Source organism: Indicator indicator, chromosome 14 (genome assembly GCF_027791375.1).
Source record: "Indicator indicator isolate 239-I01 chromosome 14, UM_Iind_1.1, whole genome shotgun sequence".
NCBI lineage: Eukaryota > Metazoa > Chordata > Aves > Piciformes > Indicatoridae > Indicator > Indicator indicator.
The window spans coordinates 5,387,714-5,518,705 of NC_072023.1; the positions used below are offsets into that span (position 1 = coordinate 5,387,714).

Genomic DNA, 130,992 nt, shown 5'->3' on the forward strand with positions numbered 1-130,992 from the left:
CACTATGAAGAGATTGGTTGCTTGATGTCAATGAACTTTTCCATTTATTTTACAAAATAAAGCAGAAAGTGAATAGCTTGAATTCTTTTGCAAATAATGTGATTTCCTACTCCCTGTGTCTTTCATTTAAGGACAAAGCCTCTGCATTTCTGAGTGAGTAAGCTCAAAAATCTCCTTTCTCTGAATCTAACCAGGCTTGCAATGCCTGACCACTCACATTGGTTGCTAAGAATCCTTCCCCACAAAACTGGACCCATCATCAACAGATATTTCCACCAGGATGAGAGCTTTTTCTCAAGATTTGGAATCAGAAGAGCACTGGATTCAGCAGGTCTGAATTAGTGCAGCAAAAATAAGTGAGCCTAAGGTGCTGATTGAGGCTAAGAGATGTGAGAACTGTGACAGAGGAGCAGAAGAAAGTTGCATTGCAAGACAGGGGCTATCTCCACAGTGCATTAGAGGGAAAGGTTTCTGTCTGTGTATTGATATCAGACATCCCTCAGAGGTCTCAGTGCTGGTGTCCAGGGGATGGAGTCTTTGCAGGCGGGGTGTGAGCCATTCCTGTTCTGCTGTACTAGACGCGTGCAGCAGCGTTGCCTCATACTTGGCTCAGCATCCTTTGACATGAAGTGTGCAGGCCTCTGTCAAACAGTGACTGCATTGTCTCTCAGGGCCTGGGAGACTTGGCTTGGGACAGGGAGCCTAAGAGGCTTAGAGCCGAGAAACCTCAACCCTTTCTCAGACATTAGCCCAAGGCGAAGAGCTGAGAATAGAAGTTGTTCTTGTGGGTGAGGTAAACACAGCTCCCCACCACAGATGGAGAAGCTGAGAGCTGGAGGGGATGCAAAACAACTGCCAGCCACCATGATGAAAGCCACAGCAAGGAGACTATCAGCACAAGAGAGACAGGTGCCACCACTTGTTTAGCTCTTGCCTTTTCCACGTGGATCAAATGGATATCTTTTGTTCCCTTGAGGCTCTGTCTCCTATACAGCTGGACTTACTTCTTTAGTGTTCTACTCTCTCTTCTCCTCTGCTTACCAAAAGCAATCCCAATGCTGCAATAGTTGGTATGGGGAATCCAATTGCAGGACATTTCAAAGGAAGAGCGATACGACCAAACCAGCAGGCACATCAGGATTGTGCCTTGTGTTGGCAAGGACAGGAAACTGTCTGCCTGCAGAAGGCAGCTTTGAGTATCACCTCACACTGGCCAGGAGCCCAGGTAAAGCAAACTCACACCTACTTTCCAACATCCCCATGTAGGTGGCATGTGCTGGTTTTGAACTCCTGGTTTTATACCAGTCCTAGGGCTGGTGTAAAATGTGGGGCTGTATCTCCTAGCAAGAGCCTTTCTTGCTCTCCCTCAATGGGCAGATTGTTCCTTTTCATAGCTCTAGCCTGTTCCTCCCTAGGAAGGGTTGTACAGCTTTCTCTTCGAGAAAGTAATGTGGGAAGGTCTTCTGTGGAGACATCTGTGAGGAGCCTTGCTGTTGTTCATGTTTCCAGTGTCATGCATCTCTGTGGTCCAGACCAAACAGTGTGAGGGGAGCTGGCCTGCTGCATGGGTGTCTGAGGTTCATGTCTTGGCCCTGTGTGGACACAGCAGGAATTGGGCACAGCGACGTGACCCTTCCTCAGTGCTGAAAGGAAACAAAACAGGACATGAATGAAGCTCTGGTCCTGCAAACAAGCCTATGTGCAAAATCAATGTCCCTGGTGACTCTCTTTGCTGTGTACACAGCTAATTATAGGGACAGCTTTTCAGGAGCTTCTTTATGTACACCAAGGAGTTTAATTCTCTCTGTACCTTCCAGGGATCTGCACCTACCCAACAACTTTGGGTGCCACAAGGCAGCCACAGGAAAAGACTCCTCCTCCTCCTCCAGTTGCCCTGCAGTACTCTCTGGAACTTGCACAGCACGGACATCCTTGGAGTGCTGCACTCAGGATGCCCTGGGCACTGACAGCAGTGGCCAGGAGGCCCTCCATAATTCCTGTACTCAAAGGCTTCTGCAGTGGTGACTTAGCCACTGTGATGGAACATTCAAGGTGGAAACCAGAGGCAGAATCTTGTGGAAAGTCAATCTCTTACTTGTTTTATTTTGCATTTTTTCCTGCTGTGATATCTCTGACTTGAATTTTTTATGTAGTTGCCCTAGATGTTTTGAGCTGGCTGGGGGAGGCTGGGCTTATTTTCAAAGGGAGAAAATGCTGGATATAAACTGATAGAGGGACAGATGAGAGGGTTCCTTTTCCCTTCAGTGTTGTGAAGATACCACGGTGTGAGAGCCCGTGCTCTGCACCAGAGCATGAGCCCAAGGGACATTCAAAATATCTAAGACAGCAGCTGAGCCTGCCTGGCAGCAACATGAGGCTGTGGAGGCATGAGAGCTGCTGTCTTTACCTCAGGGAACAGGGAACTGGGTTGTGCTGTGGAAGATGCAGCTTTGCATTCATCCTTGGCAAGAAAGGATTTGAATGCCTCCAGAAGCAGAATATTACAAAGACCTGGAGGTTCAGCAAGGGGAATAACATTTTTGTGTTTTATACCCTTGGAAGTGTTGTGAGTGGCATAAAAGAAGTACACGTTCCTTAGAGGTGAGGGTTGGGTCCCAGGGGTGCTCTCCACACACCCTGCCTGGGCAGAAACCAGCTGCCAGTTCCTAGTGGCACCGTTCAGCTCTCTTGGGCACTCTTGGGTACGTGCAGGTGCCCTGGAAATGCAGAGGTTTATGTTACAGCCCTCTGCTCAGCATTTCCTACTGGTTGGTGGGTTGTTTCCCCATGCTGCATTCAGTTTTCATCAGCACATCTCCTGGGGACACACATCCCCCAGTGACTCTGGGTCAGGGATGTCACTGGGTGGGAAGAGACCCAAGGGAAGAGTTGGTGCTGAGAGGTGCTGCTTTTCTCTTCTGAGGTTCTCATGGCAAAGCTCAGCCCGTTGTTGCTTTTATTCTTCTCTTTTCCAGCAGCTGATACAATGCCATCTCCCTGTAAATTATAAGGACTATGACTTTGGGCAAGGCTGTTTGGGGAAGGAAGAATTCAACATGATACAAGGGGTGTATCAACTGTTTGGGCAACCACCTCTGCTTACTTCTGTTCTTGAGCACAGAATTTGGTCCCTCTCTTTTGTGTAGTGTGGGCCCAAAGCAAAGTCTGAATGCAAGGATGGAATGGATGCAAGGGCATTAGAGGCCTGAACTAGCCTCTATCTGCTCTACTGCACACAGAAGTCCAGCTCTGAGCTGAGCCTGAGTTTCCAAGCGGGGGACCTATCTGAGACTAGTTGAAGATTTGGGAATTGGTGGGAATTGTTGTCACCCTATAATAAAAGCAAGACAGACAAGGCTGTCTGACACCTCTGTTCGTCTGGAAGGAAGCTGAATCATTAAACCCAGACGGCAAGAGTAAGAGCAAAACTTCTCTTCCAGGTAGACAGACCACAGGACTGAGTCACTCTGCACAGGATGGCTTCCCTTCAGTGCCACTAATGGCAGCCCACGGGCTGGCAAAGAGGTGGGAACAGTTGATATAGGAGGAGGAAATATTGTCTGAAGGATGCAACTGGGGAAGTGGTTTGCAGGAGTGTGAAATAGATGGGCAGCAAAGAGGCAGAGGCTGGCTTGGGAGAGAGAAAGGATTTCCCCAGGGGTGATGTGGCCAGGACAGGCAAGGATCAGTGAGGAAAGGTGCTGGATGGGTACCCCAGGGAGCTGACAATGATGGAGGGGAAAACATAGCAGTGTTTTTTTTTTTTTTTCAGGGAGTGTGAATCAAGTACCTCTTTGACCCATTTTGGCTCAGTTACTGGGAAAACTTCAGAGGAATATTCTCAGTGGAAAAACCTGCAAAGCCACAAAATGAACTTTGAAGAAGAAAATACTTGTTCTTCCTTTTGAATTTCTCCCTTCTTTGCTAATATACCTACAAATCCAGGCAGGCAGGCTAGTCCCATGAGCTGCAAAGCAGCACATTTCTTCAGGTTAGAGGAAAGGTCCATATTGAACTGCTCCCCTGTCTGCACAGAGTCACTCTGCTGTACAGAGTTACCTTCTGCATCATGACTGCAACCACCACTGTGTCCTCCTCCCACACACACTCAGCAGAGAGGCTGAGGGAGATGTGGTTGTTTATCCTGAGGAAAAGGAGGCTGAGAGGAGACATTATTGCTCTCTACAGTTACCTGAAAGGAGGTTGTATTGAGTCTGGTGTTTGCCTCTTCTCCCAAGTAACTAACAATGCAGCAAGAGGTAATGGCTTCAGGCTGCACTAAGGAATATTCAGATTGGTATTAAGGAGGATTTCTTTACCAAAAGGGTGGTCAGGCATTGGAACAGGCTTCCCAGGGAGGTAGTGGAGTCACCATCCCTGGAGCTGTTAAAAATGAGTAGATGTGGCCCTTCAGGACATGGTCTAGTGGTCATGGAGGTGTTGGGTAGAAGGTTGGACTTGATGATCTTAGAGGTCTTTTCCAACCTTAGCAGTTCTATGATTCTTTGAATCCCCAGTGCACCTCAGCAGCCCCTGTAGCCTCCCAAGTCCTGTCCAGGTACAGACTGCAAAGCCAGACCATTCATGTTCCAGCCTAAACTCAGGGTCTGCCTGTGCACTGCATGTTTCTCCCTATCCCTGTGTCAGGAATATTAGATACACTCATGGCTTCCACCTCCCTCTCTTCCTAGGACAGAGTCTACGTTTCATCATCTGTTAGTGACTTGGTTCACCTGCATGCCAACCATGCCATGTGGTTTGTATAAAGCCTACATCACCAGTATTATTTCTTGCCCTTTATGAGGCAGATGAAGCATTGGCAGTATTGCTGTCTGCAACTTCCTCAGATAGGACTGAAATAGCATGTCCATAGCTACCAGAAGACATAGATAGCACTGCTGCAGTCCACTTACTTCTGTTTCCTTCCTCTTCCTTCGCTGGAGGTGAGGAGAAAGTTCTTCACAGAGAGAGTGGTTGGCCATTGGAATGGACTGCCCAGGGAGGTGGTGGAGTCACCATCCCTGGAGGTGTTCAAGAGGGGATTGGACGTGGCACTTGGTGCCATGGTTTAGATAGTCATGAGGTTTAGGGTGACAGGTTGGACTCGATGATCTTTGAGGTCTCTTCCAACCTTCTTGATTCTATGATTCTAGGATTCTCTGTGGGCAGCTATGAAGAAATCTCAAGTCCTTGGGTCTGCTAATCACCTTTCAGGGGAGTAGGGTAGGATCTTGCAGTTTTCCTAGTTTATGTTTTGTGCTTGTTCATTACTGGGATCAGTGGAAAATTCACCCCAAGAAAAACTCTTCATCTGTTTTCTTACCCACTGAATGATACAGGGCTGTATGCCAGAAAGATTGTGTTATAAAATAAAAATGTGATATTTCAAGTATAAATCTATTGTGCCCTGAATATTCTTTGGCATTTTGGAATTCCATGTGGGTGTTGACCCTAGGTTATTTCATGACTTCCCATTGTACTCAACCTTATTTTCCTTGGCCAATTATTTCTGTTCTTTGGCTGAGAAAGAGAAGAGACAGACAGCAACTTACCCCAGACTGCTGAGGAAGCCTGTAGGCAGAGCTGGAGGAAGAACTCAGATCTCCAGCATCCAGACCTCCTGAGCCTTAGCCACATGGCCACACTTTCTCTTTGCCCTCCATCTATCTCCCTGTGACTCCAAATGGTTATTTTTTATATTGAAATGGCAGGGGTTTGGACTAAAACAAAGGCTGCCTTGTTTGATTGCTCTAGTTTGGCATAGCTGAACAGTTCTGGATCATTGCTTTCTCTCTCTCCATCTCTCCCTCCTTGCCAGTGAGAACTTTTCTCCTTGAGGAACTGCTTTATCTTTGTGGAGGCCAGCGGGGAATGTTCTCCCTTGCCATGTGGCTTTTGCAATGCAGCTGCAGTGCTCTGTTGGATCCCTGAATCTCCTGGATTTCGGTCCCCATCTTCATGATTCATGAAATGGTTTGGGCTGGAAGGGGGCTTTAAAGGTCATCTAGTCCAACCCCCCTGCAGTAAGCAGGGACATCTGAAACTAGAGCAGGTTGGCCTTGTAGCAATGTTTAGAGGCTTGCTCCCCAGCTGAGATTCTGGCAGTAAAGAAAATATTTTATGAAGAATATATTAGGAAGAAATGTCTGCATATTAAATATTTTAATATTAGCTGCATTATTAATAATAATTATTTTATTTAACATGTTTTATTAAGAATACAAAAATATATATGGCAGAATAGAGCACCCCCTGCTTGGTACATTTTAGTTTTGACCAGACAGTGGCACTGCAGAAAGGAAGGGATTGTTGAAGTGAAATGTAAATAGATTATGGCTATTTCTGGTATGGATGAGGTAGGGATGCTTGTATCAAAGAATCAACCATCTTTAAATGGTCATCAGTCTTCTTTTCATGTTATCTGTTCTGTCATTTAGGAGTCTGGATGCTGAAGCAATTAATAGGTCTTCCAACTGCTTCCATCTTGCAGTACCCTGGCATGGAAATGGCAGCCTCTGGTGTCTCCTCTGTGACCTGATAACTCACTACCATTGCACAAAGATGCAAAGCACTCCAGAAAGATGCAATCCTCCTACTGAGAAGCAGGCAGGAATAGGTGACCCAAGAATCATTCCCTTAGGATTATCCTCAGTGTCCTAAACCAGGGTCTTTTCTTTCCACCTTGCTGTCTATTCATCAGTATGGAGACTTTCAAGGATACAAACCACTCCACAGTGGCCTTCTCAGACTCCAGGATAGGGCTGGCTCTACGTGCACTCTCTTACTCCCTGCTGGCTCTCTGCCTCTGTGCCAGTCACAGGCTCTCTGACCCTTGCTATGATTTTATTTCTCTTTTTGCCCCTCTGTCCCATGCATAACTCTGCTTCTCCCAAGGGAAGGTCCCAGCCACACTGCATCCATCCCAGGCACTCCCTTTTAAAAAGAACAAATATCCTCCACTAATGGAGAGCAAAGAGGAGCAAGACTTCAGCAACACAGGGGAATGGATCAGCTGCCTTGCCCTGGGGCCCTGTTCACTCTAAGGTTTCTGTTTGTTCTCTGACTCCTGTAACTGGTATTTCAGTGGAGTCCTTGGCAGGTCTGGCTCTGTGATCTAGTACAATAAATTCCTCCTTTTCATAATAAATTTAGGGTGTTTAGGACTTGAGAAATCACTTTACCAGCATTTCACATGGTAGGGCTGGATTGTTTCTGTGGTTGTTCCTATATAAATTAGATGGTTTGTGTGTTGGCTTGTCTTGTCCCCCCTTCCACCTGCTCACACACCTGGCAGCAGAGTAGTGGTCTCTAAGGTATTGTGGTGCTACTGGTTTTGTGAGACCAGGTGTTGGGCAGAAGGGGAAAGTCCCCAAAGCTACCTTGTTAGCTTTGTTGTGCTTGGGGTACTGTGGTCCTGCTCATAACATGCCCTCACATCCTTGCTGGGACCTTCAACCCTTCCAAGATAAGCTGCTTGGGAGCTGCTTCTTGCCCCATGCCCACTGCCTTGAATGGCATCAATACTCTGCCACTCACCTCTGTGCCCCCTTCTTGGGTGTTCATGTGGGATTGTTTGATTTGGGCTGAGGTTAGCTGAACATCTGTCCTTGTGCTGGGAATCCATCAGCTTTGGAAACTCAAAGCCCCTGAAGTGATTGGTTTCTAGTGATTGGTTTGGTGCTGGTGTTTAATACACTAAATCTGCCTGTGAATTTCTCTGTGACAGACATGGCATGGATGGGTGGCATGTGTGGGGAGGGCCTCTCTTTCCAAACAAGTACCTTTGTCTGCTTCAGCCCCAACACCCACTTGAACTCCCAAGGATCCCTGTTCCTCAGGTCACTGACAAAAGCAACTAAAGCTCCCACTAAAAGCAGATAAAGCTCCCACTAATAGCAGGGAGCTGGGGGCTGGGAGGAATGGCAAAGTGTTCTCTGCCCTAAAATGCTCCCAAATGAAGAGATGAGACACCAGGGTCCTGAGATGGGCCTCAGGGTATCCAGATTTCAGTGTGCTTCCTGGGTTATGCAGCTGCCATTGGCAACTGCTTTGCTCTGTGGTTTGAGCTTAGTTGCACAGGGGGGGAGGTTTGTTTTACAGAGGTGTGCAGATGTTTGGTAGATAAAACATGCACAGCAGAGATTCTAATACAGTGCTTACTTCAATGTCCTCATCAATCTGATGTTCAGCCAGCCAGCAGGGCTGTAAATTCTTGTGTACCCAACATGTGACTCACACAGCGTTTTGCTGATAAACATACAGTAACATTTTCCAGTGCAGACACGGTGGTAGGTGGGAGACAAAGAGAAGAGAAATCTCAAATAATAACAGCCCAGTTGGTGCCAGGAAGTTTTGTAAACAGATCCCATTACTAGAACAGAGTGGGGGAAAAAAAAACCACACCAGTTAAAGCCCAGGAAGAACAAAAGTGTCTTTGTTGGCAAGAATCTTTAAAGAACTGTCCTGCTATAGAAAAAGCTCTATGCAGCTTCTAGGACTGATATATAACTCATACATGTGGTTTTATGTGATTTTTGGTACCTGTGTTGAGTTTTAAAATGCCATCCTTTATGATGTATGGAGGGAAAAAAGGGAAAGATAGCTTCAGCACAGCAGACCCCCAAAAATGTTGACCAAGCCAAGAGAGCGAGGATGTTGAATCCAAGAATGTCACCTCATGCTTGCAGCAGTGGTGCTGTGCTCTTAGAATCATAGAATCATAGAATCAAGAAGGTTGGAAGAGACCTCAGAGATCATCGTATCCAACCTGTTCTTCTTCTTGTGCATATGTCCTGGGTTTCCTCCCAGCATCCGGCTAGAAGGACCACAAACGAAAGTAGAAAGAGCTCTGAAAGAAGCTTCTCCCCACACAAACCACTGCCAAAGCTGCAGAACGATGTGAGATGGTTTTGGATAAAGAATTTTCCATGATGTAGACATCATAAAAAAATTTCATGCTGCCTTTTGATGCTTGGTTTTGTAGTAAGTACTGTTCAGTAACAGTTCAGTGGGAGACACTATAGAAAAAGGGGAGGTTATTTTATGTCAAGCCACACTAATGTCACTGACTCAGACTAACACTCTCATAACCACATACTCACAAGCACCAAGATGCATTTGTTCATACTCTTTGGTTTCCTTGCAATCACATAGGAGATTCAAGGCATGGGGTCTGGGGTCCTCATCATGTCTTCTGGGTTTCTCTAAGTTTGACCACCACGTGCTCATTTTAGATGCATCTTTTGCATCCTTCAGGAGCTGGCAGTGACTGTGGTCTTTTGTGTCTCCATCTTCTCCCACCTCTGGGTATCATTAGGTCTCAACGTCTTTTGTCTCCTTATCCAAGCATCTTATGGCTTAGTCTTGTTCTTTATTTTATCATCATCACCTCTAGTGGTTTGAATTTCTCCTTTTATAAAGTCTTAGGTTTACTCTGTTCCTTATTTTAGAATACATCTTAAACTGTGCTTTGTTTTTCCCCACCTGGATATCCAGATGATGTGTCAGTATACTGGCATCTTAATGAGCTGCTAACCTAAGTGCCATCAATACATGTTGGTCTTGTAGCCCTTCTTATGCCTTTTTTTCCAGGGTTTCCACATCCAGACCTCTTCTTTGCTCCCCATTTGTACTACTTTTATTGTCTCTTCTATAATTTAAAGGAAATGATGACCACTAATGGCAAAACCATTCCTGCTCAAGTGGTGTCTTCTGGATTCTAGTGCCACTTTAGCAAAAAGGAACAACTAATTGAAAAGCAATGAAAGCTGATCAGATTTATCTTTTTCTTCCTTTTCCTGATTTATAGGAAGACAAAATTTCTCGATGAAAAGAATCAATTGTCAAATTTTATACAAATAAACAAAGACAGACCCAAAGAATGTAGAATCAGTATGTGAGACTCCTTACTTAAGGAAGGTCATCAGGTCGAATGACTTGGCTGGCATGTGATGTTAGGAGCATTAATATAATTTGTAGTTGTGCACAGGAAGATAAGAGTAATCTGATTTCATGCTTCAGGGAATAAGAATGTCTTTCTTCTCACCACAAATAGCATTTTACAATTAACTGGGTAGCATACATTCCCCCCCACCCCTTAGCCTTCCTTTGAACTCTGTCAGATATTGACAGCAGAGGCCAAGACCAGGGGCTTGATGTGCCACAGAAAAATTTATTTACTTACTAGAGACAAAATTTATGATCCTGCAGATACTGAACCTGAGACAGAACAAAGAAACACACATAACATTACAGGGATGCTTGTAAATATTTCAGTGTCCTCCTGTATTCAAGACAGAGCAGAAATGTTTCAGTCCAATCTTGGTTGCACAAGGATCAGTAGATTTTTGGATCTAAGATGCTATCTAAGTTTGTTATTGAAAAACAAAGAGGCATTACTGTTATTTTTTATTTACTGAATGGAGGAGAAGAGTGGAACCACAGCTGCTTTCTTATCTTCCTGCATGTCTGGGCAGGAAACAAGGCAGATAAATCTCATCTGACCCCGAGGAATGAATCAGGTTGAGACATTTTTGTGCTCATGTGTTGAAGTGAGGGGGATGGGAGTGGAAAAGGAGGACACATTTCTACTCCCCTTTCCTGTAAGAGCGCAACCAAGAAGCATGCCCTGTTTTTATAGTCAGAGTTCAGACTTTTTGCTTGCTCAGGATATTTGAAGTACAAGCAACTCTAGTTTCTTATATGGATTATTTAACCCCAGCACAGGAGTCCCTGCCATTTTTTTTCAACATCCAAATAGTATTAACATTATCCTCTCTTCCTCCCTTCCCAGACAGCAAGAGAAACAGGCTGATCAGTGCATGTGAACATGTGTGGGTGGAGAGAGGTGAAGCCAAAGGAAAGGACAGAGTCAGCTCTTAGATCTGAATGCTTTGGTTGCTCTATTCAGTGAATTAAATGACCTTGGTCTGGCTTCTGTGAACTTTTAGTCTTCTGTGCTCATGAACTTCCTGTTACCAGTAATATATATATTTTTTCATTGTTTCAGCCAAACACAGCTGTTCTGGGAAGTCTTGGCCAGAAAGACTCAGTCTTTAAGGTAACTTAATGACATCCCATGGAGAGTGCTGAATATTGGAGTTTAAGGCTTGAGCCAGGCTCACTTTTTACAGCAAGCTGAAATGGAGAGCAGTAAGTTCCCACTGAACTGTACTGCTGACCCCAAATGCTCCTCTATTTATACCCAGACTGCAAATTTTTCCCAGGATATTAGGCTTAATTTTGAAGTCTGATGGATTGCAAGGAGTAACTTTGAGGATCACAACTCCACAGACTTGCTGGGAAGTTGTGTCTGACCACTAATTTCTGAATTGAAATAAAGATTTTAAACCAAAGATTTTGAACTATTTAAACTAAAGGTTTTACATTATTTAAACCGGGCTCACAAAAAGATGTGTTCCAGAAGGTCGAGGGAGGTGGTTCTGCCCCCCTACTCTGCTCTTGTGAAACCCCACCTGGAGTACTGTGTCCAGTTCTGGAGCCCCAGCACAAGAAGGACTTGGATCTGTTGGAGAAGGTCCAGAGGAGGGCACAAAGAGGATCAGAGGGCTGAAGCACCAGGACAGGCTGAGGGTGTTGGGTCTATTCAGCTTGGAGAAGAGAAGAGAGGAGACCTTATAGCAGCCTTCCAGTACCTGAAGGAGCTCTACAAGAAAGCTGGGGAGGAGCTATTTATAAGGGCACATGGATAGGATAAGGAGCAATAGTTTTAAACTCGACTAGGGTAGATTTAGATTAGACATTAGGAAGAAGTTCTTTACTATGAGGGTGGTGAAACATTGGAATGGGTTGTCCAGAGAAGTGGATCCCTCATCCCTGGAAGTGTTTAAGACCAGGCTGGATGAGGCTTTGAGCAACCTGATCTAGTGGAAGGTGTCCCCGCCTATGGCAGGGGAGTTGGAACTAGATGATCTCTAAGGTCCCTTCCAACTCAAGCCATTCTATGATTTTCCACCAGCAATGGAAATCTACCAACCAACAAATCAGCCAAACACCACAGCTCACCAGTTAGAAACCTCTCCTTATAGTAGTGGCTAATGTGGGAAATAGACCTATATTCTGTAGGATGCTAGAGATGGAAGAGGAATTATCCTTTCACCCTCTGGGTTTGGTCTGAGAGGCAGGATCTGGGCCTTTTCTTGCTGTTTACTTTCAATCCTACTCCTTGATACTGGGATATTGAGCAACCAGTTGTTCACAGTAACACCCTTCAGGTTGAACATGCAGGGGTACTCCACATCCAAGGGCAGAAGAAATCCATTTGGATTCATTGAATTGGATGGAAAGGGCAATGTCTAAAATGCATATTGGCCCAAAGCATTGGAGAAAGCATGAAAGGAAATAGCTGCGAGCTGGCATGGAAACCTTCTTGCACTACAGGAGACTGACACTCTCTGTAAGCTTCAGATACTCTCTGCAATACTCCTAAGACTTACACATGGATGTACTCTGTTGGAAGAAGTTTCAAACAGAACCAATGTGCATCTTCACACCACAAACTTTTATTTTTGCACAAAGCTGTAATGCTGGGGACAAAACTCTGCTTGGGGACAAAACTCTGCTTGGAGACAAAATTCTGCTTGGGGAAAAATTCTGCTTGGGGACAAAATTCTGCTTGGCGACAAAATTCTGCTCAGGGACAAGGTGGAAACAAATGTCAAAAATCTGTGTTTAAATATTCTTTTAAGACAACCCCTCTTCCCCAACCCCCCATTTATTTGCTGTGAAATCACTTTTTTCTCTCCACCCCACCACTGAGATGGAAATGAATAATTTCAGTTATTTTTTTAAAAATAATAATAATAGAAAAGGGAATGATTGCTGTGAAATGAGATTTCTCCTGTTTATGTGCTCCTCCTTTCTTTTAATCTCTCAATCTTTTTATATCTGCTTTTGAAATAATTAAATCTGTGTTTCCCCCCAGACTGAACAAGGTGTTGAACTTGTTTTAGGGTTAATTTTGGGTACTAAGTTACCCAAACTAAGACTTTGCTGCCAGAGCTAACACACGTTCAGATATGTGGATCGAGTTCTCTAAATGTCTGAAATGTGTTCTGTTTATTTTTATTTCTTAGTCTTTTGACTAGCTCCTGTGTTTTTAAAAAAAAACATCTTCCTCTCTAAAGCTTAGTGTCAGTCTGCTAGTTTTCAGCAGGATTTATTCCATGAGCTTGTTGACTTTAATTATATTGTGGATACCCAGACACTGTTACTTAGTGGCTCAATTATACTTGCTTCTTGGACCAGTTCCTAGGTGCTACTTAGGACCAAAAGAAAAAGTAAAAATAAAGTCTTGTTTTCTCATGTGCTCTAGAACTAGTTGTTCCAAAAAAGCACTTGTTTATCATGTTGAGAAATCACATCCTAAACCATAGACCATGTGGTGGTTGACTAACTTACATCCTAAAACACAGGAGCAAAGTTGGAGAGGGCTATCCAGATCACTGAGGGTGAGCCCAGTTACTTGGTGCTCTGGGCAGCCTGGGATTGGGTCTCTGCTGTGTCACAGAGCTAATAGTCTTTACCTGTGATCACTTCTATGATTGTCAGTTCATAACTGTTCCTTTTGTTCCTCTTTTACTTTCCTTTTATGAGCTCTTAATTTACAGTAGAATTTTTACTGCTAGTCCTCATGGAAGACCTTGCCTCAGCACTGTTGTCCATTACCCTGTTCCAGTTACTCCAGCTTTCAAGGTCATCCTTTTCCTCCACTCAGGCCTCCTTTCCACTCATGTTGCTTTCTTGCTTTGTGTTATCAACAAACTTCCTTGACAAATATTTCCTTTCTCAGCTGGTCATTGATGGAAGCAATCAGTAAAACTAATCCCAAGAGAAATTGAAGCAGTAAATTTCTCGACCTTTCTCCCTTCCACTGCTCAAGCTTCTGCCTCATTTGTCTGGTTTCTTACCATCTCACAATTTTGGCTTTAATGCCCATTTTCTCCGACTTAACTTGCCAGATGGCACTGGGGCCAAAGCTTTTCCACTGTCTAGGTAAATGAGGACAGTAAGATCTTCTTGCTCCTGATTTCTTTCAGTCTTCAGCATGTCACAGGTCTGGTATTCAGCTGTCCCTGAAAGGTGGTAGAAGAGGGCAAGAAATGTCCTCCTGTTTGAACTTGTTTTCAAAGGTGGCTCATAACTATGTGCCCCATACCTTGAGAACAGCTCAGGATTGATGTTCCCAGGTTTTGAGGGCCAAGACCTGCTTGTAGGAAGACACAGATGACCTGGCACATTGTTGCCATAGGTAGGGCTGAACTTTTCCCAGACTCATTGAGCGCTGCAGGAGCTAAAGATCCCCCCCTTGGACAGGAGCTAGTCAAAAGTACATAGATCAAAAATGCATGTGTTAGCTGTGAGGTGACAAGGTGTCCTGTGGAATTCCAGCAAATCCCACCAGCTCTATCCCAGTCATTTGGTGGTTCTTTAACTCTACTGTTATGCTTTTTCATTTTGCAACCAACACTGTAAGGCAGGCCGCAGGATCACAGGATGTTAAGGGTTGGAAGGGACCTCTGGAGATCAAGTCCAACCCTCCTGCCAGAGCAGGACCATAGAACCTAGACACAGGAACACATCCAGATGGGTCTGCAAAGTCTCCAGAGAAGGAAACTCCATAACCTCTCTGGGGAGCCTGTTTCAGTGCTCTGTGACCCCCACAGTGAAGAAGTTCCTCCTCATGTTGAGGTGGAACCTCCTGTGCTGGAGTTTATATCCACTGCCCCTTGTCCTATCACAGGGTGCAACTGAGCAGAGCCTGTCCCCTCCCTCTTGACCCCCAGCCCTCAGATATTTATAGACATTTATTAAATCCCCTCTCAGTCTTCCCTTCTCCAGACTACAAAGCCCCAGGGCTCTCAGCCTCTCCTCACAGGGCAGTGCTTCAGACCCTCAATCATCCTGGTAGCTCTGGTAGCCACGTTTGATCTTTTGCTGGACCGGACAAGCCACACTCACCAGCTGTTTGGTTAGTGAACAGATATGACGGATTTTCTTTCTTAACCTCTGCAGCTGGCCATCTCCTCCATCTCACCTCTGCTGAGGTCAGTCCTTCAGGTTGTTCCTACCCTTACTTAAGGACCAGACCTTCCAGTACCCATGCTGGGCATGCACCAGTGGTGGATCTCTGAGAGCAGTGCTGCAGATTGCTGCTCACACTGGTTCAGCATCCCAGCAGGATGTATGTGTATTCTTGGCTCAAGCATAGGCAAGGCCAGAAGCCCAATAGCCCAGTCCAGCAAGCACATGTCCTGGGTTGTCTGATTTATTGGCCAGCACTGTTGTGAGTCTGGTGTTAGTAGTGAGGGTGGATCTTATGGACTTGGGTTGGTGTGAGCCAGCTCTTTGCCTCACAGTTTGTCGCTTTTGGGGGTTTCAGAGCTGCCTCCAAAGGCAGACTCCTTTGTTAAGTGAGTTTGCAATCCAGATGTAGCCTGATTTTAGGATGAGGGATCAGACAGTTGCAAAAGGAGTATGAAAGAAGATGGGAGAAGACTCCTGGCTGCCTGGTCCCCATGGAAGAGCAGGTGCTCTGGCCAGCAGTGTGACTCTAATTAGAGTATGGCTAAAGAAGGAGAGGGCGGGAGAGAAGGAATGTCTTGCTGCAAAGAGGGAGACTGAAACTCATCCTCAGACCTCTGCTCACTCACTGCTCCCAGGCACAGAAAAGCAGCCTGGATGTGGCTGTGCCCCTACTAGTCCCTGGTGTCTCCTTCAGCCTCTCCCTCTTGGCTCAGTTCTTTGAGGTTGCTGGTTTCCTGGCTGTGAGCAGAAGGTGTTTTTGCTGGAGAAGGTTGTAGCCTGAGGGTGGATCAAGAGTAGGAGACAGAAGAGGGGAGGAGTCATAAATCAATGCTGATAAATAAAAGGCCTCACTTCTTCAGTCCAAGGTCCAGGACGCTGGGAGAGCTGCCCCTCAGACAAGAGCTGCAGGCTGGTGGGGAAGCAACAGCTTAGTGAGTATGCAGGGACTGCCTTGCTTTGCCTGGACAGCTGCTCATTATTAATGCCTTTCTGATGTTTCACAGCTGAAAAGTATTAGGAGTGGTTGCTATGGCATGTGTAACATTGTGATTCTCTGCTCCAGCAGGAGGCAGGTCAGAGGGCTGCTTTTCTGATCTCCTCTTTATTTGGGGGACTGCAAATATTTTCCCAGCATTGGCAGGCAATTCATCTTAGCTCCTCTGTTGCTTTTTCTAACCTGTCAATGCTGCTGGAAAGCAGGGGGATTGGGCTCACTGTGCTGTGTGGTGTGTTACCTCTGGGGCAGCTCCCTGATGCTAGGGAGGGGAGATGTCTGCTGGAGAAGTATGAAGTGGCAGGGGGAGTAGAAAGGAGATGTACTTTTGCAAGGGACAGTATTCCCCAAAGAAAATTTGTTGGCAGAAAGCTGTGAGGCTGGCATGTTCATTCAACTCTTGGAAAATGCATTACTTCTCTGGTGAAAAATGAAACATTTGGGTTAAAGTGGCGGGTTTGGCTCTTCTGCTGTGGTTAATGGCAGGGTGTGCTCTAGGTATTCTCGGACCAGAGTCCTCTGAAATGGCAGCAAAGTCTTCCAGGGAGCCAAAGACTGCCCTGAGTGAAGATAGATATATAAAGAAGGTTTGGCTGGAAAGTGTCTTGGAGTTTCCCACTATGTGGCCTCACCATCATTTCAAAGTTTTACTCTTTGTGCCCCACTGCTTTCCCACTGGGGTCTCTCCTCCAGCCTCTCCTTCAAGCCTCCCTTTCTTGGCAGCTCCCATGAGCTCCCAGAGTGTATAAGACATTCAGAAAACCTATCAGATTCACATTCAATATTTGACTCCAAAACTGTGGGCTCTAAGGAATGTAAACAATCCCAGTGCAGAGAATTTCCTTAAAGTGACCAGGAGTGGCAGGGGATGGAGGGACAGCAGAAAAGTCTCAATTCTCCTCTGAACTTTGTGTCTATAGCAAATTTCTGGCTTCTGCCCCAGTGTATCCTCATCTCAGTCTAAGCACTAAATGGGCAGGGCATAGATGGTGTGGAGGGTCATTGATGGTGCAGATTTGAGCAGCTTTCTGTGTGGGGTGGGATGATGGGGAAGAAATGCAATTGTTTCTCTTTGGTCTGAAGTTGAAGGCCCTGCTCTGTTTCTCTCTCAGAGAACAGAGGCTTCAGAGAAGGGCCATGAGTTTGGTATTGAAAGGGTAAGATGTAAAGGCCAGAGTAATGCAAAGTTCTGGGAGCTGCTATCAGCTCGATGGAAAAATAATTATCTCTCCAGCAGAAGGATCCTTCTAGGTTGCTGCTTGTCACTTCTGGAGCAGTAAAGTAGGAGAGGGAAAGGGGCAGGAGGGTTGGATTCTTCCTCTGATGACTGGCAGATTGGGACTGCAGTGGAGGCTATCTGGAGGGAGGGGGAGAGAGTGGGGAGGGAATGTTGGAAGCCTCATTCTCCATGACTCCATCGGCAAGGCTGACAGAACAGTCTGGGATGAGCGTATCCAAACAGAGGATGGTGAGGGCAAAGAGGGCAGATCAGAGGAGAAATTAGAAAGGCAAACATTTACATTTGGGATCAGCACACACCTCTCCCTCTGAGTTTCTGGCAGCCCCTGAAATTCCTTCCACTTGTGCAGGCCAGCTTTTCTGGTCATGGAGTGTTGGTGACATGCTTGCCTGCAAATTATGGCCACCAGCCATGAACTAGAAGAGAAATAGGGCATGCCCTCTCCTTCCTGAAAACCTGATTCAGTCTGCTAATAGAGGGTGTTTTGTAATGGCTCTGTGAAGAGTTTGGACCAGCCAGCCATTGCCTTTCCCAGGCTTTTTCATGGGTGTATTCCTAGCTCTGTTTTCATAATAAACATTTCACTGCTAATCTTGCAGGCATCCCAGGATCTCCAGCTGCCCTCAGTGGGAAGAGTGTGAGACAGAGAGAGAGAAAGAGCAAGAGTGAGAGATTCCTTCCTGCACTGGCACGATGCGTACTCTCATCATCCTTACACTGCTGGCTGTCTTGGTGGTAGCTGCTATGTGCTATGGTAGGTGACCTCTTTGATGGATAAAGTGATAAATCCAAGCCTGCAGACATGTTTGGGTCTGTGCAGACGTTTTTTATTCAACTTTGTTTCTTCTACCCCCTTACTTTGATCTCCTGCCTGCTTTTCTTCTCTTGTGTCAGATCCTCATAGCCCTACTCCAGAACTGTCAATTCCAGCCATTGCAGTTTGTGGTCCAGAGTGCTTCAGGCCCTTCCTCTCTGTTCCATCTCACCTCACAGATTGTTCTTCATCCTACCTGTCTGTTGTCTGGACTGCAACAAGAGTTCTTGTTTTTAACTCTTCCTTGTTAATGGGGAGACTTCCCTCTCTCCTTTTGTACTATCAGCTACTTTTCCCAAGACACAATTCCATACTGATGGAATCAAGGTTCTGTTTCATGCAAGAGTCAAGCACATCTCACTATGCACTGTGCTAATCCATTCTCTAAGAATGACAGGCTTTGAAGGTAAGCAGGGATCACATCCACCATGCTGTCAGGAACATGAAAGTGAGGAGCTGTACTTGAGAATCACACACTAGAAGAGCAAGCACAAGCCTTGAAGCCCTGGCAAAGACACCAGGTAGCTGCATTCACCCTTTGCCTAAACACCCTAAACTCCTCATATAAATGCTAGGCCACACCACTGATCCCTTTCTTTCCCTTTTAAACCTGGCTTCTCTGATTTGTGTGCTCATGTTCTATTGATCTGTGGTATGTAAAAGACTGTAAATGCCATCAATAGTGTCTTACCACATGTTTTGTTCTTTTTTTCCCCCAGAGTCCCATGAGAGCATGGAATCCCATGAGTATCTCAGTAAGAGACTGCTTTACTATTTTCTTGAATTTCAAGTGTGCTACAGACATCTTCAGGACCATTTCCTTACTGTAGGGTTAAAAAGGCAGAATCACTCAACCCAGGGAAATTTAATTTACTGGGTGACGGAGATTCAGGATGAAAAGGAAGAGAGTTGAAACAAAAAAGACTTCACATGTTTGGGCACAAGTACATACCATTGTTTTGCACAGGGTATAATGAGAAACGGAAAACAAAAACTCATGAGCTTAGTTCCCTGCTTTACGCACCTAAAACAGATTAAGTGACACTAGAAAAGGATGGTGCTCGAAAACCTCCAGGATGAGCATGAGAAAAGCTACTGCAGGAGCCAGTGACACGATTTATTCTCCCCCAAGGACAGGGAGAGCCTTAGCACCTTGGAAGAAGCAGGTGGGATGTGTGGGCAGGAGGGATCTGTTGCTTGTAGTGTCACAGGAAAAGCATGAAAGGGTGGAGACTCTCACTCTGGAACAAACAATATCCTGGAGAGGTTGGAGAACAGATGGATTGAAACTAAAAATAAATTAGATCATCTGAAAGAAGGACTTCACAAAGCAGTTAGTCAGGAGCACAAAGGCCAGGACCAGACATCCACAGATCCTGAACTCTGCAGTAGAACCATGATGTTTCTCAAAAGGGATGGAAAGGACCTTCAGGCACATCAGTCCAAAGCTACCACACAGACTACTCAGTGTCTCTCTTTGGAAGCAGATAGACTTTAACAAGGCCTTTCCTGTTTTCACCTGTAATTTCACAGTCCTGGTAATTTTGCCTAGACCTCCCATGGTCTGTGCAGCTTGGCACCTACCTCTTGGTCAAGCTCCACTCACTTAGAGGGATTGTGGCAGCAAAATCACAATAGTTTTCCCCTGGGTGACTTGAGCAACAGCAGACCAAGAGCAGTATGTGCCCTTCCCTGCAGGCTGCACAAGCCAGAGGAAGAGCCTGTGCACAAAGCAGCAGGGTGGACAGCAGGGAACATTAAAAGATCCTGGGAGCAGGGACAGGGAGGCTGTTATAAATGTGGAAGCTAGCTTTTGTTGAAATCTGGCCTTGAAAAAGTGCAGTAGCTAATCTGAACACATCTGTGCCTTCTCAGATCCCTTCATCAGCAGGCGAAGGGCCAACGACTTCATACAAGCTGATGGGAGACTGGAAGCCATCTCTCAGGAGAGGTAAGGCATGACCTCAGAACACTGAGGATGGGAGTGAGGAGAGGTCTTTCACTGTGAAGGACAGCCTGGTATCAGGAGTGGCAGTCATGAGCACTTCTGAGAAGCCTTAGCCCCTCTCTCAATGTGAGATGCCTGCCAAGTTAAAGAAAGAAAGTCAGAGTCACAAAGGAAGCTCAGTTTGAGATCTTGTTCTAGTCCTCACATCTCAGGCAGAATTTGCATGACCTTTTCTAAATCAAAAGGCCATCTGGGGACCTCTTTCTCTCATCTATAAAATGCAGCTATAGGCAGTTTCATGCCTTATGGAGGGCTTATGAAGATAAAGCCTGAAGCACAGAAATCATCTTAGTGAGGTGTCAAGGCAAACCTTCTTTGCAGTAGCAGGTGGCTGTTTGGAAGTTGTTTAAGACCTTTGTTCCATACGTGAATCTAGGGAAAAATAGAAGAGCTGAGACAGCATGCTAGAGGGACTGCTGAGGGTAGTCTCCTCCTCAGGTAGACTCTTCCTCAGGTTGAGACAGGACCCACCTCTCTCTACCCACCACCCTACTTAGTCCTCAAGTGGCAGATTACCTGAGGAGGCAAAATGTTCCTGCTGTAATCCCTGGGTGCAATGAACACAGAAGGTAGTGTGCTAAGTAAGAGCTTGGTTGCTGAATGAAGGAATCTGGGGATGGACCCTTAATCCTGGTGGTGGGTGGTAAGGCAGGAAAGGGCTGTGGGCAGCTATTTAAGATGGCAGCATTAAGCCCTAATCTTCCTTACTTGTGCAGGATCAGGGAACGTGTTAAGGCACCCCGGGAACGTCAGAGGGAGATCTGTGAAGACTACATCCCCTGCAAACAGTACTCTTTGTACCGTGGCTATGCTGCTGCTTACAGGCACTATTTTGACAGGAGGAGAACTAAATAAAGGATGACCTGTCTCCACTCTGGGGCCTGGAGCCTGGGGTATAAAAAAAAAAAAAAAGCCTGCTCTGAAACGTGCTCAGTTGCTTGTGTCCCTGTATGTTACCCTGCCTGCTGCTTCTCTCCCATGTAGCCATGGTTTCCTACACTGTGTTAATTAGTGCTGAGCTGATGTAGCAGAGATCAGATAGAGTTCAGGATGTGGGTGTTTACTGCACAATAAATTGCTGGTTTGATACTATCTTCTCATGAATCACAGTATTGGGGGGTAGGGGGGGCAGCTGCCTCTGTGATTTTCCATCAAGAAGCTGAGTTTATCACAGAAGGTGGTGTGGATTATGGGGAAAAAAAGTCAGTACGCTGCAATCACATGTTTGAAAGGATCTACAATGTTTGTGTGCCTGAGTCTACAAGTGGCTGCTTTTGGAGATCACTGGCAAATTTCAAATCCCAATCTTAAGACATCTCAAAATGGTGTGGTGTTCAGAAGGCAAGGTGAGATCCACCTTTTGAAAATGAAATCCATAGTGTCTTTTGTCATTGGGGAAACAACATTCAGAAGGTGCTTTTTTTAATCTTAAAAACAAAGTTAAGGTAAGAGTTAGTGACCAAAAAAAAAAAGAAGCTTGTAAACTCCATCTTGTTTAGCCAGCTACACTGAGGTCCTGATGTAGGTTGCTGCTGTAGAAAAGAATGTGTGGCCCAGACTTTGTTCAATTTTCCTTACTTCCACTTAGAATTGATTCTGGTAATGTTAGAAAGCTGCAGAAACCAAAGGTGAAGAGAAGCTCCAGGTAGTAAATAAACTCAGTGTTTGGGATCAAACTAATTTTTTTTTCACCTACAGCAATTCCCTGTTACTGTTCATAACTCATTTGAAACCAAGATGTGGCCTGACCCTGTGCACAGGTTGCTCAGCACCTCCTGGCCCATTGAAGACTGAGCATGACCACTGCTGGGGGGTGACCAGCAACAGGGCACCTCCCAGATCCTGTCCCCACACCAAGAGGCATCAGCACTGACATTCAGTGCTGCTCTGGGCTGGTCAGCAGCCACAGGAGCTTGGATACTCCTCGGTGTAGGGTGTGTGTAGGAGACATCTTCTATCTCAGCTCAGCACAGATGAATTAGATGTTCGGATCTCCAGGCTTCCACAAGCATCTGTAAATTATAGACAGGGAAAAGATTCATTACATGCTATCAAAGACCATGAGATATAAAGTATCAAATTGTTGATTAATCTGTGAAATTAAGTCTAAGGCAAATCCATCTGAAATTAAGTCTAAGGCAAATCTATCTGCTGCATGCATCTTCTTCCAAAATATGCTTTAAGGCTTTGCCAGCTTTGAAGATGAACTTCTGGAAAGATATGTGAGTTATTTATTGCAAACACTTCTGACAGGAAACTCCACCGTGACAGCTGCTAAAGTTTTGTGCAAAGGCAAAAGTGAGAGGTAAATGAGTCTAAGGGAAAAAAAAATCCATATGGATTAGATATATGTGCACCCACACTTGTTCTGCATTTTCCCAAGTAGGTGAATCATAGAATGGTACAGGTTGGAGAGGACCTCCAAAGCTCATCCAGTCCAACCTCCTCGCAGTCAGCAGGGACATCCCCAACTAGATGAGGTTGCCCAGGGCTTTGTTGAGCCTCGCCTTGAATATCTCCAGGGAAGGAGCCTCAACTGCCTCCCTGGGCAACCTGTTCCAGTGTTCCACCACCCTCATGGTAAAGAACTTGTTCCTAACATCCAATCTAAATCTGCCCTTCTCTAGTTTGAAGCCGTTGCCCTGTGTCTTGCCACTGCAGGCCCTTGTAAACAGTCTCTCCCCACCCTTCCTGTAGGTCCCCTTCAGGTACTGGAAGGTTGCTATTAGGTCTCCCCGGAGCCTTCAGCTCCCTCAGCCTGTCCTCGTAGCAGAGGTGCACCACCCCCTTGATCATCTTATGATCAGCTGGCACAAAACTTTCATACCCTAAAGTCAACAAGTGTGCAGTGTCTGGATTTGACCTGACACTGTGACACTACCCAGACAGAAGGCACAGTGTCAGTGCTGTCTAGGTCTGTGTCCAGAAATATCTCCCAATTCCAGCCTCTGATTTACCAGTATAAATAATGAATAATACCAGAGATTACTGTGGGATGTGAGTAGTGTAAGCAACAAACAAGCATTTCTAAAAGACTACATGCTGGTTAGAAATCTTGGGGAAAGCTGAGAGGACAAAGTAAAGCTGTTTGGATTACTATTGCAATGGTATATTGTTATTCTTTCAATGTCGTTTATTTTTAAAGTGTTACTCTTTAAGATACTTTTTGCTGGAAGTTGTCAGGATATATATTCAGACTTTCCTGGACTGTAGAAAAGTTGTTGTTATTATTATTTTTTCCCCCAAATCCTGAAATGCCTCTAAGTTAAAAGTGTTTCTAAGGATTGGCAAAATCCCTAATGGCCCTGCCTGCCCTTGGAAGCCTTTTAGGCTTGAATTCTGTAACTCTTGGATGTGTCTTTTGCATGTGGAGCTGAGGAGGACTGAATATGATGGAGAAGCAGATGTGATCCATATGCTGTTTGTGGGATATGGCTTTGTGAACTTGGAGGGTTTAGGGAGTATTGGAGATAGGCTGCAGAAGAGTCCTTGCAGGACTCTTCATGTACCAAGTAAACACAGCCACTTATGTCCTGAAGAATACAACACTTTTGGAATCTAATGGTTAATGAGGTTTTTAGACAAGAGAAGCCAAACTAAAGCCTCCAAACTAGGCAGATTTCCAGGAAGTAAAAGGAGAGGCTCTCCCTCAGGCTAACTACTGGAGTTCCCAACGGATAATCTCAGCTCTTTGAAGTGGTTTGATGAGAATCTCTGAAGCAAAAAATCTACTTTGTGCTTGTTCTGTGCAAACTGTTTCATGGGTTTCTTTACTCTTCAGGGGAATGGGTCAGGGTGGAGTGGGGAAAAGTGTCATCACTGGGTCCAATCTCATTTGTTTTTCCACATTAAAGAGCCCCATCACACAAAAAGAGCTTCTCTACCTCGGGGTGTGCTGGTCTCTTTCCTGGCTTTCTAGCAAGAAACTGATTTGCTTTCATGTTTATAATAAAACTGGCTTTTAAAAACCCAGTTGTTTTCCTTCAACAGTCCTGTTCAAAACCTCAGATGAAATCTTCCTGAAGCAGATGTCAAGGTGGCTGCCAGGACCTAGTATCCCCTGGCCCAAAGGACGGACTTTGTTTTGGAGCTCAAACACAGGAACACAAGCCAGAGAAATGAGCTCTCCAGGATATAAACTGCTGCCTGAAGGCAAGCTGCAGAGAACTTCAGTAACCTCCAGGAAAGCTCTGAGATTAAGGAGCCTAGTGCAGCCAAAGAAGACATGAGGAGTCTGCTGGCACTGCTGATGGTGACTCTGGCCCTGGCAGTGCTCTGCTGTTGTGAGAAAGGTAAGGGAGACATCTTCCTGGGAAGACTCAGGAGCTCTGCTCAACCCTGCAGCTTTGGGGGAGGAGGTGCACTGCTGGTCATTGCTCAACTTCAGATCTCTGTCTGAGAGACAGAGCATGGATGAGAGAGATCTTAGGGACTGAAAGCCTCATCTCTTGCTCAGCACTTTCTTCCACTGGTCAAACACCACCTCCTCCCAGTTTCACTAGTGTTGTTTAATAATAATAATAATAATAATAATAATAATAATAATAATAATAATAATAAATTATTATATTATTATAATAATAGCAGCAACAATAATGATGATTATGATAATAATAATAATTTTATATAATGTTGAGGCATTAAGCCAGTTTGGCATTTAGGTGAACCAACAAAGGTATGCTGGATGCTCACTTTTTTTTGACAGAGGGTTTTGTGGCAAGCAGATTTGTGTTGACCATGGGGAGAGGGGTTTTGTGCCTGCCAGCTCTTGAATGCAATAGGATCACAGCTATTGAGTCAAGGCTTCTCCTGCAGGGAAATGTGGGAAGTGGAGAACTTCTGGAGAAAAGAGAACCTGCTCTTGGTGGTTAAAAAGGAGGGATTTGTCATATTGAACTAAGAACACATCACATTTGAAGGTGATTTAGCGATGGTAAATTCATCATGAAGAAATTGTAATGTAGTGGCAGCTCTGCAGCTGATGACATGAGAGGGAAGGGAGGAAAGAGCAGGAAAAAAGAGTATTTTCTCTTTACAGCAGGAAAACAGAAAGTGAGCAGCAGAGAGCTCTGTCTTTTCCTGGTTTATCTCATTTAGAGTTAAATTTTGTTCACTCCTTGGCATTGCTATGTCCTGTTCTGGAGTGGCAAACATATCATGTTTGATCAGTCTTTTTCTCATTTTTTTTTTTCACTTCTGAGTACATATCTGCTTTTTGAAATCATTATTATGTCCCATGAATGCCTAACGACCTTGGAGGAACTTCTAATTTTATTTTACTGTTTTGATCCAAGGAATGCAAACATTGTTTAAAAATAGCACTACACCCAATCCTTGTCACACTTTTTTTTTTTTTATAAGCACAGTTTTAATTTTTTGTTGTTGTTTGGGGTTTTTTGTTGTTGTTTCAAGAGCCTCTTTTCTGCCTATAAGTGCACTTATGGCAAATACCTGGTGACTTCAATGGAACTGTTGAAAAAAAATATGATGAAATAGTGGAAGAAAAAAAAACAACCCTGTGAAATAGAGCAGTTTGGGAGAGCCAAGATTAGATGACCACCCATTTCTCTTAGAGAACACTTTCCTTGGATGTTTGCAAAGAAAATTAGGGATTAGGACCGAAAACAGAAATAGTGTCTAAATTCCTTTTGGAAGGCCTGGTGAGTCAGGTACCTCAAACCTGAACCAGAAATCTGTGATGACAGAGTTGTTCCTAATTTTTGATCTTATTTCTCTTCCCTATCAATATCTTGTAATTTCTTCCCAGAGTTAAGGAAATCTCTCTTTCCAGAAAGAGCTATCTTTAGGTACTGTCCAAATCTGAGGTTTTGCTCAAATGCTCACCCTAGCCCTATCCGTCCCTGCTCTTAGCAAGGATGGAGGAGAAAAATCTTCCTCTGGCTTCCACAGTGGTTAAGTGTTTGTTGTATCATTTAATCTGGCTCAGAGGAAGTTGAAATAGAGCAAATCTGGGCATAACAGGTGAATTTTTCTGTGGTAGAGAAGTTTTAAAATTATATTCTATTTCTAAATTGTAAGCGTTAATAAACCAATCCCTCCCGTTTTGGGAGGAACAGACCTTCTGGAAAAGTGGGGGTGAAATGGACCCAGCCAGCAGGCAGAGGGATTTAGTTACAGAGTGGAGCAGAGGAGGAAGACTCACAAGCAAATTTCTTTCTCTCTGTCTGTCTGTTTTCCAGATCCCAATGGCCCCCCAGGATCTCCCAGTGCTGACAGTGAGTATATTGTTGTGACTGATGCTCAGCTCCATTCTCCTGTGTCTGCCTCCCCTTTGATAGTTTCAAGGGGTGAATAAGAACTGTGCTGGGTCCCTCTAGCTGCTCCTTTTTTATCCCCTCATTGCTGTAGCCCCTGAGGTGCAGGAGCACCTGCAGCAGTGGGGCTGCCTTTCACAGCCATGGGGGCCTGAGACACCAGGGAGGTCAGGTTCTCTCCATCAGCAGCCCAGTATCACTCTGAGAGTGCTAGTGCCATAGCCTGCATCTCCACAACCTCTGAGCAGCCCCCAGGCATGACAGGAGTCCTTCAAGGTGTTAGCAACTGGATGTATCTGCACTCTGTGATCACAGGGTGGTCAGAGTAGACTGATATGGACAGTCTGTCTGCTTCAGAGACCTATTCAAGGTGACTGCTGCACTGTTAAGAATGCAGAACCTGCCTCTGGGCCTCCAGGCACTGGTGTTTTGGGTGTGCTGAGCAGTCAGTCCGGTGTGCAGAATCACAGAGCAGAAAGGTTGGTGCCACACAGCAACAGTGTGACATCCCTGCCAAATGCCACAACCTGGAGAGTGTGAAAGCAAGTGCTTTTGTTGGCTGCTGCTGAGGGGTGCAGTCCCTCCCGTCACGTCACCTAGGACATGGGGATTTGTGCACCTTGAGATGTTCACAGCTTTGGCAGCAAACTGATCCTGGCAGAAAGCTGTATGGAAAATACCTTTCGTTCTGCCCTGTCTCTGTCTCTCCTTTCTCATGCTTTAAAGGATAACATTGCTGCTGAGGAGCATGAAAGCTGGTGTTTCTCCAGTGAGCAAATACAAACATTGACTGGGCAAGGGGAAAAAAAAACCCAAACAAAAAAAGAATGCTCAGGGCAAGGTGTTTTCTGACACCTTATCAACTGGCAGTTTCTGTGTAATCATTATTTTGATCCAGACTAAACCCCAGCTTGCTAGAAAGGAGGCGCCTCTCACCTGCCAAACAGAAACACAGCCAAACATCCCATGATCATAAGTGAAGAGCATAAATCTCACCAGAGGGGAGGCCTTAGAAACTTCTTCCCTCTGTGACAGTGACAATGGCAAACACTCATTCCCCTGCTGCAACGTACTGGTGTGCAGCTGCCTGGATTGCTGGTGTGCTAGCACCTGTGCACACCTCTGCTGATGTGGCTTCATCCCATGGATTGAGATTGTGCTGTGCTGAGCCCTTGCTGAGGATGAAGAGTGAAGTGGCTCTACCTGCTGTTTGTGGGGTGCTCTACACCACAACCACAAGGCAGAAATCCCTAGGGGATTGAAATCCAAGGGAGAAAACAAGAAACTGCTCTGACATGGTATCTTAGCAGAAGCCAGGAGCCAATGTTGTCATGGCAGAAAGATCTTTCACGTTCTTCAAGTCCTGAACACCAGGATATTCACACCTTCTGGGTCTATGTCTCATTATTAGTTTATATCTTTTTATTTATATATCATATAAATAAATATCATTTATATATCATTATTTTATATCTTTTTTCTTTCATGGAACCCTGCACATGAGATCATTGATATTTCCATGTACTGCCTGTTGCTTATATCTTGTTAGAGGCATTTTTAAGACTCATTAGGCTGGTATCCCACATCACTCTCAGTCTAAGTGAAAATCATAGAACCAGAGAATCATAGAAGGGTAGGGGTTTGAAGACAACTCTGGAGATCATCGTGTCCAAACTTCCTGCCAAAGCAGGACCACCTAGAGCAGGCCACACAGGAATGGGTCCAGGCAGGTCTTGAAAGGCTCTAGAAAAGGAGCATCTACAATCTCTACAGAAAGGAAGAGAGAGGTTGCCATTCCCTTAATGTTCTCCTTAGTCATTAGTCCTTGTGATTTTGCCTTCTGCAGACGTACTGCGGACTCAGATCCTGCTGTGTGATAAGGGAATAGAGTTTATGACAGAAAAGGGCTCTTGCTCCATGTAGATGTGCAGCTTGGAGCGAGGAGGGAGCCCTGAGTGGACAGTGTGGTGGGGGTAAATGAATGGGCAGTTAGGACAGATGGTTCATGACAGCCACCTGCTTGTGAGAAGAGCAGACTGTCCAACTGCAGAGGTTAGGCTGGTCCCTGTTTCTCATAGGCCATGGCCCTGCATTTTCTAACCCACTGCATCCTCTCTTGCTAGGCATCAAGATTAAAAAAGAAGTTGCCAACACCTTTGTGAAGAGGCAGAAGAGATCCAGCCTGTATGAACGGTAACAACTCTCCAGTCAGGCTGAGAGCTGGATTCTGGACCTGTTCTGAAGAGGGGGTGGGAAGGCAACAAGACATGACAAGGCATTAATTTGTTGTACATCTATGTTATTACCTTCCCGTGTCAAAAGTAATAATGGCTGCAGGAGACACTCATTGATAGAGAAATAGCTCTTTTCCCCCCCCATAAATATTGGTTTGGGAGCTCATAGCTGAACTGTGATATGCCTCCCAGGGAAGAAGACAGTACCAGCTGTCTGGGCTAGCCATAAGAGGGACACCAGGATATAAATTAGAAGTGCTCTAATCTGCAGGGTCATCAGAGACAGCTTCCAGGATAATGAACATGACAGAGCCTTGGTCATTACTTCTGGCTCCCTACAAGAGTACACATCTCTGTTGCAAGGATGAGGCTGGATCACAATGGTTGTTCTTTCTGAAACTGTAAATGCTACAGCCTTTTTTTGCAAAAATCCTAAGCACAAAGTCTTGGAGAAATCCTAGCTATAAACATTTGCAGAAATTTGGGGTCATCCAAGAATGTTCTTCACTTTTTTTTTTTTTTCCTGAAAGAGCTTGTTAAGTCACTGCCTCATATAGGCCTGTGCAAAAAGAATTGTTATTCAATCCTTCTTTGGACTAGAGGGATAATCTTGTCTTTTAGACAATAGAAGACTGGGAGACCCAATCTCTGGCAGTACTCTGGATCAGAGTATTGCAGCAGAGGAAACAACTCATGTTGAAACCTGCAGTGAACTTAAAAGATGAAACTGTACTGACTATCCCCTCACAGGTAGGGCATCATAAAAGTAGCTTCTCCTATAAGCATTAATCAGGAAGGACTGAGCTCAGGGTATAACTTTGTCATGAAGTAAAGTTAGTCTGGAAATACAAGTGGAACAAATGGAATTAAAGGGTACTGCAGGTTATACCAAATACAGAAATAAAGTAACATTTAATGAGCTACAGGTGGGACTTCTCCTGTAGCACTGTGTGTAGTCATCAGGAAAGGTTAACCAAACCTGGAACAGGAGTTGAGAAGGAAATCTAGAGAGTATAGCTGAGACTAAAACATGTGGGCTTGCTTAGCCTGATTAAAGAAAAGCTGAGTGGAGATAGTGTCACTGTTAGCAACAGGAAAGATGATTAAAAGAAACTCCTTAAGCTAAAGGAAAAGTGGTCGTAAACTAGGAGAAAATAAAAGGAAGCAGGTAATAAATTAAAAAAAAAAAAAAAGAAAAGAAAAAGGAAAGATTCCTGGGTAGTTGGGGAATAAGGCTGGGGACAAAACCCCTAACACCAGCTGCTTCTGTTGTCTCCTTTGATCATAAAAATCTCAAAAGCAATTGCTTTAAGTTGGATTCAGTGCCAACTTTTCCCAACAGTTGGGAAATTTACAGTCTTGTAAATTAACCTACCTCGAGAAACCCCCTGTTGGGGCACCCTGGAGAATCACTCTTCTCATGTTAGTGTCATGGGTGTGAAACCTTTCCAGCCACATCAATTGAATCTGCTGAATGGCATCTCTCTCTCTCTCTCTTTCTCTCTCTGTCTGCTTCAGGTACTTTGAGTATTACAAAAGCCCAATGGAGCAGATGCATGAGCGCTGTGAAAACTACCCTCCCTGTGACTATCTCTCTGACCAAATAGGATTTTACATGGCCTACAATCGTTTCTTTGGGAGATACTAAGGATGAGATGATCACTTCTTTCACTCTGAACCCCTCAGGAGAAAGAAGGCTGTGGGCTGGAAGGAAGGAAGAAAAACACGTAAACTGGGGCTGCCTTCTGATTTCTCCCTACCCAGCTGGAACTTCAAGGCAATAATTATCCAAGTTGTTGAGCTGCTGTTAGCTGTCTTCCTTTCATCAAAACCCATTTATCTTCTGTCATATTTTGTGGTGTTTTGAGCTTCACCAGAAGTGATTGAGAAGACTGTCTTACGCCTTTCCACTTGAAATTCCTTGATGCAGCAGGTGAAAAGAAACTGTGATTCAGCTCAAGAAAATCAATGTATGCCTTGGAAACATAACAAGACCTTTTGTCCCCTTCTGCAAAATGCAGAGTGTTTGTAAAAGGAGAATGTCACAACATGTGTAAATAGAAATGCTGATGGATCTCATTGTGGGGTGCTCACTAGGAAGAAGGTAGAAGGGCTGCCTCCTGTTACTGAACTGGGCAAGTTCAGTACTTTCAGGTAGTATAATCACTCTAAATATGTGGCAGTGTAGGATCATTTTGCAAAGGTAGAGGTGTGGAAACACTCTCACATTGCCAGAAATCAGGTTCTAGTACACTTTTCTGATTATTCTGTCACAAAATTTGCCTGTATACCAACAAGAGAGAAATCCTCAGAGGTGTTTTTAAGGAGTCATTTGAGATGAGCCCTTCCATTTGTACTCTGCATTCAGGGACTACAAAATAACCCCTTGGAAATATCTTGGTTTTGTTACAGTTTTCTGGTGAAACTGAATATACCTAAACAAAATAAAAAATGATCTCTTCCTTTCTGATATTTTAGCCTTTATGCTTGAAACAAAATTGTCAAATATTCTCCAAAGAAAGCAAAGTAATAAAGAGCAATAGATGTTATGAAACAAAACCAGTATCAGTTCAAGGATGGATTGAAATTGGGTCAGCATTTAGTTTGTTCAAAGCACTTTGTATCTCTCTCATACATCTGTGTGTGTGTTTATAAACATATCCTCTTTCTTCTGCACTGCTTCGTTCTGTCCTGTGGTAGGAATATTATACCTTAGCAACTTTCTGCACAGCCTCCCTTGATGTGCTCTGTCAGCTCTCCTTCCCGGAGAGGGAGATGGCAGATCCCATCTCCAAGGACAGGGACTGCTGACCCTCAGGAGACTAAGTCCAAACCTCTCTGGTTACATCAAAGCTGGTGCAGCTACCGGCAGCTGCTGACTGCAACAAATACTGCTTATGCAAAGCAGGTTGGCATGCTGCTTCTCTCTGTTCCTCTGTACAGCTTTTTTTCTGGTTAGGGATATTTAGAAGATAAAGCCTGCTCCTATGGAACCTGAAGAGTAAGATCCAGAAGTATGAGGCTTCCTTCTCCCCTCCTGTGCCACAGTGTGTATCAGAAATGACTGCATTGAAATTTAAGTCAGAATGACAGCGAGGGAGAGGAAGGGTAGGCTTTTTCCAGTTCACTGTCTACTGAGTTCAGCATTTCTCTGAAAGAACACTGGGCAAGTCCACAGAGATGGCTGCCAATGTGAGTGTGAGCATCTTGTGTTTGGCAGGCTGCTATGACTTGCACCAGCTATGCTGACCTTGGCTAAGGAGAGAAGGTACAAGTTAATCAGTACCTCTGCTTGTCTTGGTCAAACACCTGGGACTGCTTCCTTTATTGGCATAAACTGATGGGAATTCAACTTCACTGCTTACAGCCAAACCCTGACACTGCCTGGTAAAAATGAACAAAGTGCTCACTGAAAGCAGTGAAAACTTTGCTGGAAAAATAGAGAGATCAGTGAAATTCTAGTGTCTTCTCTACTAGAAAGTCAGGGGGGGTATTGTACAGTTTTGTTCACACACAGAGACACAAAAGAAAATTAAGCTTGCCCAAATTTCCACTTTTTCTGTTAGTTTGGGATTTTTCCTCCCCCTTTCAGTATTTTGTTAATTTTTTTTTTTCAGGGAAGTTGCACACAAAGGCCTTGATCATGCCATCTGCTCTGTGTCTCCAGATCTCTTATGTGGGCTGAAGTCAGCACCACCTTTGGGGAACTGAGCACGCAAATTGCACTACAAAGTTAGTGCTGGAATGGAGGAACTCGGTTTTTGCCTGCTTAACGGCGAGTTAGGTACTACTACAAATCCTCTGGTGCCATCTTATGGCCACCGCATTTATTGTATTTATTGCTTTTGAAGCGTTTGAAAATGCAAAGCCAGCTTTCTTCGTCATTCGCCTCATGCTACAACACCCACTAGGAGGCCGGGAGAGAAAAATAGGGACAAAATCTGCGGCTGGATTGTATGCAGCTGAAATGACATTTTAGTGAAGCTATTTGTCCTGATTGTCAAGTTCCCACTGGGACCTATTCCAGTTTAGCTCCTTTTTATCTCTACACAACCAGGAGAGGAGATGCCTCTGAATAAATTCGGAAGACTTTCTATAGACTCACTTTTAGCAATTGAAAATACGCTTTCTGAAATACAATCCAAGAAGACAGAGTAATTACAAGAAGAAGTAGATAGCCTGCATTTATCCCTTTACATCACCCTCCATGATCATCATCTTTTATCACCAATGGATGCAGACACTGTCAGCAGCATTAGCTGGTGCAGTTACAGATCACTTTGGAAGCAACTCAGTACAAACCCTTTTGTCCTCTCTAACCTTACTTCAGCAACGATCAGCAAATGCTCTCTGTCCACAGAATCCAAGCAGCTGCACAAATGTCTCTTTTCCCAAGTAATCCCACTACAACTGCCAGTGTTCCCCTCACCTAGCCTATCACACCTACCTCACACACCATTGTCCAGCAGGCAGTGGGAAATGGATTTCACTTCTGTGTCGTCAGAACAAGGCCCTGAAACTTCCTCTTGGCTCTTATTTTGGCTGTCAGAGGCCATGGGGTTTTGCAGGTGAGTAACTCACTAACCTTTATTGAGAAGGCTGACTGGAAAGCAGTTACTAGTGAGTTCCACTATGGAGTCTGTATTTACACCTTCATTCTGAGTGCACCCAGTGTAAACAGTTCAAAAGTGTCACTCTTCAGTGCTGTAAGGGAACGATTGGCAGCAGATTATTGGAAACAGGAGGGAGCTAAGGAGGATCAGGACAGTTACCTTATCTCTGCTTCCAGATGGGATTCCGACCTACTCTGCATTTCTCTGTTGGCTTTATCAGAGCTCTGCACTTCTTTAAAAGGTTTTTTTTAAGCTCTTGATCAGGGACTGCTCTCCACCTCATCTTGATGCATCACTCCTCAGGAGAGAGCTGTCTCATACTTCTCCAAGCCAGGATTTTCTTCCCTCTTGCAAGAATATGAATAACACCTGGAATGAAGAAAACTATCAAGGTGAAAGACACCTACATCAGCTGGAACTGGTGCAACCAGACTTCTCCTTATGGATTGTGGCCATGCTTCTACCAGCAAATTGTTTGGATTGATTAATGACTTACAGGTTGATGGAAGAGTCTGGTGAATGATCTTTGGTTGAAGACTTGCCACCAAAATCTGAGTGCAGATTACAAACTGCAAAATTTTCCAATTCAAGAGAAAAGAGAAACAAACAGATGGAAATAACCTCTGCTGGAGCAACACCTTCTTTACAGTGTCTTGGGTGGACTCTAGGATGCCAGTGCTGGCCAGCCTTCTATTGCTGATCTCCTCACAAATGTTGCTAAAAGGGGTAAACATTGTTTTTCTGGTTTTTTTTTATTATTATTATTATTTTTAAATTTTATTTTTATTTTCTCTTTTTCATATTCTTTTTTCCTTTTCCTTTTCCTTTTTATTTTCCTTTTTCTTTCTTTTCTTCTTTGCCCTTCTTCTCCTTCTCCTTCTCCTTCTCCTTCTCCTTCTCCTTCTCCTTCTCCTTCTCCTTCTCCTTCTCCTTCTCCTTCTCCTTCTCCTTCTCCTTCTCCTTCTCCTTCTCCTTCTCCTTCTCCTTCTCCTTCTCCTTCTCCTTCTCCTTCTCCTCTTTCTTCTCCTTCTCCTTCTCCTCCTTCTCCTTCTCTTTCTTCTCTTTTTGTGTCTGACAGATGTGACAAGACAGGAGGAGGAAATTCATCTCTGTGAGTGATCAGGCTGCACTAGCACGTTCCTTTGCTTGTTTTTCCCCTCTTCCCTCACTTAGTAATCATGAGCACAATATTGACATAAATGGACCATGTGTTCATGACAGCACTCTTGGTGTATTTAATGAAACTGGTCCACATCATATATGAACTCAGGTATCTTGGCTGGCATTTGCCTGAGATGGAGCTTGGGCAATAACCTAAGGTTGCTCAGGAAGATCTTGTCAAAGATTCCTGCTTCCCGTGCTTGCTCTGCCAATAATGTCAGAGGCAAGAAGAGAGCAGGGAGAAACTTGGCGTGTATTCATAGTGATATACAAAAAAGTCACACACTGATGCTAATCTTAATTTGCTTTTATGTTGCAGGCTGCATCCCACTTCATGATGGATATGGCTCTGCATTCCTTTGATGACCAGTATCTGGGGTGCAGAGAGCAGATGATGGAAGAACTGGAGCGAGGAGACTATTTCCAAAAGGAAATAGCTGCTAACAAGGACTATTTGAGTCTCTGGAAAAAGGCCCAGGAGGCTTTGTTAAAGAGCCCTGTAGGTCTCCTAAGAGAGATGCATGAAAGCCATGCCATAGCCCTCATGGCTTACACCATGAACTCTTCCCTGCACTCTCAACTGAACTGGGCCACTGCTACAGGAGGAAGCTCTCCAGAGCACTACAGACACAACTTCAGTTTCAAATATTTTCACTTTTACCTAACAACTGCTATTCAGATAATGAAGAAGTGGCAAAGCAGCAAGGAAAGCACAGGGAAACCTAAGTGCTACCAGGTGCACAGAGGGGTAAAAGACTTATACATCGAGGCCAGGGTGGGCAACAGGGTGCGATTTGGCCGTTTCACTTCTACCTCTCTCCTCTGGAATGAAGCCCAGAAGTTTGGGAATGAAACTTTTTTCACAGTGACCACTTGCCTGGGAGCAGCTGTGCAAGGCTTTTCTTACCACACATCCGAGAAGGAAGTCCTCATTCCCCCTTATGAGATCTTCTTTGTCAAACAGTTCTTTCAGACGCAGCACGGTAACCGGATGCATCTGCATTCTGTGGGCAACTACAGCAAGTACCACTGCCAGCTCGTGGAAGGTAATGCTTTCAGCCTTTCATGCAGGGAGGACACAGGATAGTCTGATCTCAAGTACCCCAAGCAGTCCCCACCAGCTACACCTACATGAGGCCACACTCAAGGCCAAATCTGTAGCTTGCTCGTTGTGTTTACCTACAAGAAGCAATGTTTCATCTGCTTGTGGTGAAACAGCACCCCAGAGCTCATTGAAAGTGAACCCACCTGATACACAGCAGGTCTCAGGGTTCTTTGTAGGCTCCATTCATCCTATTTGCCATTGCAAGGATGTCATGAGACACAAGCATGTGGGTCCCCATCATTCCTACTGCAAGGGCAGATGAGGTCTGCATGTAGGTTCAATTCAGATATTTATTCTGTTGGCTTGCAAGGCTACTACACTTCAAGCTTCAGGACAAAACTACTGCTGCCTTAGTTGTGTTCCCTCCTGTGGCAGAAGAGAGAAAAGATATTCTTTGGCAAAGCACATACTGTGAGATTCCTGGCTATAGAAAAAACTCCGTGCTGGAAGACCTCACTGGACCTGGTCCACATCCCTGTCCTTCTGTGAGTCCACCACCACCAATACAGGACTCTTGCTTTTGTCTCTCCAAAGAGTAGTGTGTCAGTGCAACCTTTGAGCACAAAATAATTATTCAGGAATGAGTCTGTGTCTGGTCCTAAGCCAAGGTAGTAGGTAGACTTGAGGGAATGGCTTTCCTGGGAAAAGTCTGTGTTAGCAAGTGCAGGAAGCATTAGCCAGTGAATGACATCTCAATGACTGCTCTTTTGACTTTCTTTCAGATTCAAGAAGCAATAATGCTGCTTCCACTGCCCTCACCTCTGCTGCTCTTGTAGGTGGAGTTTTCATGTGCTTGGTCTGCAAGAACTGATTCTCTGGGTGCATCCAGGTATATAAGCTTGAAGAGAAGGAAGAAGAATTCACAGGAAATCAGTCTCTGGAGTTCCTATTGTGACAGAAGGTTCAACCCTTGCTTTGCTTTCAGCAGAACCTCTCCATATGAGTCTAGAACATTCAGCCTACTTTATCAAGACATTCTCTGGACACATTAAGGTAGGAGGGCAGTTATCTATGGCCTTTCTGGGGAGTAGGGAAGTGACAACCTTCACTGCAGGTAGCTTTGCCCTTTGGCATTCAGAAAGGACACACATGGACTTTGGACTATTTACAGACCTCTTAGTACCTTTAGTGAGAAAGTGTCTGTCTGTGGGATGCAAAAGGCACCATGGTGGGCAAAGTCAGGTGGGTAGCTATGTAGCCTTGCCTATCTCCTTTAAGTGCAAGGTCCCAGGAGACAATAAAGTCTGTGGGTGCTGCACAGTGATCTTTCCCTGCTGCATGACCCCATGGACCAAAACCATAGGGGTCTGTAATGGCAGAGGCCATCATCTAATAATCTAGTAACATGTTCTGTCAAACTAAACTCCTGTCCCTGAAATCTCAAGACATGTTTGCCCAGTTAGCTAGAACAAATTCAGTACACAACTATTTTACTATTAGCTTGTTTTCTACCCTTATTTCATGGTACTTTCTTGTTGCTCTTTGCTGGCCAGTGATTTCAAGCAAGTTGTCAGAACTTGATTTTGACCCCTACATGCTCAACAATACTAAGTTCAGATTTCAAAAGAAGAATGAAAAGTTTAGAAGCAACTGCTGCAGATACATCTTGTGTGTGTGTGTTTTCAAACATTCCTAAATTCTTTCATGTGCAAGAATTACAGGAATCAAGATGAATTTTTCAGGCACCAGCCCACTTATGTCTCTTTCTGCAGATCAATTATTGTTGAGATGCAGACTTCAGCCATTTTAACAAAGGATTGGAATCCTTCACAAGGTGGCTTCAGCACCATAAAAGTCTCCTCTAAGTAGTCAGCTGCTGCTTTCAGGATTTTCTTTATGGATCTTTGTCCTTTTAGAACATTGATAGACTGTATGAAAACAAGAAATGAAGATGAGTGAGGTTTGAGCTGTTGTGCTGTTTCACTCGAGGAGGAGCAGCCCTCTGTGGCACATGGAATATCGTTTTGTTGCAGTATCTTTACAGGATCAGCATAGTCCATGAGAAGTTCTGATACTTGGAGGGATAAGGCAGGTGAACTCGATAATTGATGAAGAGCAGCCTCTACTGTGTCAGGAAAATCACCTTGTTTCAGTATCACTGCCACGAGTACCCCCATGATGCTTTCTACAGTCCCTTTGTAATTCTCATAAAGCTCCTTTACTGCAGCGATCTGGTCCTGCAGGGAGGTGGTGAGGCCAGAATTCTTATCATACAAACTGTGGATGATGCTTTCCTGTACATCTTTGTCTTTTGCTTCCATGGTGGTTTGCATTTCTTTCCAAGCTCTGACCAGGAGCTGCAGATTCTCTTCAATGCTGAAGTGTTCTTTGACTGTCATGATGGGGAAGTTGGTGCCAAGATGCTGATTGAGGAGTCGGAATGTTTTGTTGATTGAAGAGACATAGAAGTACATTAAGTCATGTAGATTGTGGCAGGCCCTAATCAGCCTGCCTTTATCACTCTTTAAATGGAGGCAGGATGACATTTCTGGAGTGGGGGGTCTGACTCTGAAAAGCAAACAGAGAAAATCCAGGGGAATAAAACTGGATAGGGGAATGAAACTGGACACATTTTCAGCTAGAATGTTACATTCCTGAAACCAATATTAGAAATTATCAACCCACCTGCTCTGCCCTCCACCAAGACATTACAGTTAGAGCAGGTGTCTTGGCAGGTGTCTTAGCAAACAGGCAGAAAAACATGGTGTAAACAGCTGCAAGTATCATAATTCTTATGAGAAGCATGCAATTTGAAAAGCAATAGAAATGCTTTAAGTGAATTTTTTTTTAATGCCTTTTAGTGTTTATTGGTGATTTTATGGGAGTCCTAGCAAACAATCCGCTTTACATCTTCCTTAGAAGTATAATCCTTCAGGCTGTATATACTGGTGAATCTACACAGAATGAAACTCCTATTCTGTGGAAGGGGGGATGGACACAGCAAAGTCCAATATAAAAGAAATCTGTGTTCAAGAGGCAATGCAATTGAAGGCTTCACCTATTCTCTCAAGGAACAGAAGGCCTTTGGAGGATCTAACAATTGGAAGGAAGAGAAAAGGAGTGAAAAAATGAGATGAATTTGGATAAACATGCCACAATAGAATCAATGAAAAGCAGGCAGGCAACAGGACCCAGCTGAAGCTCAGCCCCTGAATCCCAAACTCATCACATGCTGCTGGAAACCACCAGAGGAACACAGGGGAAAGAGGATGAAGTCACTATCCCATACACATTTCAGCTGATTGCAGGAGCACTCAGAGAAAATCAGGTAGGCAGCCTAAATGTTTACTTAGAAAAGCCTCTGGAGAAAATCTCCTTGGAGCAGGAGAAATAGTCAGAGATATGGAAATATAGGTAGCCTGCCTAACTCTAGAAAGCAAATGCAAAAGCTAGCAAAAGTGTTAATTTGAAGAGACATAAAATCTAGGGCAGTTATAGGAAGCTGAAATAATCACTTATAAAGAATAGATGCTGAAAGTCTCCTCCACATCTGCCTGTTTGTTGAAGTGCTGTTTCTTTTAGAATATTTGGTCTTCTCAATTTCTACAAATAAGGAAAAAAGAAATGACCTTTCAATGAAACATTACAGGTGTGGAAAGGTACCAAGACCACACTGAATGAGAAAGCAAGCCAGCAACATCCCTGAGGCAGGACTGACACAAAATCATACTTAGCATTGACATGACTTTTTGTTTCCTGACAATCACAAATCTTTACTGTATGTGTACTTTGCTCCTTCCAGCTTGAAGAGAGATGTGTTAAAGAGTTTATTCTCTTGACAGAGCTATAAGGTAAGTGGCTGAAAGAAATATACATTTATTGTGCAAAATAGTGTGGACAAAATTGTCTTCAGACTAAAAGGGAACTGTTGAAATAATTGTTTTTCTGCAGTGCTCTTGTGGGGGAGGGTGTGTTTAGTAAATTACAGCTAGGTCAGTGTCAGATGATTTGCAGTTAGCAGAGATAATGCAAGAACTTCAAAGGACTAAAATGACACAAAGGTACCTTTTTTTTCCCCCTAATTTTATGAAAAAAACCCCAAACCTAGCTAGTCCCTTACTCATAACTGTTTGTTTTGATAACTGTGATATGTAGGCACCAAGAGCAAGAGGAGCTTTATCACAGAAAAATGAGAGGCACTGCATAAAAGTGGTCGAGAATTGCAAGAGAAGGGCTGAGAATGCAAAAATACTAACAAAGACCTGAGTCATTCTACTCATTCAGAGTTTGCCCCTGTTGTAAAGTTTCTTTGAGTCAAATTCCTGATAAAGAATGTTTACTTTGCAGTTGGTGATGGGTTAAAAGGAAGTGGCACAGAATTGATTACAGAGGCTTAGTGATGGAGCAACTCCATGATCACTGGTAACTCAGCCACTTTGGACTCTGCATATTGACATGCAGAAAAATGTATTGAATGTGCCATTTTGCTGGCAAACAAGCAACAGCCCAGAGAACAGTTACTCTAAGGATTAGACACAAGTGTCTGGGAAGAAGGAATCAAAGTAAGTTCAGTTTTGTGCTCTGGTCTGTCAGCAATAAGGGAGGGCCAGATTCTGATCAGTCATGTCCTAGGAGCTTGGTGAGCACCTGATGATATTAAGTCCACACAGAACACAATAGGTATGAAGGAAGTGTGGCTGCACAAGCTGGACTCTCCCTGCTCCAAGGTAGCCTGTCATCACAGACATCATGCTGCAGTAGGTGCACCTCACAGTGCTTACAGGGCATGCTGCTCATGGGGCTGTCTGCAGCTGTTTGACATTCATGAGGCAAAAACCATTGGGAAATCAATTACAGCATTAAGAAGGTGAACATGCAACAAGAGAGCAGGGGCTAAATATCAGAGAAGGAAACACAGTGAGAGATGTGTGTAAGGTGACACAGTTTAGAATGGGTTTATTATAGATAATTTGACTATTCTCTATGAATTCCCAAGTGTGAGTTTATTAGCATAAGCACCGAGTACTTACATGATAACATTTTTCTCTTGAATATGAGGAGAAATCAGCTACCTTGTCATGAAACATCCTTATGGTGATACAGACTATGCCTGCTCCACCAGTTCTCATAGTTGTTTAAAAATCACATGCCACTAACTGAAAAAAAACAACAAAACAAAAAACAAACCAACAAAACCCAGGCTATTACAAAAGTGTGTCTAGAACAGTTCTTTCATTTCCACAGCTTATTTTAGATGTTGCTAATTAGATGACACTGTTCCATTTGTCAGTGAACTAGTTCAGCTTCTACCATTTTCAGTTTCCAAGGTGAAGAATGACCCATATTCATCTTACCAATCTGCTAATTACATATTTGTTATCTATTTCTGTTGCTCTGACTATGTCCAGTGTCTTGTAAGGTCCTTTTTAAAATTGTGTGGCTAAAGATCCAAAACAAGAATTAAGATTTCTACGTTTACAAGCTATGCCTTAAGATTTGATTTGTTGAGTGCATAAAGAACCAGTGAGGCAGAAGCAAAGGACATTTCACTGGCCTTTAAGGGTTGGGGTTATGGGTGTTGAACAGAGTAAGAGGTTTTTTTTCTCTCTTGAAACAGCCTATTTCTGAAGAATGGCGCTGAGTGACCTTCTTTACCCAGATAACCCCAAGAGAAGGCAAGAATTGATCCAGCTGCACCAGGAATTGCTTGACTGTATGTCCACAAATTTCCGTGCCACAAATGAGCTGGCTGGAGTGCTGAATGAGCACCTGGGCTGTACCATTCCTCACATTCAGATGAGAGACAGCAGCACTGTCAAGGAAAACTGTGATATAATCATTCAAGCGATGAGTGAGATTCAGCACCAGGTACAGAAGATTGATAGTGACATGAAGGAAAAGCTAGAGCCTGTGCTGTACCAGAAGCTGTATGACATCAAAGAGCCTGAGCTGGAGAAAATTGCAATAGCCCAAAAAATTTTTTCCATTGTTCTTGGAGAAGCAACTTCAACAGCTGGGATGGTAGCTATGAAACTTCTTGGATCCAATCTTGTAACTTTCACTGTGAGCAAGCTCATCAGCCTCCTTGCACAGATCGGGGCATCTGTTCTTGGGGGAATCAGCATCACCATTCTTGGGCTTGGAATAGAAATGATCCTCCATGCCATCCTGGGAGCTGTGGAGAGGAATCAGCTTTCCACAGCTGTGAGAAGCTACGAGAAGCACCTGGCTGAGTTTAAAGCAGCCTCAGAAAAGTATCAGCGTGCCATACGTGAAGTGACTTCTTTGGTGAGACAGCAGGCTCAGTGAAGGACATCAGAGTTCTCTCTCCTGCTATGACAGTGGCTGCAGCAGCTACACCTGCAGAAACCTTTGTGATTCATTATGGTAAATGAACTACTGATGGCTTTTTTTGTCATCTTAGTGGCAGCAGATCAAGAGATGTGACATCAGAGAATTGGCACTGAAATATATTAATATGGAATTGACTTGTAGGTGCTTCTGGGAAGAAATGCTTTCAATTCTTTGCACCTTTCCTTCAGCTATTTTCTGGAATGCATCATAGATAACCTTGAACTATAATTCTTACTAGTGAGATTAATATTCATTGCTGGAGCAGTAGTGATAAGGTGTGATTTTTTTTCTCTGTGTTACTATGTCAAAGATCACAACATGATGAGAGAAAACCGTTTCAACAAGCCAGTCCATGTTGTCATCTGCAGGGCTCACTGGGACAGCTGTGCTTGCAAAACTCTTGGTGTGGATTAGTGCTAAATCTGGTAGGCTGAATTCCCTGTTCATTGAACTGCTTACAAGGGCTAGGTGAAGCATATTTAACTTTTATTTCCTGTCCTATCCCTGCCTAAGAAGGTGGGAAGAGGTCTTCTTTAAATAAACTCTAATCCCACAAGATTAGCAAGTAAGAGAAGCGTGGGCCTACAAACAAACACAAATAATCTTACCCCACAACTGAAAGTGGCCACAGTGTTCCAGGCATGCCTGGCTGTGAATAACCTCTTATGCTCAGTAATGCCCTGTTCCTGACAACCCACAGGGAAATATTTCTGTGCACACTTGCTGCTCTGTTGATGGAAATGGAATTATACACATGTACAAGTGTCTGTAGGATTACAGCCCTGCTTTACCTAAACCCATCAATATGAGACTGCGAGAGGATGCTCAGGTTTTGAATTTCCCAGTATGCTATCCAAGGGGCTAGCTTTTCAGGTTTTGAAAACAAAGCTGGAAGTGAGACATGATTTGCAGTCCCTTGCTCTGATTTGCTGTGGTTTGCTTTTACTTTTTTGCTCTCTGAAAAAAAACAAAGAAAAATAAAAAATAAAGGCAATTTAAGAATTAATAAAAATGTACCTGAATAGTTTAAGACTTCTCTGTCCTGTACACAGTTTAGATTTTTTTTTTTGTTTTGTCTGAAAAATGAATCTTAAACCAAATAATGAAAAAAAAATATGAAAATCTCAATTAGAGATGCAATTTAGAAATGTTTTTTTATATCCATGATAGGCTAATCTAGTAGGACTGTGTGTAGGTTCCTTTTTTTAGCACCAGCTTCCCTCAGACTAATAGCACACCCAAATTCATACATGCTTGTTAATACACAGTATTAGCAATATTAGATTATTATATCAATAACAAGATTGTACCTGTGGAAATAGAGGTGGGTGAGATTACAGCAGAGAAGGTATACATTGGCTTCATAGCCCTTCCATTCTGGCTTTTATTGTTTTGTTTGCTTATTTGGTTGGTTGGTGGGGTGGGTTGTTTGGTTGGTGTTTTTTTTTTTTTCCTTTTTTTTTTTTTTTTTTTTTTTTTTTTGTGTGTGTGTGCTTTGTTTTGTTTTGCTTTGTTTCCCCCACTGTTCCCACTTCAATCATCGGAGTCCTCTTTGAATTTGTGTTCCAAAGCCACTAGATGGCAATGCAGCTGGTGACTGACAAACTGGGACCTACACAAGGCACAGACTGGATTGAGAGGCAATTCCGAGGCAAAAGGGACTGCCTTGCCTCACATGATGTGTTATGGTGGGTGACATGGTGACCTGAGGCATCATTTCTCCAAGAGGTGACATCTCCTGGCACAAGTGACACTCAGTTTAGAAGTACTTGTTTAGAAACAAGAGACTGTCAATCAGCAGAACAGCAGTATGAGCGTTGGACAGGCAGGAGCTCCAGGCTCCTTCTGACTTTCTATGTGCAAATGCCCATTCTGAGTTAGAAAGAAAACTCACCAGCTGTGTATCCACAAGAATGCAAATCACCACTGTATAAGAACAGCAGAGTCAAATAAAACCAAACCTGTTACTTTTCAGGCAGTTTGTCCACACTTACTTGAAAGCAAATTCTAAGCAGTGCCAGGGAAATTAGGGTATGCAATGTACACAAAGACCTTAGGAAGAAGCTTTTCAGTACAAGGGTGGTGAGAGTCTGGAATAGGTTGCCCAGAGAGGTTGTGGAAGCACTCATGGTCAGGTTGGATGAGGCCTTGAGCAAACAAGTCTAATTGAGAAGCATCCCTGCCCATGGTGGGAGGTTGGAATAGATGAACGTGTCCAGAAAAGGGCCATAAGGATGATCAAAGGGCTGGAGCTCCTCTCCTATGAAGACATGCTGACAGAGTTGGGATTGTTCAGTCTGGAGAAGAGAAGGCTCCATGGCTTTCCAGTATCTGAAAGGGGCTACAAGAAAGCTGGTGAGGGACTATTTGGGGTGTTGGGTAGGGATAGGAGTAGGGAGAATGGTTCCAAGCTAGAGGAGGGTAGATTTAGATTAGATATTAGGAAGAAGTTCTTCACTATAAGGGTGGTGAGACTGGAATGGGTTACCCAAAGAGCTGGTAGAAACCCCATCCCTGGAAGATTTTAAGGCCAGGCTGGATGTGGCACTGGGCAACCTGAGCTAGTGTGAGGTGTCCCTGCCCATGGCAGGGGGGTTGGAACTAGATGATCTCTGAGGTCCTTTCTAGTATTCTATGATCTCTAAGGTACCTCCCAACCTAATCCATTCTATGATCTACAATTTGTTCATCTCTTGATAGATCCTTGTTCCTGGTGGGCTTAAAGGAAAGCAACCTGACCTACTTGTGTGGCAGGTGTCCTCATGCCCATGAGATGTTGAAAGATATCTGTTGACGATGTTGGAGGCTGGTGGGCAGTGGCCTGTTCCCTCTGTGTGTATGATCCAGGGGGCTGTGAGCTCACAGGGGCTGGGCCAGCAGCCCTACCAGGCTAAGAGAGTGGCTCATTGACCTCATAGAGGGGTATGGCAACATCCAGCACTAACAAGGTGCGTTTGAAGTGAAAAGCCTAACAATCAGCTTGGGACCTTCCCAAACTCTTTTCCCCAGCCGTAGTAATAATAAAATCAATAGAGTTTACTTGCATTATTGACAGTTATATACCTGCAGTGAGTGCAGGATGCATGTAACCAGTTAGATGCAAGGGAGAGCACCCAGGTGAGTAGAAGTATCTTAGCTCTGTGCTTGGTAACCAAAATTCTGGCCAACAAAATAAGAAATAATTCCCTCTGACCAGTCTTACACTTGGTCCTCCAAAGATGTCATAACCAGTCCTCTAGACTCCCTGGAGCATGCTTCTTGGTGTGACAGAGGTACGAAGAGAAACATGTGAGAGGACAAGCCAATTAAAAGTCGTAAACATTTTCCAGCAATACCAGCCTAGCATTCCCCGAGCTGCAATGGCGGCCTCTCCCTATAGCCCTCCCTAAAAGTGCCTTCACTCGCTTTCAGAGGCCGTTAGGGACCTTTACACTCCGGCCCCGGTGCCTGGGCGGCCGCACGGCCCCACGCCCGCCCCCGACCATAGAGAAACCTCCGGGCGGAGTAGAGCGGCACCGCGAGGCCACAGAGCTGAGGAGACGAGCGCACCAAAGCTCGCTCCCGGAGCGCTGTCCTGTGCGGCAGTCGCGCTTTACGGCGGCCCTATTCCGTCCCCGTTCAAGATGGCGGTGAGGCCGCGGCGAGGAGCGAGCGGGTTATAGAGGCCTCTGCAGCGGGAGGAAGCCGGGTTGCCCCGCCCGGCCGGGCGGAGGGGTGAGAAGAGCGAGACGGTGCTGGGCTGAGGGGAGAAGGCGACGATTTTGAGCTATCTCCTTCTCTTCCTTCATTGTGGGAGGAGGGGAAGCTTTCGTGTGCCTCGTGGGAGGCTTTATACTTCGTTCTCCAGTGGACAGAAACACACCATAAATTTAGTGGTTGGGGTTTTTTCCGTTTTGCTTTGGCTTTTTTTTTTTTTTAAATTCCGTGGAGTGTTAACTTGTTCTATTGAAGCTTTATGTCCTAAAAGGATTTGGGATGGAGAGTTCAGAAGTTTATTGTCTTTCCCATTACGTTTTATATGTTAGAAATGTGGGAAATACAGAGTGCAAATGTAACTCTTACCTCTGTTGGACTTCGTGTGTAAAGAAACTATAGTGGTGTGCAAAAAAAAAAGTTGGTGTGATCCTTTAAGTATGTTATTGGTGATCACAAATCAGGGAACACTTGCATACAGCAGGCCAACTGTGTCACTTGGGAGTATGAGCCCTGAGCAGAGCTCTGTAGATCTTTACCAGTCAGTGCATTGAATGGGGTCAGTTTCAGGAATTTGCTAGGAACCCTTTCTGCAAGGTCTTGAAGCACTAAATGAGGTACTGTGCTTAAATTTCTTTTTAGGGTATAGAGGGAAGTATGTAATTTAGTGGTTTGAGAATGGCATCTTCTGTAATTGGTAAGAGGAATGTACATGAAGACTGTAGTGAGGCTACAGAGAGCTTCAGAATGAACTTGTGAATGCTTTCACTTTGGTTGCAGTCTATTTAGAAGTTGTATGGTGACTAGAAAGCTGAATCCCTTCAGCTTCCAAATCTCAGAGGATGTTTTAGATCTTGATGTGGAATCTGTTGCATGTTATGTTGTTTTTTTTTTTTTCTGTTGGTTTTGGTTGGTTTGGTTTTGGATTTTGGATTTTGGGTTTGTGGTTTTTATTTTTTTTTTTCCACTGTTGTTCTGGCAGGGAAGTAGGGCTGGGATTGGGGTAGAACTGAGAGAGAGAACATCCCTTGCTGCAGTTTGGACACATTTGTAGTACAAGTTGAAGGGATCTCTGAAGACAAATAATTCTTTCTAGAATACTTTTTTCTTTTCTGGTCTTGATAACAGCTTGAAATAATGCTGATGGAGGCGGAGGCAGAGTGCGTAAGGGCAGTGGTATAGTACTGGTCTATGGGGAAGAAAAGAAGACATGGGGGTGTGTGCACAGCATTTGATGATGGATGCAGTAGCTGCTGGGGAGGGAAATCAAGGGCAGTTTGAAAGTCTGAGGAGAGGAGGAAAATTGTGGGAAACAGTTGAAAATGAGAGGAATTACTCTTAAGAGAGTAAATGAAAAGCTAGGATGACTCTGATATGCTCTTAAAAATAATTTGTATTTTATCCCTCTGTAGTGTAAGCAAGAAGCTTCTTTGAATCTTGGAGTGAATAGCAAATTCACTGATTAAAGTAGATAGCTAGTAAAGTAGTAGTGACTAGGCACTTAGTAGTACCTAGTTAAAGTAGGGTGATTTTGATGTGACTGTCTGACCTTGTAGTGGGGACCTCTCAAGTATTTGAGGTTTTTAAGGGAACAACTCTGCCTATACAGAGAGGAGAAATAAGCATACTCAATCTACTGGTGCACAGGCCTTGAAACCATGTCATCTTTTCCAGGTCTCCCTGTTTTTAAAGTTTTTTGAGGTGGAAGGCAAAAAAAAAAAGCCAAAATGGGGCGGAGATCTACATCATCCACCAAGAGTGGGAAGTTTATGAATCCCACGGATCAGGCCCGTAAGTATCTACAAAAGCTAAGCAGATGGGAATGGGGTAGAAGGCTCCTAGGGAAGCAAATAAAAAGCATTCTCTGAGGATAAGATTCTCACTGGAAGATATTATCTTAGTTTTGTCTGGTAGAAGAACTTCTGGAGAGGGATGTTTGCTAGCATGTTATTGCTTCTCTTGAGTATTTACCTCTTAGTTTTCACTGCGGTTAGCAGTGTTCAAAGATCTTTGTACTTAGCTGTTGGCTAAACTGCAAGCTGCTTCTTGGGGCATAGTTTATCTGTGTGAGGCTAGAATTTGAGGAAAGTGTCAAATTTTGCAGATGCTCTGGCTAGGTGAGAGTTGTCTTAACATCTGGTGTGTTGCCAGAAGGAGAAAACATAGCTATCAATGCTAAACAGATAAAGAAAATCCAGGATTCAGTGGTGAATATGCTTTATTTCAAATGCATACTCAAAGCCTACATGTTTTTAAAGTGGCTCTGTTTCAGCTTCTGGACAGCAATCCTTTCAGGACTGCACACATTGCTATGACTTTTGCTCTCTGTTGTTCTTCTTTCTGTAGAAATAATGCTTGCTCTGGAGACATGAAAAGTGCTATATCTGCTTTTCTTTCTGTATAAAACACACAAAATAGAAGCTGTTGATGTATTTCTCTCTCACTGGGAAGAGAGTTAAACAGTCTTTGTAAAAGGAGTGAACTATTGAGAACCAGAACTAGTCTCAATGAAGGAAAGGTTCTTCAGGGATTTGACTGTCTCTTTCAAGCTATTTTTTCTTTCTTTTCCCCTCCTCTCTAGGGAAGGAAGCTCGGAAAAGGGAACTAAAGAAGGTAAATAAAGAGATCAGGAATAATTACTTGCCTTTCCTTGTACTATATGCCCTGTTTGTGATTGTAATGCAAAATGCTATCCAAACAAGGAGCTTAAGAAAACAAATTTTGGTTTTGAGCAACCTTATCACATCATCTGCTGTTGTGAAATTTGTGGGTTAGAGCTTTTTGAAACATGATGATAAGTGCTTGGGAATTAAAAAAAAAAACCAAAAAACTAAGAAACAACCCACACTACAAATCCTTTCTACAACTGCCTGAAAGGAGGTTGTAGAGAGGTGGCATCAGTCTCTTCTCCCTAATATCAGGTGATAGAGTGAGAGGAAATGGCCTGAAATCGTGCTAGGAGAGGCTTACATTGGATATTGCGAAAAAGTTCTTTCCTGAAAGAGTGGTCAGGCATTGAAACAGGCTGCCCAGGGAGGTGGTGGAGTCACCATTCTTGATGGTGCTCAAGAACCTTGGGGACATGGTTTAATGGCCATTGTGGTCTGGGGTTGATGGTTGGACTTGATGATCTTAGAGGTCTTTTCCAACCAAAACAGTTCTGCCATTCTATGACATAAACCTCCCAAACCTCACATCTTTTTTAGCGTGTTTTACTGTGTATCTTTTGTCAGTCAGTTTATCTTGAGTGTCTTAACTTGGAGTGGAAGAGTTAGAGAAGCCTTTGTAAGTAGCAAGAGAGTGGAATTAAAGTTCCCAGAAGTTTTAATTGCCATTGCTGCTGATGTTTGTCATGGTTAATATTTGCAGGGAATTTTGAAGTGTGTTTTTTCTGCAAAGACTGGGAGTGGGTATTCAGTGCCAAGGTTCTATTATCTTTCTCCTGTGATGCTTTTCTGACTTCCTTGATCTCTGATCTTCCTAGAACAAAAAACAACGAATGATGGTACGAGCAGCTGTACTGAAAATGAAAGATCCAAAGCAGATTATCCGGGACATGGAGAAACTGGATGAGATGGGTGAGTGAGAGGTATCAGGTGTTGGACTTAGTTTGTCAGCACTCAAATGGTTTAACTTTAAGGGGTGACTTAAATGGTTTAACTTCAAGGGCTGACTGGGAGACTAGTGTGAGGTGTCCCTGCCCATGGCAGGGGGGTTGGAACTAGATGATCCTTGTGGTCCCTTCCAACCCTGACTGATTCTATGATTCTAAAACAGCAACCTTTTTATTTCCCTGTTAGAACAGGAGGTTCTAGGAGCCATCAGGGATTGATTATGATTTTATGTAGTGCTATCAAAAAGGAACTTTTTTTTTTCCCAAGAGGATGACTCTTAAAAAAAAAAAAAAGTGGTGTGCATGGCAGTGATTTAGATTTGGAGGAAGAAATTGCCCTAAGGCTGAAGACTTCCTGAAAATAGGGACTGAAAGCTGTATGCTTTGAAGTTATTTCATTCCTTGGAAGCTGTGGAGCAGAGTAACAAGAATATTTGGATTGTTTTTTTGCTGTCTTGGATTAGAGTTTAACCCAGTACAGCAGCCACAACTTAATGAAAAAGTTCTAAAGGATAAACGCAAAAAGCTGCGGGAGACTTTTGAGCGCATCTTGCGGCTCTACGAGAAAGAGAATCCTGACATCTATAAAGAGCTGCGCAAGCTGGAGGTGGAGTATGAGCAGAAGAGGTCTCAACTCAGCCAGTACTTTGATGCTGTCAAGGTAATGCTTATCATATTTCGGGCTTGCAAGTGTGGTAGTGTGTACTTTTTGTCTGCTTGTTAGGTGTGACAACTGTAATGGAAGGGAACTTCCTGTGAGACCAGCCTGATGTTATTTGGCCTATATTAAGCCCTTAGATTAGTTTGTGTGGTACTAATACTACAAAAATTGGTCTAGTAGCTCCAGTTACAGCACTTCAGTGAGGACAGGATGGGGGTTATCAAGTCTGTGTTTGTCTCTGATGAAATAATTTCGTTGAACGTGAAATTACAGAGGAAAGGGACATTTGTTGCAATTAACAACATCAGAGTTGTATTAAAGACAGAGTAAGCTTGTGAGTGTATTGTTGACATTTCTTTGGATTTCTGCTAAATCTGTTGCTTGAAATAATGGGAATCCTTTCTTTGACATCCTTCCATACCATATTTGACAACATAAGAATGTCTAAGTACAAGTATCTAAGATTTTTAGGTTTTATTTTGTCCTCTGGAATATGCAACATCCTATGATTTGTGCCTTCTGGGTGCTCTAAATACAAACATACTTGTCTTTGCTTTGGGGACTGAAGGTCTAAAGGGAGATGGAAGCCTGACTGGGTTTCAGCTGTAATACTAAAGCCTTTCATGGGTACTCTGCCTGTGCTTGGTTTTGAGTTGAAAGCTTTTACTGTTTCCCAATTGTCCTTCATGGACAGCTGCAAGATAATGTGCCTTCAGAACAGACATGTTTGGCAAGTGATGGTAGATCCCGTGTGTTTTGTACTCTGAAAGGTTGTGCAGTAGCTTCTGTGGGAGTAACCCATTCTCTCCTTCCTTTTTTATTCTCCCCAGAATGCTCAGCATGTTGAAGTGGAAAGTATCCCCTTACCAGATATGCCACATGCTCCCTCCAACATCCTCATACAGGACATTCCCCTTCCAGGGGCTCAGCCACCTTCTATCCTCAAGAAGACATCAGCCTATGGGTAAGACAAAAAAAAGACACCTTGGAAAGGAGGTAAAAAATAAAAAAAAGGGTAAAAGCAGAAGTAACAGAGTAGGAGAAATCAGGAGTTCTGTGCAAGTGATTTGTAGTTCATTTAACTAAAGCCCTTAAACTTTCTCTACTATTACAGATTTTTTTGTTTTAAATTAGTGGGAGTAACACTCTCTCACTCCTAGCATTTGTCTTTCTGCATCAGTAAAACTTAAAGCCCTGCAACTCTGAACCTAAATGCCTCATAAATTGCCATGTGTGTGTTCCTTTGTCTTGCTAATATATTCAGTTTAAGCTCCTAGTTTACTTGCTTTTTAGGTTTCTCATTCTACTACCAATTCTTTTTTTTTTTTTTTTTCTGAGTAGTCTTCTGTTTTCACCAACTTTGTGATTACTTCATTCTACTTCTGTGGTAGGATTCAACACTTCTTTTTTTTTTTTGTTAGTCATCTTCTGAGAACCTTGCTCTTGTGTGATCTTCAGCAATCGTGTCTTTGTATGAGGCTGTGAACTCCTTGGGACAAGTCTGTTCTTCATAAATGTTCCTGTTTGTTTTTAGAAGGCTTCTGTGTGAGCAATGATGAGAGAAGACTTAAGAATTCTGTGAAGCTCATATTTGGTTTTGTTTTTCTGTTCTTGTGTTTCTTATTTCTTTTATTTGCAGACCACCGGTTCGTTCCATTTCTGTACTTCCTCCTCCTGGGCTTGGTGTTCCACGTTTACCTCCAGGTAGGAAGCCTCCTGGACCTCCTCCAGGGCCACCCCCACCTCAAGTCCTACAGATGTATGGCCGTAAAGTGGGTTTCACCTTGGAGATGGCTCCTCGAAGGCGAGAAGAGGATGTTTCTTACAGTTCTGAAGCAGGTAAGGACTCCTCTATTACTGCCTGGGGTTTTCCTTGACCTCTCTGTTTTGCTATTGTTGTGAACATAGTGTGCTTTATTCAATGTTCTCTGGCAATATGCATAGAAATACTACTTGAAGGACTTTTAAAAATAATTTCACTTCTGAGACAATGCTGGCAGATCTCATAATGCCTGCAGTTTTGTTATCAACTACATTTTTAAATGCTGAAACTTCTAATTACAACTTTCAGATACCATCTGTGCAAACATAAAAAAGAAGCTTGTTTTCCCATATTGTCTTAACCAAGGCTGAATCATTGTGCATTATTCCTTAAAAAAAAGAACTCCAACCAAACAAAAAAACGAAGGGGAAAGAAACCCTAACATCTGAGAAGCCTTCCATTTCAAAAACAAACAAACAAAAAAACCTCGACACCAAAAATCCCAAACCCAATGCAACACAGAGCCAAAAAAAGCCTGAGCAAAATGAACCCAACCAAACCCCTGAAAATCCAGACCAAGCTGGGGTATGGCTTTGGGAGGAGAACCTAGGTCCTCCTTTTTAACATAGCTAGTCTGTCTTCCCTAGAAACTTCTTTGTGACTAGGTAGATGCTTTCTGGTAAGCAATAAAACTACTTCAGTGGTGGGTGATGAATCTGTGGAAGAGAACTAATGAGCTGTGGGTAGGAGCTGCCTTCACTTGTTTGCTGTGCAAATCAACCACCTGGTTAATAGGAAATCTTATAAATAGACTCTCTGGAATATTCTTTAAGGATGTGCTGAACAGTTTGGTAAAGAGTTGACAATATATCCATGTGGTTGCCAGGGGAGATTTTTCTAACTGTAGATGTACAAAATCCTCTTTCACACCCATGTATTTGGAGTCTGTGCATTTCATAGATTCATAGAATGGTTTGGGTTGGAAGGGATCTTAAAGATCATCTAGTTCCAACCCCCCTGCCATTAGCAGGGACACCCTCCACAACCCCCCTGGTTGCTCAATGCCTCATTCAACCCAGCCTTGAATGCCTCCAGAGAGAGGGTATTCACAGCCTCCCTGGGTAACCATTTCCAGTGTCTCATCACTCTAACTGTAAAGAATTTCTATCTAATACCCAGTCTAAATCTGCCCCCCTCAAGCTTCAGTCCATCGCCTTTCATCCTATCACCACAAGCCCTTGTAAAAAATCCTTTCCTGGCTTTCTTGCAGGGCCCATTCAGGTGTTGGAAGGCCACTATAAGGTCTCCCCGGAGCTTTCTTTTCTTCAAGGCTGAACAGCCCCAACTCTCACAGCCTATCCCTATAGGAAAGGTGGCTCCAGCCCTCTGATCATCTCTGTGACTCCCCTCTGGACCTGCTGCAGCAGTTCAGTGGACACCAGAAGGGGATGCAGTGCTATTAAGCGTGTTACAAAATCATGATGTTCTCAGCAGGAAGTGTTCCTAGTATTGCCTAATACTCTGATTCCTGCAGGCCAGCGAGGGCATGATGATGATATGTCCAGTACTAGTGAAGATGAAGGTTATCCTGAGGACATGGATCAAGACAAGCATGATGAGAGCAGTGATGACAGTGACAGTGACAGGTCGGATGCAGACAGTGAAGGAGAGGACTTCCTGCATCGTGATAATGACAAGGAGAGGGAAGGTGGTGAAGAAAAAAAATCAGGTATGGTGGGAAGTTAGAGATTTGGGTTCAGTTTTTTTTACTTCCCCCCACCCCCCCCGCCAAAAAAAAAAAAAAATTCCACGCTGTTAACAGAGGTTGTATCTTTTTTCCTGACTGGGAGGGAAAGTAATTTGTTTAGCCAGCTAACTGTTTTAACTCGCTTTATTTCCATCTGAGGAACTTTTATTAGTAAATGTATCAGAAGGAAACTAAGACCACTGCCTGTCACACTGCTAATGCTTTTGGACAATGTTGTTTTTCTTGATTGCTTGCAGGAGATTAATTGGTGAAGAACACTAGGTTAGCAAAACTACAGGTCATTACTTGTGTTAATTCTGTAACACAAACGTTTGCTCTTACGTAAGAAACAGAATTATATTAGAATGATATGTTATCCATATCAGGTAGAAGACTTAAATCTATCTGATTTTTATTCTTTTCTTCCCACTAACCTTGCCTGTGCTTTGCTTTCCCCAGGTCATAGTGTTAGGTTTGCAGACATGCCTGGGAAGTCAAGGAAGAAGAAAAAGAACATGAAAGAACTGACTCCACTCCAGGCCATGATGTTACGAATGGCAGGTGAGTGAGATAGATGTGTCAAATGGAGCTAGGCCGTTTGGCTTTCAGTTAAGGCTTCTCTGGGAAGCTTACTTTGTGTGCATAGCTTTTATTTTATTGGATAAATATTTCATTATCATAATACAAGATCTGCTAAGAGTGTAAGATGTGGTTAGGTATTTGTTGTTTGAGTTTTTTTGAAGTTATTTTTAGTCTAGTAGCATGTGTATGTGTTCTGCATAGCAGAGTTGAAGTTATAGCAACTTAGGGTGGTTTAATTTTTTTTTTTATAGGTGTACTGTGATTACTACTTTTTTTTCTTCTAAATTTTATTTTGCTTAACTCTTAAACAGTTGCCCAAATTAAATATGAACCCCATAATGAAAAAGGAAGGGTGAGATTGTCTTTGGGCTTAGCCTGTAACCTTCAAGGATTTGTACTCCCTGAAAGATTTGTATTCCCTAAAAACCAGCCTTTTGCAGGAATAAGTTAACCAATAGAGTGGGTTTTTTTGTTTTTGTTTAAGAAGGAAGACACCCTAATATCTTTCAAAGGCTTGCAGCTTCTTGGATATGAGGATTATATTTATTCTGAGATCCTATCCGTGTCTCCTTGTCCCCATTTCCCACCCTGTTCCCGCAGATTGTCACAAACCATAGATCAAGTAGCTGCAATTTGGGTTAGTAGTAGAAGTTTAGGCTCCCACAGGAACACGGAGCTCTTGGTGGCAGAGCTCTGTTTAGAACTGTGATAGTTTTTGTATTTTATTTTTTAAAATAATTCATTTTTTTGTTTAAGATTTGGTCAGTTTTCTTTCCTTTAAGATTTGTGGTTTTGTTTTTTTTTTTTATTCTGTGTGTTCAGGTTTCTCATGTTCATAAAGATACTACCTGTAGACTGATTTTTATGTCTCCATTTTTTCCAGGTCAGGAAATCCCAGAAGAAGGGAGAGAAGTGGAGGAATATTCAGAAGAAGAGGAGGAGGAGGAAGAGGACTCGGAATCTGAAGAAACATCACAACAGCAACAGCAGCAGCAACAACTCAGTGACGAAGCTCTTGCAGAAACTGTGTCATCTACTACAGCTTCCCAGGCACAACAGCAGCAACCACCTCCACAGGCTGTTCCTCCAACTCAGATACAGGCACCTCCTATGCCTGGGCCACCTCCACTAGGACCACCTCCAGCCCCTCCACTGAGGCCTCCAGGCCCACCCACTGGTCTTCCTCCTGGCCCTCCACCAGGCGAGTGCTTGGTATCCTCTGCTTTGAAGGATGCAGACTATCTACTAGAGGGAGTTTTGAAGTTGTAGGATGGGGTACAAGAGCCTGATGTTGTAATTTCTGAGACCACCTTCTGTGGACAGTCTGTTGTTGCTGTGCTGTGCTTTTGAGGCATCAGGCTCCTGTAGCTGTGGTCAGCCTGGAGGGCATTGGCTTGTTTTTATTAGTGCTGACACAGACAGCAGTGGAGCCAGAGCTTGGGGTGTGAAGAACAAGGCCTGGTGCCATGTGCTTCCCCAGGGTGTTTTGTGGTTGGTTTGTTATGTTTGGGTTTGGTTTTTGTTTTTTTTTTTTTTTTTTTTGGTGTGGGGGTTTCTGTTTGTTTGTCACTGGGGATTTTTTGGGGGGGCTGTTTTTGTGTGTGTGTGGTTGGGCTTTTTTTCTTTGTGTGTTACTTTTATTTTTCCCTTGTGTTGTTTCCTTTACAACAAGAGGTTTGGGAGCCAACACCTACTTACAGGCTTTCATTTTTTGATTGATTTTTTTTTTTTTTTTAACAAACTGTCATGTGAAGGCTTCTACTATTCTACCACCCTAATATATTGCAATCTTGTTAGGGAAGAAAATTATCCTTAGATGAAATAAATACTAAATTTTAATTTACATCAATATTAGACTGCCTGGAGACTATTAGCAATGGAGTGAATCTGTAACTTTTCTGATAATATATTATGGGATTTTTTTTGGAGGGGCAAACAAAGTTTGTTGTCTTTAAAATTTATCTAGAGGAAGGCAGAAGTTTAGTTCCTATAAGCCAGTAGGGTTACTATATAGCTGATTTGGATATAAGAGTAGCAAACTATTTTGTAACTTAGAGTGTATAAATCTGTCTCTTAATTTCTTATACTTAAATTGCAAAGATCCATAGTTGGATTATAGTGAGGAGCAGGATATGCTATGACATTCATGTGTTACTCTGCATGGTTACAGTAACAACACGATTTTTTCCCAAGGGGAGTGTAAGGAGAGCACAGTTTCTTCCAGTCTCTTCCCACAATCACATTTTCTTTTAATTTGAGAAGATTTGTTTAATCTGGCAGATGGCCAACATTAGAACAGCTTTCAAGTTCGTGTTGAGGATTTAGTATTCACTGATTGGATTGTTCTGGGCTTTCTTAACCATGAGCTAAAATTCTCTTTGTTTGTCTGCATGCTTTCAGGAGCTCCTCCATTCCTGAGACCTCCTGGCTTACCAGGACTGCGTGGGCCTTTACCTCGACTTCTGCCACCAGGTCCTCCACCTGGGAGACCACCTGGCCCTCCCCCAGGTCCCCCACCAGGTCTGCCCCCAGGTCCTCCTCCACGTGGACCTCCTCCTCGCCTGCCCCCTCCTGCCCCACCAGGTAAAGTATTTTGTTTCCTTCAGGGCTAAGCCTCTCCCTGCTTAATTTTCCCAGTTTTTGCTGTGGTGACCAAGCCAAGAATTACAAGTGGTTACTGGTTTTTTGTTGTTCCTGTCTGCAGCTGCAATGTGCTGTATCTTGCTGTGTGTAGTTTGGTAGCAAGAAATCCATGCACAAAAAGGGAATTTCAGCATCTAAACTTCTGATGGTTTCTGAATAACCCCGGGTTATATATAATGGTGCTGCACTTAATGAGCTGGAGAATAGGGTGGTGTTCTTCCATGTGGTCATACATTTCTGATGACTCTGAAATTCCAGTGGGACAGATCATCAAGAAAGTTTCTTTTCAGTTTGTAACTTTAAAATTTAGAAGAGCAACCCACAGGCTCCTTTGGCTTCCAGAGTCTTGAGGATCAGCAGCGTTTTCAGCCCAGCATTTGGTGCAGGGTTGAAAACATGCCTTTTATTTTTTTAAGACAGTTCTACTGCACCTTGTTCATTTTTTGTTTTGCTTTTTCCCTTCTTCACTTTCTGAGCCAGTGCACTTAAGACTTCCAGGTGTGGAGTCAGCTTTTTTTTTTTTTTTCCCCTTTCTTACAGGCATCCCTCCTCCTCGCCCAGGCATGTTACGGCCACCTCTGGTGCCTCCATTAGGACCTGCCCCACCTGGGCTCTTCCCACCAGCTCCTATTCCAAATCCTGGGGTGCTGAGTGCACCACCCAGCTTGATTCAGCGCCCCAAGGCGGATGACACCAGTGCAGCCACCATTGAGAAGAAAGCCACGGCCACTATCAGTGCCAAGCCACAGATCACTAACCCCAAGGCAGAGATCACTCGCTTCGTGCCCACTGCCTTGCGAGTGCGCCGGGAGAATAAAGGGGCTTCAGCTGCCTCCCAGAGGAAACAGGATGATGAACCTGCTCTCCCGTTAACCAAAGCTGCCCCTAAGGCTGGATCATCTGCCCCTATCTCTGTACAGACAAAGGATGATGTGTATGAAGCCTTCATGAAGGAAATGGAAGGTCTCCTGTGACCTGTCCTAGTCCTAGTCAGCTTTGCTGCCCCTCTGAACAAAGATGAGACCACCTCAGAGGGAAGAGAAGGAAGGGTTCTCCTGCAAGCAACGAAAGGGCTCACGTGACAGGGAATAGTTCCCTACCCACAGGTTAACTTTCTGCTATGCTCTGAATAGAAATGGCTGCAGATGAAATGTGGCTGGGGACCTCCTTTCAGAGCTGGCATGTCCACTTGGTGGAAGGAAATTAAAAGAACGTCATGCTGCTTCCCTTGAATCCTCCCCCCTTCCCTGGAGGGAGGTAATAGTACTCTGGGGAAGGAGGTGTGGGAGAAAGGGGGGGTGACTATGCTCTGCCTGAATCCTTCCATATCTCTGGTGAAGGTAGTGGAACAGGTTTTTAAGGAGCCAGCAAAGCGTTAGCAGCATTTCATACACATATGGTTGTCCAGGTTTTATTTTCTGTACCCTTCTTTTCTGTAAATATTTTATAATCCTGATAGGGTTTTTTTTAGTTGCAGTGAGATTGGTCAATCATCTTTGATCCAGGGTAGTCAGGGAGGTAATTGGTTGCATATACTGTACACTGGAATTTTTCACCCTGTCCCCTTTATGGTCATCTTGACAGCTTTTCATCATCTGGGGAAACTTCATTTTGTCTTGTGGAAGACAATAAATGTTCAGTGTATCAGAGTACTGCTTGCCTTGTGATTTGTTTAAAATTAGCATGTAGATGAAAAAGGTGGGGGAATGTTCTTGGGCCTTGGGGGAAGATTGAGGCATTCTGAACCTCAGTAAAGCAATCTCTGCTTCTAAATAATACTTATTTTTGACCTAAGTTCTGCTATTTTCTTGGTTTTAATTTCATAAACAACCTTTGGTAGCTAGTAGAAATTTGAAATGGGAATGGCAATGTATTATTTTTATCACTTTTTTTTTTTTTTTTTTGGTGGGGACTTGGGTGGGGAGGGGATCATTTTGGTACTTCTGACCTTTGGGTTTTAATAATAGTTCTGACTGTGTCTCACAGGAGTCAGCCTAAGGAGAAGAGGAAGTGTGTTTTGGGGTATCAGGACCAACCACCATTCAGGGCAGAGAAAATCTCCCTGGCAGTGCTGTCATTACATTAGTAACCTGCAGGAGTCGTTTGATTTATTCTGCTCCTCCAGTCGTCTTTTATTTATTTATTTACCATGTTCTCATGTAGGTGAACCACCTTTTCTTTTACTGGGATAGACTGCACACTTGCCTGTTCCTGTACTTACCCTTTTCAGGCAGAGGCATGAGTATTTGAATTTACTATATGTTTAGATGGACTCAGAAAAGGAGAATTGATGCACAAAGACTGTTCATAATAGCAGAAGGGTCACCTCCTCACACTGTGTGGGGTAAAGGGGAGGGCGGTAAAGAACTCGTGTGGTTTCCTACAACTGATAGACCTCTAAGATAGAATCATAGAATTGTTTCAGTTGGAAAAGGCTCCTAAGATCATCAAGTCCAACCATCAACTTAAGACCACCATGGTGGGTATCTGCCCTTGCTCAAAATATATGAAAGAAAGAGAAAAAGAGGTCAGGGAGTAAAGAGGATCCAAGGGATTAAACCAAAGGAGGAAAAATGATCAGGAATCTATTTTATCTGTAGAACAGACCCAGGCAGTGCCCGCTAAATACCCTGAATCTTGAAGAAATCACTTCAGCTTATTGATGTGGTATTTTCCAGTTAAGAGTAAAAATGTGACAGCCTGACTGTTAATGCTCTGCAGAATAGCCTTGCAAATAATACCATATTTGTTTGATTACAGTAGTATTTGAATAATTTGTCTCGAGAATCACAGGAACTTCTCATGGTGCATGTTCCTGCCTTGTTCCTACACGAGTAGTACTGTGTTGTTTTTATTATTCTTACTTTTTTTTTTTTTTTAATTACCCTGTTACATTTCTGAGGTTCTAAATAAAAGACTATTTCTAAAAGGTCAGAGATGGCATTAGCAGATATTTCCTCTGGTCCTGGCAGGCCCCTGTACCCTCTGACTGTTCTCGAGCTGGTGGGCACACGATTCGGTATAAGATGGCCTTCCGAGGCTCGTCCTGGGAGTCACAGGCTTGGATTGCTAGATCGAAGCGAGCCAGCACCGGTGCCGAGACGGTGTTTCGAGATCACCCCAGGAGATTGACGCGCCCGGAGCGGCCAGCCCAGCCCTGTCCTCCTCCTGCCCACTCCGCCAGCGCGCTGGCAGAGCCAGGCCAGGAGGGGAGAGCCACCTGTCTGCTCTCCCATTGGGTGGATTTGGATCCGCAACGCCATTGGTCGGAGCGATTGAGAACGTGTCACAGCCAATCCGAAAGCGACCCGGGGAGCGCGGGGAAGCTATAAAAAAGGGTCTGGAAGGGGGGTGTAATGCTACGTGTTTCACGTGACTTTAAGCGTTGGTGGTGGGAGAGCTGCGGGGGCAATGTCTGGTCGTGGGAAGCAAGGCGGGAAGGCTCGGGCCAAGGCTAAGTCTCGCTCGTCACGGGCTGGGCTGCAGTTCCCAGTGGGCCGCGTCCACCGCCTGCTGCGCAAGGGCAACTACGCGGAGCGAGTGGGGGCCGGCGCCCCGGTGTACCTGGCGGCTGTGTTGGAGTATCTGACAGCTGAGATCCTGGAGCTGGCAGGTAATGCTGCCCGTGACAACAAGAAGACACGTATCATCCCCCGCCACCTGCAGCTGGCCATCCGCAACGATGAAGAACTCAACAAGCTGTTGGGCAAGGTGACGATCGCGCAGGGCGGAGTGCTGCCCAATATCCAGGCTGTGTTGCTGCCCAAGAAGACGGACAGCCATAAGGCAAAGAGCAAGTAAAATCTGAGAAGCAAGCGTTTCCACTTCAAAATTAACTTCAAAGGCTCTTTTTAGAGCCACCCATTTTCTCATGAAAGGAGCTGTAGGTCCTAGCAAACCAACAAAGCCCTTGCAAAATAAATTAGCAAATAACAAAAACCCCCCAAAGCAAAAGGGAAAACAAAATCAAGAACAAAATAGGTGTTGCTCCCTTCAAAAATAAAACTACTAAACTCTTCAGAAAAATTAAAATGAAAAAACTCTTCCACATACTCTGTGCTAAAAACAATGTTGATTATGTGAAAAATGATTTTTCTTTGGTAAGGATGAGAAAACCAAAAAGTTGGTGGCTGTTGCAAAATGGAACCCACAGCTCTGAGATGCCTCTTGTATCAGTTCAGCCCTGTGTGAACTTCAGGGAACTCACCAATGTCTTTAAAACCAACTCTGCTTCATTCTGAACCACCTTTTGGTCTAAAGACTGTCTTCAAACCAATAGGCAATCCTGAATCAGTTTTAAATATTTTTTCTTGTGGGTTTGAATTGCTGTCCCTACTTTCTGCGTGAAATTCTGGGTGGGTTGGAGAACAATCAGTAATCATAGGACAGGCAGTCTGATGTAAAAAGGGATATTGCTGGGTTTGACTCATACATAGTGCTGAATGTTATTGTAAAGGATGTTGAAACAGAAAAATTGGTCTTTAGGGGGTCAATAAACATTTTAATAATTCTCCATCTGAAAACACAATGTGGTAGAAAATTTTAGTAGCATTTGCAGTTGCCACAGCAAGAAGTTACAATCAGTTCACAGGCCTCTGGCAAAACAAAGGGTTGTAGACAATAATGAAAATACAGGTGAATTACTTGCTTTAATTCTTTGTGCTCTGGAAAACAAGATGCATTTAATGTCTAATTTGTTTAAATGTGGTCGTGGTGAAGCGTAGATGAAGCCTTTCCTTCTCTTTCTAGCAGCCAATTGTTTCAGTGTAGCAGATACATCAGGTGGATGTGCTATTTTTAATATCCTAATGCAAGAATCAAGTCACCAGGCAGTAAAAAAATGGAATATTTCACAATCTGATATGAACAGGGAGCCCTGACCAGTACCTTAAGCAAGTTTTATTGTGCAAAAGTATGGAAAAAATCAGCTGCAGCAGTGTCTGCCTAAATAATGATGACTCAGATTTTCACCAATCAAACACAATCAAAATAACCCATTGCTAAATTGTGAAATGATAGGGCACTGATTATAAATGCTAACAAAACCTGGCTGTGTTAAGCCCTTATGTCACCAAATTCATTAAGGAAATAAATATTTCTGTAGCAGAGCACGAGGGAACCATGTCTGCATTGTGCACACTGAGCAACCCAGTACAAGCTGCTATGCTGAGAAAAGTCATTTCCTTCTGGGGCACAAACAGCCCTTCACAGGAGTTCAGTCTGCTTCTTGCCTTGTTACATAATGCAGTCGTTTAATTTATTTTAATTATTTTTAAAGGGGTAAAGGATTTTGGACAAAGAAGCTAATTTCTAATCCATATTCAGTGCTCAAGATGAGCCTGTGTTACTTCCTCCTCTTTGAAATCAATTTGCGATTAAAATATCTATTCAAATTGCTAGTTTTCAGTTCAGATTAACAGAAGACCCTTTAAAGAACAATAATTAATTACTTTGTAAATTTAGTTGTCCACGTTGCGGATTTTATTTAAAAGGAAAAACAAAAGTTTCTGTCTCCTGAGGTCTGCTCAGGTCCAGGACTCAGGGTTTATTGCTTCTTTTTTAACTCACCGTTTGCCTCTTCGAAGGGAAACTTTGCCTCGGGGAAAAAAAGTCTTTCTTTTCCACGCCACTGCGAACTAAGGGGGATTAGGTGGCAGAAATTCTGATAAAAATGGGCTTTTTTGACTCCTAAGAAACACAAAATGAGCGGGGAGAAAGAACCTTTCTGCCGTGCAGCGGGGCGGGCTCTGCAAAGCACCAATCACCGCGCGGCTCCTCTCTATAAATATGAGGCCGCTGACTTGCTTCAGGCCCAGTGGTGTTTCGTGATTCGTGGACGGAGCTTGCTATTATGTCGGAGACCGCGCCTGTTGCCGCTCCTGCTGTGTCTGCGGCCGGCGCAAAGGCCGCTAAGAAGCCGAAGAAGGCGGCGAGCGCTGCCAAAACCCGCAAGCCCGCGGGTCCCAGCGTCACCGAGCTGATCATCAAGGCTGTGTCTGCTTCTAAGGAGCGCAAGGGGCTCTCCCTCGCTGCTCTCAAGAAAGCGCTGGCCGCTGGTGGCTATGATGTGGAAAAGAACAACAGCCGCATCAAGCTAGGACTTAAAAGTCTTGTCAATAAGGGTACTCTGGTACAGACCAAGGGTACTGGTGCTTCCGGGTCTTTCAAGTTGAACAAGAAACCGGGTGAGACAAAAGAGAAGGCAACTAAGAAAAAGCCGGCAGCCAAGCCCAAGAAACCAGCAGCAAAGAAGCCTGCTAGCACTGCCAAGAAACCCAAGAAAGCTGCAGCAGTGAAGAAAAGCCCAAAGAAAGCCAAGAAGCCAGCAGCTGCTGCAACCAAGAAAGCAACCAAGAGCCCGAAGAAAGCAGCCAAGGCAGGCCGCCCTAAGAAGGCAGCAAAGAGCCCTGCCAAGGCAAAAGCAGTGAAGGCCAAAGCAGCCAAGCCTAAAGCAGCCAAGGCAAAGAAGGCGGCACCCAAAAAGAAGTAAAGCCGAGAACGTTTTTAGAGTCTACTTTAAAAAAACCCAAAGGCTCTTTTAAGAGCCACCCACTTACTCTCAAAAAAAGCTGAAACGCAGCTGCAAACGCAGTGGCAGCAGCAAAACCAAGTCTTTAAGGTCTTTGGTGGAAACTTACTTAAAAGGCGTGTGTTTTGGCATGCTTTTGATGCAGCCTGCATGGGACCCCTGGGGCTTCCTTCCAGAGGAAGTGTTTCCCTATATGCAGTTCGGGAGCCCTGCGATATAGCGGCGGCGCTTGCTCCGCCTCCAATTGCCCAGCGCTGCTGAGAGCAGCAGGGGGCAGCAGTCACAGCGGCTCCGGCCTAGCAAGCGCCCCAGTCCTGCGGTCTACGCGGGAGTTTAAAAGTCCCGCGCTGAGCCAGGATTGGCCCCTTTCGCCCACCTCGGCACGGCCCTTGCTCTCCGGGCCCCGCCCCGTAGGGCGGTGATTTTCCCCCTCCCCTCCCCGGCGGTTCCTGGTGCTGTCTGCCCTACGTCAGTCACTTGGGCCATCCCTACGCTACTGCAATGCCCCCCCGCTTCCCGCTTCGCAGGGATTCCGGCGCCGGCCGTGGTTGAGAATGGATCAGGAATACGGAAAATACTTGCCGTGACCTGGCTCTCTGTCTTTCCCTGCAGGGAAACGCTGTCCGGCGGCAGAGCTGCAGAAGCAACTCTGCTGACACCGGAGGGCAGCTGCAGCCCCACACCCCCAAGCTATATCTGGACATCACTGACCAGCCCCCAGCTTTACCTCCATAATTTAAGAATATCGCTTTGGATCGGAAAATCCTTCCCTTTTGCCTAATCGAATACGAGCAGCTACCCCACTGGGAGAAAGAGAAGGAAAAAAAAAAAAAGAAAAAAAAAAAGGCAGTGGAGTGGGGGGTCGGTGGGGGAGCAGACTGGAACACAAGGAAAAAACCAAACCATAAACCAAGCTACAAACACACCAGGAAAGACAGTTTCAAAAATTGGCAGAATGACAAAAAGCAATTTCTTAATAATAGCTAGGATTTTTCCCCTAGATCTATGAAGTATGAGAAATTAAAATCTTTAAAGGCCACCTACCTTCTACAGGATTTCCAAACTATAAAAACAGAACTAGCAAAAAACTCAGGATGAAGTCACAGCTGATTTTTAGCCCAATTAAAGACCAGGGAGGTCTTATGAGCATGCATTCCCGAGTTTTAAACCAAGTGCAGTGAACAATAAGCACAAGCTACTGCCTAGAAGTCCTCCACAAACTTAGCTGAATTTCAACTACTAAAAGCCATGAGACCTGAACGTGTGACACAAATGATCAGACTCTTCAGCCCCTTCCCAATAAAAATAGCACTTCAGCCCTCTTGTTTTGAAAACATAGGTGGCTCTTAAAAGAGCCTTTGGGTTGAAATTGACGGTCTGAAATGCTCTACTTAGAGCTGGTGTACTTGGTGACAGCCTTGGTGCCCTCGGACACAGCGTGCTTGGCCAATTCGCCGGGCAGCAGCAGCCGCACGGCCGTCTGGATCTCCCGCGAGGTGATAGTGGAACGCTTGTTGTAGTGCGCCAGGCGAGAGGCCTCACCAGCAATGCGCTCAAAGATGTCGTTGACGAAGGAGTTCATAATGCCCATGGCCTTAGATGAGATGCCCGTATCGGGGTGCACCTGCTTCAGCACCTTATACACGTAGATGGAGTAGCTCTCCTTACGGCTCTTCTTGCGCTTTTTGTCTCCTTTCTTCTGAGTCTTGGTCACTGCTTTCTTGGAGCCCTTCTTGGGCGCTGGGGCAGACTTGGCAGGCTCAGGCATAACGACAAGTCTCCTAAGATTGCAACACCAAAGTGCCAGCTAATGCGGCGACTCCAGTATTTATAGGGGCCTTATGCAAATCGCTGGATTCAGCGATCAGCGCTTCTATTGGATAATGATGCAAGTGACGTCACCCCTCGGACGAGTAGCTTTGTCATTGGTTCTTTTTAAATTCCACGCTACTATTGGTTAAAATATCGAAGCTCCATCATCCAATCGCAATGTGCTCCTACAGTCACACGGTTCCGTTGCGAAGTTCGGCCTGGCCCCGCCTGAGCTCAGCCCCCTCCTACAGCTGCCTGCTCCGAAAGGTTTGTGTGTACAAAATGCCTTCATCGTCTATTTCTCCAGAGAAAACACCACACAAAACTATAGAAAATGGCAAGATTTAGCTCTTCTTTTTTTTTTTTTTTTTTTTTTTTTTTTTTTGTGGTGTGCAATAAGTGTATCTGCATACCTCCTGTTTTAGGCTGTGTTTGTAACAGTCACCACTTAAACATAAAAAGGAAGAAATACAACCAGAAAACTATATAGAAACACTGGAATATTAAACATTGCTAATAGTGTTTGAAATGAATTCTTTTGGCTCACAGAGCATAGCTTGTTTTTCAGGACTTTAAATGAGATAAAAGTTATGATTTAATTTGTAACCTGAAAGATCATTTAACTCCTTTTGAAGTAAATACATTCATCCAATATTTAAGTCAAACCAAGGATAATTCTAGAGATTAAACGGGGATTTTCAACTGCATGTTGATTTTATCAGGAATTAGAAATTCAAGCTCTTTTTTTGGTAATTTGACTTAATTGTGCAAGAAGAATATAATTAAAATTATTTAATTACATTTATAATTCTGATGTGCTAGTTGCTGGGGTTTTTTTTAATCAAAATGCTGTCTAGCAACTTTATAAACTACAATATTAAATTCACTCATCAACACATGAGTGCACTATAATCCACTTTTAGAGAGATGAATTTGTCATTGGATGAAACTAGGACTGGGCAACTTGGCATCAAATACCCAGTCTGCAAGTGCTTCTGCTGTGCTTAACGCCTAAACCGGGGAGATAAAAGTAGCTACCCATGTTGAGAAGAGCATCTTCTTATTGCTTTTGTGATGCTGTAGCTCTCTGGTTTCATGTCCATCTCCTCCCAACCCTGCTTCCACTCATCAGGAAGAGAGAGAGGGTGGGTGCTCCATTTGTTCTCCCTCCCCCTCAGATGCCAATAGCCAGTCAATGTGCTTGGAGAAAATCTCTTAAGGCAGGAGATAGATGCCTTAAGGAGAAGAAAAGTAGTTATCTCATTTTCAGCAGAGGAAGAACAGAAGTCAGAGAGGCCTGTCTCAAAAGATTTAACTCCCCACATATACTGTGAATCTGGTAACATTCCTTTGTCATCACTATTACCTAGAAAAGCAGTTCACTGAGAACACCTCTGGCTGGTAACATGAGTTCTCTTGTGAACATCTGTGAAAATCCAAGACTTTCACTTCTGGACAACATAGTGTAGGAATCACCACTTTTGTGTCCAAAAGTGCAGCCAAGGTTGCTGCTTTTTGTTACACTGCTCTGAAAGAGACAATCTCAGCAATGTAATTCCATAGAACCAGAAAACAAGGACACTGAAAACAAAACAAAACCCCCCCAACACCCCCAAACACAAAACCAGCTTCTGCAAACACCTTCTTATCCCCTGTTAATGCTTTCAAGTCTGTTGATAAGTTCCAGATAAAACTGAGAGGTGACTCAAGTCTTAGAGATTCAAGTTTTACAACAACCACCTATGGAGGAGAAAAACATCCTCCATCCAGGAAAGCTAGCTACTGTGAACTGAAGAGCTGCTGCTTGTTTTTAGCCTTACAGCTAAGGTGTTAAAAACAAACAACCAAATCCCCAAACATAAAACCAGAGCGCAATCCAAAGAAATAAACAAAACCCCCAGTAGTTGAAGGCCAGTGAGTCCTGGTGTATTGTGGTTGTGCATGCTGGCCCTTCACAAAGAGGTACAAACCAAAGAATGGTAAAAGCAAAGTATGTGGGGAGAGGAGTAGAGAGAGGGGTAGGAGAAAATTTTAAAGATAACTCAAGTTCTCAGAAGGAATTGATTGTGGAAACATCAATAATGGCAGAAAACCTGAGTTCATTGCATTGTTTAGGCAGTCAATATATATATGGAAAAGGAATCCAGACATTCAGTTCTCTTGGGTGTCTAAAATAATTGTATTCACTAAAGAAAATGGATCAGAATTTGTTAACATCTAGTCACCCATCATACTTCCCATTTCAATAACAATGAAATTTCCAGTGATTGGCTGAGGTTTTGGAGCATCCAAAAGAAATAATCCTCGGGAATCGAGAGAACAATTCCAGAACAATTCAAGGATATCAGAGCTTGAAGGAGTCAATTTCCTATTTCATGTTACCAAACAGTATGCAGTGAAACTGTCATTTTCCCTGGATGGTGTATCTCCTTCAGGTAAACACATAGTGCTGCAGGCTAACAGCTTTTTCCTGTTCAGATACCTATTCCACCTGCTGGGACACCACAACTTAGTGCCAGCACAGCTCTTGGGTGAGCTCTGCACAGATTTTTCTGAAATCTCCCATGAGAAGCACATTCGTTTGTTTGTTTTCCATCTGTACTGATTGCAAAAAAAGGGCTTCAAGAAAAAAAATATTGAATTTATGGGTAGTATCTTGGCTCTAACTAACCCACATTAAATAGCCTCTTCAGCTGGAAATGCTGGGAAACAACTTACATGAGGGAAAGTCAGACACCTGTAACCTGTATTTTGGGCTTATAGAGTACAACTTGCCAAGGTCAAAAGCTCCTAAAAAAAACAAATGATCAAAAATTGTTAAACCAAAGGCAACAAGTAGAGAAAAATAGACAGACTTTAAAAAAATAATATGATCAGCATTGGCGATTCTGATTGATTTCTGAAACCATTTTATTTTATTCTGCTATATTCTTCTCTGTGAGAAAAGAATCAAGAAGTTGTAGGAAAAGTTATAGGAAAACTAGACCACCAACATAAGACAACCAGCATATAGCCTTCTGGGTTATTAGAAATATATCAACAATAAGGCAGAGTAGCCTGCAAGTTTTGGTTAGTTTGGAAAACTTCTAAAGAGCATAATGCACTTTGGAACCATGTTTGAGAAGTCTGTGTTTAAGGTTAGAGGTAGTTACTGCATATCTTTTATGAGCAGAGACTGAAATATTAAACATTATTGGAAATACGCTGCATAATTTGCCATCTATTACTATAAATTTTATAGCTTTGTCAATCGCCGAGTATCACAATCATCTGAACACTATATAACTACAGAAACAGGAAATATACGGTCCACATTTCCACAGTATAAAATTACTGTACTGAAAAAGACACAAGAGGAAAGGATTAAGCAGGGAGGGGAGCTTGCCATGCATTTTGTGAAATAAATGATGTTTACAAATTTGTGATTTCTAAACATGGTTATAGATGATGCAAGTCATTATGCTCATCCTTGAGTGTAGATATAAACTACAGTTTGCAGCAGGATTATATTTTGTAGGCAAAGGTGTATGAAGGAAAAAAGGCAGCAACTGTAGCATTTTGAGGTATTAGATAAAAATAGAGCGTGAAACTGAACAGGGGACACATTTTTCAAAGCATCTGAAGCAACCTACGTTTTTCTTACGGGTAAATTAACAAGACAGCCAAGTCAGTTCCTTCAATGGCACCGCAGTCACGTAAACACGAAAAAGTCGCGTGATTGTGCCGTTAAAGAGACCTGAGGGATACCGATGTTGCCCCCGACAACAAAGAGGAATCTGTCAACACCTGAGAAGAATTAAAAAAAAATAAAAATAAAAAACACCACCAATCAAACACAAACAAATAGAAGGGGAAAGGATTAACACGCTTGCTTGTCACTCGTTAGAGAACAGAGGATTTGCTTGAGCACAGAGAGCATCCCGCCTGACCGCGTCGTTTCCCCCCTCCCCGCCTCACCCGGCTCAGCACCGGCCGAGCCCTTTGTTGGAGCGCAGCGAAATGGCGGCGGCGGTGGAACGCGGGCGGGAAGCAGCGCCGCCGGCCCCGCCGCCCCCATTGGCTGGATTTTGCTGCAGACCCGCGACCGGCGGGGCCCGGCTCCTCCGCTGTCACCGAGCACCGCAAAGACGGGGTCGAAGAGCCGGAACGTGTGCCGGAAAAGAGAGTGTCCCCCTGACGGGTATTTGCTTTCGCGGTGCCAGGGCCGAACCGGCGGCGGAACCCGCTTCTGCCGGGACGGGGTCCGGGATCAGCGCCCGAGCCTGCACTGTGTCGGCTGCCCCCGCCCCCTGCCGGAGGCGACAGGGCGAACGTCGCAGCTCGCGGAGGGAAGGGCGCGGAGAAGAGCCCGCCCTTGTCGTGCCCCGCCGCAGTCCTCAACCAGGTCGGACTCCGAGCGATATAGAGAGGCGCTGGCGGCTGTTCCCGCCACACGCTGCTTGGTGAGTCGAGTGGGGTGAGACCATGTCTGGCAGAGGCAAAGGCGGGAAGGGGCTCGGCAAAGGAGGCGCCAAGCGCCACCGCAAAGTGCTGCGCGATAACATTCAGGGCATTACCAAGCCGGCTATCCGCCGCCTGGCTCGGCGCGGCGGCGTCAAGCGTATTTCTGGTCTCATCTATGAGGAAACACGGGGTGTGCTGAAGGTCTTCTTGGAGAACGTGATTCGCGATGCCGTCACTTACACCGAACACGCGAAGAGAAAGACCGTGACTGCTATGGACGTGGTCTACGCTCTCAAGCGCCAGGGACGCACTCTCTACGGTTTCGGTGGCTAAACTCGGATTGCTACGATACACCACGCTTTTCTAAAACAAAGGCTCTTTTAAGAGCCACCCACACTTTCAAAGAAAGAGCCCTAATCGCTATTTATATACGTTTCCTTTACATAGTTGTGCTAAGACTGGGTAGGGAAAGGGTTTAACATGATGGCTGAGAGGTGGGGTTTCTTTCTGGGGGGTGTGCGTGTGTCGTGCTTCGTAGCCTCTCCTGTCTACGGTCCTTTTCCCAGTCGTCCTAGCCTCAAGCAGTGTAGCAGAGAAAAGGTCAGCACTACACGCTAGGAACAATAGCGGGGCAATGGTAGTGCTTCACTCCGGGGGCTCTGCCTTGGAAAGAAGAGGTAGGCTCTGAAGCGTAGTGTGACCGCCATCTGCACCCGTCCTGGTTTTCCCGCGCCCCTTCCCTGCTCCCTCTTCTCCCCAACCGCTCCTCTCGAAACGGAAGCGAAGGAAGAGGCAGGCAAAGTAAATAGGCTTTCGCAACACCACTTTTCCCCAGCGCTCACTCTCCTGCTACCGCCTGCACGGCAACAGCCTGAGAGGGGGGCTCACGCAATGGCGGTGGCTCTTCTCTCTGCTCTTTAAGGGGCGGGCAGAAGAAAGGGAGGTTACGAGCCTTATTGGAGCCCCGACAGCTACAGAGCTAACAGGCTGCGATATTCACAGAGAAACGCCTTCACCAGACTCCTGAACAGCTGTCTTGTATCCAGGTGCTACTCGATGCTCTCCTCCCACCCCACAGCTATACTTTCAAACGGGGAAACTGCAGAACTTGATAGAAGATGGTGGGGAGAGAGAAGGAGGGAAGTACGGTACCAGACGCCCAAGCCCCTCACATGCATCGCAGATTAGTACTGGCCTGAATACAGCAAAGTGCATGACACAGACTGCCTGTCCCTGGCTCCACAAAACAAACAAAAAAAACCAACCAAACAAACAAACCGATACAGCTCTTTCTCGTGGACACGTGGTGGCTCTTAAAAGAGCCTTTGGGTTTGGTCGTGGCAGGGCAGGAGCCTCAGGCACGCTCGCCACGGATGCGGCGGGCAAGCTGGATGTCCTTGGGCATGATAGTAACACGCTTGGCATGGATAGCACACAGGTTGGTATCCTCGAACAGCCCCACCAGGTAGGCCTCGCTCGCCTCCTGCAGAGCCATCACGGCCGAGCTCTGGAAGCGCAGGTCGGTCTTGAAGTCCTGTGCGATCTCACGCACCAGGCGCTGGAAGGGCAGCTTGCGGATCAGCAGCTCTGTCGACTTCTGGTAGCGCCGGATCTCACGGAGAGCCACGGTGCCGGGCCGGTAGCGATGCGGCTTCTTCACACCACCCGTGGCTGGGGCGCTCTTGCGGGCCGCCTTGGTAGCCAGCTGCTTGCGGGGCGCTTTCCCGCCGGTGGACTTTCGCGCTGTCTGCTTCGTGCGCGCCATTCTTGTTTTCTATTTCGAGTAGCAAAATGTGAACTGTTACATACTGTGAGCCTTACTTATATCAGGTACGGATCACGCCTTCTTTCCTCTGATTGGTCAAAAATAGGAGACTATAATTGGTTAATTAGAAACATGAGCAAGCACGGCCGTGGCTAGAGATGTCCCGAGCTCCGGCCCATTTTTTTTACCTTTTGTTTGTTTGTTTGTTTTTTTAATAAAGCTTTGAATTCTTTCAACATATATATATTTTTTTTTTGCTTCACTTGGTTTTATTTTTTCCCGTTCCTCTTAATCTTTTGTGCCTGAATTGTTCTTACTGCATGATAGTTTAAATACATGTTTTATTCTGTACATCTTTAGCAGCTAAAATGGGGCTAGTATGGGAATTTTTATCAGGAATTGCAGATTCGCTCGATTAGTCAGAAAACAGTGCCCTAAGAATTTAAAACGACAAAATATAAGTGATTGGCTGTTAATCTACTTAGCTTTTACTAAGGAAACATGGGGGCAAACCCTGATGAATGCAAAATACACTCTTCATGCATTTCTGTTAGCATAGCCCTATTCCAGATTCATGAGAATTAATTTGATGAAGGGCACACTGCGTAGAGATATAAATCACTAAACCAAAACAATAAGTTTCTGAAGGAACAGAAGTTGAAAAGATGAAGGCTCTATTTGAATCACTAAATAGAACCACGCATGATAAAAGCTTAACGATGGGTTTTCAATTTTGTCCAATTAGATTCGCCCTTTACAGCAGCCAATGAGAAAGCAGAGTTTGTGTATAAAAGCGAGTCAGCCCAGGTTTCTCCAGAGTCTTGTGTGTTGTGCTTTTTTTCGTGGTGCGGGACAGATAGATGGCGCGCACAAAGCAGACAGCGCGAAAGTCCACCGGCGGGAAAGCGCCCCGCAAGCAGCTGGCTACCAAGGCGGCCCGCAAGAGCGCCCCAGCCACGGGTGGTGTGAAGAAGCCGCATCGCTACCGGCCCGGCACCGTGGCTCTCCGTGAGATCCGGCGCTACCAGAAGTCGACAGAGCTGCTGATCCGCAAGCTGCCCTTCCAGCGCCTGGTGCGTGAGATCGCACAGGACTTCAAGACCGACCTGCGCTTCCAGAGCTCGGCCGTGATGGCTCTGCAGGAGGCGAGCGAGGCCTACCTGGTGGGGCTGTTCGAGGATACCAACCTGTGTGCTATCCATGCCAAGCGTGTTACTATCATGCCCAAGGACATCCAGCTTGCCCGCCGCATCCGTGGCGAGCGTGCCTGAGGCTCCTGCCCTGCCACGACCAAACCCAAAGGCTCTTTTAAGAGCCACCACGTGTCCACGAGAAAGAGCTGTATCGGTTTGTTTGTTTGGTTGGTTTTTTTTGTTTGTTTTGTGGAGCCAGGGACAGGCAGTCTGTGTCATGCACTTTGCTGTATTCAGGCCAGTACTAATCTGCGATGCATGTGAGGGGCTTGGGCGTCTGGTACCGTACTTCCCTCCTTCTCTCTCCCCACCATCTTCTATCAAGTTCTGCAGTTTCCCCGTTTGAAAGTATAGCTGTGGGGTGGGAGGAGAGCATCGAGTAGCACCTGGATACAAGACAGCTGTTCAGGAGTCTGGTGAAGGCGTTTCTCTGTGAATATCGCAGCCTGTTAGCTCTGTAGCTGTCGGGGCTCCAATAAGGCTCGTAACCTCCCTTTCTTCTGCCCGCCCCTTAAAGAGCAGAGAGAAGAGCCACCGCCATTGCGTGAGCCCCCCTCTCAGGCTGTTGCCGTGCAGGCGGTAGCAGGAGAGTGAGCGCTGGGGAAAAGTGGTGTTGCGAAAGCCTATTTACTTTGCCTGCCTCTTCCTTCGCTTCCGTTTCGAAAGGAGCGGTTGGGGAGAAGAGGGAGCAGGGAAGGGGCGCGGGAAAACCAGGACGGGTGCAGATGGCGGTCACACTACGCTTCAGAGCCTACCTCTTCTTTCCAAGGCAGAGCCCCCGGAGTGAAGCACTACCATTGCCCCGCTATTGTTCCTAGCGTGTAGTGCTGACCTTTTCTCTGCTACACTGCTTGAGGCTAGGACGACTGGGAAAAGGACCGTAGACAGGAGAGGCTACGAAGCACGACACACGCACACCCCCCAGAAAGAAACCCCACCTCTCAGCCATCATGTTAAACCCTTTCCCTACCCAGTCTTAGCACAACTATGTAAAGGAAACGTATATAAATAGCGATTAGGGCTCTTTCTTTGAAAGTGTGGGTGGCTCTTAAAAGAGCCTTTGTTTTAGAAAAGCGTGGTGTATCGTAGCAATCCGAGTTTAGCCACCGAAACCGTAGAGAGTGCGTCCCTGGCGCTTGAGAGCGTAGACCACGTCCATAGCAGTCACGGTCTTTCTCTTCGCGTGTTCGGTGTAAGTGACGGCATCGCGAATCACGTTCTCCAAGAAGACCTTCAGCACACCCCGTGTTTCCTCATAGATGAGACCAGAAATACGCTTGACGCCGCCGCGCCGAGCCAGGCGGCGGATAGCCGGCTTGGTAATGCCCTGAATGTTATCGCGCAGCACTTTGCGGTGGCGCTTGGCGCCTCCTTTGCCGAGCCCCTTCCCGCCTTTGCCTCTGCCAGACATGGTCTCACCCCACTCGACTCACCAAGCAGCGTGTGGCGGGAACAGCCGCCAGCGCCTCTCTATATCGCTCGGAGTCCGACCTGGTTGAGGACTGCGGCGGGGCACGACAAGGGCGGGCTCTTCTCCGCGCCCTTCCCTCCGCGAGCTGCGACGTTCGCCCTGTCGCCTCCGGCAGGGGGCGGGGGCAGCCGACACAGTGCAGGCTCGGGCGCTGATCCCGGACCCCGTCCCGGCAGAAGCGGGTTCCGCCGCCGGTTCGGCCCTGGCACCGCGAAAGCAAATACCCGTCAGGGGGACACTCTCTTTTCCGGCACACGTTCCGGCTCTTCGACCCCGTCTTTGCGGTGCTCGGTGACAGCGGAGGAGCCGGGCCCCGCCGGTCGCGGGTCTGCAGCAAAATCCAGCCAATGGGGGCGGCGGGGCCGGCGGCGCTGCTTCCCGCCCGCGTTCCACCGCCGCCGCCATTTCGCTGCGCTCCAACAAAGGGCTCGGCCGGTGCTGAGCCAGGTGAGGGGGGGAGGGGAAAGGGGGGGGGGGGAACGACGCGGTCAGGCGGGATGCTCTCTGTGCTCAAGCAAATCCTCTGTTCTCTAACGAGTGATGAGCAACGTATGTTGCTTCAGGTGCTTTGAAAAATGTGTTTTCTGTTTAGCTTCACACTTTGTATTACAAAGATATACCTCCAAATACTTTTGCCTTTCTGGTTTTGTTTCTTCAAACTGCTTTGGATACAAAACGTAGCATGAACTGTAGTTTACATCTACACTCAGAGGGAAGAACATAATGACTAGCTGCATCTCTAGTCATGTTTAGAAATCTCAGGTTTGTAAAAATCATTTATTTCACAAAACACATTGCAAGTTCCCCTCCCTTCTTAATCCTTTCTTCCCATGGCTTTCTCAGTACAGGTATTTTATGCTATAGAAACATCAGCAAGAGGCTGCTCATGTGTTCTGGGTAGTCAGTATTTTTGATACAGGGAAGGACACGGGTTAACCTTCCCTGTGGCACAACTTGTTTGTTTGGTTTGTGTGTGTGTTTTTAAGTATAACTTTGGAGCTTTGAACAGTTCCAGTATACTGGGGTAGAATTTTTACCATTTTGGGAGAATGTCTTGATTTTTAGATAAGCGTCTGTATCACCATGAGTCCACTCTACGAGACCTGCTATGGTGTGTTCTGGAGACACAACCAACCTGGAAAGGTCTCCAACACTCTGTGTGAACACACTATTCTGTTTTTCCCTCTTGTTATTTAAATTTACCATGAAAGAAAAATCACATAAAAGCTGTTCCAAACTTTTCACCATCTCTTTTCCCTGGTTAATTATATCTCCATGGCAATTTTGTTTTTTAATTTCTCCCCCATTTTTGGTTGGGTAAGGTATTTTGTCATTTCATTTGATCCCTCCTGAGTCTTTTCCATGTTTCTTAATGTGTTCCTGCTACTATAGCAATTACTGTGTTAAAAAAGCACAGTCTAAATCTTAGGATTCCTGAAGCAGAGTTACAGGCATGGAATTGTGTAGATCATTTAAGAGAATAACATATCATCGGGGTTAGCTTGAGTAAGGTGCCTCTGCAGAAGGATCTGAATAAATATCTGGGTATTCATATCCTTAAAGACTCTGCATCTTTGCTTCATTAGATCTTCTCTTCTCCAGGCTAAAAAGCCCCAACACCCTCAACCTTCCTTCATAAGATAGATGCTCTAGTCTCCCAATCATCTTTGTAGCCCTTTGCTGTACCCTCTTTCAAGCAGCCCCTCTCCTTCTTGAACTGGGGAGTCCAGAACTGAACACAATATTCCAGATGAGGCCTCAGCAGGGCAGAATAGAGGGTCAGGAGAACCTCCTTCAACCCGCTTGCCATGCTCTTCTTAACGTGTCCCAGGATGCCATTGGTCTTCCTGGACAATTGCATGCAGAGACCTGAAATAATCAAGTATTTAAAGAAGTGATATATAGAGATGCTATGTGGAAGGAAAAAAAAGTTGTGGGTTTTTGGTTTTTTTTTTGTGCATCAGCCTGGTTAATATAACAGGGTTGTTTCTGTGCCATGCAGTCATGCATCAAGCTTTCTGGGATAGAATGAACAAGTTGGGGAAATGATCTAATGATGATGGATACCTTGCCTCCTTATAGGAGTAGTTTATCAAATAGGATGATCAGCTGTGAAGTCTGAAGAATCAAAACAATATTTTCAGGCAGAACAAGCTGTAAACCCAGCTGCATCTAGGGGTTTTGTAATGACTTCCCCCTCTCCCCCTCACCCCCTTAGGCAGCAGCCAAAGTATAAAAATAAGAGCAGATAAAATAAAACCAACAGGTGATGCAAGAAAACACTGGAGGCTGATTATAATAGCATCCAGGGCTAGGTTTTTCACCATCTCATCATGGTGTCAACCAGCAGATTCACTTTCCTTGCCTGCGGAGTAATGAAATGGAAACGACTCAGGGAGGAGGAAAGGAGATGCAGGAGAAGAATGGGCAAGGAGGAGTGGGAGGCAAGGGGAAGGAAGGAAAGAAGCCACTTCCCTGACAGGATTGGTCAGAAATTGCTGCAGCAGAGGTGGGCGGTGCTCAGGGTTGCTCCAGGATCAGACCTTGGCTGCTTTATGATGTTTAGGGGGAATCCCCAAAACCGATTGCTCCCCCTGTTACTCAGCTGAGCCACAGTACTATTAGGGAGAATCTGTGAAGACACAAAGAAAATGCTTTTCCAAGGCATTACTTGGGTGTTATGGCAATCTGCTAGTTTGTTAATACCATGTATTCGTCAGACTCAATCTAAAGGTCTTTTCCAACCAGGTGATTCCATGATTTTTTTTATACACTCAGAGCATTTACAGGTACCAGCAGAGGCAGGTTTCTCTCTGTGTTTCTACAGCTATAACACAGCTGGCTTTCAGACCTCAGTCCTTTTATTCAAATTTCCTGAATGACAGCATCAATGCCTCTGAAATGTTATGAATGGAGAAGTGTGAGTTTCTTTCATGTTTAGCAGTGTTTGAATTGAACCTGTACTGTGCATCAGAGAAAAAATAAACAAAAACCCAACCCTCCCAAAAAAACCCAAATAATAATGTAGAATGCTAGAATGCCTTTTTCCCCCTCTCCTCTCTTAAAAACGTCATTTGTTGTCTAAGCAAGTCTGTTTTCAAAGGGAAAAAGAAAACTAAATTGCTGATGATACTTTTCAGAAAGTTTATATACGTTAAACTATTTGAAATATATGCCTGCTTGGATCATATTGTGATTTGCTATGGAGGATTGCAGAAAGCTGCACTAGGAACTAAATATTTGAAGGAAAGGGATTTGAGACTAACTTATGCATAGATCTGTATATGCAACCTTTGAGTAATGTCACATAAACATTCAAATAAGTTTTACAAAGAACAGCACACAGTTAGCCATAGCCTCAGTAGCAGGCAAATAATTCCATTGCGGGCTGTAGGCAAATGTTCTGATGTGGTTACATATTATTATTATTTTTATTCTTAAATACAGTAGCCTAAAGCAGATTCTCCTCATGAAAGGTGAAGGGATTAAAAAAAAAAAATTAAAAAAATTTATGCCTTCCTCAAAGACTGTTGAAGACTGCTTAGTACCAAGGAAGTTTGGACAAGGACTATATACTGTCCACAATCAGGTCATTACAGAGCAATGAAGTGAAGTCTTTTTCAAGAAGACTGAAAGGGTTTTTTAAGGAATTTTCCCATACACTGTTTTCACTATGATAAGAAAAAGTAAATGTTCTTATATGACCTCTCTCTGTCCTACTTGTTTGCATAATGGGGAAAGCTTCTGCAACTGAGCATGTGTTGTGGGGTTTGTTGTTGCTATTTGGCTTTTATGTTTTTTTGTTTAATTGGTTTCTTTCTTCATTTCTTACCTTGCATTTTATCTCCCAGTGTTTTATAAAAACCCAGAAAGCTATAAGGTACAGGTTGAGCAACATTATCTGAAAGAAAGATGAGAGATTGTACTACCTGTGCTATAGCTACCTTAAAGCATAGGGCTATATTTTGTGTGGACATAGAAGTCAAAAGAAATATAGGTCATCTGTAATATTAAATTTTTTCCTCCACAACCACCAGCATCTGTGATGCACTGCTTTTACATATAAAGCTTTTCCCCTTTATATAGAAATCTATTTGAGAATTTAGGATCCAGACTAAGAAGAAACTCAGCATCTGTGCTGAAATAAAATACTTGTCATTAAAGAAAGTGTTTTTTTAAGTCCTACCTGTGAGGTAAGTAAATAGGTGCTATGATGCATTTCTCTCGTTCTATTTGAATATACATAGTACTTTTATTTAACTGTGGAGTGCACACAAGATCTATTCATTTATAACAAGCATAGTGACATGAGGCAAAAGAATATATAGCCTTTCTACATCAAATGTGGAAAACTACTCAGGACAAGCATGGAAGAGGAACTGTATGCTCAAACTACACAAAAAATATTCCAGTTGTATTTTAGCTGAAGAAGAGAAGGATTTGGTTTACAGAACTCATCACTTTGCCAATAATAATTAAAAAATGCTAAACCAACCAACCAAACAGAAAAACACCTCATGAAAATACCATGGATGACATGGAAAAGAGAATATTAGTCATAAACTACTATGAGAAAAAACTGAGTTCTTTATGTGCATCAAGAAAGGCAGAGAGCAAACTGGTAAATTATGTGATTTACTATTGCTGAGTATAACTAATTTCCATTGAAGACGACAACAGAAAAACATACTTTAAATTTCAAGCTGTCTGAATCTAATTTGTAAAAAAAAAAAAAAATGTTGGAATGCTTGTGCTTTTAAGTATCTTTCCAAACATCACGAGGGAAAAAAAAAAACACCAACTCCATCCTTCCTAATTTCCTAGGGAAGAAAACCAGACATGTTTCCATCTCAGGCACTTGAGTGTGAATATTGGTCCTGAAAAAAGATAAATGCTTCCTTCTCACAATGTGTTTCCTAGAGCAAAAATGAAGCCTGGGGAGCTTCTCTTTCCAAACACAGGATTATGAAATGGCCCAATCAGGAGCTTCTGTAAATCGATCCTCTGCTTCAGACCCACATAATCTCTGCCCTCAACCCCATACTAATAGAAGGTTATACTTCTTACCATACTACATCAAATAATTCGAGATTATTAAACAAAAAGAAAGTTATATCCAAATATTTTAAACCTAGTTCTAAGCCTGGAAGTTCAGTATGGCTTTTAATAAAGTTCATCTCTGAATAGCAGGGGATGAATCTCAATAGTATTTCTTTCAACATAACACAGATGATTAAAAGTGGTAAAAAAAGTCGTCTGCCTGTTTTGGGGAAAAAAAAAACAAACAAAACAAAACCCGAAAATCCAAACAATACCCCCCACAAACAAACAACCCAACAAAACCAAACAACAAACCCATCACAAATAAACAAAACCCCCAAACAAAACAACTTCCTCCCCTCTTGAAGCAACACAGCAACAAAACACATACCAAAAATCGCCTCCAGCGTTCAAAACTGTGTGAAGCAAATGCCGTTTAAAACAAGACCCGCGATTCTCATCTTGTTTCCAAGCAACACTTCGGCAGGGCACTCCCGTATTACCTCATCTGCCTGAAAAACATTTTCGATTAACACATTTGCCACACTGACTCACTACTCTGTCTCCTGAGAGGGAATGCTGCAAAAAGCAGTACAATTTTCCTCTCCTTATTTCCTTCGGGGGCACTTTTAAGGAACAAAACTCGCATTGCCTCCCCACCCTACTCTTCCCTCCCCCACCAAGTTAGGGGCTTTCAGTTGCCGGCGGTGTAATCTCTAGTTGGAAACGTCCCTGCTTGCTGCTGGGGACTTGGACAAAATGATCTTCGAGGGTTACTTCCAACCCGATGCATTCCATGATTCTTGCCCACACCCCGTCCCCGAGGGCTGTTCACTTTTCTACAGCACAAACGATCACAGAATGACAAAGAAATATGATCCTGGTTTACTTCAGAGGAAAGGATGCATTGTCCCTTACAGTGAAAGAAAACAATAATTACTGTGTTCACAGAGGGCAGATGAGCCTCCACTACTTTCCAGCAGAGTAGACCCTCCTAGCCACCAAGGTAGAGGAGCTCCTTCCAATAAATACCTGTCTCTGTGATTACATTGGTATGTATCTCACTGACACCTTCCCTTCCTTACCAAAGGCAGGTGACAGCAACTCCAGAACCCATGGCCTCAGCAGCACTGACCTGAACAAGTCTGTGTCCACCTGTTGTGAAGAAATGGATTCTTCACCCGGTGTGGGAAGTCCAGTCCACACACAGAAACAAAATATCAAGATTGTTACAAACCTGAACAGGATCAGGTGCTAGCAGGGTGATGTCAAAAAGCTAACATATCTGAGGCAAAAACTAGGATTTATATACAAAATAGTAACAAAGTAAAAGGCAGTAATTTCACAGAATCACAGAGTGTTAGAGGTTGGAAGGGACTTTGAAAGATCATCCAGTCCAAACCCCTGCCAGAGAAGGATCACCTACACCACATACCACAGGAACACATCCAGGAAAGTCTTGAATATCTCCAGAGGGAGACTCCACAACCCCCCTGGGCAGCCTGTTCCAGTGTTCTGTCGCCCTCAGAGTGAAAAAAAAATCTCATGTTTCCATGGAATTTCCTCAACTTCCACCTTTGCCCATAGTCTTTTTTTTTTTATCACTCCTAACTTTACATACAAGGGTTGAGATTTACCATTCCCTTATCTCAACATTCCTGATATCTTTTGGGACCACCAGATTCTTCCCCAGGTGTGATGTTACCTCCCACTCCCCATCCCGGGTTGTGAAATGCAAACCCTTGGGCTTGCTGAAGGAGTGGGATATTCACATTGTAATGAGCAAGACAAAAGGGCACTATTTTAGCAATTCATATGTTACCTCTTTCTTTCACAAGACTCTGCCTCCTTTTAAGCTTAACGTCCCATTGTTCCCTCTTAAGGTTTTACCTCCTGAAGCACCTTAGTCAATCTTCCAACACACCTCCATGGAGCAGAAAAGGCTCCCACACTCAAGCCAGCCAAGGCAGACGTATAAAGCCCCCCAAAAGGTGACTAAGGTTTCCAAGACCAAAAAGGCATCACACCAAACTGTATCATTGCCTTCTGAGTTTCCTGGCGAAAACAGAACACAAAAACACAACAGTGCTTTTAAACACCACCCATCCTGTCAGAATTAAAAAGGGATAATTGAAACATCATTTCAGGTCTGGACTGGTACATGACAATCCCTTGTCATGCCTGTATGTGACTAAGTAGTGCTCACTCTGGAGAAGTCTTTAGGGAGACCTTATTTCAGTGGATGAAGGAGACCTACAGGAAGCCTGACAGACTCTTTAGAAGGGCATGTAGTGATGGGATGAGCAGCAATGGTTTTAAACTAGAGCAGGGTAGATTTAGGTTAGACATAAGGAGTAAGCTCTTTACAATGAGTGTTGAGAAATAGCAGAACAGGTCACTGAGAGAGATATGGTGGATGCCCCATCCCTGGAGATATTAAAGATCGAATTTAATAGGGCCCTGAGCAACCTGATCTAGTTAGAAATGCCTCTTCTTACTGCAGGGGGAATGGAAAAGATGACCTTCGAGGGTCCCTTCCAACGCAATTAATTCTATGGTTCTATAGGAAATCACATGCTATAGAATAGTATACTTTTTTGTGATCCTTTGTTGCAACTTCAGAGTAGTTGATACTGCCCTTTGGAATCCATCCTGGATAACTTACAGGTCATTATCTCAGAAAATGAATTGAAAGAATTGCTTCAATATTACCTTAAAGCTGCAAATTGCAAAGCTAAAAAAACGCAAAGAAACTGAAAAAACAACAATGAAAACCCAAACAGAGAATATAAACCCCAAATAAAGCAGAGCAAAAACCCAACAGCAAAATAAAACCCAAAACAAAACAAAATAAAACAAAACCCCAAAATCCCAACCCTCAAGCAGACAGAAAAACAAAGCAGCCACTACACGTACAGCACTTTGGGGTTTTTTGTATCCCCGAGAGGGGCAGCAGCAGCCACGGCTCTTGGGTGCCGTGTCCCGGCCAGTGCCGGGTTTGAAAAGCGCGCGTTTCCCGCGGATTGTCTGGGAGGTACCACGCCCTTCGGTGCAGGTGGGCACAGAAACCCCATCCCAACTGGGATCGAAAGTGCTTACCCCCGAAAGGGTAAAGGAGACAGCAAGCCCACCATTATTTTTCATTAGACCACAGTGCGGTCGCCGATCCCATTAACCCTCAATGCCAGTTTTCTCTAAATGTGCAATTGTATAAAACGCACTAAATACTACAGCAAAAACGGCAGCAACCTACACTTATCAGCAAAATTACACATTTCATGCTTTCCCTACACAACTAAAGAGCTTCCAAATGTACCAGAGCAATTTCCAGGGAAGTTACTCGTAGGCTCAGGTATTCCTGCTCTTTCTAGGAAGTTGTGGGTGGCTCTGAAAAGAGCCTTTGGGTTATTTGTTTAAAGAGGTTTACTTGGCTTTAGCCTTGTGGCTGTCGGTCTTCTTGGGCAGCAGCACGGCCTGGATGTTGGGCAGCACTCCACCCTGCGCGATCGTCACCTTGCCTAGCAGTTTGTTGAGCTCCTCGTCGTTGCGGATAGCCAGCTGCAGGTGGCGGGGGATGATGCGTGTCTTCTTGTTGTCGCGGGCAGCGTTGCCTGCCAGCTCCAAGATCTCAGCCGTCAGGTACTCCAGCACGGCCGCCAGGTACACCGGGGCGCCGGCCCCCACTCGCTCCGCATAGTTGCCTTTGCGCAGCAGCCGGTGGACACGACCCACGGGGAACTGCAGTCCAGCCCGTGAGGAGCGCGATTTAGCCTTAGCCCGAGCCTTTCCGCCTTGCTTCCCACGACCGGACATGCCTCTAACTCAAGTTTAAAAAGAAAAACAACAAAATTCAAAGTTCTCTACGCAACAGACTAAAACACGACAAAAGAGGAAATGCTGCCAGAGCTTCCACCCTGCCTTTTTATCCCTTCCTTCTGGGGTTCAGTGGGACTTCTGATTGGCTAAGGCTGCGATTGTAAAGTTAACCAATGGAAAGATGGATGAAGTTTCAACCAATCGAAGGTGTTAGATGATATGACATCAGGAAATCGGGTAGTCCAATAGCGAAGAACAGCCTTGAGTCATCTAATTTGCATACCGTCCCTATAAATAGGCGCGCTGCTGCTATTGTATTTACGTCGTTTCTGCGGTGGATAGGTAGAGGCAGGCTCGTAAAATGCCGGAACCAGCTAAATCCGCTCCCGCTCCGAAGAAGGGCTCCAAGAAAGCTGTCACTAAAACTCAGAAGAAGGGTGACAAGAAACGTAGAAAGACTAGAAAGGAGAGCTACTCCATCTACGTGTACAAGGTGCTGAAGCAGGTGCACCCCGACACGGGCATCTCGTCTAAGGCCATGGGCATCATGAACTCCTTTGTCAATGACATCTTCGAGCGCATCGCCGGCGAGGCCTCTCGCCTGGCGCACTACAACAAGCGCTCCACCATCACTTCGCGGGAGATCCAGACGGCCGTGCGGCTGCTGCTGCCTGGCGAGCTGGCCAAGCATGCCGTGTCCGAGGGCACCAAGGCTGTCACCAAGTACACCAGCTCCAAGTAAATCTGTTTGAAAGATCGTCTAAACCAAAGGCTCTTTTAAGAGCCACCCACAATTTCAGTAAAAGAGTCGTTCACATTGATTTCGGTTGGGTGAGTGATTTTTGTGTTTAACAATAGCTTAGTTTTTAGATTAGTACCCATGAATTGGTAAAGAAAATACTTATGTTCACGTACTGGGAATGGTCGTATTGTGTGTGCCCTAGCCAAGACTGTTTATCGGGTAGGTTTATAAAAAGAACTAATCTCCCAAGTGAGTTCTAAAGCTATTAAAGTTCCACTTATTTTAATTATTTCCACTCTTTTTTTTTTTTTTCCCTCCCCAGTGAGCGCACACAACTCTGGCAATGCTTGGGGTGTTTGTGGTGTTGGGTTTTGATTTGTTTTTGTCTCTATCGTTCCCGTATAAATAAAGTTTGGGTTTGCAGGTTTTTTTGTTTGCTTCAAAAATAGTTTTAATTTTAAATTTTATTTTTATTTTATTTTTCGTTGTTTCCTCTCTCCCCAACCATCACCTTATTCCAATACAGCTCATACCTCATCTAATAAAAAGTCGTTTCCCTTTCAATATTGCCTATCATTGTCAAACGACTTGGCTGGAAGCCAGAGTAGCTTGTTTACTCAGAGAGCTTGACAGGGATGGAGCTCTATGGCCGTGTGGTACTTGGAAGACAGTGTTTCATGAAATTTCTCACACTGTGCTCATCAGATAAGGCAGCATAATTTCATTAAGCTCAGAAATTTTACATGGATGTGGTGTAGTTATTTTTGCCGTGTCTCTTTGATGGGGAATAAGAGTGGCAAAATAAAAATCTTCCTCTTCGATTCTATGTGACAATGCAAGAAGAAATTAGGAGTGAAAATTAAGGGAAGCTAAAAACATGGATGTGAATGAGACCGCATTATCAAGCTTCAGATGAGGCATGATCTGCAGGGCAGGCTAGTTTTCCGAAAAAGTCTTTTGCAAGGGGACACAATCCTGACTGCCCGGGACAGCGGCAGCTATCAAAGCCGGGCTGAAATCAGAACTTGCGTCCGCTGGCAGGTTACCACCGTGGCGAAGCGCCCAGGCGCGGTCAGACCCGCTGGAGGGGCAGAGCTAAGGAATAAGAGCAGAAAGAGCAGCGCCACCTCCACCGGGGGTGCATGGGGAGGGGGGAGGGAGGCTGCGGAGCGGGGAATCTGTCGGTGCCCCCACCCCTCGGCCCCGCGCTGCAGGGCGGGATTTTCAAATCTTTCCTGCAGCCCAATGGAGTCTGTGCCTTCTCTCTAGCCAATCACAGTGCGGTGGTGGCTATAAATAGGGGCCCTACGGCCACTTTGGGTATAGCCGTTTGTTTTCCAGTGTTGCGGAGTAGGTTGCTGTACGATGGCACGCACAAAGCAGACAGCGCGGAAGTCCACCGGCGGGAAAGCGCCCCGCAAGCAGCTGGCTACTAAGGCGGCCCGCAAGAGCGCCCCAGCCACGGGCGGTGTGAAGAAGCCGCATCGCTACCGGCCCGGCACCGTGGCTCTTCGCGAGATCCGGCGCTACCAGAAGTCGACAGAGCTACTGATCCGCAAGCTGCCCTTCCAGCGCCTGGTGCGTGAAATCGCGCAGGACTTCAAGACTGACCTGCGCTTCCAGAGCTCGGCTGTGATGGCTCTGCAGGAGGCGAGCGAGGCCTACCTGGTGGGGCTGTTCGAGGATACCAACCTTTGTGCTATCCATGCCAAGCGTGTCACTATCATGCCCAAGGACATCCAGCTTGCCCGCCGCATCCGTGGCGAGCGTGCTTGAGTTCTTAGCAAATTGATCCTTCAGCTCATAAAAACCCCAAAGGCTCTTTTAAGAGCCGCCACAGAGCCACTAAAGAGAGCTGTAAACTCTTAGGGTTTCGTAGGAAGTGAAGTGTTTCTTTGTGCTTTACCTAAGGTTCCGTATCTCAAGTAAGTACCAAGCAAAATGTTTTAAATCATGTTTCAGAGGGTATGAAAAGGGTCCTGACCACAGTGAAACAGCTTGAGGTGAATTTCTTCTGTGATTGCACTGAAAGAGATGTATGAGGGTGCAAATTTTTTTTAATGTAGTGTTTGTTTCAGGCTTTGGTTTTTTTTTTTTTTTGTTTGTTTTTTTTTTAAACGGAACTTCATATTTAGGTTTTAAAGAAAATACTTAGCTTGTCTTTTGTGGAGAAAATGTCTAGTTTTATATTTCTATATAATTTCTGTTTAGCTCTGTTTTAAACACATTCGGACTAACTCTTTGACTTTGTAAAAGTGACTGGAAAATATCTCATTTGGAAAGGATATAATAGGGAGCTTACTGTAAATACTTACTGGTATGCTGCATTTACTTTGTTCTTGTAGCAACGTTATTTTGTCCTGACACAAATAATGCCTTCTAAAGCCTTTTTCTCTGATTTGTGTGTTTCTGGAGAAGCCAGAAGCTCTTTTCTGCACTTCCAGGAAAGGCTCTAGGTTAGTCATTTTCTCCGTGCTTTATCACTCATGTTCTATCTGTCCCTGTCATGAGCGATATTCCCTGGACTTTTTCAGCCCTTCTCAAACACTTCTAGTTCATTCCTGAGATTTTTTTCTTGTTGCTGTTCCTCCTCCCTCCCCCCCCCCCCCCCCCCCGGGATTTCTGGGGGCATGGCAGTGACAAGGGTAGTTTTTAGGAGTCCCGCTTTCGAAAGAGGTGTACCTTTGGTGTTTCTCAGGGACATCCTTGCATCATTGATTTTTTGGATATGCTGTGTGAATGATTAGAGATGCGTATTTTGATCTGTTTTCTCCATGAGTCTTTAGGCTCCTGAATGTATTTGCTAAACTGAGCAATGAAGAAAGTGTTTTACAAGGAGTATCGATGATTTGAAACTTGACAAGGAGTCCAACATTACTCTTAGAAGTAATGTTAAATTACTGTTAAAATTGCTCTTCTTTATTCCTCATCTTCAGATTATTATTTTTTTTTAATGGTTTTGTGAACTATCTCATAAAGGGGCTTTCTCCTGGACTGTAAATTCAGCTGCACAACCTTGCTGTCCTACTCAATAGTTCTGTAGTTGATGCTTGAAAAATTTACATTTCCAAAGTTATCTCTGACTTTATTTCAGTTATTTTTCTCCTTTCTCTCTCTCTTTTTTTTTTTTTTTTAATGTAAGTTGGGAGCTTGCTGTTCCATTAAACATGTTTGAAACAATGTGTCTCTGTTTTTTAGTGCTACAAAGGAGCAGCTGTGCCTTTAAGAAGCGGTTGGATTGAACTAAATACAGGCTTCATTTCAATTCAGAATGAAGGAAACACGGAAAATGGCTTAGAGGGAATACTTCTCTTTGGAAAGCCTAGAATTGCGAGGCTCTTGGTGTTCTACTATCTGCTGACATTATTCGTATTAGGAAATCTTCCTTTCTCTGTGTCAGGAACTTGGACTCTGCAGCAAAATCTGGCCAATCAACTGCCTCGACACCATTTTCTTTCCCTTGTTTTTCTCACTTTCAGCCATTTTCTCTTAACCTCGGAGGGGTAAAAGGGAGGGGGGAATGTATCGGGAATGGTAGTTTGGGAATTAAGATAGGCGATGTGATTTGTTCCCTTCCTCATTATTTTTTTCTCCCCTTTGACACAAGCTTTGTTCTTTTCAGAACAGTTTTGTTTTTTTTTTTTTGCAGTAGGTGATTATAAACTGCTGTGATTAGAGAAATGAGTCTCAGTGCAAGCAAATCCTTTTCTGTTACTCTCTGATAGCGAGGCATCTATTCATTTATCTAAACCTCATGTATCTTTGATAAAAGTATTAATAGACTAATTAAAATACCTATATTAATATTTTATATAGTTGATATTTAACATCTTGTCAACGGTCAGAATATTTATTTTTCAGCAACATTTCAGAACATTTGGGTCAGAAATGTATTTTTTTATTATTTTAAAAAAATGATTTTTGAAGAGCAACACAAAGAAACAAGTTTTATTTGACTTTATTTTTTTCCCCTCTAGTGTATTAAAGTCCTGTGACTGGTTTTTTAATAAAAGTAATATTATTTGGACTTGTTCTGACAGATGCATGATTGAACTGTAAAAAACACTGCCAGTCTAGCAGATGAGGAAGAAACAGATGTGTAAGGTTGTCTGCAGAACCGATGAGCTCTTATGAACCTTAAGTGATAATGTCTGAGTCTGAAGGATTGTTCAGGTATAATGCATTTTGAAAGGACGCTTGAGGTGTTTCAAGGCCAGGTTGAATGTGGGCCTTGAGCAAGCTGAAGTGCCATGTCCACACATTTCTTGAACACTTCCAGAGAATCTACCACTTCCCTGGGTTAACTGTTGTAATGCTTGACCACTCTTTCAGTAAATATTTTTTTCCTAATATCCGATCTAAACCTCCCCTGGCACAATTGCAGGCCATTTCCTCTCATTCCATCACCTGATACTAGGGAGAAGAGATTGACCTCCCACCTCACTCCAAACTTTTTTTCAGGCAGTTGTAGAGAGCAATGATATCTTCCCTCAGCCTCCTCTTCTCCAGTAACTACCAGACAACTACCTCAGGCTGAAAGAGCGAAGCTTAAGGCAATGAACAGTATAAACAAAAGACAGAATCAACTTTAGTTCAATTTACTTGAGAAAAGATGATGTAAAGTCCTGGGCATTCAGCTATGGAGACAGTGATTGGTGGGTAAATTGTAACAGTAACAGAAGTGTTAGGGATTGGAAAGAGAGGAAAAAATAGAATTACATTTATCTTCTAAACAGCACAAGAGGCCATTCAAAAATGAGCATATTGCAGCTAACACCTCCCCCTCTCTAGAGATCACCTGAGGGTTCATAGCAAGCATTCCTTATCCTCACTGCAAGCAATACTGGCCTGCCTAGATGCTAAAGTGGGAATTTGTGTCAGTGAAATCACTTTTAGTTTAAAGCAGAAATACTTTCCCTTTTTTATAAATTGTTGCACTGAGGTTTGCTGCAGCACATCAGTGTTTAGACATTGTTTTTTTTTTTTCTCGTTTTCTCCTTTTTCTTAACACAGGTTGGCAGTTAATCATACTGAATTTATGAAAATCTGTGATGTCAAAAAAACCCACGAAAGCCCTTGCAAGCAGTCCCATATTAAATTGCATTTAATCTCCACATAACTTATTTGGATATTATCTGTGTCAGGGAGTAAAGTTTAATAGTTTGAGTGAGTAGGCCTTGAGTCAGGAAAATCAGTAATACTGGATCTGTGATCTGCATTTTAACAACTATTAAAACTGAGTAGGCTTCCTATTTTATATGCCACGAGTTTAGTAAGGAGATAAACTGAGCATTAGGGTGAGATTTTATTAATAGCTTTTTGATTCTGTTAAGGTACAGAGCAGCAAGAATGGGTTGCTTACCTCCCCAGCAGGATGTATTCCCAGAACATGATGTTGTGACTTGTACAAATTCCTCAGTCTTTTCTCTTTACATTCAGTTTCTCACAAAATGGTAAAAAAATACGCCTGGTTAGGTAAAGGTATGACATATATGTATGTGTTTGTGTCTATCTCCATGATGTGAGGGAAAAAAAAGTCACAAACTATCAACCTAAACAAAAAAATCACAAAACGGAGCAAGTTTTGCACCGTATGAAGGGAAAGTACGATATGTTTAAACAAACAAACAAAGAAAAAAAAAACGGAAGGACAATTCTTCTTATTACATGACATGAGCAATTCCTTCCCCTCGTATTTTAAACAACAAGGATTAGCAACAGAAAGACGCTGTTGGTGGAGAGCAGCAAGGCAGGGAGAGATTATTTAATTATGACCGAGGAGGATTTCTGTGCTGGCAAATGTTAATAATTACAAAATTAAAAGCAACACATCAATTGCCCGAAGCATAAATGGAGGCGAGCGGGAACCAGCGGAGGGGAGGGGCGATAGCGCAGAACGCGGCCCCGGATTGGTCCGATTTTGCCGCAGACCCGCGGTCAGAGAGACGGGAAGGGCCAGGACCAAGACCAAGAGCACCGCAGCCCGAAACGCAGGCCCAGGGCCGCCACCCCTGCTGCCACCAGCGGAAATCCAGAGCCGCCTCGCAACAGTCATAGCGCAGGCCGGGCAAAGAAGCGGACGGGACAGGGGAGAAACATTACGAAGTACAGGCTGCCAGAGGGGCCGCGCGCAGGGCGGCCCGAGAGCGGGAAGCGCAAGGCAGCAGCCCCGCCCCGCTCGCCACGGGCAGAGCCTGCGGCCGCTTCTGAAGGGAAGCGCGTGCCGAACCGCGCGCGGGTGGCCCTGGGGGCCAGGGCAGTGAAAAGGGGCGGGGACTGCGGTCGCGGCCCCGCCTGCCGCTGCAGTTCTCAACCAGGTCGGCTCCAGGGAAATATAGCGCGTCTCAGCCTAAGCGGCTGCTGTGGAGTGCTAGGTTGCAAAGAGTGTGTGGCAATGTCTGGTAGAGGTAAAGGTGGGAAGGGGCTCGGCAAAGGAGGTGCCAAGCGCCATCGCAAAGTGCTGCGGGATAACATCCAGGGCATCACCAAGCCGGCTATTCGCCGCTTGGCTCGGCGCGGTGGTGTCAAGCGTATCTCGGGGCTCATCTACGAAGAGACGCGCGGTGTGCTGAAGGTCTTTCTGGAGAACGTGATCCGTGATGCAGTTACCTACACCGAGCACGCCAAGAGAAAGACTGTGACGGCCATGGATGTTGTCTATGCACTGAAGCGCCAGGGACGCACCCTCTACGGCTTCGGTGGTTAAGCTTGCCTTGCAGACTTTCTGTGCTGTTCACCCAGTCAAAACAACAAGGCTCTTTTCAGAGCCACCCACAGATTTCACATAAAGAGCTGCTTATTGCTATTTCTAAGTTTTGTAATACTGCGATATGATCACTTGAGACATAAATTCCATAAGGACAAGTTCAGGGTCCTGCATCTGGAAAGGAGCAACAACAGGCAGCAATACAGGTTAGGGGCTGCCTTGCTGGAAAGCAGTTCCGTGGAGAAAGACCTTGGGAGTCCTAATGGACATCTGAGTTCTCGATGGGACAGCTATATGCCCTTCTACAAGGCCAAAAGATCCAATGGTGTGCTGGGGTGCATTAAGAAAAGTGTGTCCAGCAGGTCTAAGGGATGTTTTCTCCCTCTGCTCTAGTGAGATTGGCCCCCTCCACTTGACATTCAGCCCTCAAATATTTAGACATTGATCAGATCCCTTCTCAGTCTTTTCAAGACTAAACAGCCCTATATTTCTCAGTATCTTCATAAGGCAGGTGCTCAAGTCCCCTAGCCATCCTCATAGACCTCTATTGAATTCTCTGTAGGAGGTCCCTGTCTCTCTCAAACTGAGGAGCCCAAAACTGGACACAGTATTCCATTTATGGTCTCACTAGAGCACCCCAGCACACCATTGGATCTTTTGGCCTTGTAGAAGGGCATATAGCTGTCCCATCGAGAACTCAGATGTCCATTAGGACTCCCAAGGTCTTTCTCCACGGAACTGCTTTCCAGCAAGGCAGCCCCTAACCTGTATTGCTGCCTGTTGTTGCTCCTTTCCAGATGCAGGACCCTGAACTTGTCCTTATGGAATTTATGTCTCAAGTGATCATATCGCAGTATTACAAAACTTAGAAATAGCAATAAGCAGCTCTTTATGTGAAATCTGTGGGTGGCTCTGAAAAGAGCCTTGTTGTTTTGACTGGGTGAACAGCACAGAAAGTCTGCAAGGCAAGCTTAACCACCGAAGCCGTAGAGGGTGCGTCCCTGGCGCTTCAGTGCATAGACAACATCCATGGCCGTCACAGTCTTTCTCTTGGCGTGCTCGGTGTAGGTAACTGCATCACGGATCACGTTCTCCAGAAAGACCTTCAGCACACCGCGCGTCTCTTCGTAGATGAGCCCCGAGATACGCTTGACACCACCGCGCCGAGCCAAGCGGCGAATAGCCGGCTTGGTGATGCCCTGGATGTTATCCCGCAGCACTTTGCGATGGCGCTTGGCACCTCCTTTGCCGAGCCCCTTCCCGCCTTTACCTCTACCAGACATTGCCACACACTCTTTGCAACCTAGCACTCCACAGCAGCCGCTTAGGCTGAGACGCGCTATATTTCCCTGGAGCCGACCTGGTTGAGAACTGCAGCGGCAGGCGGGGCCGCGACCGCAGTCCCCGCCCCTTTTCACTGCCCTGGCCCCCAGGGCCACCCGCGCGCGGTTCGGCACGCGCTTCCCTTCAGAAGCGGCCGCAGGCTCTGCCCGTGGCGAGCGGGGCGGGGCTGCTGCCTTGCGCTTCCCGCTCTCGGGCCGCCCTGCGCGCGGCCCCTCTGGCAGCCTGTACTTCGTAATGTTTCTCCCCTGTCCCGTCCGCTTCTCTGCCCGGCCTGCGCTATAACTGTTGCGAGGCGGCTCTAGATTTCCGCTGGTGGCAGCAGGGGTGGCGGCCCTGGGCCTGCGTTTCGGGCTGCGGTGCTCTTGGTCTTGGTCCTGGCCCTTCCCGTCTCTCTGACCGCGGGTCTGCGGCAAAATCGGACCAATCCGGGGCCGCGTTCTGCGCTATCGCCCCTCCCCTCCGCTGGCTCTCGGTTCCGCTTATGCTGATCTCGCGGAGGGATGTTTTCCGGGAAGCTCTCTCTTTGTTTCGGTTATGGCGACTCCGCCGTTTTCTTTGTCTTCCTCGATACTGCTGTCCTGACGTCTTCCCAATTCTTGTAAGGCCTAAGTCCGGCCCCGAGCGTTCGACGCTTTCATGCCTGCACGGGCCTGGTTGATGCGAAAGCAGGGAGTGAGAGCCTTAATCATAGAAAAGTGTTCAGTGAGGCGGTCTGGTGGGAAACGCCTTGATCTGGAGCTTTTGCGGGGGCAGAATGGGAGGCTGCTTGGACGAGCAGGGGGAACCATCTGCCTTTTACGCTTTCTGCTGCGCAGCCCAGCCCCATAGACACCGCTGACCGCAGGCTCTGGACTTGCTCCTGGCCTCTGAAATAAAGAAGTTCGTGTGTTCAACGGTATCCCACATAAGAAAGAAAAACATTGCAGACATGGCTAACCATATGCCTGCATGACATCGAATAACTGAACTATAACCAAGTATATTTTCTTCAAATGAGTAATTCAGGAAATGTGTGATGTATTTCCCCCATTCGATAACAAAACCCCTCATATATGTGCTGCTTACAGTTTGTTGCATTTTATTTGTAATGTGAATTAATAAATATTGAGAAACATGAGGCAATATTTTAATTAAATATGTTAAGATTTTAACTTACTTGGAATAGAAGTTGTACTGCCTTGGTACTTCCCATTTGCTATATTATTAGTATTTTGTTCACTTCAAACTCACTTCTCTCTTTAAAAAATCATAGAATCAGATAATTGTATAGGGTTGGAAGTGACCTCTGCAGATCATTGCATCCAATTCTCCTGCCAAAAGAGGATAACTGATATATATCCTTTAAATATGTTATGTAATTTCATTCCTGGATGTATTTTACATAATTTCCACAATATCTCCATAATATTTCTTGGCAGAATATGTTTCCTACACTCAGGGGTAATCATGACTGAGATATTAATATTTTAAGTTAAGGGTTTCCAAAAAGCAGAATTATTCTCTTTGGCTATAATGATCACGGTGAATTTCATTTTCATACAATCTACTATTTTAAACAAGAAATAAAGAGTTGACACTCAAATATGCACAACACATACAGGTAAAACTACCTTTAGATTGTGTTAGCTTTTTGACTGAATAGAGTGAATCAAAAGTGTTTGTAGATTAACCAGAAAGTCTGTCATTACTGGATTTGCCAGGCTAGTGTCAGCCATTGCTATTTGGCTCCACAAAGTTTGCTTTGTTCTTTGTACCTGAAGATATGTGGCTGGATGTTTCCTGTGACGTGTATAAACAACACTGAATATTAAAGGAAGCCTAAAAAAAGCACACAGTCTTTTAGTGTCTATATAATTTGTTCTTAAGTCTTCCTAAATGCATGGCAAGTATCCCAAGCATAACCTTTCTCTAGCAGTATTACCACTGAAAAGCGTGGAAAACCATATTCCAAAGTGTCCTGGCAGAAATGGGTGCTCAAGTGGATGAGACCCGTAGCTTACAGATTAATTAGCTGAAAAGCCCTTTCCCCGAAGCGTGGTGCACATTTGATATAATTTAATATCATACTTTCTAGGAGGCTGCTTTGCCTTAGGGATGCCACAAATAGCTACAGAAATGTTTCATGAGTATTTCTGGGTTTGTCCCAGTCAGCTACCTTAGGATCAAAGGGTTTTCTTGGACAAAAATATTTGACAGGGGAATAAAGTTTTGGTGTTAAGTATATTCCCAAATGAAGCTGCTTTTACTGTGATTTGAGATTGCAATTTGGACCAAAGTTCAGAATCCAATCTTCATATTTTAGGGACTATATTTTCCTCATGAATTTGTACATATATTAATAGGAGAAAGTACTATAAAAAATAAAACCTTTCCAAAACTCTACTCCACTAAAAAGAAAATAATGTAGCTTTTCAAGTGTGTTTAGTTAGGATAGTCACCCTGGTTCCTCATTAAGCTCTAATGAGGAAATTGCATTTGTCGGTTTCAGGAAGGCAACATCTCACCATGGATGGCTGCATGAGAAAGTACATTGTTAATTAAACAAACAAACAAACAAACAAACAAAAAAAACCAAAAATATCCCACCAGTGTATCGTATCTAATTGCAAAGTTAGTCTTCATTCTCTTGAAAGCATATTTGGCAATTTAAATCCATACCTGTACCTACTAAACCTGTAATAATAATAATAACACTATGCAAATGAAAGTAATGCAAGGATCTTTTAACCAGAGTACCTAATTCTGCAAACAAAATAAAGGTGAAAAGGGAGAGAAAAGCCTTTCTTCTTAACTACACAGTTTTGTGACTCTTGATATATAGGCTGACACCATTGAATCATCCTTAAATATTACTCGGGGTCTATAACATTAATGGTTGGAGAGGGTTTGATTTTTTTTTTCATAATAAATTCTTTAGAATGTGAAGATGTATTTGAACTCGATACAGATAAGGCTCCATTTCCTCTTTGTTACACTTTGTTGTAAACATGAGAGAAACCTAATTTATTTAAACTTTGCTACATACCCTCATCCACAGGATGTGCTTGAAAGCAATGAATCTTTAATGCCAGTAGATTTGCCATCATTCTTCACATATAATCCCTCTCATTTACAGGACTTTGACATAAGAGGCCTCATTGGAGTGATCACAGCACAGTGTCCACAACCCATACAACCACTAGTGGCTAAGAACAAGAAGCAGGAAATTTTAAGAAGCTAAATATTGGAGAGGGTGAAATTCCAGTTCCTGAGGCAAGCAGAGTAGTGAGTAAAGTAAGAGGTATTCGACATTAAATTAAGAGAATAATGAATTTTTCCAGTCAGATAATAAGAATTTTGAGAGATGTGCTGGACTTGCCTCCACCCTCAAAAGGGCAGGGCCCTTTCACATGGTATCAATTCTGATTTCCACACAGGAAACAAAATAATCACACTCTTGGTTACAGATAGTCTCCCCCCCTTTTCAGGCTTTCTCTGCAATTCCAATACTTGCAGCCCAGAAAGCCCATCATAATTTGGATTGCAAAAGAACCCCATTCTGGCCAATAGGTATAGGGAGGTGATTCTCTCCCTTTACTCCACTTTTGTGAAACCTCACCTGGACTACTGTGTCCACCTCTGGGGTCTCCAGCACAAGGAAGACATGGACCTGTGGAGGGGGTTCAAATCAGGGCCACAAAAATTACTATGGGGCTAAAGCATCTTTCCCATGAAGGCTGAGAGTAGGGATTATTCACACTGGATCTCTGAGAATACCTTATTGCAGCCTTTCATTATAGAAAGATAAAGAGACTTTCTACCAAGGCAGATAAAAAGACTGATGAGAGGGCAAAGGGCAATGAATTTAAACTGAAAGAGGGTAGATTTAAATTGGATGCAAGGAATATTTTTTTTTTCCAAAAAGAGTAGTGAACAATTGGAACAGGTTGTGCAGAAAAATTGCAGGATGTCCCATTCTTTGAAGTGTTCAAAGTCAGGCTGGATAGGGCTCAGAGGAACCTGACCTAGTGGAAGACAACCACATCCTGTGGCAAGATGTGTTGGACTACATAATTGTTTATGATCTTTTTCAAACTAAACCATTCTGTGATTACACTACACATATGCAATGGTCTGTTCTGGTGACTAAACGTAGAAGACTTGTGCACATTAAAACAGTTTATATCATGTCTGTCCTTCAAAAAGAGAAGCATAAGTGCTATAGGAATGCAGCTAGTGATTAAAAAACAAACGCACACAACAGAAAAACCCCAAAACACAGCCCACAGCATAAGGAATTCACCTGCAAAAAAAATCCCTTAGGCACAGCTACTGTCACTATATCTGACTAGTCTGATGCTTCTAAAAGCTCTCCTCCTTTATGTTTCTCTTCAGAAATGATCCCTGATTTCCCACTTGGGTCATGATACAGTAGTACCTAAAAAGCCTCCCTGGTACCACTTTATGGTGGGGAGAAGCACGGGAAATACTACCTTGCTATTTGTTATATTTTCCTTCCTTCGTGTCTAGGGCATTTTCCCTTCCCCCTAGGGGAAGGGGAGGGGCAGAGGTGCTGCACTGGTGGAAACCAAGGCCTCCATGTAAGTGATCACTGCCCCGGGTTAACTGATATCACAAAGGAATAGCTATGCACATCAAAATAATTCAAGAATGGTAAGTTTGAAATTCCCATTTAAAACAGGAATATACCTGTGTTGCAAGGAGTTTCTTCTGATTTAAAAGATGCTACATATTTGTTTACAGTGCAGGCCTGACTGGTTAAGGATCTAGATCAAAACAAGCTGCTTTCCCTAAAGCATTACTCATTTTATTGCTAAATAAAAATTAAGTGAAAGAAGCTTTAGATACCCTAGAGAATAAAGACCCCTCTTCATTCTTAAATGTGGTTACATCTGGTTGGCATGGTCTCCTTCGTATTTATTTTCATGGTATCATAGCTTTGGGTCTTTTAGCCACCCTCCTCCCCACCCCTAATTTAGACTATAAGCAGCATAGAAGTCATCAAATCTGAGCAGTTCTATCACATAGAACAAGTGTTTTAGCACTCATGTTACAAGCCACAAGACAATAAAGCACCACTAGTACAGTGTTATTTCAACAAAAGAAAGCTAGAAAGCAAATATATCACTTCTATCAGGTAGGAAACAGAACTTTTCAGACATTACCACAGCACGTGGTTTCACCTCCCTAAACAAAAGTAATGCATGAATTTTATCACCAAAGCATATTTTCTTAAGAAAGCAACACAACTCTTTCGTGACAGTGTGGGTGGCTCTGAAAAGAGCCTTTGGGTTGTATTTATCGCCACGTAAAAACTCTTGAGCAGCTTTGCTCATTGAGCTTATTTACTTTTAGCCTTATGGCTCTCAGTCTTCTTGGGCAGCAGCACGGCCTGGATGTTGGGCAGCACTCCACCCTGCGCGATCGTCACCTTGCCCAGCAGCTTGTTGAGCTCCTCGTCGTTGCGGATAGCCAGCTGCAGGTGTCGGGGAATGATGCGTGTCTTCTTGTTGTCGCGGGCAGCGTTGCCTGCCAGCTCCAGAATCTCAGCCGTCAGGTACTCCAGCACAGCCGCCATGTAAACAGGCGCTCCAGCCCCGACACGCTCCGCGTAGTTACCTTTCCGCAGCAGTCGGTGCACGCGGCCCACGGGGAACTGCAGTCCAGCCCTGGACGAGCGTGACTTGGCCTTAGCTCGAACTTTACCACCCTGTTTTCCGCGACCAGACATTTCCTTAGATGCTTGTAAAAAGCCCCCGACCTACACTCACAAGACAAAGCTGAAATATTCTTAATAAGAAAGCGGAGCCTCCCTTTTTATCCCTTTCCTGGGCGGGATTAGCTATTGGTGATTGGCTGGGAGCAGTCACCGCATACACAACCAATGAGAAGACGGATCGTATTGTCACCAATCAGAGCAAAAGGTATAGCCCCAGTGCGCGACGGTCCAATCGCATTGGGCGAATATGAGGTCGGGTATTTGCATATCGCCGCTATAAATAAAGGGGCTGTGCCCACTTGAGTTACTCATCTTACTCTGAGAAAAGGGAAGCTCTGTGGAAATGCCTGAGCTGGCCAAGTCCGCCCCCGCGCCCAAAAAGGGCTCTAAGAAAGCGGTGACCAAGACCCAGAAAAAGGGAGACAAGAAACGCAAGAAGAGCCGTAAGGAGAGCTACTCTATCTACGTGTACAAGGTGCTGAAGCAAGTGCATCCCGATACTGGCATCTCGTCTAAGGCCATGGGCATCATGAACTCCTTTGTCAACGACATCTTCGAGCGCATCGCCGGTGAAGCCTCTCGCCTGGCGCACTACAACAAGCGCTCCACCATCACCTCGCGGGAGATCCAGACGGCTGTGCGGCTGCTGCTGCCTGGCGAGTTGGCTAAGCACGCTGTGTCTGAGGGCACCAAGGCTGTCACCAAGTACACCAGCTCTAAGTAGAGCGTCTCTGACCATCAGTAATAACCCAAAGGCTCTTTTAAGAGCCACCCACATGCTCCTTGAAAGAGCTTTAAACACTAGTGTTTGGGAGAACGTAATGTATGGTGTTTTAAATATATATTAAATCACAGTCATCAGCTTACAATGGTTAATCTGTTTATTAGTTATCTTGTATCTTTAGCAAATGTATTAACTATACTATGCATTAATACATTAACCTTAAAAGGCTTTTGCAATGCATTGGTATGCATGATATGGTATTAGTTCTGTATACCAAGCTATACAGAACTAATGAATTCATGAAGCTTTCAATTTCTACATGAACACATTCGCCCCCAAAAATGGGAAATTCAACGGATTAAATAACATATATATATATAAAACTCTCCTAGGATAATCTCTATTTTTTCCCCATATCAGTACGAGAAGACGCAGCAGCGTTACATATAGGAAAGAATAAAAGAATCGAGGACACTGATTTAGGATAGATGCTTTGGGAAGCCCATTTTTTTTTCCGTGGATGTACGAACTCAGCATCCCAAGGAAGCGCGGAGCCAGGGCGGGCTTTTCAAAATTTTCTAAGCACTCAGTAACTGGCTGCGGTTTATTTCCGTCAACCAATCTCAGCCGGAGGAGGAGCTCCCGGTGTTGCGATGGCTGCGCGCAGCTCAGCCCCTGTTCTTATACTGGAGCCGGCTCTGCAGAATCCCCGTGCGTAAAGCGCCCTGATGGCGGAGGCTGTGGAGCTGCTCGGCAGAGATCTACCCCCTCTCAATTCCTGCCCCACAAATCTCAAAAAGCAAGGTCGGTGAAGTCAAGCAGAAATTAAGTCGTGCCCCACGACAGCGCTGACAGAGAAAAGGTCATTGCCAAGGAAACAGAAGAGTCGTGCTGGTAGTTCCTGGCTACGATCACTAAGAGGTGTGGCAGTCGCACCAGGCTGTTAGAAACCGTGCAGGTTAAGTCACTGAAAGAAGCCTCCACGCCCCGGAGCGATAAACGCCCTAAGCTGTTCCACCCCCCTCCCTCCCGGTCTTGTGGGGCTCAGAAAAAGTCAGCCTTTAGAAAGCGTTTTCACAGAGAAGGTAAACTTTATTTTTCCAAGTCTTAAACGTAACCACGGTATGAAGTTTAGCGTCCCATCCACGCCACAGACGGAAGTGCCACCCAGATAGCTCCCTGTGGTCCGCTTTGCTGCAGGCACGGAACTCCTTAACGGAGTGTATCAGCCCTTTTGGGGACAGCAGTGGGTGGCTCTTAAAAGAGCCGTTGAGTTTAAGTATTTCCACTTTAACACTTCACTTCTTGGCCGCTGTCTTCTTCGCCTTGGCCGTTTTGGGTTTGGCTGCCTTGGGCTTGGCTGCTTTGGGCTTCACCGCCTTTGCTTTGGCCGGGCTCTTGGCTGGTGCTGCTGCTTTTTTGGGTTTGGCAGCCTTCGTCGCCTTCTTGGGGCTTTTGGTCGCTTTCTTGGCTGCAGCGGCAGCCGGTTTCTTAGCCTTCTTAGGACTTTTCTTCACAGCTGCCGCTTTCTTGGGCTTCTTGGCAGCACTGGCAGGCTTCTTGGCCGCCGGCTTCTTGGGCTTGGCTGCAGCTACCCGCTTCTTGGGAGCTTTTTCCTTCACCTCTCCGGGCTTTTTGCTGAGGCGGAAAGAGCCGGAGGCGCCGGTGCCCTTGGTCTGCACCAGGGTGCCCTTGCTGACTAGACTCTTGAGCCCCAGCTTGATACGGCTGTTGTTCTTCTCCACATCGTAACCGCCGGCGGCCAGCGCCTTCTTGAGAGCGGCGAGGGAGAGCCCCTTGCGCTCCTTAGAGGCGGACACGGCCTTGATGATCAGCTCGGTGACGCTGGGGCCCGCGGGCTTGCGGGCTTTGGAGCCGCCCGCTGCCTTCTTCGGCTTCTTGGCGGCGGCCTTGGCGGCGGGGGCCGCAACGGCGGGCGCGGCGGCGGGTGCGGTCTCCGACATCGCTGCAAAGACTTCTTCCTAATCAAAAGAAAGTAATTGGGCTACAGTAACCCCGATGCCTGAATTTATAGCGAAGCGGTGATCTGTGATTGGTGCTTTGCAGAGCCCGCCTAACTGTTAGCCAGGAAGAGCTTTTCGTCCTCTGAGTCTGTGTTTCTTTGGAGTTATAAATTCATATTTTTTGTAAAATACGTGCCACCGAATCACCCCAGTTTCATGGGAGAGTGAAGAGAAGAGGGTGGACTTTCATTCGGGGGAGTTTCTTGCTGTTAGGACCCCAGATGAGAGAGAAAAGATGTATTTAACGCCGCGCTGTGGAGCCAAACAGACCCCAGGAACGGCAAACTTTTGTTTTTCCTTCTAAATTAAAATAAAACCCCTATATAAAAAATCTTCCCCGAAATGCAGGCTTATTCTTTAGGGGCTTTTCTCCAGATTAGGATAGAAACCGAGGATGCAGCTTCAGTATTTTTGTCGTAAATTGATTTCAAAGAGAAGGAAGTAACACAATTTCATGGCTGAGCTCTGAATATGGATAAAGATTCGGCTCCCTTAACCATATCTTTAGCTATTAGGGATACTGTATTTCTTCAGAATTTCGTGTTTTGGGAATATGAAAGACCTCCTGAGGAATACATATATTGTTGAAAAGTGTTTGGAACTTGCCAGAGCTTTGCAATTTTTGCAGTGTTCTGTAAGTGAATAGCAAGATTTTGATGGTTTTACAAATAGCCTCTGTTTCTGAAATGAAGCTGTCATTGCCTAGTTAATGCATATAAATTCCAGATAAACTGCTAGATTGGCACTTTCCCAGGTACTACAGTGTATGTTTTTATTATTTAAGACTTACAAAAGTCAGAAGCAGACTCTGAGAAGTGTAAAACAGATATAGATACATTGTAATGTATTTTATGCTACCTAAACATTAATGGAGCCAGCTGAAAGCTCAATTCTCCTCAGATAAATTAAATAATGTGGAAATCTGGCCCACATGAACAGAATGCTTCAGCATTAATATTGCCTATAAATATTTAGACACAGACTATTGGTGATTTTTTCTTTTTTTTTCTCCTTTTTTTTTTTTAAATAAAAGCTGCCATTCTCAGCTTTAAAGGAAAATAGTTGCTAATTGGTTTTCATCCAAATCCTCTGAACATTGAAATAATTTTCAGAGCATCCTCATAAATAATAATCAGCATCAGTTATTATAATCCCACTTAATTATTAAATCTCACAAACTGACAATAGAAATTAAATAAAATTTTTAAGGACAGATGTGAATTGTTTGGGACAATTTTTTATTAAATCAGAAGACAAAAGCCTTGATTGGTTTCTAATTAAAAAGCAGCCAGATTTTTGTCCTGCATTGCAAAGAACAAATGAAGACTAAACTTAGTATTTTCCCCCATTGTGCTTCCTAAAAATTTGTCATGCCAAATGTCAGTGTACTATTTCAGCAAAGGAGCATCTCTTCTAACATGGGTGAATTTGAGATTCTAGAAGACAAATACTATGGCCTTTATTTCCATAGATTAAATATCAAAGAGATAATTAAGTTAAACTTAATATCAAGTAACATGAGTTGAATAGATGAGACTAAAATGGCAAGCACTACTAAGACATATTAGAATAACAAAAGTGAAAACAATAAACTGACACTTTTTGAATTTTTTTATTTTCTTTCAGTTCTATTTTTATCTGGCCTGGTCTGCATACAGGCCAGATAATATTTCAAAGGTGAGAAAGAGAAAACAAGAGAAAGAGGAAAATTACACTTTTCAGTACCCTGCAGTAAAAAGCAGACTGAATATCATACTGGAGTGGGCTCTAAAATCTGCCACATTTCTGGTGAAATTGGTGTTATTCATATGGAACTGACTAGATCAAATCCACAGTAGCCACAGGGTTTGAAAGTACATGCTGGTGACCCAAATAAACAGCAGGAATATGTTTCTGAGAGGTGAAAATGTAGTTGCTTCTGGCAAAACGTGGGTATTATGGTTATTTTCCAGGTTAGGTGAATGGAAATACACATAACACAGAATCAGACTGCAAGTGACACAAAAGACAGCCTGGAAGGGTTGTCATCTTTCTAGGTCTATTTACTGTAATGCACATTGTCCTGGGAATAAAGACTGAAAGAAGATTAATGTACCTTAATCTCTGCGATTTCGATGGTTTAGTGTTAGAGCTCTATGACTCTGGTTTATTACACTTGAAACTGAGTGGGTACCGAGTAACTGCTGGTGCAAAGTGAATCCTCTTCATCAATTCTTTTCCTCACATCCACACATTTGGGCAAGTTTGCTTTTAATGTCACTCTTTGTAAACCTGTTCTCAACCCATCAGGAAAGGAAAGATTTTCTTCCCTCCCCCCATAAACAGGCTGCATGTTAGAGATCACGGCAGAAGGTGGTCGCAGATCTTGGTCCCTAAGTAGCAACAATCACTTGAGCTCCACTCCATCACAGCCCACGGGTATTGCTGTCTGTACTTTGTGACAAGTTTTAAAGGGACACGATCATCTCTGGTTTTGTAAGGAAAGCAAATGAAGAAGATCGTTATTTGAGATTTTCAAGAAGCAGAATTTAAGACTTTTGCCATTTTTAGTGCTTGATAAGCCCATGTAAATCTGCATGTTTTTTAAATGTTTCCCTGCTCTCTGTTTTGAGTTGCACTTCTTAAGTTCTTTGCTTTTCCCTATTACTCTGAGGCACTGAAAGGCTTGGCAGCTGGCCTCTGGCATTATTTGTCAGTGCCCTTTATTGTGTCTATTCCTCAACCATCACACTGGCTGTGTTCCTGGTCTACTTCTAAGCAGTACAGCAGTAAAACATTTTTCTAGTCTTACAAATTATGCCTATGAAGTGCGATTTTAAAATTTATTCTTTTTTTTCCCCTCCCAAGACAGAGACTTTAGAGATATGAGGTAGTGTGAAAAAAAAAAAAAAGATTTTTTTTTTTCTAGGGGTATTTCTCCCTCTCTGGTCTCAGCAATGACACTTCTAGTTAATTGGATAAAAAACTGTGAGAAGCTTTAAACAATTGTCCGGCTTGCATTTTGGGAAATAGCTGTTAAATGCAACATTAGACTAAAATAAAAGGTCGCAGTTTGTATAAATTTAACCACTATATAGATATCTGACAATATATCATCAATATTGTCCTGGATGTTTTATGGATAAGAAAAAAAAAGACAAAGTAAAGCAAGTAGCCCACACAGAACTTATCGGAAGAGTGGTAGAGTGTGGAACAATTTTTCAACCTGACTGAGAAGTTTTCTCCCTGTCAAGCTTGAAAAGAAAACCATAACCATTTTCAGTGAGCTGGTAATAATAAAAAAAAACCCCAATATTTACAGTACCTGTGTAAAAAGAAAACTTTTCACATGTGACTTTTTTTATAGTAAATTTGAATCAAACAAAAAAGAATGAAAGCCCTCCTGTTTTTCCTTTCAGCTGCCCAGTCTGAATGTGGTTTACCTCCTATTCATATGCTTACTTCTCCAAAACAGAACCTTATTTCTATGCATCATCACACAACATGCCCTGGCTTCCTTCCTTACCTAGCACTATAGGTGTTAGTGAAGATTATAGAAGATCCTAAGAAATGTTTGTGATCCAGTGCAAGGATCTTCAGAACAAAATAGTTCATATATAACACAAGAAGTAATTCGTAAAACTGGGTAGCAGAGAAAACATCAACATTTGTCTTATCAAGAGAGAAGCTCCACAACAGATTAGACACTAGATAGAGGCATTCAGACTGCAAGAGACAACTTACTTCAGGCAAGATTATTAGCCAAATTTAGGTGAAAGCTTACAGTCATTTAATTAAATTGCTGTTGTTAGCATGGTAAAGACCCAAAGAAATTACAACCTTTTAATGAAAGCACCATCCCAAGATCAAGAGAAAATAGCTGTATCTCTGGCATGCTGCAACTGGATACAGATACAGGATCTGCAAAGCTTGTGTAGTAGGGAAGAACTAAGATGCAAAAGGGCTGTCAGTAGTGCAGAAGCCTGTGTTCTTTTAAATAGATACTTCAACTAGGCTAACAAAAAAAATACTGCCAGTGTTAGGGCAACCACATCTCCTAAAAAAAAAAAAGAGTAATTTCTAACTTTCTAATCTAACACCTAATGCTACAGATTTTAACCACAGGCTCAAAAAAAAAAAAAAAAAAAAAAAAAAAAAAGTTAGCTAGATTCAGCAGAGAGCTCTAGCTGAACAGTCTCAGGCTTTTCAGCCTCTCCTCATATGAGAGATGCTCCAGTTTCTTAATCATCCCTGTGGCCCTTCACTGGTCTCACTCCAGTTATGCCTGTGTCGCTGTTTCACTGAGGACCCCAGACTCGACTATGCACTCCAGGTGGGTCTCAACAGTAGTGATTGGAGGAAACAATAATCTCCTGCAGTATTATATGTAAAATAATAATCCTATCCAAGTTAATTTGTTAAATTTATGTGATTAACTCTGAATGGCACTCAGACCACATTCTGACTCTTTGCATTCAAAGAAAGGTAGATTCAAAACCCACCGTTACCTCTCACACAGCCCTTTAGTTTCAAAGCTTGTCAAGACTAGTCTGAACTGCCCTGATTTGAATCAATTATCATACTGTTCATGACTGCAGAACTTGTTAAGTCTAGTTGGAGTCTCAGCAAAATTGCCACTTTAAAAGAAAAAGTCCCTATGTTCTGGAGTGATCAAAATGTAGTTGATCAGTGGCTCTCCTGACTGCCATAAATATTTGCTAAGCAGCTAAAAAGAATTGTGCATTTTAATGAATCAGCCTCAAAATCTTCTTGTATGTCCAGAAAAATGACAGCCTAAAGAATCAGAATATTCCTTCCACCTTCTGAAATGTTTTGCATTGGATATCCTCTTGTATCAAATTTTACTTTGTTCTACCCATCCCTGGGAGGGATAAGTGACATTACTATTAGCAGCACTGCCACACACAGCAATCCTAGCTATGAGCAGGATTCTGTTCTACTTTGTTATGCAGACAAATTAACTCTGTCTGGTTTTCAGCTTGAGAAAAGACAAAGAAATACAGGGACCTACATGCAAAAGCAGGGAAATGCATCTGTAACTGTAACTCTCACTGAATGCCTGGGGAAAAAATGAAATGTTATAGGCTGTCTATTCTCCCAGACAATTAAAAAGACATTTTTTCTTGTTGTTGTTGGTGGTGGTGGTTTGTTGGATTTATTTTGGTGAGCATATTAAAAATACTGATTCAGTCAGAGATGAAATCTGAAACAGACTATCACTATAGAAAATCTGAGCACCCCTTCAGTGGTGCTCAGAGTGTACATGTTATTAGATGTCATTTTCTAAGTTATCAAAGGTAGCCCTTCATGCTGAGTAAAGAGAAATAAGATGTTGAAAACTTCCTTACGATAATGTGCAGCAGGCTGAGCTCTGTACCCAGTCTATGCATCCACTTTGTCACTCTTTAGGTATCTGAGGAATACTGGGCAAGAAGTAAATACATAATTAGCATTTCATGTTGCAGGTTGCTCACATTTACAGACTCTGCACACCAGAGAATACTTCATTGATATTGAGCTACCAGCTCAGCTAAATTCAAGGAAAATTTGAATAAAATCAAGAATGTACAGTACTCAAAAGGGCCATTGGTTTGCAAGACATAAGGGAAGAAATTACAGTTGTGCTTAATCATCTTGCTCCAAAATTAATTTTAGAAAGAGCCATAGCATTGGATGCATTATTTACCTAGAGCTCCCTGGCACACTGCAATGCTTCTTTCTGTCTCATTTTATTTCATTTTTGAAAAATATCAGATGTGAAACTAATAATCTATGAAGTTTGGTCTACTGCACCTCCTACCCCTCAAGGGTTGAAAGTTATATTTAAAAGTTTATGATTGCTAAGCATGAAATTAAAACATTGTGTCAAAGAGAGTACTGCAAGGTTCAGTCCCAGCCCCATTTTGTTTTATTTATCATCTGAATTTTAATCTAAGGGGCATGTAGAGAAGTGATATGAATACCAATGAGCAAAGAAATACAAGAATGGTGGACGACAGTTGATGTGTTGCAAAAATGCCTTATAAATTTGAGAGGTTATTTTAAAAAATACACGAGACACTTAATCAGGAAAGAGATTTTTTTTTTTTTTTTTCCCAGATATTGGACAGTAGCAACTGACTAACTAAGTAGATCTGGATCTTCGGTTGCATGATATTGGAAAAGAACACAATGACAGCAAAACAGGTGGAAAACATCTTCTCTAGCCAGGAGTAGCATAGTCTTGCTTGAGGTTTACTCTAATCTTTAGAACTTCAAGTAATGAGAATGAAACAATAATAGAAAACACAGAATAGAGAAATAGTAATTATCAGAGAGGTCTAAGGCCTATTCCCTAATGGAAAGGCACAGCCTCTGCAGTTTCCTGACTCAAAGAGGAAGCATAAAACCTTCTCAAACACTTAAAACGTGACAAACGAGGAAGTGATCTTTCTTCAGTATATATTGTAAAGAATACAATAATGAATATTCTTTGTTGCAGCCAGTTAGCAGTAAGGAAATAATTTCTAATACAGAGGGACATACTAGATGTTGTAATTTGAGAAGGTAGCAAGCCCCCCAAAAATCATTGAACAGCTACCAGAAATAAAAATGTGTTTTATTGATTCTTGATGATGGGTGGAGAGCAACCAAAATTGCTGATGTCTCAGTATTGTTAATTATCACAGATTTGCATATTAGAAATAACCTGTGTGGGGAGGGTATGGGTGCAGGATACAATACACCTGGAATTTAGTAAGAGTTTTTGGAACCATCTTATACAGAATTCTCATTTAGGATCTTACACAGTGTGGGCGGGCTGTTAAATGTCTGAATATAGACTGTAGATCACAGTCAAAGGGCCGTGTTAACTACTATGTAGTTAACAACATAGTAGTGGACACTTAGTCACTTAGTGACTAAGGAAACACGGAAAAGAAGATGGTGCCCCAGAGCTGAATAACTGATATTAGTTGGTGTTTTCAGTAATGACCTGGATGATAAGAAAGAATGTACCCTTAACATGCATGGATGATCCGAAGAAAGGGAGGGTGGATAGAGCAAGAAATAATATATTCAATTAAAAGGGACTTTAGTAAACTTGAGGTATAGATCAAGAGGAATCTCATGCAGTTTCTCAAAAAGAAGTGCAAAGTTCTGCACATGGAACAGGACAGCTACTTTCATCAACATGAGCTAGGAAATGACTGGTCTGACCTGGGAAGCACCTGGGGATTGTGGTGGTCTTTCTCAGCTGCTGGATCCTTAAAGAGAAGTCTGCTGCTCTGTCCAGAGCTTGAGACTAAACAAAACCCTGTAACCAGCTGGGGTTTCCGAACAATGTATTTTGTTTTCCAACCAAGTTATTACTGTAACAAAGAAAAAGAGTAGACACTGACAAAATACACGTCACTATTTTCCAGACTTAGCTTCTTCCAGAAACACACAGCCCAAGACAGAATTTAATACATTCCTACAAGGATGGCCACAATTGATTCATTACTTGGAAAATGATGCCCCAGAGAGATCGTTTGGACACACTAATACTTCAGCTGCTGCTAAGTACTTACGACTCTGCAAGAGCTGGCAGAGCTCAACAGGAAACTTACTGCCCAGTGCAGCTCTGTGGGAGCCCAGGCAAGGAGAGAAACCGATCAGCCTTAGCTGTGCAAGAAACATCATGCTTACAATGCTTCCATGATATGTCTTTTTAGCTTAAATCTAGCTTAATCAATGATCAGAGTATCAGGAGACCTGTGCTGCTTCAAATGTTGATTTAGAAAGCAGAGCAAGAATCTAAGAGAAGCAGTCAAGAGTCAGAATGCAGGAGCAGATTTGCATGGCATGCTACTAATTGGGCCATCCTGGTCCTGGGAAATGATCTGGAGAACTTGTTGGACAGATTTTTTAGTGTCTTTCTGGGAGAAGTTCAGGGCTCAGGGAGGAAAACAACATGGGCAGCAGGACACCTGTGGCCCCAGATGTAGGTTATTGATCCCGTCCCTTCTCTGTCATGTTTTAAGACAGTTTCACATGAACTGTCTTCCCAACACCCTAAACCTGGTCCAAGAATTCCTCCAACCTTTTTTTTAATGTACCTATTTAGCTAATACCAACTATTTAATGAGTCTGCAAGTCTGCAGCTTGTGATAGTGTTGTGGGGTGAGACCCATGCAAACCTTCTACTTCCAAAACAGAGGCATGTCACAACTCACTTCTCCAGACTGGTACTAGGCTGACCATGAACAAGAGCTCTGACTGTTGATAAAATGTGTGAAATAAACATCTCAGAACATGTTTGTGGTTGTGGCACAGAGGTCTTTGAAGAATCCTGAAACATCTGACCTGCTGAGGAGGAGGTGTGAGTTGTAGTAGTGACATGTGAGTGCCTGGAGGTTGGTGTCTGCCCAATACAAAATTCCTTCAGAACTGCGTGTGTAGTGTCCCTTCCTGCAACATCCTGTTGTACACTAATCCTGTGATGTCATTTTCCGTGAGGAAATGGCATCCAGCTCCTGCTGGTTTGCAGAAGAACACAGTATAGACTCAGACAACATGCAATTGCCCTTGTCTGTAGTTGGCATGGGGCAGGGAAGATTTTGGCTTTGCGTGGATCATCTTCTGATTTGTAAGAGGCCACTCTCTGTGCATGGCAAAACTGCATCCTCAAAGGTTAATACAGGTTGCTGGGCTATAAGAGAAGTATTTTCTTGATTTATCAGTCTATATTTTCTGATCTTGGCAGCAAGAAGATTGGAAACAGTCCAAACCAGGGCTGCAGTCCAGCCTCTTAGATCTCTGACTGGAGAGATTCTTAAAAAATAAAAAGATGAAACAGGGGCTCTCCATCCCCAACTGCTTCAGCTGGCAGGGAAATGGGAAGGGGAAACATGAAATTAGGTGTCAAAGTACCAATAATTAAGCTAAATTTGTGATCACAGTCTTCCAAAATCTCATCCTATCTATCAAATATGTAGATGTGATCATCATATTAGGAAGCTGATAGATTTATAATTTAAGCATTAGGGGACACAATTTGTTAGGTTTACTTAAGCAGCAGAAACATCTTCCTTAGCTTTCAAAAATACTGATTCAGATTCTCATCTCATCCACTATGGGTTTAGACCTACAAAACCACAGATAAAGACTGAAAGACCTGACCTACAGTGCAAAAGAAAGGTGATTTTCTTCGTTATTAAGGTAGCAGAAATGTTAATCTCTAATTATACTAAGAGACATTTTACAAAAAATGAGGGAAAATTAATAAAATTCACAATCTAATGTAAAGGTAATTATATATTTTTTTTTGTCCACCTTCTGATGAATATGTGCTTATGGACTCAGAATTGTTCATGTGGAAATCAGAAGAGAGTATCAAAATTCCCACTTAAGAAATGAGTGTTTGGACATAAAATGTCCTCCCAATATATTAGGAAACCTGACAGCACAGATATTGTGGACAGTTTCCTAAAGCTAGCAAGAGACTTCAAAATATTAAAACTTCAGAAGGAAATCGAAAGAACCTTTGGATATAAATAAAACAAAATGGTTGATGAATGCAGTATGAAAATAGCAAAATTTTAAATTAATTGGAACAAACCTTAGTTGCTACAATAAAGAAAAATACACCAGCATGTGAAAAGCAGATTGATTTATACAAATTCAAGAAGGTGGAGAAATGCGTACCAGTTGCCATGAATATATACTTTTGAAGATTCTTGTGATTGAGGGTATAATACTTAGTTCACCATGCAGCTTTTACTGCTCTTTTTAACAGCAGGAAGCGATGGTCTATGCTGAGCTGTCACTGATGTGGAAAAAAATAGCGGGAACCCCGCCCCTTCCCGTTGTAGTCCCCAACGAGGTCGGACCCTCCCACATAAAGACCGCACCGCAGTCGGCTGCTGCTTACAGTTGGGAATACTCGGTCTGAAAAATAGCAGTATCATGTCTGGCAGAGGCAAAGGCGGCAAGGGGCTCGGCAAAGGAGGTGCTAAGCGCCACCGCAAAGTGCTGCGCGACAACATCCAGGGCATCACCAAGCCAGCCATCCGCCGTCTGGCTCGGCGCGGCGGTGTCAAGCGTATCTCAGGCCTCATCTACGAGGAGACACGCGGAGTGCTGAAAGTCTTTCTGGAGAACGTGATCCGTGATGCTGTCACCTACACCGAGCATGCCAAGAGGAAGACTGTGACAGCTATGGACGTGGTCTACGCGCTCAAGCGCCAGGGACGTACTCTGTATGGCTTCGGCGGTTAAGCCTTTGTTCCCGGACAACCTTGAAAACCCAAAGGCTCTTTTAAGGGCCACCCATATAAGCTAGAAAGGAGCTGTATTGCTTCAGAGCTACTAAAACCCTCAGTACTCGTTTTCAGTTAAGTACATTTTTTTATTAGTAAGCTACTATATAGATAATTCTATACATGTTTAAGCACTTGATAATAACTGCTAACTTAGGTTTTACTGTTTGGGTCATTCTAGTGAAGTAGATTACAGAAAACACAAAGGTATTTACTTCAGTATCAGCAGTTTGTCAGAGGGGCTTAGACTTCATTGATGGAGAAAATGAAATTAATAACAAAACCTGCAAAAAAAAAATTTCATTTCAAACAGCTGAGCTGTCCTGGCTCAGGCTGCTAGCCATAACCCTGTTGTCACCTCTCCCTATGGCTTTTAACAGTAGCAGTAGATACATACTTATACAGAAGTTGTTGAGGAAGGTAACATGCCTAGCATTTGCTACATAGTGTAGCAATGTACTTGTGAGATAAGTATCACAGGTCCTCGCTCCCTCACAATGAAACATTAAATGTGGGATGATCACAACTTTGTCCTCTGAAAGTGTTTCTATTTTCAATGGGTTTTCCATTATTCTGTGTCCTTTTTACTACATTTTAGGAAGCCGCTTATTTCAACTGAGTGCTGCTGAAGGTAGATATATTCCTGGCATCCACCGGGTCTTCGCTTTTCCTGAAGGCCCTCCCCTGCTCAGGTTCTAAGCACAAACCTCCTGAATAGGAAAACATAGCAGAGATATGCAGTGGTTAAAATGGAAAGCTCACGGGGCTATGAAGTTAGTGTTTCATCAAGTAGCAGCCTGGGAATTGTTTGCATGCTGAAAGAAAGTCAAAGCCGTTGAAAACACTGTCCTTTAAATTAGGGCATTTTCACAGTTAATTAGTTTCTCTCAATGTGAAAGAATTTTCCACATCAGCATTAAAAATAAAAATGACACAAAAATGCACAAACAAAAAAAAAGCCAACTTAAAAAAAAAAAAAGTCCAGATTCCAGGGTCTAAAATACTGTTCTAAGAGTTTTGTGGAAAAACTATACAATATTATTTTTCAATGCTGGAGTCTCTGTAAATGATAGCAAAATCAATATGAATCTTTTATACCTACAAAGCAGCATTAATCTGAAACTGCTCATTGGCCTTTTGGGCAATCATAGCTAAAAGTTTTCACTTTCGAAACTAAAAATTATATAAAAATATCTGAAAACAGTAGAGATGAGTGTAAGGACGGGGGGGAAAGTGAGGGGTTGAGAGCCGTTAGGAGGGGGATAGAAAGGCGCGCTTTTGAGGAGGGCTTTTTCGAATTCGAATGCATCCAATAACAGCGCCGTGATGCTGCCAGCCAATCAGAGAGGGGAACATGCTATAAAGGATGCCACACAGTGCAGCAGCGCTATTGCAGCAGTAGGACTTGGGGCAGTCGTTTAGTGCTACTTGGAAACATGGCACGCACAAAGCAGACAGCGCGGAAGTCCACCGGCGGGAAAGCGCCCCGCAAGCAGCTGGCTACCAAGGCGGCTCGCAAGAGCGCCCCGGCCACGGGCGGTGTGAAGAAGCCGCATCGCTACCGGCCCGGCACCGTGGCGCTCCGCGAGATCCGGCGCTACCAGAAGTCGACAGAGCTGCTGATCCGCAAGCTGCCCTTCCAGCGCCTGGTGCGTGAGATCGCGCAGGACTTTAAGACCGACCTGCGCTTCCAGAGCTCGGCTGTGATGGCGCTGCAGGAGGCGAGCGAGGCCTACCTGGTGGGGCTGTTCGAGGATACCAACCTGTGTGCTATCCATGCTAAGCGTGTCACTATCATGCCCAAGGACATCCAGCTTGCCCGCCGCATCCGCGGCGAGCGTGCCTAAGGCTGTTTTCTCCATCGGCCTTTACCCCTACATCCTAAAGGCTCTTTTCAGAGCCACCACTTTGCACAAGAGAGCTGTGACACTGTTTTTATACTTGAAAAAATTACTGAGGTCCTTTCAAGGTATCATAAGTTTTTGACAGTGTTGTTAAGTTAGTATTTCTACTGTTTTCCAGGTATTTTCAATTGCAGTGAAATTACCACGTTTCTAAGTAGTGTCTGAAACTGCTTGATTATTTTAACAGACTGCCTATGAAGGGACTTGGAAAACTGTATGAAAAAGCATAAATGAGGAATGTCTAGAAAAGTTAAGGTAAATGTTTCCATTTAATAATCATGGCAAAAATGTAATTTTAATGGATCTGGGGCCTAGTTGTTATCTTTCTATTTTAATGGCTTGGCTCTTGTTAGGTTACTCTTGTGTGTATACCCCATAGTAAGAATTCCAGCAAAGGTAAATCCTAAGGAAAGCTGAAAGCCATGTATGTATACCTGTGTCCTGCCAGGATCTTCTGAAGAATCCTAGAAATCTGGCTGCATAAATATTAAACCATCATGTTTTCTGACTGCATAAAATCTTATGTTTTGAACTTGTAGTGATCCTATGTATAATACATTATTATAGAAGAATACATGATTTTCTACTCTTTTATAAATAATCTAATTAAAAAATATTCCACTCTCTTCCAAAGCCTAGTTTAACTTTTTTATTGTCAGTGGCAGCATGTTTGGGCAAGTATATAGCTTCTTGGCTGTCATAATGTTTCTGTGCTGTGAGAAAGAAGCCTTGTGTGGCTCTCTTCAGCCTTGGCTGTCCATCATTTTGAGACCAGTCTGAAATAATCTTGCTTTCAGTGTGAACAATTGTTGGACTAAGGTGGCAGTTCTCTTTAAAACAGTCTACCTTACCTGGATTCAACAGCAACATGATTCCAATGAGATGCAGGAATTTTCAGCTCTTGTCTAGACCCAGGCAGATGGAAAATTTTAAGGTGTAGTTCCTGAGCACAAGCCTAACCTGCATAGTCGGCTACCACCTGCACCTGATTGTTGAAAACTCTTTTGAGTCCAGGGCAGTTAAAAGGAGGCAAACCCACTCTGCCGTATATTCTCTGCTCACCCACTAATATATTGACCTTACCCTTCCAGGTACAATTACATCTCTCCTTCCATATCCATGCTCGTGAAGTGCCTTTACTCCTTTGTTAATAAAACACCTTTTTAAAGGTACTGCAGGAGGATCTGAAATGTGGAATTCACAAAAGTTTAATGCTTATACACAGACAGCATGATGATATCAAATAGATAAGTTTTTGTGGGACCCAAAAATCGAGTACCACAGTATAAGGAAAAAACCCCATACAATTCATTACCAAAGCTTGCCAGTTAAAAACCAGTGCTGCAGCCCTTCTTATCGTGCATGTGAGTGGCTCTTAAAAGAGCCTTTGGGTGTAGTGGCAGGGCAGGAGCCTCAGGCACGCTCACCGCGGATGCGGCGGGCAAGCTGGATGTCCTTGGGCATGATAGTAACACGCTTAGCATGGATGGCACACAGGTTGGTATCCTCAAACAGCCCCACCAGGTAGGCCTCGCTCGCCTCCTGCAGCGCCATCACGGCCGAGCTCTGGAAGCGCAGGTCGGTCTTAAAGTCCTGCGCGATCTCGCGCACCAAGCGCTGGAAGGGCAGCTTGCGGATCAGCAGCTCTGTCGACTTCTGGTAGCGCCGGATCTCACGGAGTGCTACAGTGCCGGGCCGGTAGCGATGCGGCTTCTTCACACCACCCGTGGCCGGGGCGCTCTTGCGAGCCGCCTTGGTAGCCAGCTGCTTGCGGGGCGCTTTCCCGCCGGTGGACTTCCGCGCTGTTTGCTTTGTGCGTGCCATCGTATAGAAAGTACAAACAGCTTCCGGAAAAAAACAGCAACGAATGCAGTAGGCTGAACAGTGTCGGTATTTATAGAGCCATCTCGTCTCTGATTGGGCATCACGAAGCGAAATTTCATTGGCTACCTTGGAAACGCTAGCCTGGGCCTCAGGATGTTGAAATTGACTCTGCCTGTACTGACGCTCTTTCCTACCGCTATCCCGCCAGGACTCATGTCTCCCCGGACTGGAGAGAAAAGCTATAGGGGGAAGATGGGGAGGAGGGGTCCCGTCATTTCAGATAGAGCGCTTGAATCCTTTGTGCTTCTGCTTTCTATGTCTGCCAGCCTCCTGAACAGCTTAAAATTCACGTGGAAGCTGAAATTCAGTACTTGTTAATATAAGAGTACTTTTTTTTTTTTTTTTTTTTAAAGTTTACGTTTTAGTGTGTGTGGATTGAATACAAAAGAAGAAAACCAATTCTTTAAGGGCATGCAAAATTCCCTCTAAGAGGCTCATTATCCTCAGAGCTGCAGAGGAAAGATAGCCTGCTACCTCAGTACAGACAATCATCCAAGAAATCCAAAGACATGCAGCTTTGTAGCTATTAAAAATATATAAGAAGTATATACCTAAGTAGTTTTTATCAACCTATTTTCCTATATCTAGGAAATTCATCATTAAGCATTGTCAAGGAAAATTGTGACTTTGAGTGCTTATACAATAAATTAATTTCTGAAATTAGGAGGTTAAAAAGGAATTTCTTTCTTCCCTACACATTAAGATTGTGAAGACAACAGAAAGTGACCACCAAAGTTTATTGATCACCATTTGTGACTGGTCAAAGATAGCCCAGGTTCACATAATGGTAATGAATTGCTTCTGCATTTTTTTTTTCATTCCTTTTATGAAGGAGATGGAACACTGATACCTTAGAAGAGTACCCCAGATGGGCATGCTCTCTGTATGGAAGTATTAGAAAAGGCTTCACACAAGGCTCCTTTTGATGCATTTTCTTGAAACGTATTACCAAGGACATAACTTTGATTCATGGACACATGGATGCCCTGCTCTCAAAAGGGTACTGTAGAAAAATTAATTTTGAAAAAGGAATAAAATGTATTGACAAGGAACTGACTGCGTATTACAATAAGAAAAAGATATAAAAATTAAGAAACAAAATCAGAAAACGTTAATCTCGGAGCAATTTTCTTATTTTCCCTAGGTAGTACATTGACTTTCTTCCTTGTGGTAGATTATCTCAATTCAGTTAAATAAAACTGATAACGCTCAAGATACTGAGTAATATATCAGTATTTAAATCAGCATAGGCTCTAAGAAACATAGAAAACATTGCTTATGCACATCAAATTTTATTGGGGTATATTTTTAAGGGAATTGAAGGAACACACGAAGAAAAACCCACTTGACACAGGAAAGACAATTTCACCTGCAATAGAAGTAGCAAAACAATTGGTGTCTCTTATTGAATCAAAGTCTTCCACGGACAGCAAGTCCATAACTGCCAGTTTTAATTAGCTTTGGAAATTAGATAATCACTCTTTCAGACATTCTTTTAAATAAAGTAATGTGACAGCTCTTCTAAGGAAAAAGTGTGTGGCTCTTAAAAGAGCCTTTGGATTCTTGATATGGTGTAGGAGTGAAAAGTTTCAACCGCCGAAGCCGTACAGGGTGCGTCCTTGACGCTTGAGTGCGTAGACCACGTCCATGGCCGTCACAGTCTTTCTCTTGGCGTGCTCGGTGTAGGTGACAGCATCACGGATCACGTTCTCCAGAAAGACTTTCAGCACTCCGCGCGTCTCCTCGTAGATGAGGCCTGAGATACGCTTGACACCGCCGCGCCGAGCCAGACGGCGGATGGCTGGCTTGGTGATGCCCTGGATGTTGTCGCGCAGCACTTTGCGGTGGCGCTTGGCGCCTCCTTTGCCGAGCCCCTTGCCGCCTTTGCCTCTGCCAGACATATCGCCGCTTGCTAACTTCTCTGCTACGAGCAGATACGTACCACTGAAACGCGGCGCGGTTTTTATGCGGGAGGGTCCGACCTGGTTGGGGACTGCAGAGAGACGGGGCGTGGCGTGGGGCTCGTTCCCGCTGCTTCTCATCATTTTCCCTATCGTGGGCTCCCCGTGCACAGAAATTTGGGTTTAGTGCACGATTCCCTTCTTGTAGCAGCAGCGTTTCGCTGTTGCTGTCCCCTTTTTTGTACGTTCCAGGTTTTTTCTTAGTGTTTTTTTTTCTTTTGTTTTCGTGTGTGTATCGGTTTTTGTTTGTTTGTTTTTGTGTGTGTGTTTGTTTTTTTAACTTTAGTTAGTATTTCAAATTATGAATACATGTAAATTCACTGCAATTTCATCTGGTTACATTGATTTCACTTGTGGCTACAGTGTTTCAAACAGCAGCTCCTCATGTTATTTTAATAGGGTATATTGCAGCAAAATCTGTCCAATCCTATTGCTGGGAAATTCTACCCGCCTCCTCCAGATTCTTTCTCCATTTTTTGCCCTTTCTCAAGGATTTCTGGAGGGCAGTTTAACAGTAAAGGTAAAAGGAACCCTAATGTGCTCAAGATTGTGTTATCTCTGAAAATGAAGATCCTCAAAACTGGCCTGCCAAGCAGCTGAAGGAGAGTGTCTTATGTAGATAAGATGGTCTTGTATTGGGTAAAATTACTTGAAGCAAAGCTGAAACAAAACCATGCAGCTTCAAAACATAAAGACCTTTGTTTCATAAACTTCAAAATTAGTAATAAAGTTGACACCTCTCAATATCATTATGAGCCAAACTAAGTACATTCTAAACATATGAGTATGTTACTCAGCTGTCCACCCAAATTATTCTAAATCTCACCTAGAAGGCAGAGACAGTCAGGGTTACTATATATACCCCAAACAAACAAACCCCCCAAAACCCCAAACCAAACACAACAACAACAACAAGAACAACAAAAACCCCAGCCCAAAACCAAACCAAAGCAACCCATAACCTGGGGTGTGGGGGAAAGGGGGAAGTAACTGTTAGAAGGTTAAGCCATGACAGCAGAATAGTATCCGTGGACTTCTTTTTACTTATGATACCAATTTGGTTTATAATCAGAATGCAAACCTGCCTAAGTAGCCAAAGAACAACCTCTTAAGATGACATGAGGGGCTTGAGAGATGCATTGTAATCAAATACTGTGGCAGTGATGCAGTAATTTAAAATAAGTGACTTCTGGGGGAGAATCAGCCTGGAGTTGTGCACATCCACACTCATAGTGGTGCACATGCTGAGGAGGAGGATGAGAAGTGCTTTATTAGGGATACTGATTGATAGACCATTGGCAATATGCTTTTGAAAATAACATGAAATTACCTTTGTCCTTCAAGATTATTTTCCTCAGGGCACTCTTGCTCTGTCACTGTACTTCCCTTTTCCAGCTGAGAAAAGTAATCTCCAGTAAGTACCTAAGTTAGGTTTTTTAAAGAGGATTTTGTTGTTTGGTATTACTTTTGTCCCTGTACTGGGCAGTACATCTACTGAAGCCTGCATAGCTAGTCCATTCAGTGTTCCTGCATACAGATACACTTTCTTCCTATAGTGTGGAACTCCCTCTTGCATTATTTGGCAGATATCACCAGCTAAGCACTATAAAGTCTATTCAGCTGCAGCTATAGTTATATACTCTCTACTTCTAAAGGCATTTTAGACTGGTATAGGCCACCACCCTCCAGCACCACCTGTGTCCTGTAATGTGCTCTTGATCTCAATTACAGTGATATCGGGGGTGGGTAACTGCTCAAAATGAATTTTCTTAAAAGACAGTTATAATAAATTGAGGTTTCTGTCTTATCTCTCTGTGAAAAGGGAAAGAAGCTCCCTGAAGCCTCAAGTGAGCAGAGAGGGTAAGATGCAACAGGTCAGTAGAAAACCACTGTCTCATGCCAGAGGCTGAAATATTTATTCCAGGGCCATCCCAACAAGGTCAGTTTAGTTAGCACATTCATCTGTGAAACAGTCTTGCCCATGTAACTGGGGTTTGCCTTTTTGGTCTTATCTCTAAAGAAACAAATGAAGCATCATATTTGCTACTGCAGCATACCTTCTGTCCACAGGCAAAATCTAACCCCCCTCCAACTGTTTGTAGTGGACTTGGAAAAAAGCAGTTGACCCACTCTTTTCAGGTCAGTGCACCTAGTTGAATGAAACCCTTTGAAAATCAGTGGGTCTGACTCAGAAAACCCTTCACTTGTGGTAACTATGAGTGTAGGAGGAACATCTCCACCCCAAACAGAAGCACAGGCATGTGATCTTAGGAATTTTAGCTGTAGTGGTGCCCAATAATATCAGAGGGAAATTAAAATAGGATTTGTATGCAGGCTTATGGAGGAAGAGGGCACAAAACAGAGCAAAGACCAAAACCTTAAGAGGCACTGAAGAGGAAGAGCACCATCTCAGGAATAGGGCTTAAAAAGAGAGGGTCTGGTTTTCATTTCTTTCCCTTTTAGTACAGGGATTTAGGACGTGGATGGTCTTTGAGAAAACATAAATATTAGCAAAATCTGATCCCACTATTCAAACTGCAAGGACCCTGTTTCCAGATAATCCCTTTAGATATACCAGGTTAACAGCTCCAGACCTGAGATCAGTCATCGTTGGTGGAAAGTTCGGCAGGTCATTTCATCAACCCTTTCATTCTCCTACACGCAGGGGAAGTGATGGTACCAGTCGGGTGACTAAACACCGGAAAACGGAAAAAGCCTCTCCGCCTTCTCCCGACAAACTCTCCCTGATTCCTTCTCGCTGCTGGAACCCAGAGAGAGCTGAGGCGAGCGAAGGGCATCGCTTGGGCACAGCAAAGGCAAGGAAGGAGAATGCAACCGGGGATAAGAAAGCCCATAGGAGAGGCGGTGAGCACGTACCTAGGCAATTCAGAAGCCTCTTCTGCCAAGTAAAGAAAAAAAGTGGCCCTTTTTTAACCCTAAAACCGCAGTACACCAGAAAAAACCCGAGTCACGGCCAATCTCCGCATAGCGCGGGCTTTTCCAAATCGGTAAAGCACCAGGGAGGGGTGGGGGGGAGGTAGGGGGAAGAGGAGGAAGAGCGAGCAAGGAGGAAGGGCGGGCAGGAACGCTGCCAAGGGGAACGCGGCTCGCGTCCCACCTTTGCTTATTAGAAAGAAGTTACAGGGACAAAGGTGCCTCCCCCCACCCCTCCAAAGAGCCCAGTTCTTGTAGGTGCTGCTCGACTTCCACGGATCCAAAAGGAAACTTTGCATCCAGAGCAACAGCTCTGTCCAGGGATGTGGTGGAATGAGCTACCCTGCACCTATAAAGGGCAAGTGTACTGTTGTCGGGTCGACCTTAATTAAACTCGTGCAATACCGACAGAAAAATTACAACAAGGCGAAAACAAACACAGAAGAAAAAAAACAAACAAGAAAAAGTGTTTCAGCTCTTTTTAGGAAAATGTGGGTGGCTCTTAAAAGAGCCGTTGGGTTTATCTGCAATGCAGATCAGCTTTTTCAGCACCCTTTACTTCTTCTTGGGCGCTGCTTTCTTCGCTTTGGTCGTTTTAGGCTTCGCCGCCTTTGCCTTGGCAGGGCTCTTGGCTGCTGTCACCACTTTCTTAGGCTTGGCTGCCTTAGTCACCTTCTTGGGGCTCTTAGCCGATTTCTTTGCTGCAGCAGCTACTGGCTTCTTAGCTTTTTTAGGGCTCTTCTTCGCTGTCACCGCCTTCTTAGGCTTCTTAGCAGTAGTAGGCGGCTTCTTCAATGCTGGCTTTTTAGTCTTGGCAGACACTGCCCGCTTTTTAGAAGTCTTTTCCTTTATCTCTGTCGGCTTTTTGCTGAGGCGGAAAGAGCCGGAGGCACCCGTGCCCTTGGTTTGCACCAGGGTGCCCTTGCTGACAAGGCTTTTGAGCCCCAGCTTAATACGACTGTTGCTCTTTTCAACATCATAGCCGCCAGCAGCCAGCACTTTTTTGAGCGCAGCGAGAGACAGCCCTTTCCGCTCCTTCGAAGCAGACACTGCCTTAGTGATCAGCTCGGTGACACTGGGGCCCGCCGGCTTGCGCGTTTTGGTGCTGCCCGCCGCCTTCTTAGGCTTCTTGGTAGCGGTAGCCTTAGCCGGAGCCGGAGCAGTAGCAACAACGTCCGGAGCAGCAACTGGAGCTGTCTCAGCCATGTTCCTTCCAAAAGTCAGAACGAACAATAGCAGCAGCGCCGCCGCAGCCCCTTTTATAGAGGCACCGAGCACGCTGATTGGTGCTACTTGCCCCGCCTCTCCCCCCGCCACCGTGCCAGTTGTGTTTTTTCCAGGCCCAAAAAGAGCTTTTTTCTCCCGAAATTCACTGCCAATGCACCGAGTTTCTTCCCGGGTGGGGAGAGGGTCGTATGTCCTACCTGGCAACGGAGTTTCCCGTAGGAAGGAGCAGAAATGAGGGAAAAGCGAGCCCAGAAACTCCCCGGCTTGGAGCCACAGAGACCGAGAGAACGAGAAACTTTCAGTTTATCTTTTAAAATAAAATCATACCATGGCGTAAATGGACATAGTGAGCGTGAAATCTTGCGCTTTTGAGGGTTCTCTCTCGAGCTGAGCAAAAACCAGAGTGTTTTATCGGTCGGTCTTCAGATAAATTGATATTAAAGCCGAGGAAGTAACACAGCTTGCGCCGAGGTCCTGGATGCAGATGCAGAACTGGCTCCCTCGGCCAAGCTGCTTTCCTCCGAAATCACATCATTCCCTCCAGTGTCCCTTCAGGGACCACAGTGTCTTAGCTAATCTGTTTTGCCGAGATGTTTCTCCTTTAATACCGTGTGTGAAAGCTGCTGTTACTTTAGGTCTGCCTATCCATTTCAGTGTAACAAAACCAGGTATAGCTCCCATGATGTTCTTGTCATTGCACTGTCAATATAACCTTAAAGAAGTAGCTTTTGTTTGTTAAATTCAGGATTGGTGTTTTAGACTTAAAAGGTATAAAAGCCTTTGCATTATAATTTGTTAAAACTTACTGGTAAACAGAGTCTGGGATGTAATGCAGCTTGAACTGAGTAGGGAGCTGTAGCTGAAAATTCAGTCTTTTTAGTGCATGTTCAGTAATCAGAATACTTTATTATGTAGAACTGCTTTTTCTGTGCTAATGCTGTAACTGTTTTGCTTTGCTGATAGCATCTGGTGATACACCACTTTGCTGCTTTTAGAAATAAAATAAGAATTTACTTTGCTAAGTAAATTTGCTAACTAAGAATTTCAGGAAGGTTTCTTTTCTGGGTCAAACAGTGGATGATTTCTCACTTCCTTCCTTTTCAGGGGCATGCTCTCTCTCTCTTTTTTTTTTTTTAATATGAAATAGCTAACAGTCTGCCTTTAATATTATTGTCTCTCATACATTAGATACTAGACTTCCATCAGCCTCTAAAAACCTGTGAGCCAATTATTCAAGGCTCAAAGAAAATGTAACAGAGTGAATGAAATGACTGTACAACATTGAGCTATATACATGTAACAACAGCTTTAAGCACTTGTACACCAAGCAATATTTTCATCCTTTCATCTGTACCTACTGAGCTTTATTTCCCTGAATTAGAAGAAAAAGTGCCTTATGGCAAATTTTGAGGAATTATTGTCATTACCATCATGCATGTGCACACTAACTACCACCATGGCAGAGCAGCCAATTTCTGCACACTGAATTGCAGCTTCCTCAATGGTATGGTTCTCAGCTTGCTTGTAGGGCGACCATACTTTATTCTTCTGACAAATTTCTGGATATAGACTATAGCTTGTGATGAGGTATGCACTACAAAGTGCTCAGAAGAATTAGTATTCCACATCTGAACGACATCTCAAAATCACAATATATCTCATAGGGCAGACCATGCCTCATTGTCAAGAAATGAAATAGTTTTAAAAATCATGGACACACCATTCAAATGCCCATGAATACTGCATCTCTGTCTTCTGACTTTTGTCCACTAACACACTTGGTTCACTAATATTCCCAGAAAGGTGGAAACCTTGCTGTTCAGAATGCAGAAACTCCAGGGAATTGGAACTTTTTTTTTTTCTTTCTTCTTTTTTTTTTTTCCTTCTCATGTGGGGCAAAAACAATTTCTGACAAAGCATTAGAGCTAAAGGCTGCTGCTGGAGCCATCTCAGTACCACAAGAATGAGTATGAACAACGTGCACTTAGTACACGGTTTAGAGCTAATTATAAATATGGGCTAAGAGGAATCATTATCCAGGTCACAGATTCCCAAAACTCGTTGAAGAAGGAGGTGCTGTACAGTGTTTTTTCTAAAAGTCATATCAAAGGTCCTCCCAGAATTGCAGACTAAGGACAACAGTTTTGATGAAATACAAAGAGTCTACTTTTAAACGTATAAATCAGAATTTCACTTTCATATAAAATATTTTGGTATTGATTTTCTGAAAAGCAACAAACCCAATCCATGCTCTATAATCTCTATTCTGCTGATTTATGAAGGAAAGAAGTTAAGGAAATTGTAACAAGCATTTAAATGAAAACTTGAAAAAACAAAAAAACCCACCGAGGAACAGAATTTAGAAAAACTGTAAGAAATGCTTTCAGAATCATCATGGATATATAATACTGTATTTGCTCTACATGGCTATTTTCTTATAAATTATTAACAATTGTTCACTATTTGCCAGGCAAACACTTATCTAAAAGTCATATGTGAGAAAGGAAAACAAACAACATACAGGCTGGGACGTTCATATTCACTGCAAATCTGTCATCTTCATGTAGTTTATAAGACACTAACACATCCTGATGTCATATGGTGAACAGCATCAAAACAACTCGAAATTAGGAGTTCAAGGAGATGTTGTGCTGTACGTATATCAGTGCAGTAACATTAAAAACAGTCATGGTAAGAGTGAAAACGAGAGCCAACAGCAGAAAGTTAAACAGAGACTGCTAACACTTCTGTCAGGTCAAAAAATTAATGGGGAAACGTTCGAAGAAAATAAAGTAATGCCCAGCAGATGGCAGCAGAGGATGAGACCGACTGAGCCACGGAGGGTGCCTCCCGACACTTTTCGGCACCTCACAATGTGGGCGAAGGGCTAACCAACTCCACAGAAAAGTGGGGACCGCAACAGCCCCAAACCCTGGGCACAAACGCTCTGGGCGAACACAGACAGCAGCATTGCGGGTACCAGGCCAACTGACGTAAACATCGGCTGAGGGGACGTGCCCGGCCTTCACAGTGCTCAACTGACTCTCCCGGAGGAGAAGGTGCCGGTGAAAGGTGCCTCAGGGGCATCGGTGCTGAGGGACAGCAAGCAAGCCGGAAACAAGAGATGGACTCAGTGAAAGCGGGCGGTGCCCGAGAGAGGCGAGGGGCCAAGGCCCCGCCTCGCCGGGCCCGCGGAAAGCAACAGCGGCACAGGCCCCACCCCCGCCAGCCGTCCCCTCCCCTGCTCCCAACCAGGTCGGACCCACCCATATAAAATCTGCGCCGCAGCCAGTAATTCTCACCATTTGGAAGTTAGAGCTAGCAATATGTCTGGGAGAGGAAAAGGCGGTAAGGGGCTCGGCAAAGGAGGCGCCAAGCGGCATCGCAAAGTGCTGCGCGACAACATCCAGGGCATCACCAAGCCGGCTATTCGCCGCCTGGCTCGGCGCGGCGGTGTCAAGCGTATCTCGGGGCTCATCTACGAGGAGACGCGCGGAGTGCTGAAGGTTTTTCTGGAAAACGTGATCCGTGATGCCGTCACCTACACTGAGCACGCCAAGAGAAAGACTGTGACGGCCATGGACGTGGTGTATGCGCTCAAGCGTCAGGGACGTACCCTGTACGGCTTTGGTGGTTAAAATTCTCTGCTCCCGCACCATTCTGAAAACCCAAAGGCTCTTTTAAGAGCCGCCCACGTTTTCTCTTGAAAGAGCTGTGTCAATGATCCTTTGTCTGTTTTGGCTACATCGTTGTCCTTCACCTGCATGCTTATGTTCTTTGTGCCACCTGGATCTTCCCCCAGTTTTCTTGCTGCCTTGCAGAGCTACGTTTGTTTTTTTTTTTTTGTTTCCAAGCTCCCCTGCTACTACATTGCTTTCGTTTGCAGCTCTTATAGGCCTACTTTACCTGGAGCTGCTCTCAGAAAACGTCACTGTGCCAGGAATTGCTGGAAATCGCAACCCTTGGTGCTTCAGAGAAAGGGGGGCCAAGGGAATGGTTCCCCTGAGACAACAAAGATAAAGGCAAAACCTGCCTGTCTCCCTAAGCTCTCCACTGCACAGCCTGGGCTGCTTCGTTTCACCGGCCTGCTTATGCCTAAAGGAGAGGAACGGCACAAATAGGCTGGGTTCCTTCAGGTGGCGAGGCGTACTTTCCTGTGCAGGGGGGGGAAGCAGAAAGGCAGCAGCCCAGCTAGGCCGACGCTCCGACTGCGAACGGGTTAAACACCCTACCCTCCCTCTTTCAAAATCCCTGCGCGGGACAGTTGCTCCGAGAGACTTCCGCTCGGCAGAGCCCGCGCTTTGCTCTCCAGGCGCTCTCCTGGGCACCGCAACCCTCCCACCAACCGACTGAGAAAAACCGCACAAAGCTCTGGCAGGGGCGGAGGGGCAGGACCCAGACATTGCATCCGGACTTGAAACAGCCAGCACAATTGGGACTTTAGGAACTGTAGAACAGAAAACCCCACCACTCCCTTTTCATGGCCCTGAGAAACGCACGCACACAATTCCCCCCTGGCACCCACTCGGCAGCGATTCAAGCTCTCTCACGAGACAGTGGGTGGCTCTGAAAAGAGCCTTTGGGTTTCGTTTCCGTGCTCGGCACGGTTGTCTAGGCCTGCTTTACTTGCTCTTTGCTTTGTGGCTCTCAGTCTTCTTGGGCAGCAGCACGGCCTGGATGTTGGGCAGCACTCCACCCTGCGCGATCGTTACTTTACCCAGCAGCTTGTTGAGCTCCTCGTCGTTGCGGATAGCCAGCTGCAAGTGGCGGGGGATGATGCGTGTCTTCTTGTTGTCACGGGCAGCGTTGCCTGCCAACTCCAGGATCTCAGCTGTCAGGTACTCCAGCACCGCTGCTAGGTACACCGGGGCGCCGGCCCCCACTCGCTCCGCGTAGTTGCCTTTGCGCAGCAGCCGGTGGACGCGGCCCACGGGGAACTGCAGTCCAGCCCGTGAGGAGCGCGACTTAGCCTTGGCTCGAGCCTTCCCGCCTTGCTTCCCGCGCCCAGACATCTTCAGCCTTTTGACTGATTCGAGGATACAACTTCACCGCTATGAAAGAAAAGCAAATGAATTCCCGCGCCCTCAGGCCTGCCCTTTATACCTCTTCCCCTTGCGTGCCCGCCGGCTCCTGATAGGCCTAGGCGCGTATCGGGGAACGTACACCCAATGGCCACGCGAATCTCGTTCTGTCCAATGGTGACCGGCGCAGCTCCGAAAGCCCTCCGATGCGACCAATCAGAAGGCTGGGAAGGCGGGATTCAGCACTCGGCTCCGCCCCGACGGAACACTAGCTGTCACCGCAGCCACAGCTATCAGTGAAAGGGGTAGTTTACGGGGAGAGGAGAAAGGCGGTAGCACACCCCCCCGGGTTCTTTCTCCCCGGGTCCTTTCCCGGCTGGAAGATTCCGCCCCTCTCCCATCACCGGGCGCCTCCAAGTCTTCCGACCCTCCACCGCTTTGCAGGATTCTTTGCCCTGGAGAAACACCGGAGCTTGCTCTCTTCTGTCCCGCCCTCCCTATATCCCCCCCCCCCCCCCCCCCCAAGCAAATGCACAGAAGAAAAACGTGTTCACACACGGTTTCTGCTTTTCCTGTTTTACGTCTAAAAAATGCTTATTAATTCAAATCTATTTTCGCTGCCATAATTTTGTTTCAAGTTTGGGTTTTTTTTCACCTTTACGAAGTCTTATGGGAAATATCGACTAAAAATATTTAACATTAAATCAGTAATTTCTTGCATTGGAGAGAGACCACAGCTTTCTCTTCTGCCCATACAAGCCCCTTGGTCGTAACTCAAACGGGACTTAGGCAAAGAGCATACCGAAAGCACTGTTTTTAAGGTAAACTTTGAGGGACTAGAGCTAAAAATAATTGCGGTGTTACAGCTCCTTTTATTGTGTATGGAGTAGCTCTTAAAAGAGCCTTTTTGTTGGAAGTTTTTTACAAAATCATTTTTTTCAGCCAGCTTATGCACGTTCACCGCGAATGCGGCGAGCTAGCTGGATGTCCTTGGGCATGATAGTGACCCGTTTAGCATGGATGGCACACAGGTTAGTATCCTCAAAGAGCCCCACCAGGTAAGCTTCGCTTGCCTCCTGAAGAGCCATCACAGCCGAGCTCTGGAAGCGCAGGTCGGTCTTGAAGTCCTGCGCAATCTCGCGCACCAGGCGCTGGAAGGGCAGCTTACGGATCAGCAGCTCTGTCGACTTCTGGTAGCGCCGGATCTCGCGGAGAGCTACGGTGCCAGGCCGGTAGCGATGCGGCTTCTTCACACCGCCCGTGGCCGGGGCGCTCTTGCGAGCCGCCTTGGTAGCCAGCTGCTTGCGGGGCGCTTTCCCGCCGGTGGATTTACGCGCTGTCTGCTTTGTTCGTGCCATAGCTCACAAACCAAGCCCTTGCACGCTACCAAGGCAACTGAAACTCTATAGGCGTTCGAGCAGTATATATAGCACTCGTCCCTTCTCTGATAGGCAGTTGGATACACGCTAAATTTCATTGGTTGTTTCAAAGTTTAAAAATTCCGCCACTGTCTGGAAATGCCTAGAGCCTTCTTGAGGGAGGTAAACGCTTTTTAATTGATATCCCAACGTGCCATGTCCATATGTTTCTTGAAGAGCTCCAAGCACGTTTACTCCAACTCCTCGGCCACCTATTCTAAAGCCTGCCCACCCTTTTAGTATATACATGTCTACTAATATGCACTCTAAATCTGCTCTGGCACACATTCAGGGCATTTCTTCTCCTGTCCTGTCTGAAACTAGGGAGAAGAGAAAGATCCAAACATCACTACAATATCACTTCAGAGACATGATGTGAACACGTTTTTCTTCTGTGCATTTGCTTGGGGGGGGGGGGGGGGGATATAGGGAGGGCGGGACAGAAGAGAGCAAGCTCCGGTGTTTCTCCAGGGCAAAGAATCCTGCAAAGCGGTGGAGGGTCGGAAGACTTGGAGGCGCCCGGTGATGGGAGAGGGGCGGAATCTTCCAGCCGGGAAAGGACCCGGGGAGAAAGAACCCGGGGGGGTGTGCTACCGCCTTTCTCCTCTCCCCGTAAACTACCCCTTTCACTGATAGCTGTGGCTGCGGTGACAGCTAGTGTTCCGTCGGGGCGGAGCCGAGTGCTGAATCCCGCCTTCCCAGCCTTCTGATTGGTCGCATCGGAGGGCTTTCGGAGCTGCGCCGGTCACCATTGGACAGAACGAGATTCGCGTGGCCATTGGGTGTACGTTCCCCGATACGCGCCTAGGCCTATCAGGAGCCGGCGGGCACGCAAGGGGAAGAGGTATAAAGGGCAGGCCTGAGGGCGCGGGAATTCATTTGCTTTTCTTTCATAGCGGTGAAGTTGTATCCTCGAATCAGTCAAAAGGCTGAAGATGTCTGGGCGCGGGAAGCAAGGCGGGAAGGCTCGAGCCAAGGCTAAGTCGCGCTCCTCACGGGCTGGACTGCAGTTCCCCGTGGGCCGCGTCCACCGGCTGCTGCGCAAAGGCAACTACGCGGAGCGAGTGGGGGCCGGCGCCCCGGTGTACCTAGCAGCGGTGCTGGAGTACCTGACAGCTGAGATCCTGGAGTTGGCAGGCAACGCTGCCCGTGACAACAAGAAGACACGCATCATCCCCCGCCACTTGCAGCTGGCTATCCGCAACGACGAGGAGCTCAACAAGCTGCTGGGTAAAGTAACGATCGCGCAGGGTGGAGTGCTGCCCAACATCCAGGCCGTGCTGCTGCCCAAGAAGACTGAGAGCCACAAAGCAAAGAGCAAGTAAAGCAGGCCTAGACAACCGTGCCGAGCACGGAAACGAAACCCAAAGGCTCTTTTCAGAGCCACCCACTGTCTCGTGAGAGAGCTTGAATCGCTGCCGAGTGGGTGCCAGGGGGGAATTGTGTGCGTGCGTTTCTCAGGGCCATGAAAAGGGAGTGGTGGGGTTTTCTGTTCTACAGTTCCTAAAGTCCCAATTGTGCTGGCTGTTTCAAGTCCGGATGCAATGTCTGGGTCCTGCCCCTCCGCCCCTGCCAGAGCTTTGTGCGGTTTTTCTCAGTCGGTTGGTGGGAGGGTTGCGGTGCCCAGGAGAGCGCCTGGAGAGCAAAGCGCGGGCTCTGCCGAGCGGAAGTCTCTCGGAGCAACTGTCCCGCGCAGGGATTTTGAAAGAGGGAGGGTAGGGTGTTTAACCCGTTCGCAGTCGGAGCGTCGGCCTAGCTGGGCTGCTGCCTTTCTGCTTCCCCCCCCTGCACAGGAAAGTACGCCTCGCCACCTGAAGGAACCCAGCCTATTTGTGCCGTTCCTCTCCTTTAGGCATAAGCAGGCCGGTGAAACGAAGCAGCCCAGGCTGTGCAGTGGAGAGCTTAGGGAGACAGGCAGGTTTTGCCTTTATCTTTGTTGTCTCAGGGGAACCATTCCCTTGGCCCCCCTTTCTCTGAAGCACCAAGGGTTGCGATTTCCAGCAATTCCTGGCACAGTGACGTTTTCTGAGAGCAGCTCCAGGTAAAGTAGGCCTATAAGAGCTGCAAACGAAAGCAATGTAGTAGCAGGGGAGCTTGGAAACAAAAAAAAAAAACAAACGTAGCTCTGCAAGGCAGCAAGAAAACTGGGGGAAGATCCAGGTGGCACAAAGAACATAAGCATGCAGGTGAAGGACAACGATGTAGCCAAAACAGACAAAGGATCATTGACACAGCTCTTTCAAGAGAAAACGTGGGCGGCTCTTAAAAGAGCCTTTGGGTTTTCAGAATGGTGCGGGAGCAGAGAATTTTAACCACCAAAGCCGTACAGGGTACGTCCCTGACGCTTGAGCGCATACACCACGTCCATGGCAGTCACAGTCTTTCTCTTGGCGTGCTCAGTGTAGGTGACGGCATCACGGATCACGTTTTCCAGAAAAACCTTCAGCACTCCGCGCGTCTCCTCGTAGATGAGCCCCGAGATACGCTTGACACCGCCGCGCCGAGCCAGGCGGCGAATAGCCGGCTTGGTGATGCCCTGGATGTTGTCGCGCAACACTTTGCGATGCCGCTTGGCGCCTCCTTTGCCGAGCCCCTTACCGCCTTTTCCTCTCCCAGACATATTGCTAGCTCTAACTTCCAAATGGTGAAAATTACTGGCTGCGGCGCAGATTTTATATGGGTGGGTCCGACCTGGTTGGGAGCAGGGGAGGGGACGGCTGGCGGGGGTGGGGCCTGTGCCGCTGTTGCTTTCCGCGGGCCCGGCGAGGCGGGGCCTTGACCCTTCTCGGCCACCTCTTCTACGTCTCGCTCGGATTCGCTGGGTCCATCTCTGTTTCCGTCTCCGCGCTTCATGTCCCTCAGCTCCGTGCCCCTGAAGCGCCATTTCCCGGCAGGTTTCCTGCCGGGCGGGTCGGCCGTGCACAGGCCTTCCCTTGTTGGGAGGGCGACCGCGTCTCTGCGAAAAGAGCCGATGGCACTGCGTCCCCGACGACCTTTGTGAAGGTTCTTCAGTCATTGTCTCTACAGTCCCTCAGGTCACATCGCAAGGACTTCACAATACTACTAAAAGCCAGCTGCTAAATGGAAGAGCTAATAAGTCACCTCTGCCACCTTATGCTACTATTTGGCTTATGCAGTAAAGCATCTGGAAAATTATCTCTGTGCCTTCACCTGAGACCTGAAAGAAGTATGCCTGTTTTTCACGGAGCTGGCCATGCCTGATTCTCAGACTGTAACATCACTGAGGCGTTCCCAAAGGGCTTTTTCATCATAGAATCGAAGAAAGACTTTTAGTTTAAATCCTGTGTCTGCAGTGTTGCCTCATATGAAGTCTCAGGTATCCTGGACAGATTGAAAATGTTTTTCATTTCTGTTCAAATCACTGCTCTAACTAGATTAAAACTATTCATGCCTATCAAATGTAGAACAAAAAAGGTTAAGTCAGCTATGTGCATGTGTACCTGTGTGTTTTCAAAGGCCTGGCATCATTCAGAGTGAATTAATACGCTTTCATGTAGCATGTTTTCCTTCATTAGTCGTTGCCAGTGGTATTTATCTTCTAATTTGGTATGACTTCATAACTCCTAAAATCAGTCCTCATGACTCCTAAACCCATATCCCATTTTGCTGAGTATTCTTTCCATTTTCCCTTATCCTAACTAGGGCTTACTGGGCCCATGAAATTAGCAAAATTCCAATATGGAGTGTTTGCCTGTGCTCGTCACGGCTGAAAACACAAAATTATCCAGAAAGGGAGAGAAGGCCCTTTCAGGAGGAAGAATTTAGGAAGATCTTTGTGAAGTCTGACAACCCTTTATATCATTGACACTGGTATTTGCTTCTGCCTTGGTCACAATCTCTCCAGAAGGGAAGGCTGACGTGATGGGATCTAAATGTATAAGGCTGAGGTAATTATTTCCCAATGCCTGTCAGCTCTGATATTTTATATAAGACTGTCTCTGCCTGATCCTGAAAACTGATTTATTTTCCTTTGTTGATTCAACACTGAATCAATGATAACCAGGTGTCACTGCTACCCTAGAGAGTGGAAGGTGACCAAAAGAAACCCCCATAGCTAAGACAAATCTCCATGTTGGAAGAATAAACACACACTAAGATGAAAGACAGGGAAAAAAGTAAAGCCAAATGGTTTTAAAGTGTAAGAAGCTTTTCTTTTCATTAGTATGAAATGTAAACAAGCATTAGTGTCCCCACTCAGTGCTGTGGCTGACAGTGGCAATCCTTGAAATCTGTGTATGTGTTCAAGCATGTCAAGGCCTGTTTCCTTCTCCAGAATTAATAAAACAAGAACAGATTACACATTCTTCTCCATTTAGGTTTTGGTTATGTTTTCTGTGGGTTTTTGTTGTTTGTTTTTTTTTTCTGTGTGTGATTATTTATTTGTTTGGGGATTTTTGTTGTTTTGGGGGTTTTGTTTGTGGGTTTATTTGTTTGTTTTGTTTTCATTTTGGATTGGTTTGTTGGTTGGCTGAATGTTTTGGGTTTTTTTTGTTTTTTTTTTTTTTTTTTTCCCAGGGAGATGTTTATATA

At 44.5% G+C, this 130,992-nt stretch overlaps 24 protein-coding genes across 27 annotated transcripts; 12 read left to right on the plus strand and 12 right to left on the minus strand.

Annotated features, from left to right (window-relative positions):
- The first annotated feature begins 15,947 nt into the window (after positions 1-15,947).
- MGP (matrix Gla protein) lies at positions 15,948-21,177 on the plus strand. Its single transcript, XM_054386905.1, has 5 exons — positions 15,948-15,977; positions 17,879-18,033; positions 18,813-18,848; positions 19,969-20,044; positions 20,818-21,177. The coding sequence occupies exons 2-5, from the start codon at positions 17,973-17,975 to the stop codon at positions 20,954-20,956; spliced, it is 312 nt and encodes a 103-aa protein (XP_054242880.1). The 5' UTR covers positions 15,948-15,977; positions 17,879-17,972; the 3' UTR covers positions 20,957-21,177.
- A 3,149-nt stretch (positions 21,178-24,326) lies between these two features.
- On the plus strand, positions 24,327-30,258 carry BGLAP (bone gamma-carboxyglutamate protein). Its single transcript, XM_054386955.1, has 4 exons — positions 24,327-24,393; positions 26,302-26,337; positions 28,500-28,569; positions 30,129-30,258. Exons 1-4 carry the CDS (start codon positions 24,327-24,329, stop codon positions 30,256-30,258), a joined length of 303 nt encoding a protein of 100 aa, XP_054242930.1.
- A 3,607-nt stretch (positions 30,259-33,865) lies between these two features.
- On the plus strand, positions 33,866-36,300 carry ART4 (ADP-ribosyltransferase 4 (inactive) (Dombrock blood group)). The gene is made up of 3 exons (XM_054386949.1): positions 33,866-33,949; positions 34,704-35,430; positions 36,212-36,300. Exons 1-3 carry the CDS (start codon positions 33,893-33,895, stop codon positions 36,298-36,300), a joined length of 873 nt encoding a protein of 290 aa, XP_054242924.1. The 5' UTR covers positions 33,866-33,892.
- Positions 36,301-36,459: 159 nt separating this feature from the next.
- Positions 36,460-42,766, plus strand: SMCO3 (single-pass membrane protein with coiled-coil domains 3). Of its 4 annotated transcripts, XM_054386950.1 has the most exons (3): positions 38,719-38,757; positions 39,079-39,280; positions 41,047-42,766. In XM_054386950.1, the coding sequence occupies exon 3, from the start codon at positions 41,061-41,063 to the stop codon at positions 41,736-41,738; it is 678 nt and encodes a 225-aa protein (XP_054242925.1). In that variant the 5' UTR covers positions 38,719-38,757; positions 39,079-39,280; positions 41,047-41,060; the 3' UTR covers positions 41,739-42,766. The 4 variants fall into 4 exon arrangements, with proteins under 4 accessions (XP_054242927.1, XP_054242925.1, XP_054242926.1 ...); XM_054386952.1 differs by lacking the exons at positions 38,719-38,757; positions 39,079-39,280 and adding an exon at positions 36,460-36,482; XM_054386951.1 differs by lacking the exon at positions 38,719-38,757 and having other exon boundaries at positions 39,077-39,280.
- On the plus strand, positions 42,193-58,099 carry WBP11 (WW domain binding protein 11). Its single transcript, XM_054386948.1, has 12 exons — positions 42,193-42,208; positions 47,151-47,267; positions 48,058-48,089; positions 48,961-49,054; positions 49,554-49,750; positions 50,581-50,714; positions 51,390-51,589; positions 53,047-53,241; positions 53,719-53,820; positions 54,725-55,042; positions 56,242-56,424; positions 57,025-58,099. Exons 2-12 carry the CDS (start codon positions 47,204-47,206, stop codon positions 57,456-57,458), a joined length of 1,953 nt encoding a protein of 650 aa, XP_054242923.1. The 5' UTR covers positions 42,193-42,208; positions 47,151-47,203; the 3' UTR covers positions 57,459-58,099.
- Positions 58,100-59,895: 1,796 nt separating this feature from the next.
- Positions 59,896-60,285, plus strand: LOC128971083 (histone H2A). Its single transcript, XM_054386497.1, has one exon. It carries the CDS (start codon positions 59,896-59,898, stop codon positions 60,283-60,285), a length of 390 nt encoding a protein of 129 aa, XP_054242472.1.
- A 2,001-nt stretch (positions 60,286-62,286) lies between these two features.
- On the plus strand, positions 62,287-63,043 carry LOC128971084 (histone H1). The gene has a single exon (XM_054386498.1). The coding sequence runs from the start codon at positions 62,336-62,338 to the stop codon at positions 62,972-62,974; it is 639 nt and encodes a 212-aa protein (XP_054242473.1). The 5' UTR covers positions 62,287-62,335; the 3' UTR covers positions 62,975-63,043.
- Positions 63,044-64,375: 1,332 nt separating this feature from the next.
- LOC128971085 (histone H2B 1/2/3/4/6) lies at positions 64,376-64,794 on the minus strand. The gene has a single exon (XM_054386499.1). The coding sequence runs from the start codon at positions 64,779-64,781 to the stop codon at positions 64,401-64,403; it is 381 nt and encodes a 126-aa protein (XP_054242474.1). The 5' UTR covers positions 64,782-64,794; the 3' UTR covers positions 64,376-64,400.
- A 4,495-nt stretch (positions 64,795-69,289) lies between these two features.
- Positions 69,290-69,616, plus strand: LOC128971051 (histone H4). The gene has a single exon (XM_054386444.1). The coding sequence runs from the start codon at positions 69,290-69,292 to the stop codon at positions 69,599-69,601; it is 312 nt and encodes a 103-aa protein (XP_054242419.1). The 3' UTR covers positions 69,602-69,616.
- A 266-nt stretch (positions 69,617-69,882) lies between these two features.
- Positions 69,883-71,033, minus strand: LOC128971289 (histone H3-like). Its single transcript, XM_054386786.1, has 2 exons — positions 70,633-71,033; positions 69,883-70,003 (listed from the first exon to the last, which is right to left on the minus strand). Exons 1-2 carry the CDS (start codon positions 71,031-71,033, stop codon positions 69,883-69,885), a joined length of 522 nt encoding a protein of 173 aa, XP_054242761.1.
- Positions 71,034-73,310: 2,277 nt separating this feature from the next.
- LOC128971050 (histone H4-like) lies at positions 73,311-77,830 on the minus strand. The gene is made up of 2 exons (XM_054386443.1): positions 77,813-77,830; positions 73,311-73,640 (listed from the first exon to the last, which is right to left on the minus strand). The coding sequence occupies exons 1-2, from the start codon at positions 77,828-77,830 to the stop codon at positions 73,326-73,328; spliced, it is 333 nt and encodes a 110-aa protein (XP_054242418.1). The 3' UTR covers positions 73,311-73,325.
- A 4,330-nt stretch (positions 77,831-82,160) lies between these two features.
- LOC128971042 (histone H2A-IV) lies at positions 82,161-82,550 on the minus strand. The gene has a single exon (XM_054386434.1). The coding sequence runs from the start codon at positions 82,548-82,550 to the stop codon at positions 82,161-82,163; it is 390 nt and encodes a 129-aa protein (XP_054242409.1).
- Positions 82,551-82,895: 345 nt separating this feature from the next.
- LOC128971046 (histone H2B 8) lies at positions 82,896-83,309 on the plus strand. Its single transcript, XM_054386438.1, has one exon. It carries the CDS (start codon positions 82,915-82,917, stop codon positions 83,293-83,295), a length of 381 nt encoding a protein of 126 aa, XP_054242413.1. The 5' UTR covers positions 82,896-82,914; the 3' UTR covers positions 83,296-83,309.
- A 13,377-nt stretch (positions 83,310-96,686) lies between these two features.
- On the minus strand, positions 96,687-97,076 carry LOC128971040 (histone H2A.J). The gene has a single exon (XM_054386432.1). It carries the CDS (start codon positions 97,074-97,076, stop codon positions 96,687-96,689), a length of 390 nt encoding a protein of 129 aa, XP_054242407.1.
- A 328-nt stretch (positions 97,077-97,404) lies between these two features.
- On the plus strand, positions 97,405-97,788 carry LOC128971058 (histone H2B 1/2/3/4/6-like). Its single transcript, XM_054386450.1, has one exon. The coding sequence runs from the start codon at positions 97,408-97,410 to the stop codon at positions 97,786-97,788; it is 381 nt and encodes a 126-aa protein (XP_054242425.1). The 5' UTR covers positions 97,405-97,407.
- Positions 97,789-98,895: 1,107 nt separating this feature from the next.
- LOC128971032 (histone H1.10) lies at positions 98,896-99,752 on the minus strand. Its single transcript, XM_054386422.1, has one exon. It carries the CDS (start codon positions 99,750-99,752, stop codon positions 99,087-99,089), a length of 666 nt encoding a protein of 221 aa, XP_054242397.1. The 3' UTR covers positions 98,896-99,086.
- A 9,987-nt stretch (positions 99,753-109,739) lies between these two features.
- Positions 109,740-123,844, plus strand: LOC128971030 (uncharacterized). The gene is made up of 3 exons (XM_054386420.1): positions 109,740-110,037; positions 111,515-111,859; positions 123,315-123,844. The coding sequence occupies exons 1-3, from the start codon at positions 109,740-109,742 to the stop codon at positions 123,638-123,640; spliced, it is 969 nt and encodes a 322-aa protein (XP_054242395.1). The 3' UTR covers positions 123,641-123,844.
- Positions 113,410-113,820, minus strand: LOC128971036 (histone H3). Its single transcript, XM_054386425.1, has one exon. The coding sequence runs from the start codon at positions 113,818-113,820 to the stop codon at positions 113,410-113,412; it is 411 nt and encodes a 136-aa protein (XP_054242400.1).
- LOC128971052 (histone H4) lies at positions 115,470-115,781 on the minus strand. Its single transcript, XM_054386445.1, has one exon. The coding sequence runs from the start codon at positions 115,779-115,781 to the stop codon at positions 115,470-115,472; it is 312 nt and encodes a 103-aa protein (XP_054242420.1).
- Positions 119,331-119,981, minus strand: LOC128971034 (histone H1.03-like). The gene has a single exon (XM_054386424.1). The coding sequence runs from the start codon at positions 119,979-119,981 to the stop codon at positions 119,331-119,333; it is 651 nt and encodes a 216-aa protein (XP_054242399.1).
- A 747-nt stretch (positions 123,845-124,591) lies between the features above and the next one.
- On the minus strand, positions 124,592-125,014 carry LOC128971043 (histone H2A type 2-C). Its single transcript, XM_054386435.1, has one exon. The coding sequence runs from the start codon at positions 125,012-125,014 to the stop codon at positions 124,625-124,627; it is 390 nt and encodes a 129-aa protein (XP_054242410.1). The 3' UTR covers positions 124,592-124,624.
- A 956-nt stretch (positions 125,015-125,970) lies between these two features.
- Positions 125,971-126,381, minus strand: LOC128971037 (histone H3). Its single transcript, XM_054386426.1, has one exon. It carries the CDS (start codon positions 126,379-126,381, stop codon positions 125,971-125,973), a length of 411 nt encoding a protein of 136 aa, XP_054242401.1.
- A 995-nt stretch (positions 126,382-127,376) lies between these two features.
- Positions 127,377-127,799, plus strand: LOC128971045 (histone H2A type 2-C). The gene has a single exon (XM_054386437.1). The coding sequence runs from the start codon at positions 127,377-127,379 to the stop codon at positions 127,764-127,766; it is 390 nt and encodes a 129-aa protein (XP_054242412.1). The 3' UTR covers positions 127,767-127,799.
- Positions 127,800-128,709: 910 nt separating this feature from the next.
- LOC128971053 (histone H4) lies at positions 128,710-129,061 on the minus strand. Its single transcript, XM_054386446.1, has one exon. The coding sequence runs from the start codon at positions 129,059-129,061 to the stop codon at positions 128,750-128,752; it is 312 nt and encodes a 103-aa protein (XP_054242421.1). The 3' UTR covers positions 128,710-128,749.
- Positions 129,062-130,992: the final 1,931 nt, after the last annotated feature.

Coding starts and splice junctions, on each gene's coding strand:
- MGP (XM_054386905.1), top strand. CDS start 17,973: ATGCGTACTCTCATCATCCTTACACTGCTGGCTGTCTTGGTGGTAGCT. Junction 18,849..19,968: donor GGAATCCCATGAGTATCTCA/GTAAGAGACTGC, acceptor GTGCCTTCTCAG/ATCCCTTCATCAGCAGGCGA. Junction 20,045..20,817: donor GAAGCCATCTCTCAGGAGAG/GTAAGGCATGAC, acceptor TTACTTGTGCAG/GATCAGGGAACGTGTTAAGG.
- BGLAP (XM_054386955.1), top strand. CDS start 24,327: ATGAGGAGTCTGCTGGCACTGCTGATGGTGACTCTGGCCCTGGCAGTG. Junction 26,338..28,499: donor AGGATCTCCCAGTGCTGACA/GTGAGTATATTG, acceptor CTCTCTTGCTAG/GCATCAAGATTAAAAAAGAA. Junction 28,570..30,128: donor AGATCCAGCCTGTATGAACG/GTAACAACTCTC, acceptor TGTCTGCTTCAG/GTACTTTGAGTATTACAAAA.
- ART4 (XM_054386949.1), top strand. CDS start 33,893: ATGCCAGTGCTGGCCAGCCTTCTATTGCTGATCTCCTCACAAATGTTG. Junction 33,950..34,703: donor CACAAATGTTGCTAAAAGGG/GTAAACATTGTT, acceptor TTTATGTTGCAG/GCTGCATCCCACTTCATGAT. Junction 35,431..36,211: donor CCACTGCCAGCTCGTGGAAG/GTAATGCTTTCA, acceptor ACTTTCTTTCAG/ATTCAAGAAGCAATAATGCT.
- SMCO3 (XM_054386952.1), top strand. CDS start 41,061: ATGGCGCTGAGTGACCTTCTTTACCCAGATAACCCCAAGAGAAGGCAA.
- WBP11 (XM_054386948.1), top strand. CDS start 47,204: ATGGGGCGGAGATCTACATCATCCACCAAGAGTGGGAAGTTTATGAAT. Junction 47,268..48,057: donor GAATCCCACGGATCAGGCCC/GTAAGTATCTAC, acceptor CCTCCTCTCTAG/GGAAGGAAGCTCGGAAAAGG. Junction 49,751..50,580: donor AGTACTTTGATGCTGTCAAG/GTAATGCTTATC, acceptor TATTCTCCCCAG/AATGCTCAGCATGTTGAAGT.
- LOC128971083 (XM_054386497.1), top strand. CDS start 59,896: ATGTCTGGTCGTGGGAAGCAAGGCGGGAAGGCTCGGGCCAAGGCTAAG.
- LOC128971084 (XM_054386498.1), top strand. CDS start 62,336: ATGTCGGAGACCGCGCCTGTTGCCGCTCCTGCTGTGTCTGCGGCCGGC.
- LOC128971085 (XM_054386499.1), bottom strand. CDS start 64,781: ATGCCTGAGCCTGCCAAGTCTGCCCCAGCGCCCAAGAAGGGCTCCAAG.
- LOC128971051 (XM_054386444.1), top strand. CDS start 69,290: ATGTCTGGCAGAGGCAAAGGCGGGAAGGGGCTCGGCAAAGGAGGCGCC.
- LOC128971289 (XM_054386786.1), bottom strand. CDS start 71,033: ATGGCGCGCACGAAGCAGACAGCGCGAAAGTCCACCGGCGGGAAAGCG. Junction 70,004..70,632: donor GCCCGCCGCATCCGTGGCGA/GCGTGCCTGAGG, acceptor GGAGCAGGGAAG/GGGCGCGGGAAAACCAGGAC.
- LOC128971042 (XM_054386434.1), bottom strand. CDS start 82,550: ATGTCCGGTCGTGGGAAGCAAGGCGGAAAGGCTCGGGCTAAGGCTAAA.
- LOC128971046 (XM_054386438.1), top strand. CDS start 82,915: ATGCCGGAACCAGCTAAATCCGCTCCCGCTCCGAAGAAGGGCTCCAAG.
- LOC128971040 (XM_054386432.1), bottom strand. CDS start 97,076: ATGTCTGGTCGCGGAAAACAGGGTGGTAAAGTTCGAGCTAAGGCCAAG.
- LOC128971058 (XM_054386450.1), top strand. CDS start 97,408: ATGCCTGAGCTGGCCAAGTCCGCCCCCGCGCCCAAAAAGGGCTCTAAG.
- LOC128971032 (XM_054386422.1), bottom strand. CDS start 99,752: ATGTCGGAGACCGCACCCGCCGCCGCGCCCGCCGTTGCGGCCCCCGCC.
- LOC128971030 (XM_054386420.1), top strand. CDS start 109,740: ATGTCTGGCAGAGGCAAAGGCGGCAAGGGGCTCGGCAAAGGAGGTGCT. Junction 110,038..111,514: donor CCAGGGACGTACTCTGTATG/GCTTCGGCGGTT, acceptor GCAGTCGTTTAG/TGCTACTTGGAAACATGGCA. Junction 111,860..123,314: donor GTTCGAGGATACCAACCTGT/GTGCTATCCATG, acceptor ACCATTTGGAAG/TTAGAGCTAGCAATATGTCT.
- LOC128971036 (XM_054386425.1), bottom strand. CDS start 113,820: ATGGCACGCACAAAGCAAACAGCGCGGAAGTCCACCGGCGGGAAAGCG.
- LOC128971052 (XM_054386445.1), bottom strand. CDS start 115,781: ATGTCTGGCAGAGGCAAAGGCGGCAAGGGGCTCGGCAAAGGAGGCGCC.
- LOC128971034 (XM_054386424.1), bottom strand. CDS start 119,981: ATGGCTGAGACAGCTCCAGTTGCTGCTCCGGACGTTGTTGCTACTGCT.
- LOC128971043 (XM_054386435.1), bottom strand. CDS start 125,014: ATGTCTGGGCGCGGGAAGCAAGGCGGGAAGGCTCGAGCCAAGGCTAAG.
- LOC128971037 (XM_054386426.1), bottom strand. CDS start 126,381: ATGGCACGAACAAAGCAGACAGCGCGTAAATCCACCGGCGGGAAAGCG.
- LOC128971045 (XM_054386437.1), top strand. CDS start 127,377: ATGTCTGGGCGCGGGAAGCAAGGCGGGAAGGCTCGAGCCAAGGCTAAG.
- LOC128971053 (XM_054386446.1), bottom strand. CDS start 129,061: ATGTCTGGGAGAGGAAAAGGCGGTAAGGGGCTCGGCAAAGGAGGCGCC.